This window comes from Schistocerca americana, chromosome X (genome assembly GCF_021461395.2).
Source record: "Schistocerca americana isolate TAMUIC-IGC-003095 chromosome X, iqSchAmer2.1, whole genome shotgun sequence".
Lineage (NCBI taxonomy): Eukaryota > Metazoa > Arthropoda > Insecta > Orthoptera > Acrididae > Schistocerca > Schistocerca americana.
The window spans coordinates 640,913,272-641,057,450 of record NC_060130.1 but is presented as its reverse complement, the minus strand read 5'-3'; the positions used below and the strand labels follow the sequence as shown (position 1 = coordinate 641,057,450).

Below are 144,179 nucleotides of genomic sequence, written 5' to 3'. Positions count from 1 at the left end.
TATTGTGATTTATTCATCCAATCGTGTACATTTCCTAATACAGTGACACCGCATTTATACATTTCGCAGCTCTACTTTTTTGTACTTGTACATTACAAACCACGCACTTTTCCAATTTTCCTTGAAAAAGTTACCCAATGCTCATGTTTTCCAATTATTCGTTTTCAAATTTTTATGCTATTAATTTTACTCCTCGACAGTCATTTTTGTCACACTTATACAGTATAAAGACCAAGAAATCATTGTGAAATGTTTTGTACATGGTGTGGCCAGTTATTATTGGTTTGCTGTCTGCATGCAGAGTTACAGTTCTTATTGCGGGCCTTAGCTACAGTAGACATGGTGACACTTGTCGTTTACCTTGTGGCAGTCAGTTTCAAATCATATAACATGGCGGAACATTGCTCCCAATAGTGGCCTTCACACAACGCCACTCGGGAGTGCAGTTGACCAGCCAAGCAAAGGGTAGCCACTTAAGAATAGTCAGCACAAGGTGTCAGCAAAAACAGCAGCAGTAGTGGCAGCATCAAAGTTGCACATAGCAACAGCTTCACTCGTTCTCAATGGCAGCATGATGCGCCGCACCGCATGCATGCTTTGAGTGCTGCACAGTAATGCTTCTTGATGGTATCGTGTAATTGGGCCCTAAGGAGGGGGAATGTGGCCCACGGTACAACAGTTGCGCAATAGATACCATTGGCACTTGACAGTAGTGTGGAGTACACTGAGTGAAAGTAAGAGTGTTTTTGCCACGGATGAACTCAACTTTTTTAGTGTTGTGATTCTTCAGTTTCACCCAGCGTATTTGTTGCTCGAACAGTCCACGGGTATACTGCCGGTTCATAGTGTCCAACGGGCACAATATTTCGGCGATCAGACGTGTCGCCATCGTCAGGTGCGCTGACGAACTGAGCTCCTGAGGGTGGGCAGCAGATTTAAATCCCCTGCCCCCGCGGACCGCTCTCTTCGCCATCCGCGCACGCGCGCTGGCGGTCGCGAAGACGTGGGCGTTGCAATCTGTTGTAGCGTCGATGCGCTTGCTACGTCCACCCTGGTCGCCAGTTCGTACTTCTTGCTGAGAGTCTTCTTAATTACATTCAATGCCGGGTTCCAAGCCTTGCTGAGATTGTAGCCTGAAGTAGCAGAAGAAGTGCGTCGGGAAACCTGCCGGGTTCTGACCAGTAGAGAGAGGGCGGTCATTCGGGACCTAAGAGAGTGCTCTGAGATTGTTATCTTACCTGCTGACAAAGGCAATGCCACTGTTGTTCTTTCCCGTAAGGACTACATTGAGAAGATGCAGCGCCTGCTAGATGACGACTCCTATAGGAAGATCAACGCTGACCCCACGAAGAAGGTGGAGAACAAGACCAGGGCTCTACTCAAGGACGTGGATCTAACAGAGGGGGACGCCAAGAAATTGTCATCTCAAGGACCTGTATCACCAAGACTTTATGGACTCCCTAAGGTCCACAAAGAGGGGGTACCTATGCGCCGATTGTCAGCAACATTAGGGCACCTACTTACTTGCTGGCAAAATATCTGGCTGAATTACTTAGCCCCTATGTAAGTAAATGCCCTCACCATATCCGTAATTCCGTGGATTTCGTGAAGCGTCGCGACAAATTCAGACTCTATGACACTGATATCCTAGTGAGCTTGGTTTCACTATTCAGCAGGGTGCCTCTACGAGAATCAGTCGAGCTTATTGGGCAGAAATTTGACGAGAAGGCCACCGAACTCTTTAGGCATGTCTTGACCTCAACGTATTTTCTGTTTAATGGGGAGTACTATGAGCAAACGGATGGAGTCGCAATGGGCAGCCCACTCTCGCCGGTGGTCGCGAATTTGTACATGGAGTACTTCGAGGAGGAAGCCTTGGCGTCATCCAATTGGAAACCTACTTGTTTCTTCCGTTATGTCGATGACATGTTCATCATCTGGCCCCATGGTAGGGACAAGCTCCTGGATTTCCTTACACACCTAAACTCCATACATCCAAACATCAAATTCACTGTGGAGACTGAAGCAGAAGGAAGATTACCATTCCTGGATGTCATGGTCAAGAGAAGAGCTGATGGAACCCTGAGCCACGGTGTGTACAGGAAGAAAACACACACTGACCTGTACCTGCATGCAGACAGCTGCCACCACCCTTCTCAGAGGAATGGAGTACTAAAAACACTAGTACACAGGGCGCGCAGCATCTCAGACGAAGAGATTCTGCCCCAGGAATTGGAACACCTCAAAACCGTGTTCCGAAAAAACGGGTACTCGGAATGGCAGATTAGATCTGTCTTCTGTCCCACCACCACAGCACAACCTGTGGATACGGATGAAGTCACGGAAAAAGAGGTAGCCACTGCCTTCATTCCGTACAATGGCGCACTATCGGCGAAAATCGGCCGTATATTAAAGAAACACCGAGTTAAAACCGTCTTTTGCCCACCCAATAAAACACGGGCATTACTAGGAAGTGTGAAAGATGACCTTGGTTTGAGGAAGGCCGCCATATACCAAATTCCCTGTGAGTGTGGGAAGACTTATATCGGACAAACAGTACGCACCATCGAAGATTATTGCCGAGAACATCAAAGGCACACTCGACTGAAATAGACAAATAAGTCGGCGGAGGCAGAGCGCTGTTTGTCCGAGAAACACAAGATGGATTATGAGCGTACCGAGATCCTGGCTCAGACTTCTAAATATTGGGACAGCGTTATAAGGGAGGCTATCGAAATTCGCACCAGGGAAGATCTTAACAACCGAGATTGTGGCTACAATCTCAGCAAGGCTTGGTACCCAGCATTGAATGTAATTACGAAGATTCTCAGCAAGAAGTACGAACTAGCGACCAGGGCGGACGTAGCTAACGCATCGACGCTAAGAGAGATTCCGACGCCCACGTCTTCGCGACCGCCGGCGCGCGTGCGCGGACGGCGAAGAGAGCGACCCGCGGGGGGGAGGGGATTTTTTAGTGTTTTCCAATTTCTGCGCGTGCGAAATTGATGAGTTCATCACAAAATAAAAGATCTCTTTCCATGCAGTTGAAAGTAAACATAACTGAAGAAGCGCAAAGAAGTCTGAGTGAACCAAGAGTGAGCACTGAAAAGTATCTCAAAATCCCGTATTCTACCTTAACTATCTGCCCAATAAAATGCAGATAAGTTCTAGTGCTTCATAAGCCAGGCCAAGCAGTGAAAAATGCATGCATATCCAGCATGGAAAGTTTGCAGACATGCAGAAATGCCTACAGACTTGGTTTCAGCAACAGCGAGCAGCTAATGTACCTATTTCAGGTGCACTACTGAAAGAAAAGCCTTTAGAATGTGCAAAAAAGTTAAATGTTGAAATCCTTCATGCTTCCTATGCTTTGTTATACTGCTTCAAAGTAAGATGTGGCTTTCCTGCCGCCAGAGTTTGTGGGGAGGACAACAGTGTGGATAATGTCTAAGTAGAATATTGGGTAGAGTATGATCTCCCAAGTATAATTGCAACATACAGTCTGAAAGATATTAACAAAACAGACAAAATGGAACTTTTTTACGTTGTTGCTGGACAAATCCTTGGCACTTAAGGACAATCCCTGTTTTGGAATAAAGAGAAGCAAGCAAGTGTGACAGTACTCCTTACCATAAATGCAGATGGCTTTGATACAGTTGACCCACTAGTGATTGGGAAGTCAGCGAAGCCTTGATGTCTCAAGAGGGGTAAATTCATTTCCCACTGAGTAAAAGTCAAATGAGAAACATGACTGCAAACCTCTTCAAGAGTCACCCCAATAAGCTTAATGCCTGCATGCATCATGAGAAGAGGAAAATACTTTTGCTTCTAGACAATTGTTCAGCTCATTCTCCGGCACTACAGTTCAGCAATAGAGAACTGGTATTTTTTCCCAGGAAATTTCATGAGCCATGTTCAACCTCTGGACTTGTGCATCATTGCTGCCACAGAAGCAAAGTACAGGAAAATGCTGGTTCAATGTATCATCGCACACCTCGACAGTGGGAAGGAAGATCCTACACTAGATGTGTTACAGGTAAATCAAAGAACTGCATTGTAGGCTAGGACACTCTTTACACATCCACTATGTATGTATAGCATTCCCTGTCAGTTCCCTATGAACATCACTAATTTTGTTAGAATAGATCTATAAATTAAATTAAATTCAGCACAGGTACTTAGGTGTAGCTTTTTCATTTATTTTTCTTATGCAGGCAATGCAGTACATAAGGACTGTTTGGGATCAACTGAAGACAAACACAATATGTAAGTGCTTTCGAAAAGCTGGCATCAGAAAGATGAAACTCAATTTGACCCTGAAAATGTTGAACATTTTGATGTCGATTTCGATGTACCAGAAGACAATGACTGGGCTCATACTTCAAATGTAATTGATTTTGATGATTTTGTTGATTGTGATGCTGATAATGCTATACTAGCATCAGCTGAAATAAATGGTTCCCAGGAAACCGAAGAATCGGATGGTGAATCTGTGGACCCTCCCAGTCTGTCAGAAGCACTTACTGCATGAAGAAGCATTAGTGATGACAAGATGTGCACAATGATTGCATATGAATACTTGATTTATGAACGCAGTATTGCTTCCAAGAAACAAACAATAATTGATTCATTCTTTCGACCTAAATAACTTTAATTGTCCATAACTTACACATAAGCCTATTTGAACTACTGTCCTTATTACTACACAATATATATGTCTTCTGTTTGCATGCACTTGAGTTTATTAGAAATATATTAAAAAGTGTCATTTTAATATTAATTTCACTTGAGCATTTATTTTAGCATCCCCCTTTAAAAACATATAAAGGAGGTATTACTGTAATTTGGTTAGGGTACAGAAGATATGTCAGTGTTAAATATATATCAGTGTTATAAAATGACAGCTAATATGGAGGTCAAAATTTTTTAATCTGAGGATGAAGAACTATGTTTACCTAATAAATGCAGTGATAAAAAACAACAAACTGCTACCTTTATGGAATCATTCACCATGAGTTATTCCACTGGATAGTAACATTTCTACAGCAAAGCATTATAATATATCTTTCTTTTTGCCAGTAGACTTAATTTCATCTTCAGAATATTCCTGTCTATTAGTTTGTTGTTGATTTTCATTCCCATATATCAGAAACTGAATTATAATTTTAATCAGTGAATAGGAAGCATAATGTTTTTTTACTTCTTGTATCATATGAGTTTCTGTGGATAATTTTGATTTGCTGTGTGAAAAAAGAAAAAGAGAGAGAGAGAGAGAGAGAGGTTTCATGGATGTATGATGTGGGGGCTGTTAGAAATTCTAGGCTTTTACACAGACAACATAAGGTTCATGGATGTGTGGTACACATTTTTAATGCTGTTTTCAGAAGTTTCACTATTGCAGTACATTATGTGAATACAGCCACCCCTTCCCAGCAGCTCACAAAAACAAATAAATAAATAAAATAAATATAAAAAAGTCGTACCTTATTACTGATCCAATTATTTGTATTGCAGACACAAAGCTAACATAACTTACTGCTCAAGACCATATTCTAGTGTAAAATTCTTATCTACATTTAGCCCCAGATATTTAACAGAAACCATTTTATTTTTCTGGCCCATTTCAATTTTCTAGCATTTCAAGTGTTTATTTCTGAACTGTGTAACACAGGTTTTTGAGATGTTCAGAATCAACCCATCCAAGTTGTACATTGTTTATAGGCTATCAAGTGCATTAATGATGCACTGAGGATTTTTTTCTTCTCTGTGATTTTCAATTAATACAGACATATGACCTGCAGACACGAATTGTCAGTGTACATTTGTCTGCAAGTTACTGACACCAAATGGTAAAAATAATCCTTAATAAATGCCATACGTAATTTTTCATTAGAAAGGATATATTGCTGTCTCTTAAGAGAACATTAGGCCCTACTCTTTCTTGTCTGTACTTGTATCTATGCTGCCTGAACATGCTAATGCCAGACTACTAGATGAATTTTCACAGGATTTTCACAGGCAACTTGAGCATAGCCTGGGGCAATGTGCAGTTTTTATTTCACCAAAATCAGATTTTAAAAAAAAGCTATCATAAGTTAAAGTTTTGGAAGTTGACTCAGGTTAGTAGTGCTGTTGTTTATCTTAGTGACAGTGAGTACTCTAAAGAACCAATAGATGGCAGTGTTAAATTTTTTACCTCAGTGCCAGAAGAGTTATTGGGACTTTATGTTAGTGCCAGAATTAAGTGCCATAATTTTATCTTCGCAAATACAAACTAACATTGAATTTACTTGGCTGGGATTTATGGATTTACTGTTTTCACATTGTGTGTCAAAAACTTATTGAAACTGCTGTACCTTTTTTGGTATGTTTCATTTATAGTTGACTTCTCGGTTAGGAAAAATGAGTTTATTGATGATGGTGATCCTTATAAGGGTTCCATTTTTACCAACTGAGGTACAGAACCCCAAAAAGTGGTGGTATGCAAAGCCCCATCTACATCTATATGACTATTCTGCAACTCATTCTTAAGTGCCTGGCAGAGGGTTCTTCGAACTACCCTAAGACTATTTCTATACTGCCCCACTCTCTAACAGTGTGTGATAAAAACGAACACTTAAATCTTTCTATATGAGTTCCAATTTCTCTTATTTTATTGTGATGGTCATTCCTCCCTCTGTAGGCTGGTGAAGATAAAGTATTTTTACATGTAGAGGAGAAAGTTGGTGATAGAAATTCCATGAAAAGATTTCACTGTAACAAAAAATGCCATTGTTTTAACGATTGCCACCCCAACTTAGTTATCATATCTGTGACACTCTCTGCCCTATTTCACAATAAGACAAATTGAGCTGCCCTTCTTTGGACTTCTTTAAATTCTGCTGTGAAGCATGGGCATATAGCTATTGTTAGGAAAGGATGAAGTAACCCACTGTAGAGCAGTGTCCCCAATACCATATTTATATATTGTGTACTGACAAGTTTCGGTTCACTGATTCACAGGTCTTTGAGGTGTTGGAAAACATTTGTACACATTACTATTCTTATGTAGTAATGTGCTAATAATATAAGTAAACTGTTTATCACAAGTTTATCCATTTGTGAGTTGACCTTGGTAGTTAGTAATTACCATAAATATAATGGAAACAAAATTGGACATTTAGGATAATCACATTTTAAATAAAACTTTGTATCTGGAGAGCAGATATTTTGTCAAATAGTTTGACAGGTTTGGAGACATAGAAGTAAGGTGATAATGTCTGTACAATCCCTTGATCATTTCAGGAACAAAAGTTTTACTTTAGCATATGTTAATAGATCTGAGAAATATCCTTGCTCAAAATACTGGTTAATTGTTACAACCAGTCAGTGATCTATTGTTTTACATACTAATTTAACAGCCGGCTGGAGTGGCCGAGCGGTTCTAGGCGCTACGGTCTGGAACCACGCGACTGCTACAGTCGCAGGTTCGAATCCTTCCTCAGGCATGGATATGTGTGATGTCCTTAGGTTAGTTAGGTTTAAGTAGTTCTAAGTTCTAAGGTACTGATGACCTCAGAAGTTAAGTCCCATAGTGCTCAGAGCCATTTTTTAATTAATTTAATAACTTAAACCTGCAGATTTTTTTTCTGGTTGATAATATATTTACTATGTTCATTGTCAAATCAGTTCAAAATTTTGTGAGAAACTCAAGCTGTTGATCAAGACTAAAGGGACTAACTTTGTTTTGTTAATTTACTGCTTTGACATCTGATTTCAAAACGTTTGTAGGAAAAGAAGTCTTTAAGTAATAGCAATATTTCAACAGGACTTTTTGAATTTCATTGCCAGAGGCTTTTAATCAGATTTCATGAAGGTCAATACAGTAAAATCTCATTTATATGTTTTTGAAGGGGGGAGACAAAATAAATATAAAAGTGAGATTACTGTAAAAATAAAACTTATATATATATATATATATATATATATATATATATATATATGAGATTTGAATATAATAGAGGGAAACATTCCACGTGGGAAAAATATATCTAAAAACACAGATGATGTGACTTACCAAACGAAAGTGCTGGCAGGTCGATAGACACACAAACAAACAAACACAAACATACACATGAAATTCAAGCTTTCGCAACAAACTGTTGCCTCATCAGGAAAGAGGGAAGGAGAGGGAAAGACGAAAGGATGTGGGTTTTAAGAGAGAGGGTAAGGAGTCATTCCAATCCCGGGAGCGGAAAGACTTACCTTAGGGGGAAAGAAGGGGTATACACTCGCGCGCGCGCGCACACACACACACACACACACACACACACACACACACACACACACACACACACACATATCCATCCGCACATACACAGACACAAGCAGACATTTGTAAAGGCCAACAAAGTCAACAAATGTCTGCTTGTGTCTTTCCTGATGAGGCAACAGTTTGTTGAAAAACTGAACTGCATGCAAACATGAGATACATACAGTGTACAGTAATAGGTAATAGGTACAGTAGTTCAAATAGGCATATGCTAGGTTATGGACAATTAAAGTTATTTAGGCCTAAAGGATGAATCAATTGTGGTTTGTTTCGTAGAGGCAATACTGCATTCATAAATCAAGTTTTCATATGCAATCATTGTGCACATCTTGTCATCACTAATGCTTCTTCATGCAGTAAATGCTTCTGACATACCGTGAGGGTCCACAGATTCACCATCCGATTCTTCGGTTTCCTGAGAACCATTTATTTCAGCTGATGCTAGTATAGCATTATCAGCATCACAATCAACAAAATCATCAAAATCAATTACATTTGAAGTATGAGCCCAGTCATTGTCTTCTGGTACATCGAAATCGACATCAAAATGTTCAACATTTTCAGGGTCAACTTGAGTTTCATCTTTCTGATGCCAGCTTTTCGAAAGCACTTACATATTGTGTTTGTCTTCAGTTGATCCCAAACAGTCCTTATGTACTGCATTGCCTACATAAGAAAAATAAATAAAAAAGCTACACCTAAGTACCTGTGCTGAATTTAATTTAATTTATAGATCTATTCTAACAAAATTAGTGATGTACATAGGGAACTGACAGGGAATGCTATACATACATAGTGCATGTGTAAAGAGTGTCATAGCCTACAATGCAGTTCTTTGATTTACCTGTAACACGTCCAGTGTAGGATCTTCCTTCCCACTGTCGAGGTGTGCGATGACACATTGAACCAGCATTTTCCTGTACTTTGCTTCTGTGGCAGCAATGATGCACAAGTCCAGAGGTTGAACATAGCTCATGCAATTTCCTGGGAAAAAATACCCGTTCTCCGTTGCTGAACTGTAGTGCCGGAGAATGAGCTGAACAATTGTCTAGAAGCAAAAGTATTTTCCTCTTCTCATGATGCATGCAGGCGTTAAGCTTATTGGGGTGACTCTTGAAGAGGTTTGCAGTCATGTTTCTCATTAGACTTTTACTCAGTGGGAAATGAATTTACCCCTCTTGAGACATCAAGGCTTCACTGACTTCCCAATCACTAGTGGGCCAATTTTATCAAAGCCATCTGCATTTATGGTAAGGAGTACTGTCACACTTGTTTGCTTCTCTTTATCCCAAAACAGGGATGGTCCTTAAGTGCCAAAGATTTGTCCTGCAACAACTTTAAAAAAGTCCCATTTTGTCTGTTTTGTTAATATCTTTCAGACTGTATGTTGCAATTATACTTGGGAGATCATGCTCTATCCAAATTCTACTTAGCTATTATCCACACTGTTATCCTCCCCACAAACTCTGGCGGCAGGAAAGCCACATCTTACTTTGAAGCAGTATAACAAAGCATAGGATGCGTGAAGGATTTCAACATTTAACTTTTTTGCACATTCTAAAGGCTTTTCTTTCAGTAGTGCACCTGAAATAGGTACATTAGCTGCTTGCTGTTGCTGAAACCAAGTCTATAGGCATTTCTGCATGTCTGCAAACTTTCCATGCTGGATATGCATGCATTTTTCACTGCTTGGCCTGGCTTATGAAGCACTAGAACTTATCTGCATTTTATTGGGCAGATAGTTAAGGTAGAATATGGGATTTTGAGATGCTTTTCAGTGCTCACTTTAGGTTTACTAGGACTTCTTTGCACTTTTTCAATTATGTTTACTTTCAACTGCATAGAAAGAGATCTTCTTTTATTTTGTGATTAACTCATCATTTTTGCATGCAGAAAAATTGGAAACAACACTAAAAAAGTTGAGGTCATACATGGCAAAAACACTCCTAGTTTCACTCAGTGTGCTCTCCACCTGCTTACGCAACCATCACGTGCCACTGATATATATTGGATGATTGTTGGACAGCAGACCAAATCCTCCTCCTTAGGGCCCAATTACACAACCTCATCAAGTAGCGCTACTCTTCCGTGCCCAAGAATTAATGCGGCTCATCATGCCACCACCGAGAACAGTTGTTACTATGTGCAACTTTGATGCTGCCGCTACTGCTGCTGTTTTCACTGGCGTCTCATGCTGACTGTTCATAAGTGGCTACCCTCTGTTTGGCCAGTCAACAACACCCCCGAGTGGCATCGTGTACAGCCACTATTGGGAGCAATGTTGTGCCAAGTTACATGATGTGAAAATGTCTGCCACAAGGTCACCAACAACTGTGTCACCATGTGTACTGTAGCTAAAGCCTGCAATAATAATTGCAACTTTACATGCAGGCAGCAAACCAATAATCACTGGCCAAACCACATACAAAACATTTTGAAATGATTTCTTAGTCTTTATACTGTATAAGTGCGGCGAAAATGATAGCGTAAAAGTGAAAAAATGTACAAATGAAAACATGAAAGTGGGGTAACTTTGCATGCAAAATCGAAAAAGTGCACAGTATGCAACATACAAGTGCAAAGAATGTAGCGCTGAGAAACATATAAATGCAGTATCACTGTATTTAATTAACATCTGTTAAACATTAATTCTGCTGCCTTTACAACATTCCTAAAAATGATTTTATAATGTTTAAAATTTTCAATAAAGGTAATAAAGTTAATACTTCTTTGTGTAGCTGCCTTTCTCTAGCTCAAGAGATGTGTAAGACTTTTAGTAATTAATTTTCATTTACTTCAAACTTTATGATGGATTTTACATACAGTGAGCTCCGTGAACTTTGCATTACTTGAAATATTGTGGTCACACTGCCATTTTGCCTCACATACTTTGTCATTTAAGAAAATCAAATTTTCTGCATTGAAGTTCATTTCCAGGTAAGATTTTTTTTTTAAATGTAGTTTTAATTTTAAATAAATATTGCTGAATGATAAATTATTTGCTACTCCAAGAAGAATTTATACATATCTTTAAACACACAAGTACTTAAAACTATAATAAATACAGGTCACCCACTAGCCGTTTTCTGTGGTGAATACGGAAAGATAGGAAGAAACGTTAGTGTTAAACATCCCACTGATGACATGGTCATTACAGACAAAGCACATTCTCAGATTAGGGAAGGAAATTGTCTGAGCACTTTCAAAGGAACCATTCCAGCATTCACCTTAAGTGATTTGAGGAAACTGTGAAAAATCTAAATCTTGATGGTCAAACACCAGTTTAAAGTAGCATCCTCCTAAATAGGAGTCCAGTGTCTTACCACTGTGCTACCTCACTCACTGGATGAAAAAATTTTAACTTCAACCATGAGTTGGATTAAATTGAAGAAATTTTGAGGGATCACAACTTTCACTTATAACTTTAACGTTGATATCAGCAGCAATTAAAACTTTTCTTCCCTTCTGTTTCATCTACTGAAGTATTCCAGCAGACTCTGGAATTTAAATAGGAGTTTTCCAGGTGTCACCTTTTTCAGGGATTTTATTTGTTAAAATAACAATAACATTTAAGTCCATTAGCTCTACACATCTGCCTTCAAAATTACATTCTTCATTTAACAGTCAAAAATCATATCTCACTCAGTAATTTATGCCAGAAGTCTAGCACCTGTGGTCATCAAAATGTTGTCACTTCCATAGTGTTTCATTCTTCCCACTTTGTCATGATTTTTTTGTAGGCATGTTAACACCTAACAAACTATGAGGTTCATTCAAATGAAACCTGGTCAGTGCATCTACCTATGCCTTACACCTAAGGTGGCACCATGTAACTGCGGGTATGGTGGCACATTGTCTGATGTTGCATAGCGCCAGTGTGGTTTCCCGCCGAAGAGAAAGTGGTCACACAAGTTATCGTCCACTAGTAAACATGCAGGCAAGTAAGCAGGAACAATGAGGAGTGATTCAATTTTTGGAAGCAGAGAGAGTATGAGGCCGTGAAATGTATCGATGGATGAAGGCCGTGTACAGTGAGTACAGCCTGAGTCGTTCAAGTGTTGTGGAATGGCGCAAACGATTCCTTGAGGGGTGTGAGTCACTGGAAGTTGATGCTTGTCCTGCACAGGCTCATTGTGTCATCATACTGGAAATGTTGCAGAAGTGAGTGCTTTAGTCTTGGACAACGGCAGAATCTCCGTGGGTGAGATCCATTGGTTACTGGGTATTAACGTGGGCACCACCCACACCATAATACAACAACACTTGAACTTTTGAAAAATCTTTGCACAGTGAGTTCCCCACCAACTGACCGCTGAACAGCACAATACTCGAATGATGCTGTCTTTGAGTCATCTGCAATGTTATGAGGAGGAATACGGTTTTCTGTTGTGTATTGTCACAGGTGTCACCATTCTGAAGTGCAAAGAAAGTGTCAGAACAAGCAGTGGAAACATGTGACTTCACCAACTCCAAAGAAATCAAAGGCTGTGCACACCAGTTCTCGTAAGGTTATGATGTCCTTCTTTTTTTACCACAAGGGCCCATTGCTTGTAGAGTTGCTGGAACAGGGAACAGCCATCAATGCCCAGTATTATCAAGCCACTTTACAGAACCTTACATGAGCCATAAAGTCAAAACACCGAAGCATGTTGTCCATTGGCATTATCCTCCTGTACGATAATGCCCACTCACACACACGGCCAATGCGGCGAAAACGACATTGCAGCAGTTTTGGTGGGAAATGCTGGAACATCCACCGTACAGTCCCGACCTCTCACCATGTGACTTTCATGTGTTTGGACCTCTAAAACAAGCTATTTGTGGGCATCGATTCACAATGGACAATGTAGTGTGTAACTAGGTCCAGGCCTGGATCCGACAGCAGCCTACGAGCTTCTTCAAGGATGGAATCGACTGGCTAGTGTGACAATGGGATAAATGTGCTGACAATTTTGGTGACTATTTTTGAGTATGTGTACTGTGTATAACTACATTTTTGAGTTAATAAAATCATTACCGTTACTTTACACTAGTGATCGGGTTTCATTGAATGCCCCTTATAGTAGTGGGTACCCTTGTTCTTTAATATTCCTTAATTGAGGATCTACATAGCAAGATGAACTCAAACATTTACCTTCAGCAATGTCTAAAGTGAACATGTCTCTAAATATGGTTTATGTTTCAGAAAGTTATTGTAAAGGAATGACTGGACTAGAGTAAAATTTTATGTGAGATGACATTAAGAAAATGGTAAAAATAATCACTGCAACATGACATTTTGCCTGTTTGAATTCTAAAATGAGGCTGTCTATTATTTTAGCAAGTATGTGTGAAGATTCAAATAGAGGCCACCATTCTCCAAGCAGAAATGCTCCACTTTTCACACACCATAGTAGAATTTGACATTCATGATAAACCACATTTGAATGCTGAGAATGGGGAGAGAAACGAACAAATGCCAGTCTGTATATGATGAACAGAAGTGGTTCTTATTATGGTGGGGGCAACAGTTCTTAATGATTATATATGACATGTTAAAACTGTTCGATATCAGGGTCACATGTCAAAATTGGCAATGCTCCGTTAGTACACCAAGACAGTTTGCTTACACCACCACAACAAGAAATCAGTGACCACTACCTGTGTAGTATTTTTAAGCTTCACACATGTACAGCTATAAAAAAATAAAGCTTCTGTGTTATCTCAATGAAAATTTACAATTTTCTTTTGTTCTCACAATGTAAAAGATCACCCACACAGACAATTTTATTTGTACTGTCCTCCAACATGTTGCTAACATATGCAGTGCACGTAATAGAAAGTGTTAGGGCATGCACCACTACCAGGGACAGCTGAACATGCAAGGCCTTGGCACTATTGGAGCAGCAACTAGTGCTGTATGTACGACACTGCTTCTCGCCAGGAACATGGACATCATGGGTTGTCACTGGGCCATGCCACCAGATGAAGGCACACACCTGTAACTGCTGTAGCTTGTTGGAGTAATAAAGCATTTATGTACCTGCTGTCTGTCTTACTGCATCACCTTCACCTCTGAGCAACTCCCATAGGCCTTTCCAACATGTAAAACCCATAATGTTCACGTGAGAGAGCCATTGCCATCGTGACCACTAAAAGAACAGCTCTTCCACCCCTCCATAGTGATAACTGCACCCACAACCTGCTACAAAGGCTACATATGTATATTGCATTTGCCGCTGTGGTGCCTCATTTGTTTTCGTAGTTGAATGGTGACTATAGAGCCATCTTCTGACATTTACCCCCATGCTATAAAACCGGAGACAGTTATACAATTATTAGTGGAAGATTATATCTAACTAATAATGGCATAACTAGGCTGTTATAAATCTGGGGATAGACACCTAGAAGTATCTAGCAGCTCATTTGTGACCAGGTGCAATTAATATAGGCTACTCACCTAGTAGCTCTACTGCATGCATTCTGGGCATGCGCAAACCACTTGACCAACTCTGACCATGGGGGCAAGGCCATAGGAGTATGCACACATATACTACAACTTGACTTCCAGCGTATCAGCTGTTTACTCAGTCCTACCCATGGGTGTAGAGTAAGCTATAGAATTCAAACAGTACACTTCTTTACAATGAGATTTTGTTTCATTGCACCACGCCGGGCTTATGTGCATGAAATAAATAAGCAGTTTCTAAGCTATTGGTAATCTGTACAGCCTACTCTGTCTGCACATTTCTTGTAAAATAAGATGACAAAATGTATATTTTCTAGTAAAAGGATTCTATTAAAATTGTTTTGAAAAAAGTTATATCCCAGGCTTGCATTGGCTAGTCTCTCACTACACTGTCTACAATTTTTTTTTAAAATATAAACACACGTATTTTAAACTTTAAATATTAAATGTCTGTAATAAATAACAATTATGAAACGGATAGATTACTACTCACCAGACACACTCTCTCTCTCTCTCTCTCTCTCTCTCTCTCTCTCTCTCTCTCTCTCTCTCTGTGTGTGTGTGTGTGTGTGTGTGTGTGTGTGTGTGTGTGTGTGTGTGTGTGTGTGTGTTTTTTTTTTGGCCAAAAGCTTAGTGGGTAAACATTCTTTTCAGTGCATCTGTCTGCAACAGAGTGTGTCATCTTTATGGCGAGTAACAATCTATCCTTTTCATAATTGCTGATGTTCTAACCTGAAATTTCCAAAGCCTGTAAAGGTTAAGAAGGGTTTTCTGAATGGTCTAACTACTTTGCTCCATAGGATGGTCTATTTTAGAAGGTTGGTGGTGCCCCGAGCTCTCAAGACTCTGTGTGTTCTGTTTATCTTTCCTTGGTCGGAGATCACAGTCACATTGAAGAGTCACACGTTAAACTTGTTACAATGAGATAATTATTTCTTTGGACTTAAAATTATTCATTTATGAAGCCCATCAGTGCAATTTTGACATTTATTAGGGTAAACAAATTTAATCTGAATGTAAGTGAGGGGGAAGGCAGCAACAACATATTTTGGCACTCTCACAAGAAAGCTATTAACTGAAATTTTATGAATGGAAAATGCCTTTGTTTTAATGATTGCCATTCCAACTCAATTATCATACCTATGACACACTCTCCCCTATTTCATGATGACTAGATATGAGCCAACTTCTTTGAACTTTTGGAATGTTTTCAATCTACATTATCTGAAACTGAAATTCAAATGTATTTAGTTGAATTGACAACCTCTAAATCTGTGTCATCTGTGTCATCTGTGATGGAAAACAAATTCAATAGAATTCTCTTAGTGCTCATATGGAGGACGCCACACGTTTTATTTTTTAGCATCATTTCCCACTTTCCCCTTCATATCTCATCGAAATAACTTTATAATTTGTTTTCATCTTCTGTTGATTTCATTAGGTAGTAAATGAGGACATGATTCTTAAACAATCTAAGAGAGCTGGCCAGATTGTTTCCTAAAGAATTTACAGAGATTGAGAACAACACAAGCCCTATCACAGTACTGTGGGGAATGTCTACAACTACACTTTTAAAATTCTTGGATGTCGTCCAGGGTAACCATCTACTAAATATTTCAGCAAATAGAATTTTGGATTGCATCATATATACAATGGCCATTACTCCTTCCGTCATTCTGCTCCTGTTGCTATCTGTACAGCCACAGCAGTGGATTGGTGCTGACATCTGGTTCCAAACTTCAGTCCACAGTCTGTGTTATTGTCCTCAGGAGAAGACTTCACTGTATGGGAATTCCTTGCTTTTTCTCAGCTCAGATTAGTAGATGGTTCCATGCCTGACTCAGTTGTAGACTGCATTCTTTGTTAATTGGACTATCTTGGGCAACAGTTTCAATCACCTCTATAATCATGCAATCCTAGGAAGAGAAAGACTAACTAAATATCTTGGTTTTGTTGTACTCTGTGGTATGGCCAGTCGGTATACAATGGTCAGCCACAACTGGTTTTGTGGTATGGCCTAATTCAATGTGAGGTCAAAGTTCATGGCACCTCTCTTCTACCACGTGCACAGTTTCGACAGTGTAAGCCTTGCCACATTGGTTGGGGATATGGTAGACCCATGGTTTGTGAAAGCCTAGGTCATCCTTTACTGAACCTAGTAGCATGAAGATCTTAGGGGCTGAGTGAAATACACATCTGAAGAGTTTGATATATAAAATATATATGTTCAAGGAAATGTAACATATGTTATTTGGTCTTAAGTGTGCCAAAGTGCAGTGCCACATTTCTTCACACAGCATTCTTCTGTCGCAGATCGCTGTACTTCGCTCTCTGGGATTCTTCTGTCGCACGTCGCTGTACTTTGCTTTTGTGGAATTCAAATGTGTATATTTTGTAATGGAAGCCATCAAAGCTATATTCAGAACAGTGGAAGCTAAAATGTTGTGTGGTGCCCCTCCTGCTGCCAGTCAGCTGGTTCGACATCATCCTAACCCCCCTTAAAAAGAGCTCACAGTTAATACTGGGTGGGATTATTTGTGGTTGGGGAAATATGAACTCTTCTGAAAATTTGCACTCTTTTGTGTGACATAAAACTAAATATAGGAAACAGAAAACCAATAGAGACAAGAGACAAGCAAGACAGTACACATTTCTTCAATCCTTATGTCCCAGCATTTTTTCTCTGTAATCTTGCTACAGCTTTACATGGCATGATTTCCCTTCTGCAAAAGAATCTATTACCTCATCAAAATTCATCAAATGTTTTGCTATATGAAAAATCAAAACATCGCTGTCTAATACTGAAAAAACTGTTAATACAACTAGTGCCCAAGACTTGTGTGGTTCCTTGATCTGATTACATCTATTTTGTCACCAACTGCTAGATAAAATGAAATAGGTCTTTCTAATATTTCAGCAATTGTAACACACACCAAATCAGTGAGACAGTTTTGGCACTAATGGTCATTTTTATACATATCATTTGCTTAAATCACTAATTCTGTCAGTATTCCTGCCATTGTCAAATCTTATTCTCCAGTTACATTCAGTAACCCTGCCAGAATAACAGGTTCAGTTATCCCTCATTTATTCTCCAGTTAGGTGTTGTTATGTGTTCATACAACGTGTTTTCTGCACTAATCCAAGAAAAGAACTTAAGTGGCTGTTAACCGGGTACTGTAAAACTGACCCCTAGTAATGTAGTGTTCTGGCAAAAATTTTCTGTCAAAATTTCATTTCTTGGATACACTGAGAATATAATATGTAGTCTTTCTTACATGTTATTCCTGTTAGTTGCTTATTTACACTCTGGTTGTCGGGCTCTATGGATTTCGTTAATAATCATAACAACACCGATCATTTGCACACCTTATCAACCACATGAACAAACAGCAATTGTATTCACCTGTTTGGATTTATTTGGCTCAGCTCATATAGCCCCTACCCCTTTTGCCTGTGGAAAATTTTTCAAATTTCTAGATGCTTTCAAAAATCAACTTACGATTCATTCAGAAATCTGCTTAGAATGGGTTCTTCATTCAGAAATCAGCTCAGAATGTGTTCAAAAATGTTCAAAAACAAACTGGGCTTTAAGAGCATATGAATAATTGATAAGCCAATCTGCACTGAATGCTAGCCAATTTGTGAAACAAGGTTTTTTTTCATCAGTAATATGAATTTGACACCCCCTGAAATTGCCACCCGAGGCAGATGCCCCTGTTTCATGCCTGGAGATATAGATCTGGGTGCATGGGTTTTCTGTCCACAGAATGTCCCATTGAGCCATGATTCTTAAAGCATACAAGTATGTCTAGAAATTCTGAAGTCCCATCTTTCTCAGTCCCCATCGTAAACTTGATGTTCTCATGTAATTAATTTAAGTGACAAAGTAATTTCTCCAGTCACAGCAGAACTGACGGGGTCATTCAGTATTCAATGATTAGATCATCTCTCACTTCCACCACCAAGGGCAGCACACACCACTTCGCTGTCTCATGCATGTCATCACCTGATAGATGCGCCGAAAATCGCTAGCGCATTTCGCATGTGTGAGATTCAGCATAAATACCATGAATGCACTTGGCTCTTCAGTAGTTGTCTACTCACCTGAAGATACCGGACGTTTGTGGGCCAAAATATCATGGCAGAATGGCAATGGGTTCCACGTGCACATCCTCAAATTGTTAGAAGAAGAAATATGTCAGAAGAATTTCAGAAGTTACATAAGATACCTCTATGGAGAGGATATGGTTCTGAATATCCACAGACTGGATGAATAATGAGAGAAAAGAACCAGGTTACTGTGTTCATTTAATTTTTTATTGAAATGTAGAGACAATAATTTGATTCAAATTTTTGCCCATGTTGTTCATTTTATTAATTGTATGGCTGCCAACAATATAAAACACAAGGTGAGTCTGGCCTTAGTCATAGAACGAATCCGTTTTACACTTCACGAGTTAGAAGTTGTTTCCAGGGACTCACTTTATTTGCATCTGAAGATTGCAGCATGATGCTCTTACCTCAGCTGGGTCTGGATTGATAATGCATCCTGGGCCAAGGCAGCCTGGGCCCACAGGGACAGTACGAATAGGCAAAGTGCAAAGTTTAGCCAAATCAAGACACGAAAGCCACAGAGAGCTATTTCTAGACAATCTGTGGTGAACCCCAGGGGGAAATCTGTTGACGATGAAATGTTATCAGTGCTTGTGAAAGGTGTAAACTTTGCTACTACACCTACTTCACTTCCTTTAATGGATTTCATCAGTTCTGTTGAGGAAGCTGTTAGGCCTCTCTCTGCGGATTCTGTAGATGAAGTTCAATGAAAATCTTGCCGAACACTGTTGAAATGTGTGCCAAAATGGAGTAACATCTCGCCAGCTGAAAGCCCTGCTTTCTGCAGCCTCCGAGAAGATACTGACACAGTTGTACTCCTGCAGATAATGGTAATGCCACAGTTCTTTTGACAAGGGAAGTCTACAATGAGAAGATGTATAGTCAGCTAAGTGATTCAACAGATCGCAAAATCAAAAATGTCCCAACGAGCCAAGTATTAAGAAAAACTGCTACTCTTCTGAATGATAGTTCTCTTCCTAAACTAGTTATCAAGAGGCTTAGACCACAGAATGCAGTATCACCAAGACCATGTGCTCTTCCCAAGATTCAGAAGGATGGTGTCCCACTATGATTAATAGTAAGTAATATTGGTGCCTCAACCTATTCTACTGCAAAACATTTGGCCTGTCTGCTCAAGCTGTATGTGTGTAAGTGTTGTCACCATATACGTAATTCTTTGGATTTTGCCAATCACTTGAAGACAGCTTGAAGCAGCTTGGATTTACTAATTAGCTTTGATGTGTTATCACTTTTCACCAAAGTACCTTTAATGGATTCATTATATCTCATTGGTAACTTAATCAGTGCTGACCTGACAGCCTCTTTTGAATATACTCTCCCCTCAACCTACTTCTTATTCAATAGCAATTTATTTGGACAATAATGTATGGAAAGTTCTGGTTGAGAATTATGAATTATTTAGGAATAAAGGAGACGACTCATGGAAAGGAAGAAGCACTGCGTGATCGACAGGTACACAAACAAAAGGTGCAAGGCTTTGTTAGCTTTCAGAATGAAATTCCTTTTTCCATTCCTTTTTCCAGCTGTAGGTGAAACACACACACACACACACACACACACACACACACTCTCCCTACATGGCGCCCAGTCAAAAGCTAGCAAAGCCCTGTACCTTTTGTTTATGTACATGTTGACAACACAGCACTTCTGCCTTCTAGTGAGTCATCGTCTTTATTCTTAAATTCCTTGAACAAATAGACAGCATCACCATGGGGAGCCCTTTGTTTCCTGCGGTGGCTAATCTTTTTATGGAAGACTTTTCTAGAAAACACTTGCATCTGATGTTTTAAAGTGTACAGTTTTGTGGCATTATGCAGATGACACTTTTGTTGCATTGCCTCATGGCAGACAAGAACTGGAGAAATTCCTTTGTCACTTAAACTCATTACATGAGAACAACAAGTTTATGATGGAGCTTGAGAGAGATGGGACTTCAACCTTTCTAGCAATGCTAGTACACCATAAGAATGATTGGTCATTGGGACATTCTGTGTACAGAAAACCCAAGCACACAGATCTAGATTTCCAGGCATCTCACTGTCATCACCACGCAAAAATTGCTGGTGTTCTTAGTACCTTAATACATCGAGCACATGTAATATCTGACGACAAAAACTTTCACGCAGAATTAGAACACTTGGAGAAGGTTTTTAAAGAGAATGGCTACACTTCACACCAAATAAGGAAGGTCATGCACAGCTGTAATAACAAGAAGCAATGCACTGAGGGCACTAATGTGTTCCTTCCAAATGCTGGGAATGTGTCTTCTAAAATAGACAGATTGCTTAGGAAAAATAAAATCAAGGTTATCTTCTGCCCACCAGTAAAGAGCTTGGCCTTGGTTGGATCCATTAAAGATGACTTCCTACTGCAAAAGGCAGCTAAGAGAGAGAGAGAGAGAGAGAGAGAGAGAGAGAGAGAGAGAGAGAGAGTTGCCGCATATATTGCCCAGACAACATGAACTGTCCAGGAGCATTGTACAGAACATGAAAGATATACTTGTTGTCAGCAATCAGTAAAATCGGCAGTAGCAGAACACTATTTCCATGCAACACTTAATGCAATACAAATATAACAAAAATTTTACCTCCAGTTTTTGGCATTCAGTAATCAAAGAATAGGTGGAAATACGTCAAGCTGATAATCTGATAAATCGTGGTAACGGCTTTCAATTGGATAAAAGTTGGAATCCTACAGTTAGAATTATCGAGTCACAGCAAAATCAATGGGGTCATTCAATACTCAATGATTAGATCATCTCTCACTTCCACCACCAAGGGTAGCACACACAACTCTGCAGTCCCGCACATACCATCACCTGATGCATCTGCTGAAAGTCTCTAGCACATTTCGCATGCACGAGATTGAGCGTAAATACTGTGAATGCACCTGGGCTCTTCAGTAGTTGTCTACTCACCTGAAGATGGCCAGATGCCTCTCAGCCAAAATATCATGGCAGAATGTCAATGGGATCTGGCTGCACCCACCAAAATTATTAGAATCAGATCACGTGTCTACATTTACACTCTGTACATCATTGAAACGTGTGATAAAGGGTGTTTACAAAATATGTCATGCTGTTACTGACAGATATTTGCCTGACACTGAGTGAATCTAGCTGTGCATGATTAATCCTGTTATCCAAAGACACCACTTTTTCAGATGTCAGGTCTCATTCCATCCATGGTTGGAGCACATGAAGATTGACTGGACGCCTCTGTGCTAACTGATATTTGCCTAATTTTATTTGCATGATCTCTGCATGACATAAGTAGGGGGTTGAAGAGTGTTCATAGTTTATGTCCTCAAAGATAGTTCTTAGAATGTTTTAAATCAGATTTTTTCACGAGATTTTCAATATTATTATTTGAATGTCTGGTAGTTAACATTTTCAACTCTCTCTCATACATCAAAGAAGCCTAAGACCTTTGCACTGCCCTTCTTTGTATATGCTAGATGTCCCCCATTAGTCCAACTTGATACTGAGTTCTAGATATTTGAGCAGTATTCAAATATGGTCCATACAAGTTGTTTGTACATAATCATGGTTGTAGACTAACTGCACTTTCCCAGGATCCCATACCAATGAATTGCAGCCTGCCATTTGCTTTACTTACAACTCAGCATATGCCATTGTTCATCTTCATAATCATACACACTGTTACAAATATTTGTCTGACATTGATTGAATCTAGTCGTGCATGATTAATTATGTTGTCAGACACTCCACTTTTTAAATTTCATGAAGTGCGCAACTTTGCATGTATCTATAACCTATATTAATGGCAAGAAAAAAATCTGAGATTGCAACTAATTGCATCCACTGAATCATTAATGCATAATGTGAACAGCAACAGTCCTATTTCACTTCCCTTGAGGACTTCTGATATTATTCAAATTTCTGTACATGACTTTCCATCCAGGATGGTATGCTATGTCTTTCCTGTCAGGAAACATGACCCAGTCTCAAATCTGCTTAGATCTCTCATAGAAATACATTTTCTACAGAAGTCATCAGTGTGCTACTGAATCAATATCTTTTTGAAAGTCTAAATATGTCAGATCAATCTGGTTTCCTCAATTCATGACACTGAAGAGTGTGTGTTTGAAAAGTGCAAGATGAGTTTTGCATGACTTCTGTTTTCAGAACCCATGATAATTTCAACAGGGGTGGTTATTTGGTTCCAGGTTGGTCATCATGTTTGAAATCAGAATATGTTCTGGGATTCTGCTACAGATGTATGCGAGTGATACAGGACAGTAGTTCTTTGGGTCAATCCTACTTCCTTTTTTTTGTTTGTTACCAGCGGTCTTTTCCAAACATGGAAAACATGTCTATTTTATTTATTGTTATTCATCCAAGGATCATCTCACAATTAAATAGGATCTGCCATGGTAATACAATGACAGTCAATAGGCCAAAGTATACAACAAACAGCATACATAACCTGTTTTATGAGGACAGGACAGGTAGCCTATGGGGCACAGAGATCTGTAGTAATTTATGGTCAATAATGGAGCTAATTCACTCAAATTCTGCATTGAATTTGATACAGACTTCATCTGCTGTGACCAGTACTACTTACTATGTTACTCATCATAGCTGTAGTATGGTACTGAATGATATGAACATTCCTGGATTTTCCGTTTTGAAGGAATGTTTGAAGAGGAATTCAACATTGCAATTTTGATTTGCTATTTTAATTTCTGTAGATCGATCTACGTGTCCCTGATAGCGCGAACATATGATCAAAATGACTTAAGAGTTTTGAGACAGAACTACAATAATATTTTGGTACAAAAGTTACTGAAGGCTTTACACAATGCCCTCTAGAAGCTGAGTGCATTTCAATTAAAATCTGCCTATTTGCAGATTTTTTTCTTGTTGTGTGCCTGTTACCTCTGAGATGGCACTGATGAATGACACTTCCTCTGACCACGTACTGAATGTTCCTTGTGTGTTGCAGGCTGTGTGACTGCTGCAGCGTACTGTAAGCAGCAGAATGGTCCTGCTGAGCTGGTGTTGTGTATGGCCAAGCAGATGGAATTGGTTGAGAGGCAGCATGGCTATACCAAAACAAGTACCCTCACAGACACAAACCACATCACACAACATTTCAGGCCCTGTCTGGTCATCCGTGTGATCATTGACCCTTTCAGACAGATGAACATGCAGGGAGGTGGCAGATTGTGCACACACTTGATTTGGAGGATTGGGTACTCCAGGATATTGAGACAAACCCTAGTACAAGCACCAAATTTGGTGTATGCACAGTCTGCCATCTCCCTCCATGTTCATCTGTCTGAAAAGACCCCTGACCACACAAACGCCAAAAATGGGCTTGAAATGTTGTGTGGTGGGGTTGGTGTCAGTGAGGGTACTTGTTTTGGTATAGCCATGCTGCCTCTCGACTGTTTCCATGGCCATACACAAACACCATCTCGGCTTGTTCCTGACATGAATACTGGACTATTCTGCTGCTTAGAATACACTATATCAATCACACAGCTTGTAACACACAAGGAACACACAGCTTTGTCAGATGAACTATCATTCATCAACACTATCTACTGTGGCGACAATGCATTTCTGGACACATGTTCATAGGATCATTTTTCCTGCATTTCCAGTCAGTAATCCACAGCTGCAGCTTGTCAGTTTTATTAATTTTTACCCTGTACCTTTTTCTAGAGCTTGGTTGACTATTTATTTGAACCTCCATATGTGTTTACTGCCAGAATCAAATGGTTGTAACTAATTTCAGTTAAATGAGGTGTCCATTTTACTATGTATGCAGAAAAATCTGCATACTGTCTTAGTCATTTGTAGTTTAGTGCTCATGACTGCTGTAGCTGTATTGTAATAATTGATTCCTGTCTATTTGTACGAAATCAGGCCTCTTGGCAGTCAATAGGTTTAATATAGTTCCATTGTGGGAAGATGCCAAACAATCTATTCCTGGTAATTTCCTAAGAAAGCTTTTACAACTGTTTCAACAATATTTTCTCTCATCTGCCGCTACTGTACTTTTTTTGTCTTCAGTCCAAATACTGATTGGTTGGTTGGTTGTTTGATTGATTCAGGAGAGGGGACAAAACAGTGAGGTCATCAGTCCCATCAGATTACGGAAGGGAGTCTGCCGTGCCCTTTCAAAGAAACCATCCTGGCATTTGCCTGAAACAATTTAGGGAAATCACAGAAAACCTAAATCAGGATGGTCAGACACAGGTTTGAACCGTTGTCCTCCCAAATGTGGGTCCCAATGTGCTAACCACTGCACCACCTCACTCAGTCCAAATACCTTGTTTGAAGTGGCTCCCTGCACTAGTCTATCATGCAAAGGCTTTTTCATCTCTGCGTAATTATGGCAACCTACATTCATTTGAACCTGCTTGCTGTACTCGAACATGGTCTCCCTGTAGAACTTTTAGCCTCCCCCCTCTCTATCTTCCCTCCCCCCTTTCCCCTCTGATTACCAAACCGATGATTCCCTGATGCCTCAAGATATTTCCTATCAACTCACTCCTTCCTTTAATCAAGTTGTACTATCATCATGTGGCTGTAGTAAAGATTAACCAGAACTAAATGACTTACCTCTGCAATTCTGTGAGCAGCTTCAGAATTTTCTTGGCAGAGATCGGTTTGTCCAGCTGTCAGCTAAAGAGAATCTTTAAATGAAAAGCTGGAATGTTTTGAGCTGAATTGGAACTTTGCTGGGATAGGAGAAGATTCCAGGGGTAGAACCCAACTGATATGGTTCAAATGGCTCTGAGCACTATGGGACTTAACATCTATGGTCATCAGTCCCCTAGAACTTAGAACTACTTAAACCTAACTAACCTAAGGACATCACACAACACCCAGCCATCACGAGGCAGAGAAAATCCCTGACCCCGCCGGGAATCGAACCCGGGAACCCGGGCGTGGGAAGCGAGAACGCTACCACACGACCACGAGATGCGGGCCCCAACTGATAAATCAAGGTTTATTTTATAGATTAATACATCTGAGACAAGGCTACACTGAAGTCCATTTTCACCTTAGTCAAAACAAATCTTAAAAGGTTTACTTAATAACATGAATCTGATAACAGCCGAGTGTTCACACAGAAATCTATCAGTCATTCTATGACCATAAAACAGTGAAGTCTAACTTCTCACTCTTAACAAAGAGACCACAAAGTCTTAACATATAAATCTGTTACCAACTCTGAGATTATCAAGTGTCAACATGTAACTGTGTTAGAACTCTTCAGAGAGACCACCAAGTCTCCATACACAAATTTGCTACAAGTATCACCAGACACAAAATGGTACAAGTTTTACATTAGGCTTTAATAAGAGAGGAGCATTATCTTAGCCGGGGATGCAGGCATGGGACCTGCTGTATGATGAAGTCAATGTGGATGCTGGAGTGCACTGCTCTTACTGTTCTTGGGACAACTAATATACTGGAGTGAGGGACTCAGTGTTCTTTTTCAAACACTACCAAATGTCTGATGGGTGCAACCATGCATTCTGTATTGCCCTCAAATTGTTACCCTACCTTGTGGAAGATTTTGTGCAGGAAGTAAGGTGTTTGTGCCCTTGCGCTTGGCCATGGTCAGTGTTACGAGCTGGCATCTCTCATGTCCACATGCTGACTGCGGAAACCTAACTTGCTACTGTGTGCCTCTATACCTCCATATTAAAGCCTTTTAATTATCAGATAGAAATAACCATGCTGCAAATTTATTGGGGTTAGTTGCTATATGTGACACCATAAACTATTTTTTCCTTCACATTGGTTCAGTATCTTGTTATTAGTTATATAAACTACAGAATTCTTCTGCACCCCAACATTTCGAAAGCTTTTATTCTCTTCTTGTCTAAACTTTTTCTTGTCCACCTTTTTAGTTCTGTACAAGGTTACATTCCAGCCAAATACATTCAGAAAAGACTTCCTAACATTTAAATTTATATTTTTTTTCTTCTGAAATGGTTTCCATTCTACTGCCAGTTTGCATTTGTATCCTCTCTTTTTGGGCCATTTCAGTTATCTTGCTGCCCAAATAGGAAAACTCATTAATGCTTTTAGTTCCTCATTTGACAGAACTACACTGTCCTCAGGAGACCTCAATGTTTTCATTTATTATCCCTGAACTTTACTGTGCTTCCCAAATTTCTTCTTGGTCTCCTACACAGATTTTTAAACACACAGATTGAATAACAAAAGGGACAGGTCACAACCCTGTCTCCCTCCCTTCTCAACTGCTGCTTCCCTTTCAACTCTGCAACTTGGAGCCTGACTTCTGTAAAAGTTATGAATAACATTTCACTCCATGAATTTTATACTTGCTACCTTCAGAATTTCAGAGTGTATTTCAGTCAAAATTGTCAAATAATTTCTCTAAATCCACAAAAGCTATGAATGTAGATTATCCCTTACCCATCTTCTAAGATAGGAAGATATGGAACCCAAACTAATTCTCCCCGAGGTTGGCTTCTACCAGTTTTTCCATTTTTCTGTAAGTAATTAGGACAGTAGTTTGCAACCATAATTTATTAAACTAGTTGTTTGGTAGCATTCACACGTTTCAGTACCTGTCTTTGGAATTGTAATTATTAAATTCATCCTGAAGTCTGAGGATGTTTCACCTGTCTCATACAGGGTGTCCCAGAAGGAATAGTCACTACTTAGGGATATGGCAGGAATAATAATAATAATAATAATAATAATAATAATAATGACGTCATCTACTCCAGGTGCCTTTTTCCACTTCCATCTTTCAGTGATCTGTCAAATGCTTCTTGTAATTTCATATCTCCCATCTCGTCTTCATTTACGTCCTCTTCCCTTTCTATAATATTGTGTTCAAGGTCATTTCTTTGTATATATGCAATATGCTCTTCAGCTTTCCCTTTACTGCTTAAAGCTGACTTCCCATTTGAGGCCTTGATATTCATACAGCTACTTCTCTTTTCACCAGATGTTTCTTTAATTTTCCTGCAAGCATCAGCTATCGTTTCCCTAGTCATGCATGCCTCTACAGCTTTTCACTTGCACTCTAGCCATTCCTACTTAACCACATTGCATTCTTCTTCTTCTTTTTTTTTTAGCAGCTCAGCAAAGTTAATTTTTTTTGGTATTGTATTACAACTGTGCTCAACAGATCATATTTTTTGAGATTTTATTTTTTGTGATTCAGGAACAAAACTATGTTAGTATGCACAGGGTGTTCAGAAACAACCTGAGAAGCTTGCAAGGGTGTTGCATTGTATGAGTTTTCATTACACATGAAAAAATAAAAAATATCATTTTGTATTTTTATTTTACTTGTCACAACATGAAAAATTTCTAGAAACTTCATTTATCACAAATAAAAAGCAGCTGATACAAGTTCAAACAACATATATTGCAGACATAAAGCAATGTGTTCTGACTTCACATGTGACAACAGCAGTGAACTCATGACAAACTGATCATTGTAGCAATTTTTATACACCTAGTACAGTGTCAGGCACGTACATAGGTGGTAAGACATATTTCCATAAACTTTTTAAACTGCTAAGATGATGGTAATTATGCTACCCAAATTCCACAAGAGACATTAATTCTGTGGTAACTATACTTCCATGTCTACATCTACATGTAAACTATCCAAATCACACTCAACTGCCTGGAAGAGGGTTCATCGAACCACCTTCACAGTAATTCTCTTTTACTCCACTCTTGAACAGCGTGCAGAAGAAACAAACACTTGTATGCATTTTCAACTTCTCACAGCGTAATGAATAGTCCATTAAATTTTGGGCATGGAGCTGCGCAAATAAAATTTCCTCCACTGATATTTCGGCCATGTATTGTCTGACCATCCTCAGAGTGAGTCACAAGACTGACGACGAGATGCCAAGCGCAGCCTTATATGCTCCACCGTGGCGGTACTGCTAATGTAGGTCACAGGTTCTGGTCGGCGGCAAAGAAATACACTTACACATGTGCCGCCTGTGGCGAAGGTGTACAGATATTCAATTTGCTTATCGATGCATGATCGGCAGCAGTGACACCGTGATGACTTCTCTGCAGTTTAATTACCCCAAGAGCCGGATTCCATGCTTTGTCCAAATTAAAACCACTATCTCTATTTATTAAATTATTAGCTAATCTAATCTCTATAGCTCCCTTGAAGACAGATTCCCAAAAGGAAGAGGTGGATGTTAAAATCTTCACATCACTATAATTCATGGAATGCCCTGTATCAATACAGTGTTTGGCCACAGCTGACTTGTCTGGCTGTAATAAGCGTGTGTATCTCCGATGCCCCACACATTTCTCATGAACAGTGCGTTTCTTACATGGTCTGGGTTACAAAGCTATCAACAGAAAAAAATCCTTTCACAAACAGCTAGTATAAAAGAGTCTACTACAAAAAAAGTTTCTTTTCTGCATTTATGAAACCTGCTTACTGAAAAAATAAATGCGGAAGATCCCCTATGCAAAAAATTTCCAACACAAAAATCGGAAATTAGCCTAACAATAACGAAAGAACAAGCAGAAAGCTCTGTGGTACACCCTTCTGAGCATGCGTGAGTTATCGTTGCCTACTGCGCAGGCGTGGATTGATGGCAGTTTAGAACTGCTCTCTATTCTGGTGCGTGGATAATGTGTCTGCTAATTTTGGTAGTTTCACCTGTTCTACCGCTATACGGCTGTTGCGCTAGACCAGTACCGTTCGCGGCGGATTGTCGTGTAATACCCGCTAAGTGTTCTGCCAATAAACAGCACTCTTTGGTTCACCTTCTCCACGATATTTTCTGTGTGTTCCTTCCAATTTAAGTTGTTCATAATTGAATTCCTCGGCATTTAGTTGAATTTACAGCCTTTAGATTTGATTGATTTATAGTGTAACCAAAGTTTAAAGGATTCCTTTTAGCACTCATGTGGATGACCTCATAGTTTTCATTATTTACAGCCAATATGCCAATTTCTGCACTACACAGCTATCTTTTCTAAATTATTTTGCAATTTGTTTTGATCTTCTGATGACTTCACTAGACGATAAACGACAGCACCATCTGCAAACAAACTACGATGCCTGCTCAGATTCTCTCCTAAATCATTTATATGGATAAGGGACAGCGGAGGGCGTATAACACTACCTAGCACAACACCAGAAATCACTTCTGTTTTACTTATTGATTTTCTGTCAATTACTATGAAATGTGATTGTGACTGTGTTGTGGGAAAACTACTTTGGATATAAGCATACTTCCGAAGGACCCCTAAAACAACATTACTTGGTGGTATGCATACTCCCTACAGCCTCAGAAGCTATATTTCACAACAATCAGAAACTACAGCTGGTGCAGCAGACTACAACTAGCTGCCCGCAGTGTACAGAGGTAGTAGGACGCCTTCCCACAAAAGCAGTAAAGAAACACAGTTACTGGTGAGTATATTTCCCATGGCCCACAAAAGAGTTAATCTACAGTTCAAAACATAAATTATGGTCAGAGTCTACATCTGCCCCTGGAGAGGTTTTGCAGTTTTACAGTCAAATAGAGACTGTAATTCAAGAGTAGAAAAAATTAAACAGTAGGAGAACAATGTCTGGGGTAAAGGAATGAAAGGGGAAGCTGTCTGGTGAATTTTACACAGAGTACAATTTAATTATTGCAAACATTGTCGTTAAGAACACTAAATGTTGCATACCTGAAGCCATCAAAAGGTTCCATATAGACCATATAATGTTACCATTATATGGTCTATATGAAGACAACGCTGATTGGTGGGCTGCAGATGCAGGGGGCATGAAGCCCAGAGTGTGCACTGTGCTGTGTAAGGCTACAATGTAACCAGGTCCGGGAGTTGCCGTTTCAAGCTGTTGACATGCGATCTCGTGGAGAGAGGGACAGCTCAAGATATGCATCTAACAGGTGATCTGAAGGTGATACCACATTACTAGATTTCAGTGTGGCTTGTTCCATCAAGCAGTATCTAATAAAATTGTGTGTGTATGCAGTTTCATCTCACCAGTGTAATCTGCTGTCAATAATGTCACAGCCTAGTGACGGACAGTAACTCATTTCATGAAACTGAAGTTACTTCTGGAGTAAAATTTCTAGATTTTTTCTGTTGGCCACGAGATTTGGCTGTGGAAGTAACTGATGACTTCAAACAAAAATCAGATTCATAGTATGTATGTGTGTATTGAAATCATGCTAAATAACTGAAGATTATAATGATTTCCTAATTGGTTGGGAAAATTATAGCTTCATGGACCTTTCCAATGTGTGATGGCTTGTATGCTTCAGTAATACATAGCCATATCATAGATGCAAACACAATGGGAGGCTATCTATGGAAAGGACTGACAGACCTAAAGAGGGAAAGCAGTCTTTTTCAGAAGTTGCTGGGGTACCACTCTGGATGATTGACTGATCTGCCATTGTAACATTGAACTAATGCAGCCTTTCTATGTTATTGTGAACAGCTAAAAGCAAGGGGAAACTGAAACTGTTATTTTTTCTGAGGGCTAGCAGCACTACTTCATGGCTTAATGATGAAATATTCTTGTGTAAAATACTCTGGAGATAACATAGTCCCCCATTTGGATGTCCAGGTATGGAGTACTCAGGAGAATGTCATCACGAACGGATCTGTGTGTGGAATGCTAGGTCATTTAATCAAGTATACAGGTAAAAATAGAGACTGGAATTCAATAGCAGGAAAAAAGAAACACTAGAACATGGGATGGGGTAATGGAATGAAAGGGGAAGCTGCCTGGCAGAATTTCACACAGAGCATAATTTAATTTTTGCAAATATTTGATTTAAAAGTAATGAAAGACATCTCAGTGAAATCACTGTCCAACTGGCACTTACTTTGACTGCTGCCAATGCACCAGAATCAGCATAGTGTCAGAAGGTGGACACCTCGTCTTGCGGCATCCTATCACCTATCATCTGCAGCACCCATCTGCTTCACCACCTACCATGGTTTTATGGTCTTCACTGTTGTACACACATTTCAGGCAACATCTAGGATTGACTTTTCTGTTTCTAATTAAGTAGTGCGGAAATTTGTCCTAAGAAACTGTATTTTGTGTTTTATTTCTTAGTTTCTTCGCACCCCTTGGCCACGGTCACTGAACTGGCAATGTCGCTGACTCTCAAGTGTGTGACACTCTTAGTAAATGTGAATTCTATTATTGATTATAAGTACATGCTGCACCAATAGCCATCCACAATAGCAAAAGTGTTCCCGTTGCAGTATTTTATGCACAAACTGACCTCTTGATTATGTCTCATAACGGTTTGATGGGATTCATATTGGGTGATCTGGGAGGCCAATTCAGTTGCTTGATTTGGCAAGGCAGGAAAGAATGCCCGTGTGCACTCAGTATGTTTGCCAGATGTCTCATCTGTGATGTTGAGGAGGTGCTGCCAGCAGCTATCGAGCACACTGGGTGCAACCAGCTGCATATAGTGGCACATGTTGGCACGAATGATGCCTGCCACTTGGGTTCTGAGGGCATCCTCAGCTCCTTTTGACAGACGGGCGATTTGATGAAACAACTAGCATCGCACACAGGATGCAGGCTAAGCTGTGTATTTGTAGCATCATATCCAGGGTTGATCGCAGTCCTCTGGTTTATAGCACAGTGGGAGGTCTAAACCATAAGCTCAGATGACTTTGTGACAGTATTGGATGCAAATTTCTCGACCTCCACTATTGGGTGCAGAATTATAGGTTCACCTCTATAGGTCAGGCGTGCACTATGTGCAGAAAGTGGCTACTAGGGTAGCAGAGTACATGTGGCATGCAGAAGGTTTTTAAGATTAGAGGAATCCTCCCTTGAAATCTAAGCCGATTTACCTGATAAATTAGCCACAACTTCCTCAGAGAATGTTCCTCATCACAGATCAGGGACACACAAATGTTAATATGATTTTAGTAAACTGGAGGAGCAGCCAAGGAAAGGTCCCTGAATTAGTATTGCTTACTGCAGGTTATAATACACAGGTAGTATTAAGAACAGAAAGTTGGTTGAAACTGGACATTAATGACGACAAAATCCCAAGTTCAGATTGGAATATTTATCATAAGAATAGGGTAGTCACCAATGGTGGTGGCATGTTTATCGCACTACAGAATTTGATAAAATCTAGTGAGGTTATCACAAATTCTGAATGTTAATTAATCTGGGTAAATATCAAAGATAGGTCAAAAATGGCAATCAGATGCTTTTATAGACTGCCTGGGCCAGGAGCTTCAGACAGAACTTGCAGAATATTGTTAATAATTTTGCCGCTCATGCCATTGTAATAGGATGTTACTTTAACTTGCCAAGTGTGGATTGGGAGTGCCCATGCTATCAAAACTGGTGCCAGAAACAGGGATTCATGTGACAATGCTCTAGACATCTCGTCTGAAAATTACTTTGAGCAGACAGAGAACCAACTCATGATGGTAATGCCTTAGACCTCCTGGCAACAAACAAACTTAAACTTATCAAATCAGTTAATGTAGAGGAAGGTGTCCGTGATCATAAGACTGTGACAACATCTACGACAAAGGGTCTTTCAAAGGATGTTAGGAAAGTTAGGAAGATATTTTTGCATAGCATGAGTGACAGGATAAAAATTTCAGAGTATCTGAGCAATCAGCATCAAATATTCGGTGATGAGGACAAAGATGTGGAGAAAAAACGGAAAAAATTCAAAGGCCTCGTGCAATATGCCCTACGCAATTAAGTTCCGAGTAAGGCCTTAAGGGATGGGAAGGACCCAACATGGTTTAATAGCTGTGTTAGAAAACTACTATCTAAACGAAGAGAACATCTCAGGTTCAAAAGTAAAAGCCCAGCTGACAAACAAAAGCTGAATGAAGTGAAAATGAGAGAAGTATTCAATGATTTTGAAAGTAAAACCTTGTCAGTCCATCTGAGCAAGAACCATAAGAGGTTTTGGTTGTATACAAAATCAGTGAGTGGGTCAAAATCATCTATTCATTCATTGACCATATTGGCACTGAAACAGAACATAACAGAGTGAAGGCCAAAATACTGAACTCAGTCTTCCGAAATTGTTTCGCCGCAGAAGATTATAACATGGCCCTCTTTTCAATTGTTGTAAAAATGTCAAAATGGAAGATATTGAGATAACCGATCACGGAACAGAAAAACAATTACAATTGCTTACTTGTGGAAAGGCATTTGGCCCAGATGAGATACGTATAAGATTCTACAAAGATTATGCAAAAGAACTTCTTCCCCTTCTAGCAGTACTTTACCATTGATCACTCATGCAAGGGTACCTAGTGACTGGAAGAAAGTGCAGGCCATTCCCATTTTTAAGAGTGGCCATAGAACAGATACACACAATTATAGACCTATATTGTTGATGTCAATCTGTTGTAGAATTATGGAACATGTTTTATGCTCAAGAATTATGACATTTTTGAAAAACAAAAATCTCCTCAATAAAAATCACTGTGGATTCCACAAACAGAGTTCCTGCAAAATTCCGCTCCCTCTGTTCCTCAACAAGTGCCATGGGCAACAGAACTCAGGTTGATGCCATGTTCCTTGAGTTCAGGAAAGCATCTGACACCATCCCGCACTGCTGTTTAGTGAAAAATATATGAGCTTATCAAGTATCGGAGCAGATTTGTGACTAGATTCAAGACTTCCTTGCTGAAAGAACTCAAGACGTCACTCTTAATGGAACAAAATCAACAGATGTAAAGGTAATTTCTGGAGTACCCCAAGGAAGTGTGGTAGAACCGCCACTGTTTACAAAAATGTGTGTGTGTGTGTGGGGGGGGGGGGGGGGGGGGGGGCGTGTCCGTGTGCATGCAGAGAATTGATGAATGGTGCAAGCTCTGGCAGTTGACACGGAATGTAACATACTGCACAGCTACTGTACAGCTACACTATTGATAACAAACTGCTGGAAATAGCATCTAGACTTACCATAAAATATCTAGGAGTAACTATCCAGAGCAACTTAAGTGGAATGATCACACAAAACAAATAAAGGGAAAAGCAAATGTCAGACACAGATTCACAGGAAGAACCTTACGGAAATGTAGCTCACCCATGAATCACACAAAACAAATAAAGGGAAAAGCAAATGTCAGAGACAGATTCACAGGAAGAATCTTACGGAAATGTAGCTCACCCATGAATCAACTGGCTTATAAGGCACTAGTTCGACCAGTTCTTGAATACTGTTCATCTATCTGGGATCCCTACCACGTAGGACTGATAGAAGAGAGAGAGAAGATCGAATGAAGAATGGTATGTTTTATCACAGGGTCATTTAGCTGGCACGAGAGCTTTACGGAGATGCTCAACGAACTCCATTAGCAGACATTACAAGAGAGGCATTCATTGTGGAGAGATTTATTATTGAAATTTCGAGAGAACACTTTCCAGGAAGAGTTGGACACCATGTTACTTCCCCTGACATACACCTTGTGTGAAGACTATGAGGAGAAAGTTAGAGAAATTAGAGCCAATACAGAAGCTTGCCGACAATCATTTTTCCCATGAACTATTTGTGATTGGAACAGGGTTGGAGAGTTCAGTTAATGGTACAAAATGTACCCTCCACTACACACCATCAGGTGGCTTGCGGGGTGGGGGTATGACATCAATGTAGAATTGCCCAGAATGTTCTTCAAACCTATCGGCAATAATTGTGACACAGCATATTACCATCTATTAAAATACCACTGTTGTTCGGGAACATGAAGGCCATGAAATGCTGCAAATTGTCTCCAAGTATCTGATTTTAACTATTTCCAGTCAATGATCAGTTCAATTGAACCAGAGGACCCAGTTCATTCTACGTAAATACAGCCACACCATAATGGGGACACCTCTAACTTGCACAGTGCCTTGTTGACAACTTGTTGTCAACTTGGCCTCGTGGGGTCTGTGCCACTCTCGCACCCTACCATCAGCTCTTACCAACTGGAATCGGGACTCATCTGACCAAGTCAAGGTTTTCCAGACGCCCAGGGTCCAACCGATATGGTTATGAGCCCTGGAGAGGTGCTGCTGCCATAACCCATTAATCCTAAATTTTGACACACCGTCCTAATGAATATGTTTGTTGTACCTCCCACATTGACTTCTGTTTTTTCACACAGTGTTGCTTGTCTGTCAGCACTGACAACTCTATGCTAACACTGCTGCTCTCGGTCATTAAGTGACAGACATCAGCCACTATGTTGTCCGTGTTGACAGGTAATGCCTGAAATTTGGTATTCTTTGGACATTCTTGGAACTATGGATCTTGGAATATTAAATTCCCTAACTATTTCTGAAGTGGAATGTCCCATGCATCTAGCTCCAACTACCATTTTGTGGCCCACGTCTTTTAATTCCCATCGTGCAGTCATAATCACATTGGAAATCTTTTCACATGAATCACCTGAGTGCACATGACAGCTCTGCCAATGCACTGCACTTTTATATGTTGTGTACATGGTACTACCATCATCTGTATATGTGCATATCGCTATTCCATGACTTTTGTCACCTCAGTGTATAGTAGTTTGTTTCACTGGAGCAGATTTTGTTTTCTCATCATTGTTCATATGAATTTTCAGACAAAACTGATGATGAAGATTCTGTCCTTGTCAGGACTCTCTTCTCATCTGCCACACACTACACATGTGTCAATGTGTTGTGGTTAGTTTGTTTCTATAACTGTGTGTGTTGATTTGGTTGTCTAGATTTTTGTGGGCATTCATTCTAATGTTGGTATACATGTCTTCCTAGTGAAGCTTCACGTTATCAATTTTGCTGCATGTTGGTTTTGCAGTTGGTCACGTTCCAGTCAGTAAAGTGCAACATCCATTTTCTCCTGCAGTGACTCGCCCATCCAGCTGCTGCCTTGTCCAGAATGTGCCTGCACCATTACGGGCCTTCATTGATGTCGTGGAGCGTGGCTTTCTTAATCCAGCTGGAATAGTATTTCGTGGCCTCCGTGATTTGTCAGGACTCTCGTTGTAGAACATTTCTCCTCCTCTTGTTCAGCACTTAAGCATATAGTATCCTTCAGCCTCTTAACCCTGGAATTGACCTTCCCGCCATTTTCTACAAGCACCTGTGGGACCAGCTCACAGTCTACTATGCTGCCATTTGTAGATCTCCTCTCCATGATCATCCATATCCTCTGCCACCTCAGGGTTCAACGACGTAGGCTCCGATTCCTGTCAACACACTGGTGTCAGCCTGGATGATTGTGGAGACACCTTCACCACCCCCACCCCTGACTCCACTCAGTACTGCCCCTTCTGTGCACCGACAGGTGCAGCCACTGCATTGGCATTGGTCCAGGCATCTGTAGAGAAGCCTTCACCTCCGCTGCCCCCAACATGGCTGCAGTGGTATCGGGCCGGCTGCCTCCAGAGGCGGTTTTCTCTTCCACCATCCTGCACCAATTGCCAATGGCTACTCTGTAGCCACCCGAGTTGGCACAGGTACTTGCAGACACACGTCCACCTCCTCTGCCAGCTCTTTCACAGCCGTCCCTGTCAATGCATAGGTATCAGAAGGGTGACTGCAGAGACACCTTCTCCACCACGAACACAGACAATGGCCACAGACATTGACAAGTCACTGCTTGCTCCCACCATCAATATGGTTGGCCCCACAGAACAGCAAAGCTCTCTTGCTCATCAATGCCAGCCTCGTGGCCATTCCTCTGCTTCCTGGACAACATTCTGGTGTTTGGTTGGGCTCTTGTGGAGATGTTTTCCCCTCCGTTGCCCCAAACACTGCTCATGAGTCGCGTCTCACCACCTGCTGCTGGTGCGGCATCTGCCCCTTGCGATGCCAACCTGGTCACCTTTAGCTTTGTCACAATCAGCCCTGGTGGTGATGTGCCAGTCCACTCACTGCCGGCCCTCTTGACATTGGCCTGATTGATGCTGGCCCTGTCAGGGACACCCATACTCTCATTGCTAGCTCTTTTGTCATCAGACTGGTCGACACTGGCCCTGTTCTACTCAGTCCTGATGAGGCCAATGCTGCCCCTCACATCATCTGCTTGATTTCCAACAGCTCTGTTGTGACTGACCCCACCACTGCCGGCCCTGTGGCCATGGCTGGCCCAGCTGTCCCTATAGAGTCACCCATTCCTCGGCTGCTCCTCTCACCATGTTTTCTGTATTTCATGTGACCACTCTGCATGCACACTTCAGGGACTCCTCCCTTATGTTCGAAGGGGAAAGTGCGGCTCCTTCCACCGGCAGTGCAGGCTGTAGGTTGCTCATCTGTACCCACATTTTGGGTTTTTCATTCCTGGGAATTTTGCTGCAAACCCTTGGGGATGCCGGGCCCTGCCTGTCACTGCTGCCTGCTGACCCTGTCCATCTGTGGTTTTTCAGATCATCAGCCTTCGTGACCTTTTGTCGGCCACATCAGATCAATTGCTGGCCCACTGGCATTGTTGCTTTCCAGCTGGCCACCATCAATCGAGTACTGCTCTCCTTGGCAGCCAACTTTGCCCCCACAGCTGTCTGTTCACATGATGCCACCTCCCGGGAGCTGCTGCTTTGCCCTTGAGCAAGCTGCACAACATCTTTTAAAAAGAAGGGATATTGTATGTCTGGACTATACTGCTACATACAGCAGATGTGTACTGTGGGCTACCACCTCTCCAGGAGATCACATGTCAACAGCTGAAATTGACACAACTTACTGAGCTGCTTGGGCGGTTTACGTTGTAACCTCACATGGCTTGGGCTGTTTACATCGTAGCCTCCATGGTGTCAGATGGGACCGATCTTGCTGATAAACACAATCTGCATCACATCATATCAATTTAGGAGAACTTCCAACACCCTTTTTCTTCCACAGTCACATATCAAATCAATATTGAAGTCACCATACATAAATAATTTTTGGTACTTCCTGTAAAGTGAACCAAAAACCCTCTCTAGCTTGAGCAGAAATTCTCTAAGTCAGAGTTAGGGTGCCTATAAATAACAACAACAATATATTGACAATAAAATTCAATCTCAATCATTGGACTGTAAATTGTACGGAGGGGTGGAATGTAAATTATAGTGACATGAACTCACTGGGTGCTCTGTAAGAGTTGTAGTGTGCATTGGCTATTTTACTGAATGGTTCTTTAAGAGTTTTTCTGGACCCGAACTACAGTCTTGTGATCTGGGAGCTGTAATTCAGCACTGACAGGAGATGTGAAATGCAGTATCTGAAAAGGTCCATCCCAGGGGCACATAAATTTCTTAGATCTGCCCGGCTTTTTGGTGGATTGTTAACATTACATAATTTCCTGCTTGGTGTAGCGGCACCCTAAAATTGTTGCGACTACAGAGCTGTTGTTTCCATGTCACAGTTGTGTTGTACTGCTGCAATCTCTTCCAAATTAACTTTAATCTTTTAGCCAGGTGCTTCAGATTGCTGTAATTTATTTGAGGAGGCAACTTCTCTATCTCTTCATTTTGCAGCCGTAAATGACCTCAAAAGGATTAATCCCTGTTGCTTCATGTATCCTATCATTGTATGATGAAATTACAAATGTAAGTAGTCTATCCCAGTCAGAGTGTGACATGTTCACATAATGAGACAACATTTTAATGCCTGTTTTATGTGCAAGTTCAACCCTGCCATTACTCTTAGAGTGAAATGGCGTAGTTCTCCACTCCATTATTTTAAGTAGTCAAAATATCTTAACCTTAAGATTGGACAAAGTTTGTCCCTTGTCCCATTACTATATCCTCTGGACTTCCAAATGGTAATACTAAATGAGTGACGAATGCTTTCAAAATTGTCTCAGTGGTCATGTCTTCAATAGGTATCATAACAAGATAGCAAGAGAAATGGCCAGTGATAGATAAAATACATTGGTTCTTTTGGGCAGCTATGAGGAACAGTTCGACTGTATCGAGTGCTAAGATTTGAGAAAGTTCTACTACCTCAGGCAAAATTTGAAGAGATATATTTGGTCTTTGTCTTGTGCTCTCCTTGCACACAGAAGACAATTTTGAACATTTTCTTTGACATCTTTCTTTCATTGTGGCCACCAATAATAGCCTGTGACATAGACTTGTGTAGCCCTTTTCCCATTATGACACACCTGTACGAGGTGTGATAAAAAAGTAATGGGAATTTTTTTTAATTCCGCAGGCTTTATACATCTGATTTTCAAAAAAATTCCCTTGTTGCTAAATGTTTCTGGTGTATGTTTACATTTTCAGCTGTTTTGAATATTTAGTTTATTGTTGGCAGTCAAAAAGGCTGTGTGTGTTTTTGAGGGCTCAGCGAAATTTTACTTTCAAAAAAGACGGATCAAGGAATATGAATTAAATTTTGCTTGAAAAATGGGGTACAGTGCAGCACCACATTCAAAATGTAGACTGTAGCTTTTGGCACATCTACTACGAGTAAGACAAGACTTTACGCGTGGTGTAAATGTTTCAAAGAGGGTCGAGGAGATTTTGAAGACAATGACTGTCTTGGATGCCCCAGCACATCAATTACTGACGACAATGTAATAGTAGTAGCAGTAAAGAAAATGGTTCTGGAAAATCACCATATCACCATCAGAGAGGGTGGTGATGTTGGGATATCCTTTAGCTCATACCAAGCAATTTTTTCAGATGTTTTGCACATGAAATATGTAGCAGCAACATTTGTTCTGAAATTGTTGACTTTTAACCAAAAACAATGTCGTGTAGACATCGCTCAGGAAGTGTTGAACGAAGTCGAAAATGATCTAGAATTTTTAAAGAAGGTTATAACAGGTGACATAATGCGGGTATATGGGTATGATGTCAAACCAAGGCCCAACGACTCAATCAAAACTGGCTGAATAGCTAATACTGAAAAAAATTTGACACATTCAATCACATGGGAAAGTTTGTTTCACTGTTTCCTTCCATTACAGTGGGATAGTGCATCATGAGTTCCCTCCTTATGGTTACACAGTCAGTAAGGAATATCACCTGGAAGTTATGTGCATGAAGTAATTCGAAGAAAACAACAAACTTTGTGGCAAAACCACTTGTGCAAACTGCATTGTGATAATGCTCCAACTCACACCTCAATGCTTAATCATGATTTTTTTGGTAAAAAACAAAACTTTTGTGTTGCCTCAGCCACCATAATTGCTGGTCATGGAGGCCCAACAGTTTACAAATTTTCAGAATGCAAACAACACTGGTATCAGTGCCAGTGAAGATAGTGAGCCTATCTCCAGCAAAACTGGAGGTTGTACTAATGTCAGTATATAAGGCACAAGTAGCCAAAATACTCCCTTTGTCAGAAACAGTCCAGGACAGGCTTTGTTTTTAAGGAAAAAAAAGAATAGAAAATTGCACTTACCAAGTAATGATCCTACTTCCTATTGAAGTATCTCCCTTGGCTATCTATACACAGTTGCAAACATTTCTGATTTCTGGAGGTCTTTGAAGCAAGCACGGAAATTTTCAGCTGTGAGGCTTATAAGCTCATTTCTCACAGCCTGTTTGATGTCTGCGATATCTTGATGACGCTTTCCTTTCAGTCACCTTTTCACTTGTGGAAACAAAAAAATCACAAGGTGAGGGGTTGGGTGAATGTGGCTAATGTGGGATGACAATGAAGAATGTCTGACCAGATACTCAGTAATACAGGTAAAGCAGTATGAGGTCTGGCATTGTCATGCAGTAAGACCAAGTCCTGAGAATGTCACAAATCAGGCCATTGTCATTGAATTGCTTGTCTCAAATGTTTCAAGACTTTGATGCAAAGAGTTCGGCTCACTGTTTGACCTGGAAGAACTTACTCACGGTGAGCTAGTCACTTATTACCAAAGAATGTGGTCAACATTGTCTTTGTTCTCAAAGGTTTTTTTTTTAGGATGGTGGCCCGCTCCGCCATTCTGCGCTTTGACGCTTCATGTGAAGGTCACATGGGAGCATCAACTTTCATTCCCAGCAATAATCTTTGACAGAAATGTGTCATCACGTCTGACTGTCCAGTAGTTCAGTAAAAATTCTTTGTCTTCCCTCTAAGTTGACCTGATATTGCATGCACAGTTACATGACAGTTTTCTTGCAATAACTGAGCTACACTCTTCATGTTTACATCAGTATGTGCTGTAGATGGTCAACCAGCTCTGGGATTGTCGTGCACTGAATCTCTGTCTTCAAGAAACCTTTTGTGCCACTCACAAACATACCCTCTTGAAAGTGTCACATCTGCATATGCTTGCTTAATCATTGTCCACGTTTTACTAGGGATTTTTCTGAGTCTCGTGCAGAACTTAATGTTCATTCCTTGCTCACAATCTGCATTCATTGTGTCACAGTAATTAATGCACCAAGAACTCAGACAGTGTGTTGCTAAGCACAGCCCTGCCACCTAGTGAACTTGCGTGGAAATATGGCTAAGGTCATTTCGAGGATGCACACACATCAAGTAACATGAAAAAATGTTATTTGCTCCTTTTTAGTACTGTAAACTCAGAAATTAAAAAACCTGTCCTGGAACTTTTCTGACAAAGGGAATATGCTGAACTGGAAGTGACACACCACAAACTTCACAAACTGGCACATCTTTCTGCTGGAGGTGGAAACTGTGTGTTAAAGGATTGTGTTCTATGTGCAGTCTGGTGAACAGCACTTTCTGCCATCAGTGAGGTTGGCATGAGGTCTGCCATGCCTTTGTGGGTGATTTGAGTGATCACAGTGTTTTCTGCCACCTCCAACCATTCAGTTTCCCACTGAAGCACGATTGGTCTGTCAGATAATGTGATGACAGTGTGCAAGGTGACGGCACATTGACATACAACACCATTTCAACATGCTTCCTCAGCTGTTCTGTCCTGATGTGTACAGGTACACAGCAGAATATAAAATCCTTGCCCCAGTGCTGGAGCCGCTGTACAGAGTAATGGATGGAACTGATGAGAAACCTTGTACGGTGATGCCAGTGAATCCACTCTAGTGCCATCATAATACCATACAACTCCGCATCATAATTTGTAAATTATTTCAGAAGGTGCACCTTGAAAACCATATCAGTGAAAACAGCAGAAAAACAAAGTATTCTCTTGCTGGGATTCATTCATATAAATAATGATAAAACTACAATACGTACTCCAAATTGAAGAAAACAGATTTGTAAAAATGTAATGTAGAGTATAAGTTTTCTCATACTGGGTCAAACTTAAAATCACTTTGGGCCTCTGAAGATGCCAAGGTGGCAATTTATTCCATTCCTGGCTGTGCATTTGAATGTCTAATATATCCAGATACTTGAGACAGTCCATCGCACATATCCCAAATGGCTTGGTCGTATGGGGCCGGTTCCTGATGAGCTGCTCAAAGTTGGACTGGACCGCACTAAATACCAATGACTTAACAACCCTGAGATTTTCAGTGTCTGCTGAGCCAGGAGGCGGCGCCACCAAATCCAGAGTGGTGGTACGTCAGCCTCTGCACCCAGACTCTGAACTGGGCCCTCTGAAAGGTTCCAGTTGATATCCGAATGCCCTCATGGTGGACAGAGTCCAACTAATTGAGGTAGGAAATATGAGCTGATCCATGAACCATGCTGCCATAATATAACCATGATCTGACAAATGCCCTATAAAACTGTATGGGGTGGGACCTATCAGTTCCCCGCGACTTTGTGCTGAGGCACTGCAAAATATTCAATCATTTGAAACCCTTTGTTCGCAACTCTTTCAGGTGTGGGAGCCAAGTAATTTCGAGTCAAACAGTAGGTCCAAAAGGCACTGAGTGTCCTCAAAATGTAAAATATTGTCCCCCACTGTGAACTCTGGTTGGTTAAAATTTCGACAAGCATTGTTAAAATACACACACACAGTCTTTCCTGATGAAAACCTAAAACCAGTTTTATTGGGCCAAGCATCCAGCCTCCTGATGGTCAGCTGTAGTTGTCTCATTGCTGTCATAAGATGGGAGGAAGAGTAAAAGATAGAACTAAGATAATAGCATTCCATGTTAAGGAGCATTTAAAGGCAAAAATAATAATTGATGATAAACCGATGGAACTTTCAAATCCCTGGGATGTTAGATATCATATCACACCCAATGATCAAGAATTCAAATTCCAAAAATTCCAATAGTTGGGAAGTACTTTAAATCACACTCCCCTCAGAAAAGTTAGGAAAGAGACAGGGCTAAAATTTTATAATGTTATGGCCATTCCAGTTCTGATCTATGGGTCACAGAACTGGACTAACTGCTTGTCAATGGAGGATGGTTAAAGCAGAAGATGAGACTCCTAAAAGCACTAGATGCTTACAAGCTCATAGACCTGAAAGAGAATAGTGAATTTGGAAATTAACTGGACATTATTAATGTACTTCAGATAATAGGAGTACAGAAAGAAATAGCATAAGCTCCTTAAAAAAATGTCAGATGAACAAAAACTAAATTCATATACAAATAAAGCATGAGGACAGAAATGTTGGGCATCTTAAGAAGAGATGGGAAGCTCATCTGGAGGCTACTCTTGCGTGTGCATGCGTGCGTGTGTGTGTGTGTGTGTGTGTGTGCGCGATCTAAACCCTCCAGAATACAACTGAGTGTGAAGCACGTTACAAGCTAACTGAAATGACCTCCAGAGAATATAAGAACATGAGTAAAGTGGCACTACAAGTGACTAATGGAAGCACGAAGAAACAATTATGTTGATAATTACAATAAGTGTAAATGAATATATATAAAATGTGACATAGCACAAAATATTAGAAATTCATATGCATGAGTAACAGTCATCTTCAAAAGCCATAATAGTCAAATTTAGGGGCATAAGAGGTAGTAAAAACAACACACTTTATAGATATAAGAAATTGTAAAAAATCCAAGAAAATTATAGCAAAAATGAAGGGGGCATCATATGCGCGCACGTGCGTACACACACACACACACACACACACACACACACACACACTCAATGAAAAAAATAGGTAGCGGAACAATGGGACAAAAGGGGGAAATATTCACAGATTATACAAAATTACACACAATTTGAATCAACATAATGTTAGATATATTAAAAGCAATATGCACCATATCACCCTAGAGCAATATACCCAAATATTAAAATTTTATTTTGTTGCAATAAAAGTAAGAAAAGGGAAATAGACAAAAGGGTGACCAGATACCATGCATAAGGAAATTGCAATGTGTGAAGTGAAAGGGCAATGGGAGCATAAAAATATACCAGGTGCACAAATGAAACGAACAGTAGAAATATGTAGGCAGTCAGTGCACCATTCTGAACAGACAAAGGCTGTGCCATCAACAATCTGCCAAAAATACTAAGAAAGCTATTGGTGAGCAGGACCTGTCTAACTGCAGAAGGGTTAGCAGCATGATGAATATAAATTTCCAGCTTGCTCAGAATACTGAGCTCTCATCCTTTAGGTTCAACATATAGTACTTTCGTGCTCTCGTTTGTATCTAGCCATAAAGCCCTTTCCTGTTTGCCTACATAGAAACCATTGCACAAGCAACAATGACTTTTTTATATCCCCGGTTTTTTAAATTTATCTGGCTTGTCGTCAAGGCAGTGACAAAGCCCAGATCACATAAGACACCCAATGACCAAGCACTTGCTCTGGCAGGCAACCCTCATCAGAAACAACAACCAGGTGGCAACAGCCTTACACAATTACTAATGGCATCAACAACTAGGTGGCACTCCATTTGGTGAAATTTGTGATACCTTTGCCTGACCAAAAGCAGCCCCAAGTTACTTCCCAATGGCTGGTGGCTGTGAAGTCCAGCTGTTTCCAAGATAGCATCACTAGTCGACTGAGTCACTGTGCTGTGGAAGGACCAGGTTGACAAGTCTTGAACTTAAATTGTTCATATTTCTCATCAAAGATGATGAAAGGTAACATATGTGGGTTTTGAATTCAGATGAATGCATATTTTAGTTACGCGTATGAATAAAGAATAAAGAGCCATAAGCACTCGATACTGTCCAAATTTTGCCAATATTTCACGTTAGTATAACATGGAAACTGCACTTTCTGCACAAAAACCATATGATACTTTTAAATGAAATCATTGCTGCTGTTTGACATTTATTTATTTCACTACTCCCATTTCTGCTGTAGAGCCATTTTTAAGTGCAAGGTGAAAACTGAAACCTATAAAACACACAGAGAACAAAGTGCAAGGCATAATGAGGCAATGTTTGATAAACAATGTAATTTAAGGAGCAGTACTTAGTTGTGATCTTGCACATGAAAATAGCTCCATAGCTGAAATGGTGAAAGTGAAATAATGAATAGTAAAAACTTATAGTCTAATGGCAGCAATGATTTCATTTGAAAAGTATATTATGACTGTGGTCCCCAGCCAAGGAAAAACCATCATATGATATCATTTGCACATCTTAAAGCCTGGTGCACACTACAGCGAACGGAAGTGGATGTGAGTGAACTAGTGTAAAGTCTCTTTTATACCACAGTGAAAGGAAGCGAACAAAAGTGAATGAGCATTCAGATGGTTCACTGGCGTTCACTACCATCTGTGTGTACCTGTGAACAAGTGGTTACACAGGAGAGAATGGGCATAGCGTGCCAACTCTACTAACACTGCACCCCTCCACCCCTCCCCCCCCTTTTTTTTTAATAATCCTCACACAGGTTTCACACAATAACAGCACCGAAACTTCTTGGCAGATTAAAACTGTGTGCTGAACCGAGACTCGAACTCGGTACCTTTGCCTTTCACAGGCAAGTGCTCTACCGACTAAGGACAACTCACGACACGTCCCCACAGCTTTACTTTTACCAGTATGTTGTCTCCTACCTGACAAACTTCACAGAAGTTGTCCTCCAAAACTTGGGGGATTACTACTTCTGGAAGAAAGGGTATTGCAGAGGCATGGCTTAGCCACAGCCTAGGGGACATTTCCATAATGAAATTTTAAACTCTGCAGCAGAGTGTGCACTTATACAAAACTTCCTGGTATACTAAAACTTTGTGCCATGTAGAAGACGAGGTACTGACAGAAGTAAAGCTGTGAGGATGGGTCATGGGTCATGCTTGGGTAGCTCAGTCAGTAGAGCACTTGTCTGTGAAAGGCAAAGGTACTGAGTTTGAGTCTCGGCCTGGCACACAGTTTTAATCTGCCAGGAAGATTCCTTTCTGGAATAACAGCACTAGCTATAACTATGATGTAAATCTTTGACACTGAGATAGTTTTTGCTGCTGTTTTTGACAATGAAAGCAAAACAGAAGAGCAAAATAAGCATGTAGGTGCCTGAATTTTTATGTGATCGTGAAATGCATCGAGGCAGTGCACTTTAAACTGCATTGTAGATTCTTTAGTATTATTGCAAAACTTTGCACATATGTTGGCTGATGGCCTGATGCCTTTTGCTGGCTCCTAATACTTGAGGAGGAAATTTAAAATCAGAGCATTAATTACTGACAATCACCATAAAGCTGTTCACACACACACACACAACAGCAGAGGATACTAGTGCCAAATCTGAGAGGACGCAAGCTCCCTTTGATACTTTGCAAAAAGACCAACAACTAGCTGAATATGAGCAAACACCAGTGAATGCTTATCAAACACAATGAAATGTTTTCTCGTGCTCGGCCACTGTTTTTACCTCACTACGGTGGAAACCAGGCTCAGGTGAGGAAGACATTAGTGCTCTCTGCCATTCTTTTGTATTATTTGGTGTCCGTTTCATGAGCTTCTGCAAACATTGAGATTATGCATTCGCTAGTAAATTGTTTCTTGCTGTGAAAGCAGCTAAGCACTAAAGGGAAAACAACGTTAAAGACAGGGTTTGTTTCACTTACAAAATGCAGAAGTGTAGAAGAAGAGATTAGAAGTGAATTATGAATCAAACATAACAATGTTGTTTGCTCGCATCCACCTCCCATTTGCACATGAGAGAACATAGCCTGCACTCATTTCTGTTTGCTTAGAGTTAACCAAACTTAAAATATCCTTGTAGTGGAGACAACATTTCCAGAATGTAAGGACTGAAATGTAATGTAGAACAGTCTCTGGAATGCATGCTAAATTATATGATGACCCAGTAATCAAAGTACTTAAATTAGTCCAAGAAAGCTTGAAAATAATGAGTTCTGTTAGCAAATACTCAATGACAGAATTTTTTTCATAAAGCCAACATTACTGAGCTACCAAAGAGATTAATGAAATACAAATATATATTTTACATTTTTCTGAGAGACTTATTGTTACAGGAAATGTCAAATTCCTAGATATGGATCCAGAAAAGTTGCACAAGAAACTCCTGTGCGGTTCTCATGTTGAAGAGAAATCATTTGTGTACAGTAGGGAACAACAGCTTATGCACACAGCAGTTCCTCTGACACTGTTTCTTCAGCAGTATGAGAGGGATCTAGTGAGAAGGCTAAACTGCCATCACCTGAACTGAATGTGAGTACACCAAGAAGAACATACACTGCAGCTAGTCATCTTATGGCAGAAACCATCATAACATCACAAAAGTGTAAAGCATTTCCAAACCTGAAAGAAGTCATAGAAATGCCTGCGAGAAAAATTAAAAGAAAACTCTGTATGGTGTTTGATGATGATGACACTCCAAGGAAGCAAAAACGGCAACAGAAAATTTATACAATGAACAGATATTTAAAAAACAAATCTTCCTGTATGTTAAAAATTAAGGATAGATTACTGCATTGTAGAAGCTCAAATAATATTGCCCACATGTTCAGCAGCTTCTGTTTCCTTTCTCATTACTCCGGGGCACTGACAAATCTAATCCAGGAGCAAAAAATGTCAGTGGTTACTGGTTGAGAAAAATCTCTAACAGTATTTTAGAAATCTCCAGTAGCATATAAAGTTTGTGTGTGTGTGTGTGTGTGTGTGTGTGTGTGTGTGTGTGTGTGTGTGTCTACTGCTGACAAAGGCCTTAATGGCATCTCCACTATATGGTAAGTAGCAACTTTCCTTCTCTCATATTGTTTGATAGTTCTCAGACGCACAGGTTCAGCATAATGCACAGAAAAATGTTCGATTATGACACCGCAGTTAGTGAAAATAGCACCGTTCAAGGAAATACCAAGTACACCTACAGAGAACTGGTATCCATAGAGGCATCTGAACTTCGTCCAAACCTGCGAAGAAGGCATATGATGTCCAATGGTTGAAATGTCCTGTCCTCACCATTCTTGCTTCCGTCATTTTATTAAGTGGTGGACCCAGCCACGGGGCCGTTTAAAGGCAATGAGGGTCTCAATTTATGGATGCCACTTATCACACTGGAGAGCCCACTATGATCTGTAATGGCCTCAGCAATTTCCAAGTTCCAGCAAGGTACTACCTTCTGAGGGGGGATCTCTAAGAATATGGGATCACTACGTCAGCTGTCAATAGAATGGCTGCTGTCGCATTCTGGACAGCCTCATCAAAGTCTCCATTTAGTGGGGAGCTCAGAACAACAGTGGAGGTGAAAGCCTCCCAGTCAGCATTGTGGAGAGCCCATCTAGACATGTGCGTGGGGGAGTGACAATGAGGGAGGGACAGGAAGATTGGGAAGTGGTTGCTACTACACAGGTCATCATGCACCCTCAAGTGGATGGATGGAAGAAGACGAAGGCTACAAATGGAAAGATCAATGGCCTAATAAGTTCCATGTGCCACTGTAAAGTGTGTGGAGGCTCCAGTATTCAAGAGACAGAGGTCGAGATTTGCCAATAAGTTCTCAATATCTTTACCAGGCCAGTGATCATGGTTCCACCACACAAAGGTTATGGGCATTGAAGTTGACCAAGATTAGGAAATGTGGGGGAAAGAGAAACCAATGCAGACAGTACATTCTGAGGTACTCCACCATCAGGATGGAGACAAACATTACAGGTGGTAAAATCCTGAAATGCCCTTACCCAAACAGCCACAGCCTTCAAAGTTGTATCAAGAGGCACAAGTTTGCTATATACACAGTTCAAAAATGTGCAAACGCTACCTGATGCCATATCGTAATTGGCACAATTCTTAAAATGTCCCCGGTAGCCATGGAGGGCAGTGGTTCATGTTGATGGAAACCAAGTTTCCAGAAGGGTAATGTAGAATGCGGGGGAGGAGCTTACGAAATGCCATAGCTCAGCCAAGTGGTGGAAAAAACCACGACAATTCCACTGGAGAATCATGCTATCAGTATACTATGAGGGTGTAAAGGGCAGGTTATGTACCAGTGTCACATGTCACCACTGGTTCAAAGGTGATGTTATGAACACAAACAGGACCTGAGAAAAGATGTGTGGTGAGATCTGGAGTCTCAGGACCACCAGGATCACTGCCATGGACACAGAACCAGAACATGAGGGATTCAGTGGCGTGGGGGCCACTGGAATTTCCTTTATCTTGCAAGACTTCTTGTTGTCTTTCTCTTCTTTAGGGAGGCTGGGTGACTGGGAGGGCTTCCCTGAATTAGTTTCGGGGACTGAAGAAGACTTAAGCCCTACAACCAGCAGCCCTGGTTGGTGGGGGGCTATTGTTACAAAAGTGGGTGTGGTGGAAGCAGCAGGAGGAGAGCCCCCAACCATCAGGGGGCAGGCATGGTCTAGCAGCCCTGAGGGCTTGCTGTAGGATGCATAATGGAAGGGAGTATTGTTGGCAGAGAGAGATGTCGTCATACCTGTAGCATATGATGCTGTCTTGTTCTTGGCTTCTTGGTATGTTAGTCTGTCCTGAGTCTTATATTTTTCTCTCCCTGAAAGACAGTGCAGTCTGGTGAGCAGGGAGAATGTTGCTCCCAAATTTTGATGCAGATGGGAGAGGAGCACAAGAAATATTTGCGTGCACAGACGTCAGCGATGCCTACAGACTGGGCTAGCGTCACAATGTGAAGATATGTGCCCAAATTTCATACATTTGAAGCATTGCATGAGGGGGTGGGAGGGGAGAGACATACAGTTTCACCTTACTTCAGTATACCATCACATCACCTTGACCTTTTCATGCAACGAATCACCCTCAAAGGCCAAAATGGAGGACGCTGTAGCAACCAATAGCCCTTTGGCTGCCTAGAACAGACAAGGAGCACACCCTGTTGCTCAAAGTTGGCACTTAACTCATCATCAGAATGCAAAAGTTCACAATGGAAAACGATGCCTTGAACCATGGTTTAGACTACTATGAGGAGTGGCGGTCACCAGAATACTCCCCAGCTTGTCACAAGCAAGCAATGCCAGTGACTGGGCAGGGGATGCTGTTTTAATCAAAACTGACCCACTCTTCATTTCAGAGATCACTGAAACTTCACTAAACTTGTTCCCTATAGTCTCTACAAAGAATAAAGTCTTTATGGCCAAAATAATCCCCATTTGTCCTTGTACAAACCAGATATTGGGGCAGTATCTCTCTGCTTGTCCCTTGGCATAGCCATGGTAAGAAATGTTTTGGGGTCATACATCTCTGTGTTGAATGAGTTCTTTCCTTCTGAAGAGACTGGTGGGGCCATGTAACCAAAGGTGGGAGAAAGCTTCATCCGCCTCATATTCAAGTCATCTGTCATTGTGCCACCCACTCCGAACACGGGTTCTCCCCATGGGCACCACCCAGACTCAGCATTGGCTATCCAGCCACTACTCAGTTTATCAGAGTCCCCGTGGCCCAGTATGGGCACATACTCCTTGCCATACATGGGGAAGTTTCAACTCAGGCACCAACAGTGCGATTGCTAACAACGGGGACCATGTATTTGTTACTGTAAAGGTGTTGGGAGTGCTGGAAGTCAAATGCAAAACCAGGGTTCTAAATCATGTACTAGGTCCAAGTGGGGTCTAGGCCAGAAAGATCGTCTGAGGTAAAAGCAGGGGGTGGGGTGGGGGTGGGGGGGGGGGTGGGGGGGGAAGCATAGTGGAAGTATAGGCTTGCAGCACAGAAAGGGAAGTAGAGATGCAAAGGCTGGGGACCCATGGTAGCCAAGCACGTACTCTCAAAAGACTTGTGACCTGCATGGAAGGTGCAATAACTGCATACATACTTTCACTGTTCATTTCATTTATGCACCTGGTATATTTTTATGCACTTGCTTACCCTTTTGTTTCACACATTGTGCTTTCCATATACATGGCATGTTGTTAATCTGTCTTATCATTTGAATCTTCCTTTTGTCCATTTCCCCTTCTCTCACATTTATTGTAACAAAATTTGAAAAATAAATTGTGATGTTTGGTACACTGCTCTAAGGTGATATGGAGCAAATTGTTTTTTAATGTGTCAAGCATTACAATGGTCCATGTTGTGTGTAATTTTGTATAATCTATAAAAATAGTATTCCCTTTTGTCCCGCAGTCCCATTTCCATTTTTTGTTTACCACACATATGTATGATGCCCATTCATTTTGGCTGTAATCTTTTTGTATTTTTACCATTTTTTATTTATACAGTGTTTTGTTTTTACTGCCTCTTTTTACCTTAAATTTGCCTTTTGAAGATGACTTACTCAAACATACGATAATTCTAGTACGTTTTGCTGGGTTCTATTTTAAAAATTGTTGAGTATTTATTCTTTTGTATCTTACTGTTTCTTCATACTTTCATTAGTCACTGGTAGTGACACTTCACTCATGTACTTACCCATCTGGAGATCATTTCTGTTAACTTCCTAGCTTGTAATGCACTTCCCACTCAATTTTACTCTGGAATGGTTAGGTCACACGACATAGAATTGTGTATGAAGAATTCCACCTTTCTTCTATGTTCATAGGTTTGCTTTGTATGTTTTAAAATTTTTTTGTTAATTATGATTCAGAAAATCTTTATTACTTATTCGCTTATGACTCTTGTAATCTTTTGACACTGTTCTCATGATGAGTTCGTCTCAAAACATGTCTAAATGTGAATTACTGAACACCAAGTGAAAATTTTTTTCTAGCAACCTAATAAACATTGTTAAATATTTTATGAAACATATTTATTACTTGCAGAAAAACAGTGCACATTGCTATGACACAAAAAACTTTTTAATAATGTTATTTGTTCACATAAATTTTCAATTTCTGCATCAACACTCTTGTCAGAACATTTATTTATGATAATATAAGCAATTAAAAGGTTAACACAATGTTCTGAAAAAATCTCCCCAAATTTTCATCTTTGTACTTCTGTTGACAAATTAATCCACAACAAACAGTGAGACTTGCATTCTGCACGAGTCCTCGCATAAAGTTGAATCTAAATGACATACCAGACTGTCCAAGAATCACACCACTCCCTAAGAGTTGCTCGCAATAACTACCTCTTTAAGAAAATCTCAATGTTCACAGGTAACTTTCAAAATGACATGAAATGGTTCTTTAAATATTTGAGAAAATATTTGCACATATTCATTGTCATGGAACTGACATTTTGAAAATTCTTTTCTTTTCCAGTAATGCCATTTCTTTTAAAACTGTTGCTACCACATATCTCAGATGATGGAATTTTGATACTGAAATTTCAAACTGCCTTTTCTCATTGTTAGACATTGAAATATCAAGGGTTACTGATGGCTCAAGCACACGTGATGAATAACTGAAACAACGAGATATACTGAATTAACATTAATGTGCTCCAAGTAACAATTAATTAACCTCATTTCTCATACTGTTAAACATACCATGATGCAATAGTTATGTTAATTCTCCAATCAACAGAGATCAGCTTTGGCAGTATGTTACATTTTGATGCAATGCCACTGAGAATGGCTGCTCTGGGTCCTGTTAAAACACTGGCCAAGTCTTGTGCAGATGCATTAGGAAATCTGCAAAAAAGGGGATTTGATTTTTTAGAACACATCAGATAAAACCAATGATACTGTGTTGATATTAAAATACCTGATTTAAGCTACCAAACTTTTCATACTGGTAAAATTGAAGTATGAATGTATGTTTGTTTTGCATTAAACAAAAACATTCATTATTACTTCCCCACATCCTAACTAATCTGAGTGGGTCATTTTCACAATTACTTATCATACTAAACATGCTGACAAATATATGATTTTCAATTGTTTCTCGGAGACCTGCTGAATCAGACAGTAGTGAAATACTTTTCTCAGAATTTACAATAATTATCATAACAACATAAACGGAAAGGACTACTCATGGCCAAGGTTTATGAACAAATCACTTCTTTCTACACAATTTACAAGAAACAGATAGAGAGATGAGAATCTGGTTTGAAACAGGGGGTAAATTTTGCAGCCTTAAACATATTTGACCACTTCTCTCATGAGCTAATAATGCTGATAAAGGTGTGTGTGTGTGTGTGTGTGTGTGTGTGTGTGTGTGTGTGTGTGTGTGTGTGTGTGTGTGTTGGGGGGGGGGGGGGGGGAAGGGGGGGGAGGGGCTCAGGTTAAGTGTAATATGTAAACACAAAACAGTCATATAAATGGACGGAGAGTTACTTTACAAAATGCTATTATTTTAACTAACGAGTTGTCACTGTCTACACCATAGCGAGACACCACAAACACAATCTGTGGAACATCAAAGTACCTGTATTTGAAGGAAAATTCCTCCTGGATGAAGGCAACAGCAAGTAAAGCAGTTCATCAAAGAAAATCTTTACAGATCTTCTCTAGTATGAAGGAACACTTTATCTGCTACAAGCATTGTTACTTTGAATTAAACTAGGTTCTAGGGCTCAGACCCAAGGAAATGTAGGTATAAACATTGTTTTAAGTCAGACACAGCTTTCTGTTACTTTACATCCAGTCCCATTATATATAAACAATATGAATGAAAGCAACAAAATTTATCTTAATCAGATATAATCACCTTTATCTTTTTTTATTTATTTAGTGGAATCTTAATTTTATATTTATGGTCATAACAAAGAGTGTGCATGCTTTTAGTTTTCCTGACGTATTAAGCTTTGTACAAATAGTTTAACTGTGTAATGCAGCACTCTAGTCCAAGCCACTGGAGACAGTGGTCATGTGATCGTTGTCATGGTTGTGAGCAAGCACGTGTGTGTGTGTGTGTGTGTGTGTGTGTGTGTGTGAGAGAGAGAGAGAGAGAGAGAGAGAGGAGAGAGAGAGATAGAGATATGATTATGATGATGCTGATGATGATATGAAGAAGAAGAAAACAACTCTGCCACAGCCAGTCCCAAGGTGGGGGCCTCATCTTGTAAATGATCAGGAAGGAGGAGAGGGAAGAGAAACAAAAACTCCTGTCAAACTTGTGTGAGATCCTCTGGGATTTCACCACCAAAAGCTCAATACAAACCAATAATCATGACAGAACAGAACAGTGGAAAGTATCCACTACCCTGGGACCCAGTCAATAAGACCGGGTAATAGACTTTATCATCAGATTCCAGAACATTAGGCATTTCATGACAAGAAGAATCAGAGCTTCTCAACAATCCTGAAGACTATTTTCCATGAGAACACTCAACATGAGCACACTACTGAAAACAGATAAATTGAAACAACTGGCAAACACCACGGATAAACTCAATATCAAAATTCTGGCAATACAGGAAACATGATTCTCAGATAAGAATATACAAGGGAAAATCAGTCATAACCATTTCAGAAAGAAATCTCAAACTCTTCAGAACAGTATTTGCAGGACACAAATTGACACTGGCCTCTATAATAGATTTTGCTTCAAAATCAGAAAAAAAATATCAACACTCATAATCCGATATGGAAACAGAGTGTATACACTAATGAATGCATATGCCCTACAAATAACTATAACAAGAAAAACACACAGATGATAAAGATTTCTGGGGAGATCTAAAAGAAACCACCAACAAAATCCCCACAAAGTACATGAAAGTATTACTAGGAGATTTTAATGATCAATTAGACAGGGAAAGAAAATTCAAAAGACACAATAGGAAAACACACTGTCCACAAGCAGACGGACAAGAATGAAGAGAACCTGATAAATTTCTGCAGATTTTGACCTCAAGATCTTGTCTACCCAATTCTAGAAACCACACAAGAAACTACGAACTTGGAAATCACCAACAATGCCCTATGAGAATTTCAGACAGACCACATAGTGGTATCCATGAAAAATACCAGAAAAATTATGAATGTAAGAACAAGGAAAGGATTTTTTAAATCCGATCATCACCTGCGCAAATTAAAGCCAAATTTATAGCCAACAAACAACTCATGAGAACCGACAGAACTTTCACAACAGAACCAGAGTACCTACCATTAAACAAGGAATAAATAACAGGAAACATTAAGAAAATTGACAGTAATGACTCAACAGAACTGTCAGAAAAATGAAGAAACTGATAAAATTGGGGCAACCACGGAGAAAATGGAAATATCAGTGGCAGAACAGGACATGTGGCACAGCTACACAAGACAGAATACAAGCCTGGAAAAAATTTAACATTCGTAGAGCATCTGAAAAATGGGAAGAATTCAACAGGATATGGAAGACCACTTCTAAAATAATCCGTAAAGGAAAAAGAGGTTATGGAAAGAACAGACTGAAAGAGATGAAAGAGGACTTCAACAAAAACAACACACACAATTGCTATAGAACATTTAGAGAAAATATGACAGGATATCAGCCACCAAGCTTATGCTTCAAAAGACAAGAGGGACACTGGAGACAAATCTGAAAAAGAACTTGAAATACTAGCACTATACTTCAACACATCTAAAATATGATAAACTGATGCACATTCTACAGTTTGAGAAGCCAGAACCTAACCTTGATTTCAAGCTGCCAACACACAAGGAGATCGTGAAAATAATAGAATCATTTAAAAAATAACAGAGCACCTGGAGAAGACGGACTGACTGTGGAAATTTGGAAATTCGACCACAAAAACATCACACCCAAAATATACAGACTCATAAAAAACATCTTGGAAACAGAAAAGGTACCAGAAGAAAGGAAGTCAGTGCTAATACATGGCCTCCACAAGAAAGGAAATAAAACAGACCCTTTTAATTACAGAGGAATTTCACTACTGCCTGTGACATACAACATTATCCAAAGCCCAGTTAAATCAACTAGAGCCTCAAATAGATACTGAGCGATATGGTGCAATGGTTAGCACACTGGACTTGCATTCGCTAGGATGACGGTTCAAACCACTGTCCAGCCATCCTGAGTTAGGTTTTCCATGATTTCCCTAAATAACTTCAGGCAAATGATGGGATGGTTCCTTTGAAAAGGCATGGCCGACTTCCTTCCCCATCCTTCTGTAATCCAATGGAACCGATGACCTCACTGTTTGGTCCCCTCCCTCAAATTAACCAACCAACCTCAAATAGATTGACAGGTAGGAGAACACCAAGGATGGTTCATAAAGGGAAGATCAAGCAGTGAACATATCTGGTGCTCGAGAACAGTATTAACAACAAGAAAGTCCAGGAACACCACAATGACATTTGTTGACTTCAAAAAGGCCTACAATGCCATAGACAGAGAAGCAAATTTCAACAATCTAGAAGAAATGAAGGTGGACAACAAGACCAGAAAACTAATCCCTGAAACATTAACAAACACAACATCCAAAGTGGGTTTATGGGAGAGATCTCTGAACCACTTGAAATCAAGACAGTGGTGAGGCAGTATGCTCTGTTTTGGAGAAAATAATCAAGACATGGAACACAGTAGTCAATGGGGTAAGCATGAGAAGACACAAGGACAGAACTGTCAACATAAAATGTCTAGCCTTTGCCAATGATGTAGCTCATAATAAATAACAGAAAAGAAGCCAAAGAAGCTCTAGAGACATGACATAAAATCTCAGCCAAAACAGGACTACAAATCTCATACGAAAAAAAGCAGTACATGGACACAAAATCAACACCCACTGGTAAAGCAAATAGAAAGTTTCAAATATCTGGGAGAGATTATTCAGAAAACAGGACTGAACTCAACACCCAATGAAGAACGTATCACAAAATTAAAAAAAGCATACGGACTTACACGGAACCATTACAACAAAAGAAGTATTACCATCAATGACACTATAGTACAGTAGTCTTACCACAAGCCTTGCATGCCTCAAGTAATCAAGGGCATAACTAAAATCAAGGAGATGTAAAAACAAGAGAGGAAAATACTGACAAAGATCTACAGTTTGATTCAGAAAGAGGGGATCTGAATAACGAGACTGACAAAAGAACTGTATAAATAGACAGACGATTACAAACATCAGGAAAAGTAGGGCAAAGTTCTACAGACACATACATAGGATGAATGAAAAATAGAGTGACCACAAGAATTTTTAACATAGTGACAACTCACAAAGTGGACACCAACTGGGTAAACGAAACCATGTAAGACCTCAAGAAACTGAACATCTCCACAGAAAACCTGACAGACGGAGAGAAAAAAAATCAGAAAACAAAAATTTCAGCAAACACCCCATGAGAAGAAAACAGGAAAAAAGTGGACAGAAGAGAGGGAGGACAAAAACAGTGAATATATGAGAGGTTTTTGGGGGGGGGGGGGGGGGGGGGGGGGAAGGGACAGAAAAAGTGAAATGAAAACTGATTGTCTTTTAGTGCTCTCCTTAAAGGGAAATTGATTATATGATAATAGTAATAATAATAATAATAATAATAATTCCCGTGGAGGCCCGGGAAAAGAATAGGCCTCCGGTATGTTCTGCCAGTCGTAAAAGGCGACGAAAAGAACAAACCACTAATAGGGCTAACCCCCCTTTTAGTGTGATTAGTTGGTTCAGGACAGAACTAAAGAAGCCTCGGACAAGCGCCGTCATGGTCGGGGACGACGCTTGAACCCTATGCCCGCCCACAATGGTAACAACACTGCTAGCCAACTGGAAAATGATTCAAATCCAAATAGAGGTGTTTTGCAAGATATGCTTCCTGCAACCACCCTAGAAGGAAAACAAAGACAGAGGATGAGATGGTCAGATGAAGTTAATCGACACCTCATGTTCTGTTATTACCAAGCAACAAACCTAGAAACCAACACAACTGGATACAGATCACAGGTATACACAACATTTATTACCATATACCCAGAATTAAAATTTTTAACGGAACAATGACTAGCTGATCAGATCCGTGTAATAATCAAAAATAACAGGATACCCCAGTCAGAATTAGAAAACATCAAACAACAAGTACAACAAATACTGGAACAAAATAATGTGCAATCAGAAGAAGAAGAAAATACAGTAATGGACTCAAACATCCCAGAGAAAACAAACAAAGAACAACATGCATCAATTAAACAGTCAGAGGAAAACGAAATCTTAAAACAGCCACCAGAAAAAGCACAAATAGAACACGAAGTGACACACATGTTAGATATAGAAGAAAAATTTCAGCTGACATATGTAGAATACAAAGACACAAATACAGACATTAGACCATTCTTGCATAGACCGCCAAATAACCCACAAGTCGAAACAACAATAAAAACTATCAACACAATCATACACAACAAAATAAATGAAAACACAACTATGGAAGAGTTACAACTACTGGTTTATATAGGAGCACTCACTACACTAAATATACACACTAGGCAGAGATCAGAACCAACCAACACACAGAAGAAACCCACAAAACCAGCATGGCAACACAGGCTACAGATCAGAATAGAAAAACTGAGAAAAGACATCGGACAGCTAACACAATTTATAAGACATGAAATGTCAGAAAAAAAAAAAAACGAAAAAGGTTCGGTAAAATCTCACAACAAGAAGTGATAGAGCAATTAGATGAAAAGAAACAGAAATTACAAGCATTGGCCAAATGACTTAGAAGATACAAAAAAAGTGAAAATAGAAGGAAACAAAACCAAACATTCAACACAAACCAAAAGAAATTTTACCAGACAATAGATAACACACACATTAAAATAGACACTCCACCAAACATAACAGACATGGAACACTTCTGGAGCAACATATGGTCAAACCCGGTACAACATAACAGGCATGACGGTGGATACAAGCAGAAACAGACACATACAAGATGATACCACAAATGCCTGAAGTGATAATTTTGCAACATGAAGTCACCCGAGCAATTAATTCTACTCACAATTGGAAAGCCCCTGGAAAAGATAAAATAGCAAATTTCTGGCTAAAGAAATTCACCTCAACACATTCACATCTAACTAAATTATTTAACAGTTACATTGCAGACCCATACACATTCCCTGATACACTTACACATGGAATAACTTATCTGAAACCTAAAGATCAAGCAGACACAGCAAACCCAGCTACATATCGCCCCATAACATGCCTACCAACAATATACAAAATATTAACTTCAGTCATTACACAGAAATTAATGACACATACAACACAGAACAAAATTATAAATGAAGAACAAAAAGGCTGCTGATAATAGATGCAGAGGTGACATGTTGTTGTTGTGGTCTTCAGTCCTGAGACTGGTTTCATGCAGCTCTCCCTGCTACTCTATCCTGTGCAAGCTTCTTCATCTCCCAGTACCTACTGCAACCTACATCCTTCTGAATCTGCTTAGTGTATTCATCTCTTGGTCTCCCTCTACGATTTTTACCCTCCACGCTGCCCTCCAATGCTAAATTTGTGATCCCTTGATGCCTCAAAACATGTCCTACCTACCGATCCCTTCTTCTAGTCAAGTTGTGCCACAAACTTCTCTTCTCCCCAATTCTATTCAATACCTCCTCATTAGTTACGTGATCTACCCACCTTATCTTCAGCATTCTTCTGTAGCACCACATTTCGAAAGCTTCTATTCTCTTCTTGTCCAAACTAGTTATCGTCCATGTTTCACTTCCATACATGGTTACACCCCATACAAATACTTTCAGAAACGACTTCCTGACGCTTAAATCTATACTCGATGTTAACAAATTTCTCTTCTTCAGAAACGCTTTCCTTCCCGTTGCCAGTCTACATTTTATATACTCTCTACTTTGACCATCATCAGTTATTTTGCTCCCCAAATAGCAAAACTCCTTTACTACTTTTAGTGTCTCATTTCCTAATCTAATTCCCTCAGCATCACCTGATTTAATTTGACTACATTCCATTATCCTCGTTTTGCTTTTGTTGATGTTCATCTTATATCCTCCTTTCAAGACACTGTCCATTCCGTTCAACTGCTCTTCCAAGTCCTTTGCTGTCTCTGACAGAATTACAATGTCATCAGCGAACCTCAACGTTTTTACTTCTTCTCCATGAATTTTAATACCTACTCCGAATTTTTCTTTTGTTTCCTTTACTGCTTGCTCAATATACAGATTGAATAACATTGGGGAGAGGCTACAACCCTGTCTCACTCCCCTCCCAACCACTGCTTCCCTTTCGTGTCCCTTGACTCTTATAACTGCCACCTGGTTTCTGTACAAATTGTAAATAGCCTTTCGCTACCTGTATTTTACCCCTGCCACCTTTAGAATTTGAAAGAGAGTATTCCAGTTAACATTGTCAAAAGCTTTCTCTAAGTCTACAAATGCTAGAAACGTAGGTTTGCCTTTTCTTAATCTCTCTTCTAAGATAAGTCGTAAGGTTAGTATTGCCTCACGTGTTCCAACATTTCTACGGAATCCAAACTGATCTTCCCCGAGGTCCGCTTCTACCAGTTTTTCCATTCGTCTGTAAAGAATTTTGCAGCTGTGACTTATTAAACTGATTGTTCGGTAATTTTCACATCTGTCAACACCTGCTTTCTTTGGGATTGGAATTATTATATTCTTCTTGAATTCTGAGGGTATTTCACCTGTCTCATACATCTTGCTCACCAGATGGTAGAGTTTTGTCATGAATGGCTCTCCCAAAGCCATCAGTAGTTCTAATGGAATGTTGTCTACTCCCGGGGCCTTGTTTCGACTCAGGTCTTTCAGTGCTCTGTCAAACTCTTCACGCAGTATCTTATCTCCCATTTCGTCTTCATCTACATCCTCTTCCATTTCCATAATATTGTCCTCAAGTACATCGCCCTTGTATAAACCCTCTATATACTCCTTCCACCTTTCTGCCTTCCCTTCTTTGCTTAGAACTGGGTTGCCATCTGAGCTCTTGATATTCATACAAGTGGTTCTCTTCTCTCCAAAGGTCTCTTTAATTTTCCTGTAGGCAGTATCTATCTTACCCCTAGTGAGACAAGCCTCTACATCCTTACATTTGTCCTCTAGCCATCCCTGCTTAGCCATTTTGCACTTCCTGTCGATATCACTTTTGAGACGTTTGTATCCCTTTTTGCCTGCCTCATTTACCGCATTTTTATATTTTCTCCTTTCATCAATTAAATTCAATATTTCTTCTGTTACTCAAGGATTTCTATTAGCCCTCGTCTTTTTACCTACTTGATCGTCTGCTGCCTTCACTACTTCATCCCTCAGAGCTGCCCATTCTTCTTCTACTGTATTTCTTTCCCCCATTCCTGTCAATTGTTCCCTTATGTTCTCCCTGAAACTCTCTACAACCTCTGGTTCTTTCAGCTTATCCAGGTCCCATCTCCTTAAATTCCCACCTTTTTTGCAGTTTCTTCAGTTTCAATCTGCAGTTCATAACCAATAGATTGTGGTCAGAATCCACATCTGCCCCTGGAAATGTCTTACAATTTAAAACCTGGTTCCTAAATCTCTGTCTTACCATTATATAATCTGATACCTTTTAGTATCTCCAGGATTCTTCCAGGTATACAACCTTCTTTTATGATTCTTGAACCAAGTGTTAGCTATGATTAAGTTATGCTCTGTGCAAAATTCTACAAGGCGGCTTCCTCTTTCATTTCTTCCCCCCAATCCATATTCACCTACTATGTTTCCTTCTCTCCCTTTTCCTACTGACGAATTCCAGTCAACCATGACTATTAAATTTTCATCTCCCTTCACTACCTGAATAATTTCTTTTATCTCATCATACATTTCATCAATTTCTTCATCATCTGCAGAGCTAGTTGGCATATAAACTTGTACTACTGTAGTAGGCATGGGCTTTGTGTCTATCTTGGCCACAATAATGCATTCACTACGCTGTTTGTAGTAGCTTACCCGCACTCCTATTTTTTTATTCATTATTAAACCTACTCCTGCATTACCCCTATTTGATTTTGTATTTATAACCCTGTAATCAACTGACCAAAAGTCTTGTTCCTCCTGCCACCGAACTTCACTAATTCCCACTATATCTAACTTTAACCTATCCATTTCCCTTTTTAAATTTTCTAACCTACCTGCCCGATTAAGGGATCTGACATTCCACGCTCCGATCCGTAGAATGCCAGTTTTCTTTCTCCTGATAACGACGTCCTCTTGAGTAGTCCCCGCCCGGAGATCCGAATGGGGGACTATTTTACCTCCGGAATATTTTACCCAAGAGGACGCCATCATCATTTAACCATACAGTAAAGCTGCATGCCCTCGGGAAAAATTACGACTGTAGTTTCCCCTTGCTTTCAGCCGTTCGCAGTACCAGAACAGCAAGGCCGTTTTGGTTATTGTTACAAGGCCAGATCGGTCAATCATCCAGACTGTTGCCCCTGCAACTACTGAAAAGGCTGCTGCCCCTCTTCAGGAAACACATGTTTGTCTGGCCTCTCAACAGATACCCCTCCGTTGTGGTTGCACCTACGGTACGGCCATCTGTATCGCTGAGGCACGCAAGCCTCCCCACCAACGGCAAGGTCCATGGCTCATGGGGGGGCAGAGGTGACATATCAAGCTAAAACTAAACAAAGGTCGCTACACTATGCATACATTGATTACCAAAAAGCTTTTGATAGTGTACCCCACTCATGGTTACTACAAATATTGGAAATATACAAAGTAGATCCTAAATTGATACAGTTCCTAAACATAGTAATGAAAAATTGGAAAACCACACTTGATATCCAAACAAATTCAAATAATATCACATCACAGCCAATACAGATTAAGTGTGGAATATACCAAGGAGACTCAGTAAGTCCTTTCTGGCTCTGCTTTGCTCTGAACCCACTATCCAACATGCTAAATAATACAAATTATGGATACAATATTACTGGAACATACCCACACAAAATCACACACCTGCTATACATGGATGATCTAGAACTACTGGCAGCAACAAATCAACAACTCAACCAATTACTAAAGATAACAGAAGTATTCAGCAATGATATAAATATGGCTTTTGGAACAGACAAATGTAAGAAAAATAGCATAGTCAAGGGAAAACACACTAAACAAGAAGATTACATATTGGATAACCACAGCGACTGCATAGAAGAGATGGAAAAAACAGATGCCTATAAATATCTAGGATACAGACAAAAAATAGGAATAGATAATACAAATATTAAAGAAGAACTAAAAGAAAAATATAGACAAAGACTAACAAAAATATTGAAAACAGAATTGACAGCAAGAAACAAGACAAAAGCTATAAATACTTATGCTATACCAATATTGACCTACTCATTTGGAGTAGTGAAATGGAGTAACACAGACCTAGAAGCACTCAATACACTTACACGATCACAATGCCACAAATATAGAATACATCACATACATTCAGCAACAGAAAGATTCACATTAAGCAGAAAGGAAGGAGGAAGGGGATTTATCGACATAAAAAACCTACATTATGTACAGGTAGACAATTTAAGAAAATTCTTTATAGAATGAGCAGAAACTAGCAAAATACACAAAGCAATCACTCATATAAATACATCGGCTACACCACTGCAATTTCATAACCACTTCTACAACCCCTTAGATCACATAACATCAACAGACACGAAGAAAATAAATTGGAAAAAGAAAACACTACATGGCAAGCACCCATATCATTTAACACAGCCACACATCGATCAAGACACATCCAACACATGGCTCAGAAAAGGCAATATATACAGTGAGACGGAAGGATTCATGATTGCAATACAGGATCAAACAATAAACACCAGATATTACAGCAAGCATATTATTAAAGATCCCAATACCACAACAGATAAATGCAGACTTTGCAAATAACTAACATAAACAGTAGATCACATCACAAGTGGATGTACAATACTAGCAAATACAGAATACCCCAGAAGACATGACAATGTAGCAAAAATAATAAATCAACAGCTTGCCTTACAACATAAACTTATAAAACAACATGTTCCCACATACAAGTATGCACCACAAAATGTACTGGAGAACGATGAATACAAATTATACTGGAACAGAACCATTATAACAGATAAAACAACACCACATAACAAACCTGACATCATACTCACCAATAAAAAGAAGAAATTAACACAACTAATCGAAATATCCATACCCAATACAACAAATATACAAAAGAAAACAGGAGAAAAAATTGAAAAATACATCCAACTGGCTGAGGAAGTCAAGGACATGTGGCATCAGGATAAAGGTGACATTATACCAATTATACTATCAACTACAGGAGTCATACCACACAATATCCACCAGTACATCAATGCAATACAGCTACATCCAAACTTATATATAGAACTACAGAAATCTGTAATTATTGACACTTGTTCAATTACCCGAAAGTTCCTAAACGCAATGTAACATATACCGTACAGTTGAAAGGAAGTCACGCTTGATGAAGGTCCGCGTCACTTTCCATTTTTAACCAGACCTAAGGTCTGAGAAAGGAATGAACATAATAATAACTACTACTACAATAATAATAATAATAAAAATAATAAAGGAAACTAAATGAATAAGACGGGTTCCTTTGCAGAAACACATTTCTAATTTCAAAATTCCCATGACTCCTTGTAAGAGGACTTTTTTTCACGGCATTTCCTAATGGCAACCATAAATAAGATATTGTGGTACAATTATCGTACCCCATAAGTTTTCTTACCAATGGTATGTTCATGAGGACTGACTAGTATCTCAAACTCTATTGATAGACCACATTTGTTGTCCACAGGAGGAAGTGCTTGAATGTAATAATTTGGCTCCATAGTTTCCCTAAAAACTGCTAGGGACATACACCTCAACCATGGCAACATGCTTGCATTCCTCAGTAGGCCTCATACAATTTGTGCACATAGTTCCAGAGGTTGTACACTAACTAGTGTTCCATCTTAACATTCACCTCTTCACCACTTTGCAGTTTCTCTAATGGCCAAGTTTACTTCCTCTCTCTAGAGGTTTCTATCATCACTGCCACCATAACCACCACTGGAACCAGACCTCGCATGAACACTGTGTCACTAAATACAACCCCAACCACTGCCATCTTAACTCCCTGAGGTGACAATAGCATCACATAGGTCCATTCTCTCCCCAGAAATGCATTTCTTATGTAAGGATTATTCTTCTTCCACTTGGACCATCTTTCAACTATTCAACAAATAAAAAAATCATGAAAATTCTTTTGGCTGTAAAAACATTTCAGTTATAGAATGATTGAAGAAGACACCTGCTGTAGCAATCAGCACATTTAATGCGATTTTGGAATTGACTTGGTGGCAAACCATAAGTTCTTTAGGAGTTTTCCCATATGATTTGGAGTTAGTGGCTATCACACCTTATCCAAGCATTAGTATCAGCAATTTATTCAACCAAGGATCATTTTACAAGGCTCACTGTTTGAAGTTAAATCAAAATATGTTTAATATGTTTCATTCTGACAGGTCAAAACCAATGTTCAGCAGAGTAATTTGTGACAGAATGTGTGTGTATCAATTTTACCCAGGAAAAAAAAAAAATCTGAATTTTTTCCTTATGTTTCTCTGTGAAAACAAATGAAGAAACCAAGGAGTGAGGGCAAAATGAAACTGCTCCCTTTACAGTAAGTGGGCACTAATCCGCAAGCAAACTTTCAGAAGGTAGGAGAGTAACTACATATTATCATACTGGCACACAGCCGAACAAAAACTACATAATATCTGAAGTTTTCACTAACACTATATGGACTTTTCTGAGCTATCAGAAGAGGTACCAATACCAATTATGGAAAAAGCATTATCTGTGAATAAGAAACTTAAGCTTTAGTTATCAAACAATGTTTTATTCCTTACCTTAAGTCTTTCAATTCATCTTTCAATGTTTCTGGTTTTACTGCAGATGATTGATGATAAAAAAACATCTTCATCACAGAAAGAACTAATGCATACAGCTCACAGAGTTCATCACATGTTACTGTTTTTATTTGGACTTTAGTGAGTGCTCCTTCCTGAATTGGCTTCCCTTCAAGTGAACGTACTGCTACTGAAATGGGAAGATAATTAGCTAACACTGAATAAACAACAAAATTGCAGATGGAGATGAGAACAAACATGTAAGGACAAGATGAATCAAATTGGGAACTCTATTAAAAGAACACACCCTTTCATAGGAAGTGTCTGATAGTGAAATCAAAGATACATTGGGATTAATTTTTATAACATAGTAGAATCTGCACACAGCACACAATTGTGGACACTTTAAGACTACATTTCACATTGGGCCTACTCAACAGTGGAGACAAATCAGTCAGAACACCAGCAATGTGCACTATGCTATTTATTTAACTTTATCCACACGACCAGTGTCCATGAAACAAAATCATGAAAAAAATCATTACATGTCTATAACCTTAAAGGAAAAAAATATCAAATCCCTGAACTATACTCTGACAAAATATTGTTGTTGTTGTTGTTATTATTATTATTATTATTATTATTATTATTATTATTATTATTATTATTATTATTCTTTACTTTCTCAGACGTTAAGTCTGGTTAAAAATGGAAAGTGACGTGGACCTTGATCAAGCGTCACTTCCTTTTAACTGTGTGGTATGTGTTATATTGCATTTAGGAACTTTCGGGTAATTGAAAAAGTGTCAATAATTACGGATTTCTGTAGTTGTATATATAAGTTTGGATGTAGCTGTATTGCATTGATGTACTGGTGGATATTGTGTGGTATGACTCCTGTAGTTGATAGTATAATTGGTATAATGTCACCTTTATCCTGATGCCACATGTCCTTGACTTCCTCAGCCAGTTGGATGTATTTTTCAATTTTTTCTCCTGTTTTCTTCTGTATATTTGTTGTATTGGGTATGGATATTTCGATTAGTTGTGTTAATTTCTTCTTTTTATTGGTGAGTATGATGTCAGGTTTGTTATGTGGTGTTGTTTTATCTGTTATAATGGTTCTGTTCCAGTATAATTTGTATTCATCATTCTCCAGTACATTTTGTGGTGCATACTTGTATGTGGGAACGTGTTGTTTTATAAGTTTATGTTGTAAGGCAAGCTGTTGATGTATTATTTTTGCTACATTGTCATGTCTTCTGGGGTATTCTGTATTTGCTAGTATTGTACATCCGCTTGTGATGTGATCTACTGTTTCTATTTGTTGTTTGCAAAATCTGCATTTATTTGTTGTGGTATTGGGATCTTTAATAATATGCTTGCTGTAATATATGGTGTTTATTGTTTGATCCTGTATTGCAATCATGAATCCTTCCTTCTCACTGTATATATTGCCTTTTCTTAGCCATGTGTTGGATGCGTCTTGATCGATGTGTGGCTGTGTTAAATGATACGGGTGCTTGCCATGTAGTGTTTTCTTTTTCCGATTTATTTTCTTCGTGTCTGTTGATGTTATGTGATCTAAGGGGTTGTAGAAGTGGTTATGAAATTGCAGTGGTGTAGCCGATGTATTTATATGAGTGATTGCTTTGTGTATTTTGCTAGTTTCTGCCCATTCTACAAAGAATTTTCTTAAATTGTCTACCTGTCCATAATGCAGGTTTTTTTATGTCGATAAGTCCCCTTCGTCCTTCCTTTCTGCTTAATGTGAATCTTTCTGTTGCTGAATGTATGTGATGTATTCTATATTTGTGGCATTGTGATCGTGTAAGTGTATTGAGTGCTTCTAGGTCTGTGTTACTCCATTTCACTACTCCAAATGAGTAGGTCAATATTGGTATAGCATAAGTATTTATAGCTTTTGTCTTGCTTCTTGCTGTCAATTCTGTTTTCAGTATTTTTGTTAGTCTTTGTCTATATTTTTCTTTTAGTTCTTCTTTAATATTTGTATTATCTATTCCTATTTTTTGTCTGTATCCTAGATATTTATAGGCATCTGTTTTTTCCATCACTTCTATGCAGTCGCTGTGGTTATCCAGTATGTAATCTTCTTGTTTAGTGTGTTTTCTCTTGACTATGCTATTTTTCTTATGTTTGTCTGTTCCAAAAGCCATATTTATATCCTTGCTGAATACTTCTGTTATGTTTAGTAATTGGTTGAGTTGTTGATTTGTTGCTGCCAGTAGTTTTAGATCATCCATGTATAGCAAATGTGTGATTTTGTGTGGGTATGTTCCAGTAATATTGTATCCATAATTTGTATTATTTAGCATGTTGGATAGTGGGTTCAGGGCAAGGCAGAACCAGATAGGACTTAATGAGTCTCCTTGGTATATTCCACACTTAATCTGTATTGGCTGTGATGTGATATTATTTGAATTTGTTTGGATATTAAGTGTGGTTTTCCAATTTTTCATTACTATGTTTAGGAACTGTATCAATTTAGGATCTACTTTGTATATTTCCAATATTTGTAGTAACCATGAGTGGGGTACACTATCAAAAGCTTTTTGGTAATCAATGTATGCATAGTGTAGTGACCTTTGCTTAGTTTTAGCTTGATATGTCACCTCTGTATCTATTATCAGTTGCTCTTTATATCCTCGTGCTCCTTTGCAACAGCCTTTTTGTTCTTCATTTATAATTTTGTTCTGTGTTGTATGTGTCATTAATTTCTGTGTAATGACTGAAGTTAATATTTTGTATATTGTTGGTAGGCATGTTATGGGGCTATATTTAGCTGGGTTTGCTGTGTCTGCTTGGTCTTTAGGTTTCAGATAATTTATTCCATGTGTAAGTGTATCAGGGAATGTGTATGGGTCTGCAATGTAACTGTTAAATAATTTAGTTAGATGTGAATGTGTTGAGGTGAACTTCTTTAGCCAGAAATTTGCTATTTTATCTTTTCCAGGGGCTTTCCAGTTGTGAGTAGAATTAATTGCTCGGGTGACTTCATGTTGCAAAATTATCACTTCAGGCATTTGTGGTATCATCTTGTATGTGTCTGTTTCTGCTTGTATCCACCGTGCATGCCTGTTATGTTGTACCGGGTTTGACCATATGTTGCTCCAGAAGTGTTCCTTGTCTGTTATGTTTGGTGGATTGTCTATTTTAATGTGTTTGTTATCTATTGTCTGGTAAAATTTCTTTTGGTTTGTGTTGAATGTTTGGTTCTGTTTCCTTCTATTTTCACTTTTTTTGTATCTTCTAAGTCATTTGGCCAATGCTTGTAATTTCTGTTTCTTTTCATCTAATTGCTCTGTCGCTTCTTGTTGTGAGATTTTACTTAACCTTTTTCGTTTTTTTTTCTGACATTTCATGTCTTATAAATTGTGTTAGCTGTCCGATGTCTTTTCTCAGTTTTTCTATTCTGATCTGTAGCCTGTGTTGCCATGCTGGTTTTGTGGGTTTCTTCTGTGTGTTGGTTGGTTCTGATCTCTGCCTAGTGTGTATATTTAGTGTAGTGAGTGCTCCTATATAAACCAGTAGTTGTAACTCTTCCATAGTTGTGTTTTCATTTATTTTGTTGTGTATGATTGTGTTGATAGTTTTTATTGTTGTTTCGACTTGTGGGTTATTTGGCGGTCTATGCAAGAATGGTCTAATGTCTGTATTTGTGTCTTTGTATTCTATACATGTCAGCTGAAATTTTTCTTCTATATCTAACATGTGTGTCACTTCGTGTTCTATTTGTGCTTGTTCTGGTGGCTGTCTTAAGATTTCGTTTTCCTCTGATTGTTTAATTGATGCGTGTTGTTCTTTGTTTGTTTGCTCTGGGATGTTTGAGTCCATTACTGTATTTTCTTCTTCTTCTGATTGCACATTATTTTGTTCCAGTATTTGTTGTACTTGTTGTTTGATGTTTTCTAATTCTGACTGGGGTATCCTGTTGTTTTTGATTATTACACGGATCTTGTCAGCTAGTCATTGTTCTGTTAAAAATTTTAATTCTGGGTATGTGGTAATAAATGTTGTGTATACTTGTGATCTGTATCCAGTTGTGTTGGTTCCTAGGTTTGTTGCTTGGTAATAACAGAACATGAGGTGTCGATTAACTTCATCTGACCATCTCATCCTCTGTCTTTGTTTTCCTTCTAGGGTGGTTGCAGGAAGCATATCCTGCAAAACACCTCTATTTGGATTAAAATCATTTTCCAGTTGGCTAGCAGTGTCGTTACCATTGTGGGCGGGCATAGGGTTCAAGCGTCGTCCCCGACCATGACGGCGCTTGTCCGAGGCTTCTTTAGTTATGTCCTGAACCAACTAATCACACTAAAAGGGGGGTTAGCCCTATTAGTGGTTTGTTCTTTTCGTCGCCTTTTACGACTGGCAGAACATACCGGAGGCCTATTCTTTTCCCGGGTCTCCACGGGGTTATTATTATTTGTGGTGGTGGTAATGATTAGGATTTTATTATTCTAATATTATATTACAATTATAATTGTAACAGCAATAGTAATAAACAATGAACAAAATAATTGACTCATTTTTACAAACAAAGATTTATGTGGGTAAGATGTCTGCCACAGTGTCTAGGTAGGAATCAAATACAGGTTTCATTGCCCCATTAGTAGGAGACTAATCACTGGCTTTTATTGTGTAAGGATGGGAATGACACCTCCCATGTCATTTCCGAAGAAAACATCCCAGTATTTACCTTACGTCATTTAGGAAAGTTATGGAAATTTAAGTCTGTGAGGGGATTTCAAAACTCAAGTTCCACATTATTACAACATGCTAAGTAACTTTTAGTGAATACTTCAAAGAATGGCACTACTTCTTGACGCAGTCACCAAAGCTCTGTAAACACCATTCAGAATATTTTATTAATGATTCAATTCCCCTATGACAGAAATCTATTCCCTGGTCTCTCTCCCTCCCCTCCCCCCCTTCCAAATGTTGGAAATCGCACGTTGCAAGATCTGCATTTCCCAGTCAGCATCACCCCCACCTCTGTGGCCTTTGTCAAGAATTCTTGACACCATTTCACTACGTCTGGGTGCTACATTGCATTTGGTCCACGTAGGCTACTACCAGAATTTTGCAGTGAATTTCGGTGCAATTTAGATGTTTTGTCCACAAGAATCATACTGTCACATGTACTTAAACTTCGGAGTGTGTTTTCAGCTGCCATGCCCTTTCACTCCTGCACTGTGCTGCAGCTGTTGTCTGTATCCCAGCAGATCTGTATATGCAGGAAACTCAACATGTACTCTCTTTCAATGCTCCACTCTTGTAGCACAATGGTCATAGTATGAGACACTATGTGTATGTCACTTTCTGAAGTCCCTATTTACATCCCAGGATGAGGACTTGAACCCTCCTAAACAGAAGTCCAATGCCTTAATACACTGTGCTCCTAGCTCTGTTCAGTAAAACTGTAACAGCAACTGCCTAGAATGATAAATACAAATCAGGATGTCTGGATATGGTAAATTGATGAAATGAATCAAAAAGTAGCAAAAAATTCAATTAGGTTTACACACACACACACACACACACACACACACACACACACACACACACACACACACACTTTTCTCCTATTATGTACTTGTTACACTGAGTATATAATCAGCACAACAAAACCGAGCAGACCTGAAGTATTCATGTACAATATAAACAGTATTTTCCTACCCTTCTTTTCATTTATCTGAGTTGCTATTAACATACTGCAAATGGCATACATGAAGTAGTCCTCCATGTACTAGAATAGTTTGGGTCAACTTTGAGCATGAACAGAAAGAGAAAGACCACTGACTATATTTGTTTTTCATCTATACTATTTTTCTTTCTTTCTTTCTTTCTCTCTCTGAGTATAGGTTGTCGTGACAGGTTGATCTGTTACATAACCTGAGGTTTAGGTTAGGCTGAAAGGTCAGCTGGGTTGTGAGTTAGTAATGTTGCCAGGCTTCCATATTTCCCACCCAAAGACGGAGGTAGCAGCATCTGTACCATTGGAACAATGCTGAACAGCTCAGGGTCTATGGCACATAACTGCCCAGCTGTTCAATAATGATGAGCTGGTTTGTGCATCCTTAAATACTGGTGCCCATCCTGATTTCACAGTAATGGCAGTGTTAGTGTGTCATGGCAAATAGTCTGGAATGGGGTTATGACCCAGTTGTCGTAATCGTGCTGCAATACTCCCTGCAGGGTGGCCTGTCATCACAGACACATTGCAAAGCTGCTGATCACTGACTAATTTTGGCAGTGGCCCAATTTTGTCATGCCACCGGACTGCTGGTTCTAAGTCTCATTTATAACTTTATTCTTTACATTTCCTCCCTTCTACAAAGAAAATTCACCCTCAAATTTTGCTGAAACAGAGACATTGGATTATTTACAATTATTTAAATTTCACATTTCCATTCATGGTGTCACTTTGTCCTTAGCACTATTTACATTATCTGTCTGGCTGCACTAGAATTTGGCTCTAACAGAGGTCTTTGTTATGGTTCACTTTGTCTCTCATCGAAGTAGGCGCCACTGACTAGTCTGAACCAGTAAGTTGAAGGTTGCCATGGATAGGATTTGGGCTAATTCTTGCTTGAATTGGTTATTTACAATTCCTATTACCATGAAAATCAGAGGCAGCTGAGGTTGAGGATCCTCTTTCTGGTATTCACTGTGGTACTTTTTCACATGCTTTACAATGTGTTCCACTGACATGTCGCCATGCTGAGTGGCTAACATTCGATCTAGGGAGGCGAGCAAGGTAGGGTCTAATGTGTTATTCAGGCAGCTTAGGTTTTCTATGGGTAAAATTTCAAGAGGCAGTTTGGGTACGTAAATTAATTTGTGGGTTATATCTAGGGTGGTTGTTGGGTAGCAGTAAGGTCGGTCCCGCCATGTCCCACTGGATATCACTGATCACCAACCCTGACCTTTTAGTTCTATTCACTGTGTGCCACTCTGTTGACCTTGCTTGTGGCAAGTATAGATAATGACTATTTGGTTTCCTAATGAGTACACCCACTGTAATCTGACTCTTTGGAAAAACTGTTTCGTCTGCAGAAGAACTGTAAGAATGGAACAACAAAAATTCACATGAACTCGGAACAGTATGTACCTGTTTTGCAGGGCAGATGGTGATTGGCCTGGTTCAGCAGTGTAGTAATTCCTGTGTGGAGAGCAGGGCATGTAATTGTTTGTTCAATGCCACTAGTAGTGTTTCATGCACTTTCAAATGTACAAAATTTTGTTGGGTTTTAGGTGAGACTGGTTATGCATGGCAAATGTAACACTCAAACCTACAGTTCTTACACATTAATGTTATCTGAACACGAATTTCAAAATGGGTGCCCACTTCTTTATTCTTAACAGTGGACATATGGTAGTATAATGATAGAACTAGTAAGATCAGTAAGGGAAGAATTTCTAAGTGTTGTGAAAAGTTGTCACAAATGAACTGGGTTCTGAACAGGTGATCGTATGGTTACCGCACATGTAAAATATCAGACTTGAAATATATTTACAGTAAAAGTGAATACTCACCATTTCTGATACAACTTCTTTGGTGTGACTGAGTGTCTGATCATCAGCACATTTATATACATAGACAGAACCAGTCTAACACATGTGCTGAAATAGGCTGTCATTGGTAATACAACTCTAAGCATTTTTCAATATAAACTCTTTCTCATAGCACTGTTCACAGACAAAAGTTCACAAACTCAAACTTGGACTCTCAGATTAACTTGGATAGTCTAACTTGTTGTTTAACTCTGTTGTAGACAGACACAATATTCTTTTTGCTGCTTGCTTTGGACTAGGCATTGTCTGGAATGTAGCCTGGCATAGAACAGACGTTATGTCTGTGTGTTGGTCTTTTTCAAGACAGCCTACCGACAGTTGTGCAGAGAACTTCTGTGGGCATGTCTTGCTATTTCCGTCTCATTGGTGTTGTCAGTGATGTTCTGATGACAAGCAGCATCTTTGTGGTGTTTTGTTTTGTTTTAGGGCACAAAAACAACTACGATCATACACGCCCATGTCAGAACTGTAGAACACGAAGACAAAGGGAGGAGTTAACAATGGCTACACTTTAATCGCAAACAATAGAAGAGAAGACAGCTAAAAATAGGGACATGGAGAAAGGTCTATGAAATACACCATAGAGAAACAGAGGTCCTGAACTGAAAATTAAATGGCCTTCGCCATACTGCTATGATGGATAAAAAGTAATGTGCAGTCGACAGCCCACAGGTCGATCGCTAAAATGGCTGATAACTCAGGCAGCAAACACAAACAATAATGTAATGGGTTAAAAAAGGGCTTTCCGTCAGGAAATGGTGGGCCCTCAAAGGTTGAGTGCAGCGAGTACAAAGTGGTGGGGCTAAAAAGATAGAGGCCAATAGCAACCTAGCTAAAATGATCTCCTCACAGCGAGAGGGCAGAGAGGAGGTGGTCAAAGCCACTGGGAGAGGCTTAATAACCTGGAGCTTGTTCCTGTGAAGAGATGACCAGTGGTGATGCCAGAGCGACACCACCTGCTAACAGACGGCAACACAGAGACCATCAGTGGGAATGTAAGAACTAGCGGGCTGAGGTACGAGTACTGTAGCCTTGGCAGCAAAGTCAACAGCCTCGTTTTCTGTCAGACCAACATGACCAGGAACCCACATAAACATCACAGTGGCTCCATCAAGAGTGAACAAGTGATAGCTTTCCTCGATCCATTGCACTAAGGGATGGGCGGTGTATGGCACACAGAAGCTTTGAAGGGCCCTGAGAGTGTCTGAGCAGATAAAGCAATTGAAAAGCCTGTGTTGCCGATTTTACTGCACGGCCTGATAGAGGACGAAAAGCTCTGCTGTAAATACTGAGCAGTGTTCCGGAAGCTGATACTGAAAAACATCAGTGCCAATGACAAAGGTACACTCGACACCACGGTCAGTCCGAGAGCCATCAGTGTACACAAAAGTACTGTCTTGAAGCTCCGTGTGAAGGTCGTGAAATTGAAGGCGATAGAGGAAGGCTGGAGTAGTGTCCTTAGGAAGCGAATGAAGGCCAAGGCGAAGACGGACTGACGCACGAAGCCCTTCAGGGTTCACACCCACTGGGGAAGTGGCAGGTAGCATGAAGTTAAGCTGGCAGAGCAAGAGCCGAAAGTGAACTCCAGGAGGTAACAGAGAAGAGATACGCTTCATAAAAGGAGGAGGCATAGGGTGGGTGGCCACGCAGGGCAGTCAAACGGCATGCATATTTGCTGACGAGGAAGTAATGGCCGTAGGACAGCAGTAGTTCAACAGCTTGTGCATACAGACTCTCAACCAGGTTAGTGTAAAAGGTGCCAGTGGCTAAATGGACGCCACGATGGAGGATAGAGTATTGAGACCGCATAAGAGGGATGGATGTGCAGATGTTTAAATGAAACACTCATAGTCTAGTTTCGGACAGACAAGGAACCCATACAAACAGAGGTGGTACGATCTGCTCCCCACGAAGTACCACTGAGGACATGTAGGATATTGAGGGACCGCATACAGCGTGTGCCACGTAAAACAAATGGGAGAACCAAGAAAGGTTCCTATCGAGCATGAGCCCTAGGAATTTCATAGTTTCATTGAATGGAAGAGCAACAGGCCCAAGGTGTGAAGACGGAGGAAGAAACCAATTGCGCCGTCAGAAATTCATACAAACAGTTTCTTCAGTGGAAAAATGAAAGACATTGTCGAGGCCCCATGAGTGAATGCAATCCATACATCACTGAAGACGCCGCTCAATGAGACATGTCCAAGTGGAACTGTAATAGATGGAAAAATCGTCGATAAAAAGAGAGCTGGAGATGACTGGCGGGAGAGAGGCCATGATAGGGTTAACGGCGATAGCAAAGAGGATGATGCTCAGGATGGAACTCGCACCGTATTTCTGGATAAAGGTGTCTGACAAGGCAGAACCCGCACGTACTTTGAAAACTTGATCTTTTAAAAATGGGGCAGGCAGCCATGGAAGCCTAACATGTAAAGAGTACGGAGGATACCAGTCCTCCAGCAGGTGCTGTAGGCTTTCTACAACTTGAAAAACATGACCACAGTCTGGAAAACCATTCATGACATGGGTGGACAAAGTGACGAGATGGTCAACTGCAGAACGGCGCTCTTGAAATCCACACTGTGCAGTGGTTAGTAAATTGCGAGACTTGAGCCACCATATCATCTGGGCAAGTATCATATATTCCATCACCTTGCAAACACAGCTAGTGAGAGAAATGGGGCAGTAGCTCGAAGGAAGGTGTTTGTCCTTACCAGGCTTAGGTATGGGTATGACAGTGGCTTCACACCAGCGTCTGGGAAACATGGCCTCTGCTCAGATGTGGTTGTACATATGAAGCAGAAAGTGATTGCCTCCAAGAGAAAGCCGTTGCAATATCTGAATGTGAATATTGTCTGGCCCTGGGGTGGAGGAGCGGTATGAAGTGACAGCATGATGTAGCTTCCTCATAGCATTGTAACACTCACGATTCTGGGAAGAGAATGGTATTGCCCAAGCTGCCTCCACTTGTTTTCGATGGAGGAAGACAGGGTGATAGCGGGATGAGTTCGAAATGTCCGCAAAGTGGCAGCCCAAGGTGTTGGCGATAGCAATAGGGTCCACTATGACACTGTTTGCTATTGTCAGGTCAGAAATTGGGGAATGGATCTTGGTCCCAGAGGGCCGCCAGAGGTTGGCCCACATAATGTAAGAGGGAGTGGAACTGTTAGAAGAACAAGTGAATGAAATCCATCTAGCCTTTTTGCTACGATGACACTGTGCCTGCAACTGTTTACAATGAGTGCAGTTTGACATCCCAGGATGATGGTAAAAAAAAAAAAAAAAAAAATATGGAGAGCACATCTCCACGTGCAAATTGCATTGCGGCATGCCTCAGTCCACCAAGGGACGGGAACAGAGTGTGGTAAAGAGGAAGTGCGAGGAATGAAATGTTCTGCGACGGTAAGGATAATGTTTATACGATGTTCCACCTGGTCATCGCAACTGGGGAAATAATGTTCATTGAACAGCACTGGGGACGAGTAAAGCCTCCAGTCGGTCATAGTAAGCTGCCATTTGGGTGCGCACATAGATGGGGTAAGCGTCGGCAAACAAATAGCACACAGGAAAAGGTCGCTCAAGCATTTGTCAGAGAGAACAGACCACTCGAGACAATAGGCAAGCAGGGCAGTGCAGAAGGATAGGTCCAAATGGGAATAGGTGTGGGAGGAGTCTTAAAGGAATGTAGGTGCTCCTGTGTTAATGCAGAGGTGGTTAATTTGATTGAGAAGGTCAGCCAAGAGGGCACCTCTCGGACAGGTTCTGGGAGAAATCCAAAGGGGATGATGTTAATTAAAGTTACCGAGCAGCAGAAACAGGTGAGATAGATACACAATAAGCTGGAGGAAGTCTGCCCTGGTGACATCGAATGACGGATAAATATGAACAGTACAAAGGGAAAAGTTCAAGGGAGGAAGGAAAAGGCGAACTGCAACAGCTTGAAGGTGGGTAGTCAGGGAGACGGGTTGACTATGAACATCATCGCATATGAGCAGCACCACAAACATTCACTGAAGGAGAGCCATAATGAGGAAAGGGGAGGAGTGAAAAAATGAAGGCGTATCACCTCAGCAGTTGCTACAGGGCACAGAGGCTGCAGAATCCTGCTCCACGAGATCTACAGAGGCATTGGCACTCTCCTTCTGTCAATCTGCGGAGTCCAGGGCAGAGAAATGGTCGGTTGCGCGCTTCGGTGACACGGAGGTCAGCCAGGTAAGAGTATTGCATGGCGACACGGTCAATGAGGATCTTCGAGTCAGTGAAGGGGAAGACCATTTGCCTTTGTTTGACTTCTTGGAGCCTTTCTGGCTGGCAGAGGAAGACTCAGATGTTTGTTGGCTGGATGGACATAGGAAGTCTTCGTAAGAGTATTCTTTCTGTCCTTTCCAGCCTGCCGGTTGTGTAGCAGCTAACTTCGACCTGGATGGTGATTGTCTGGTTGCTTGTTGCATAGCTGGACAAGGAGATCGTGATGCTACCATGACACTGGGCAATTTCACAACCTCAGTGCTGAATTTGTGGTCGCATGTTTGCGTAGCCATGTCCTTCATGGGGCTGTAACGCCGGAAATGCATATCCTCCTATTTCCATCTATTGTACTATTATTTTTTTTCCTTGTTTTGTTACCTCAAGATATGACATTTCTGTCTCTTTATATATTGTAATTGTTTTACTGTTTGTATATATATATTTATGCACTCATGTCGATGTATAATTGGTTTGTTTCGTAAATATTATTTGTATTTTTACGCTGGGTCTTGCCTAGGGAAAACTGCTATCGAACGATTACATCGATAGGTCGTGTGAAGACTCAAAGTGTGTAGGATCTTTGTTAGTGTTAACTCTGCCGCGTGGAGCGCGGGCGGAGCAGTAGGAGTCTGGCGGGAGTAGCGAGTGGGGCAGGTGTTGTGTGACGCTCCCGCGAGTTGCCGCGCTTTCGGGGTTTGGCAGCATGTAATTGCGCTCGACTCGCGATGATAGTTTCTGACATGGTGTCGCGGACGGGAAGCATTAGCTAGCGCACATCAAGAGCCCGTTTCGCCTGGTGACCGTGTCGAGAAGAAGGCGCGCCAACATCCAGCTTCTGCAACAGCGACGGCCGACAATGAGTGACTGTCGCCATCTCCTCGATCGACGGCTTCAAACCTTCAATCAACCAACAAGGAAGACTAAAAGCACGTAAAGTTTCAGAACTGTATCGCAGACCTCAGCTTTTCAAATTGTTCCATTTGTCTCGCAAAATTACAGCAACTTAGCATGAACCTTTGTTGCTCATTGTCCCAATTTCATTGCCAAGCAGGGTCCCTTCCTTTTCCGAAATGAACCCGAGTGTCGTTGAAATTCAAACGCCAGCATAATTCCATTTCACTGCTTTAATTTCAAAGTTCAGTTAAAGTCTCAGAGCTGGCTACAATATTCAGATTACACAAGCACGAATTAAGAGTGCGAGCTTTGTTACCGTATTTTAGCTTACCTGTGACTGCAGCTCAGCTTGGTACGTACTACATTTTACTATTGTTAATTGTTCAGAAGCATTTAATTCAAGATAAAAGTTAAATCTCTTATTTCTAAATTGCGTAGAGTCAAGTTGCTTTTGAAATGATTGTTGAGGTAGCCCAAGACTAACCGTATTTTACTGGATTTCGATGTGCTTCAGAAAGAAAGCTCACTATTAACTTCAGTCACTAAATTAACTTTCGATTTTCCGGTTTTATTAATTCTTTTGCTAAATTAAGTCAGAGTGTAGCGAAATTTATTACTTCTGACAAACTTTCAGTTTTCACACTACACGTGTCAACCTTCAGTTGCCACGCTTCTAGTGTTAATTATATGTGTAATAACCTTTCTTTTTCAGTTACTATAGTAATTGTCCTTAGGACTGGCGACCGTGATTTCCCCCAAATCTCAAATATCTAATTACCGCTAGTTGATTGTTAACGTAACGGCCGCACATTTACTTTCTTTATTAACTTTACCCCTTTTCAAAATTAATTTCCACCAGTTTCATTTGCATTTTTCCTTTCATTTAGATGTAACCCTTTCCTCCCTCTTTACCGACAGGTTAACTTCGGTGACGATTGCTTTTCCAAAACTCCCATTAGGTACACGCGGTTTCATTTTTCACTGTCATTAAGGACGATAAGAGAGGGGGGAGGTTACACGTGGCGACCGTGACTGAAAAATCCAAGCTGCTAGTTAAGTTTTCAGCTGAGTCACGGTAGATTAAGGAATGTAAATATGATTTTGTAAATAGCTGTAAGATTCCATGAATATGTGTTTTACTAGTCATTGCCGATGTACTTAGACGCTGTTTTAAGTTTCAGGCTTGTACATGTGTGATGATGGACAGTGTTGAGTTATCCACTGTGATAGTGTTTATGGACTCCTTGAGATTACTCGGGAGTGAGTTTTTCCGAAAGAATTCAGTGAAACGGACGTTCTGGAAACGCCGTCACAAGGGCGAGTGAGATCAAGCGTGCCGCACACGCGAGCGCAACAATACTGGCGAGGCGAGCCGCTGTCGGCTCTTGTGCCGCTGTTGGCTCTTGGGCCGCTGTCGGCATTCTTTGTACTTGCGAGTACGGAAGGCGGAATTGTTTTTCTTCCTGGACAGCTGAAAGAATTCTACTGTCAATATTTATGTTTTTTTCGATCTGATGTGTGTTATTTTCTTGTTTAGCGTTTAATGGACTCCCATGACGAGAATATTAATTATGAAAGGGTTATGTAAAAATGTGTATTCTATGTAATTAATTATTAGTTTGCGTATTTTGATCTACCTGTTTTTATGACCATGTACTCTGATTAATTTTGTAAATAGTATTCCATTTCTTGATACTGTTGGGAATTTTGACAATTTTAGAATAGCTAAACCATTTTCTATGTTTTCTATGAATTTTAATATGTTGTCAACCTGTTTTATCTTGTGCAAGATGACAGAGTGGAATAAGATTAGGAGTGTCTCCACTCAATTATTATGGTCTAAAAATTGATTTATGATTAATTAGACGAATGCTAAATTTTGTTGATGTTTTGAGCATATGCATTTCCGCTGTTTCTTTTTTTGGGACATTTTCTGAGTCTGTTTACGTTACACGAACATCCTCAGACAATGTGGGGCACGTGTAACGCCGGAAATGCATATCCTCCTATTTCCATCTATTGTACTATTATTTTTTTTCCTTGTTTTGTTACCTCAAGATATGACATTTCTGTCTCTTTATATATTGTAATTGTTTTACTGTTTGTATATATATATTTATGCACTCATGTCGATGTATAATTGGTTTGTTTCGTAAATATTATTTGTATTTTTACGCTGGGTCTTGCCTAGGGAAAACTGCTATCGAACGATTACATCGATAGGTCGTGTGAAGACTCAAAGTGTGTAGGATCTTTGTTAGTGTTAACTCTGCCGCGTGGAGCGCGGGCGGAGCAGTAGGAGTCTGGCGGGAGTAGCGAGTGGGGCAGGTGTTGTGTGACGCTCCCGCGAGTTGCCGCGCTTTCGGGGTTTGGCAGCATGTAATTGCGCTCGACTCGCGATGATAGTTTCTGACATGGTGTCGCGGACGGGAAGCATTAGCTAGCGCACATCAAGAGCCCGTTTCGCCTGGTGACCGTGTCGAGAAGAAGGCGCGCCAACATCCAGCTTCTGCAACAGCGACGGCCGACAATGAGTGACTGTCGCCATCTCCTCGATCGACGGCTTCAAACCTTCAATCAACCAACAAGGAAGACTAAAAGCACGTAAAGTTTCAGAACTGTATCGCAGACCTCAGCTTTTCAAATTGTTCCATTTGTCTCGCAAAATTACAGCAACTTAGCATGAACCTTTGTTGCTCATTGTCCCAATTTCATTGCCAAGCAGGGTCCCTTCCTTTTCCGAAATGAACCCGAGTGTCGTTGAAATTCAAACGCCAGCATAATTCCATTTCACTGCTTTAATTTCAAAGTTCAGTTAAAGTCTCAGAGCTGGCTACAATATTCAGATTACACAAGCACGAATTAAGAGTGCGAGCTTTGTTACCGTATTTTAGCTTACCTGTGACTGCAGCTCAGCTTGGTACGTACTACATTTTACTATTGTTAATTGTTCAGAAGCATTTAATTCAAGATAAAAGTTAAATCTCTTATTTCTAAATTGCGTAGAGTCAAGTTGCTTTTGAAATGATTGTTGAGGTAGCCCAAGACTAACCGTATTTTACTGGATTTCGATGTGCTTCAGAAAGAAAGCTCACTATTAACTTCAGTCACTAAATTAACTTTCGATTTTCCGGTTTTATTAATTCTTTTGCTAAATTAAGTCAGAGTGTAGCGAAATTTATTACTTCTGACAAACTTTCAGTTTTCACACTACACGTGTCAACCTTCAGTTGCCACGCTTCTAGTGTTAATTATATGTGTAATAACCTTTCTTTTTCAGTTACTATAGTAATTGTCCTTAGGACTGGCGACCGTGATTTCCCCCAAATCTCAAATATCTAATTACCGCTAGTTGATTGTTAACGTAACGGCCGCACATTTACTTTCTTTATTAACTTTACCCCTTTTCAAAATTAATTTCCACCAGTTTCATTTGCATTTTTCCTTTCATTTAGATGTAACCCTTTCCTCCCTCTTTACCGACAGGTTAACTTCGGTGACGATTGCTTTTCCAAAACTCCCATTAGGTACACGCGGTTTCATTTTTCACTGTCATTAAGGACGATAAGAGAGGGGGGAGGTTACAGGGCGAGATGTAGCAAGAACAGTACAGTAAGTGGCAGATGGTAGAACGCAGGGTTTGTGACTAGCCAATGACTTGTGAGTGATTGTGTACGGCACTTTTTACTTTACCAGGATCTCCTGGACAGCCCACTCATTGCGTTACATGGGACAATCTCAGGAGGAGGCAGCACGGTCGGCATTGCAGTTGATACAGCAGGGAGGAGGAGGCGGACAATCGCCCTTGTGAGCATCCATACCATAGGTTACACATTTGGCAGGGTGTTGACAGGGCTCTTGAGTGTGGTTGTAATGACAACACTGGTAGCAGCACATTGGGTTCCAAATGTATGATTGTACTGTGATAATTTCATCACCTGCTTTTATCTCTGATGGAAGCACCACTATCAAATGTGAGAAGAAGAATGCGTGTGGGCACTAAGGATGCATCTACTTTCTTCATTCTACATCTACATCTACATTGATACTCCGCAAGCCACCCAACGGTGTGTGGCGGAGGGCACTTTACGTGCCACTGTCATTACCTCCCTTTCCTGTTCCAGTCACGTATGGTTCGCGGGAAGAACGACTGTCTGAAAGCCTCCGTGCGCGCTCTAATCTCTCTAATTTTACATTTGTGATCTCCTCGGGAGGTATAAGTAGGGGGAAGCAATATATTCGATAGCTCGTCCAGAAACGCACCCTCTCGAAACCTGGCGAGCAAGCTACACCGCGATGCAGAGCGCCTCTCTTGCAGAGTCTGCCACTTGAGTTTATTAAACATCTCCGTAACGCTATCACGGTTACCAAATAACCCGGTGACTAAACGCGCCGCTCTTCTTTGGATCTTCTCTATCTCCTCCGTAAGACCGACCTGGTACGGATCCCACACTGATGAGCAATACTCAAGTATAGGTCGAACGAGTGTTTTGTAAGCCACCTCCTTTGTTGATGGACTACATTTTCTAAGCACTCTCCCAATGAATCTCAACCTGGTACCCGCCTTACCAACAATTAATTTTATATGATCATTCCACCTCAAATCGTTCCGCACGCATACTCCCAGATATTTTACAGATGTAACTGCTACCAGTGTTTGTTCCGCTATCATATAATCATACAATAAAGGATCCTTCTTTCTATGTATTCGCAACACATTACATTTGTCTATGTTAAGGGTCAGTTGCCACTCCCTGCACCAAGTGCCTATCCGCTGCAGATCTTCCTGCATTTCGCTACAATTTTCTAATGCTGCAACTTCTCTGTATACTACAGCATCATCCGCGAAAAGCCGCATGGAACTTCCGACACTATCTACTAAGTCATTTATATATATTGTGAAAAGCAATGGTCCCATAACACTCCCCTGTGGCACGCCAGAGGTTACTTTAACGTCTGTAGACGTCTCTCCATTGATAACAACATGCTGTGTTCTGTTTGCTAAAAACTCTTCAATCCAACCACACAGCTGGTCTGATATTCCGTAGGCTCTTACTTTGTTTATCAGGCGACAGTGCGGAACTGTATCGAACGCCTTCCGGAAGTCAAGAAAAATAGCATCTACCTGGGAGCCTGTATCTAATATTTTCTGGGTCTCATGAACAAATAAGGCGAGTTGGGTCTCACACGATCGCTGTTTCCGGAATCCATGTTGATTCCTACATAGTAGATTCTGGGTTTCCAGAAATGAAATGATACGCGAGCAAAAAACATGTTCTAAAATTCTAGAAGAGATGGACTGCAATCACACCCTGATCAGAGGTACATTTGGATTTCTGCCTCAGTCAGACCATCAAACAGCCTAGTGTAAATAACACGACGGGAAGAATTCAGAGTTCTATGGGCCTCGACACGAACAAGATAGCTGTGGAAATGAGAAGTGGCAAGCAGCTGTTGTGCTTGAGAATCAGAAGTAGTCTCCAAAAGCAAAGTGCTATTGCATAAATGAGATCAGGATTTCACAGGGCCAGCCAGCAATTGCATCAACACCTTTCTGAATTAGAAATGGATTTACCGTTGCAAAGGACTGACCGTATTCAATACATGAAACCACAAGCAATTGTGGTACAGCTGGGAGGGTCTTTGAATCGTGAGTTTCATTATGTTTACATTTGATAGACTTTGACTGCGAAGATGATGATTTGCTCATTGCAAGAAAATCTCCCATGATTATCAGTGTCTCCAATGGTGCACTCCTTCCATTCCCTAGTTAGGTCTTTAAGTCCTAATAACCATTTGAGTGGTACATGATCAGTTATTACTTTAAAACATCATCCGTATAAATACCATCAGAAATAGTTATTTCAAATATTAATGCCAGCATTTCTTTCTCAACTGTTGAATAACTCTTTCCCACCCTATTAAGCCACCTGGATGCTTACAGTATGAGGTGTTCGTATCCATATGTTTAATGACTCAAAACACAAACTAAAGTGAAATTGTTGGTGTCACAACGCAGTACACACTGTTTCTGGTAATATGGAAAGGCAAGAACTGGACTAGAAAAAAATTTCCATTTTAGAAATGCTGCTTTACAGCCTGGTGAGCAATGGAACTTTATCCCTTTCCTTAACAACAGTGTGATGAGTCTTTAATTTCAGTGAATTTTAGAACCAATTTTTATAAAAATTTGCAAGGCCTAAATATGATTGCAATTCCTTCGTTGTAGTGGGTGCCAGGAAATTTTTTACAGCATCAATAAGTCGTGTATCAGCTCTGGCTCCATTTTGAGGCTAATGGTTAACTATGATTTACGTAAGCAACCAAAAACCTCACGTAAACATACTATATACCCCTGGATATTTTTGGACAACAATTACATCATCTAAATAGTTCATGCATTGTGTGGTGTCACCGCCAGACACCACACTTGCTAGGTGGTAGCCTTTAAATCGGCCGCGGTCCGGTAGTATACGTCGGACCCGCGTGTCGCCACTGTCAGTGATAGCAGACCGAGCGCCACCACACGGCAGGTCTAGAGAGACGTACTGGCACTCGCCCCAGTTGTACAGCCGACGTTGCTAGCCATGGTTCACTGACAATCACGCTCTCATTTGCCGAGACGATAGTTAGCATAGCCTTCAGCTAAGTCATTTGCTACGACCTAGCAAGGCACCATCACCAAGTATATTGAAATGGAGATTATATCTGTACAAGAGCGATGTTATACAATTATGGATTAAAGTTAAGTATTCCAGAAGCTACGTACTTTTCTTTATAGCATTCATTACATATCCTGTTTCAGACCTCACGCCAGCCTGCGTGAGTTTAAGCGCGTGCCTTTCAGCTTCCTCTCATTGTGTCTAGGCTGTCTTGTCTAGACACAACACATTGCTCCAGATTTAATCATTCTACTACACCATCTAATAACAGCTAGAAAGTATCTGGTGCACTTTTCAGCCCAGAATGTATGCAACAATACTGGCAATGACCCGATGGGGTTGAGCACACTGTCTTCGGACGATCTTGACGCACTATCTCCAGTTGATGGTATCCACTTTGTAGGTTCAAAGTAGTGAAATACTGACAGTGGCCCAGATTATATATAAAGGCTCCTGTAACATTTGGCATCAGATAGGCATCTGATACTATTTGTTTTATTTAAGTAGTGGTAATCATAACAGAACCAGTACGCTTTCTGCCATCTGGCTCTTTTTAACAACAACAACAACAGTGCTGACCTGGGGCTATTACTTGTTTCTTCAATCCCATCTTGAAGTTGTTAGTTGCTGACTTATAAAGGCCTCTACAACAGGCTGTAGGTAGTTTTATTTATTTCATTTTACATGTCTAGTTCAGTATGACCAAACTGAGGAGCAAATCTCCAAGGTCTTGGAACATGTAAATACATGAAATTACAACATAAAAGCAACAACAGACAAAATAAAATGTTTATGAACCCAAAAAAGACAAGCCATAAGTTTACGTAAACACAATCAACAATATAACATAGGAATCAGCTTAATTATTCAAGGAACTCATTGACAGAACAGAAGGAGTGATCCATGAGGAAACTCTTCAGTTTCAATTTGAAAGCACATGGATTACTGCCAAGATTTTTTAATTCTTATGGTAGCTTATTGAAAACGGATGCACCAGCACATTGCATGCCTTTCTGTACAAAAGTCAAGGAAGTGCAATCCAAATGCAGATTGGATTTCTGTCCAGTATCAACCAAGTGAAAGCTGCCCAAACCACCCACCTCTAAGCCAAAAATATCCTTTGAGAATGGGAAGAGCTACCCCAAAATGTAATACCATACATCACAAGCAAATGAAAATAATCAAAGAAGACTACTTTTTGCATCAAATTATAACATACTTCAGACACCATTGGAATAGTAAAAAGGGCAGCCTTATGTCTTTCAACAACAAGATCCCGAATGTGGGCTTTCCACGACAGTTTACTATCTATCTGACATTTTAACTGTTCAGTTTCACTAATCATATGCCCATTCACTGAAATTAAAACATCGGGTTTTGTTGAATTGTGAGTTAGAAACTGTAAAAACTGAGTCTTACTGTGATTTAGTGTTAGTTTATTTTCTACACGCGATGAACTTATGTCTTGCACTGCGCTATTTGAAACAGTGCCAACATGGCACACAACATCCTTTACTACCACGCTAGTATCATCAGCAAACAGAAATATCTTAGAATCACCTATAATACAAGAGGGCATATCATTTATATAAATAAGGAACAAGAGTCAGTCCAGCACTTATCCCTGGGGAATCCCCACCCATTTAACAGTGTCCCACTCAGATGCCACATCATAGCCATTCTCAACACTGTGGAGAATGACCTTCTACTGTTTGTTATTAAAGTAAGAGGTGAACCAATAGTGAGCTATTTCACACATTCTATAATGGTCCAGCTTCTGGAGCAATTTTTTGTGATCAACAAAATCAAATGCCTTAGTTAAATCAAAAAATATGCCTAGCATTTGAAACTTATACTGCAATCCATCCAGTACCTCTGATAGAAAAAAGGGTATAGCATTTTCAATTGTTGAACCACTTTCAAATCCGTAAAGTAAATTTGATAGCAAATTACACAAAATAAAATGATCAATTCCTCTTATATACACAGCCTCTTCATTATCTTTAGCAAACACCGATGGCATAGAAATAGCTCTAGAATTGTCTACATTATCACTTTCTCCCTTTTTAGGAAGCAGTACATTACTGAGTACTTCAATTGTTCAGGAAAATGACTATTCTTAAAGGAAAAATTACAAATACTGCTAAGTACAGGGCTAACATGTGCAGCATAGTACTTCAATATTCTGCTAGGTACTCCATCATATCCTTGAGAGTCCTTAGTCTTCAGTGATTTAATTACTGACTCAATTTCCCCCTTTTCAGTATGATAGAAGAGTATTTCAGAGATCAGTCTTGGAAAGGCATTTTCCAAGAGAACTATATGGTTCCCTGTAGAAACGAAGTTTTTATTTAACTCACCAGCAATCCTCAGAAAATGATTGTTAAATACTGTACACATATCTGACTTATCAGTAACAGAAACATTTTTACTATGAACTGACTATATCTTTGACCTTGTGCTGCTGACTAGACACTCCCTTTAAGACTGACCATAAGGTTTTAACTTTATCCTGTGAATTAGCTATTCTATTTGCGTACAACATACTTAGTAACACAACATGGTTTCTTAAAAACCAGAGCTTCATCCCAGTGGAAAAATAATGTTGAGCTAGTAGTGTGTCAAGAAATGGATCAGGAGGATCAAACGACCCCATGTATTCCTCTGAAAGTATTTCCATGTCATCCTAGTCCTGTCCCTCGATATGTGGTACTTTACTTCTTGGTGCAGTCATGCTGACAGGCTGTTCAGGTGTTGTGTAATTTCATGTGAAATGCTTGTCCAATGTGTCTTCATCTAGTATTTATAAATTGGCTACCAGGGTACAACATGATAGCTGTACTTCCTCAGGACCAAAGTTATCAATACTGACAGGCACTACTCTGCTTCCATCAGTGTCCCGTACGAAGCATAAACTAGCCACGCAAAACATTTCACATTATTCAAGTCTTCATTTTTAGACAAAAGGTTCAACAATACACAAAGAATTTACTTGCAGATCAGCTCCAACTTCAACCCAGATTATCTTTTCAGTATATTTTGGTATGTTATTTAAAATTTGACTTTAAGGGACTTTTTATGCAGTTTCATTGGCTACCCCTGACCTAAGGGTGAACCTCGCAACAATAATGGATTTCTGGCCATAAAACCAAGACTAAACAGTACTCCATCCAGTTCTACTACACACCATTCCAAGTCCACTTCGGTGTGATGTGAAACCAGGAAAACTAACCCAAAAATGATTTCACGGGTACTGCTGACCATGGAAAGAACTGTTACATCGACCGAGAAGTTATCTTCCACCACTCGGAAACTTACTACCATTGAACCGAGTGACTACACAACCCCCTTCCATGCCACTTAATTCCCAGTAGAGTGGATTTAATTTTACTTTAGCAAGGACAATCTTACTTGCCACATACCTGAGATACAGTAACTAATAAAAATTTACATAACTTTCCTTTTACGTAACCAGTCAGAAAAAGTGTGACAGTGATCTCACACTTGCGCTCTCTCTTCCTGGGAGTATTGTACAGTGGACAATCCATCCCACTCCTTGTTTCACTGTTGGGTGCGAAGTTTGCCCTGTGATTGTCCTCTATGTCTCTGCAAGTTTCTATCATTACAATTCTGCTCAGAATCGAGATGAAGTGACAGCGGAGAGTGGTGGGGTGAACTGAGTCCTTTGGGCCATGTGAAAGGTCCAGATGAAGCCGTGGCCTAGGTGTACAATATCATGGAGGTGTACGCGTCTGGACTTTGAGTATACATGGTAAGGCCAAGGACTCCAGTTCAGATAGAAGGGATCAGACGCAAAATGTCCAGCACTGTGGTTCTCTGTGATGATGAATCATAAGTCCTGTATGACTACATCTAATACACTTAACATCTGTGTTGGTTGGTTGGTATAAAAGAGGGGTGAAGGGACCAAACAGTTACGTCATTGCTCCCTTGTTCCAAATAAAACAATGTCACAAGAGTGAGAATAAAACAAGAAAGACTAACGACACAAAATGGAGAGAAAGGAAAATCACAAGAATGGCAGAAGTGCAACAAACACTTAAATGGAAAAAAAAAGGTGAGACGAAAACCACACAAATGCAAGAAACAGGTAGAAGAGATTAAAACGACAAAACAGATTACCACGGCTGGCCGACCATGAGAATAAAAAGGAGAAGCCAGCCACTCTGCAACACATTAAAACCTCCACCCTAAAAATACAAGGGTGGAGGACACAGAGGGACAAAGGACATGCACTAAAATTTAGATCAAATGATAAAAACACCCTCACAAATAAAATGTAAAACTAAATCAGCCGATTTGGCATTGTCAGATAAAATTAGCAGCAACGAGTCCTATAACCAAAGATTTCATCACAGGGCAGTCAAAGTGGGACAGTGCACCAAAATATGGGTCACTGTCAACCAGGCGCTGCATCGACACTGAGGCGGGTCTTCAGGGCACAGGAGATAGCAATGGGTCGCCCAAGCATGGCCAATGCGGAGCTGACAGAGAACCATTGAGTCCCTGCGAGAGGCCCGTATCGAGGACTGCCACACATTCGCAGTCTCCTTAATGGCACACAGTTTGTTGTGCGTACTGAGACTATCCAATTCCGCCTCCCAAAGCCGAAAAACCTGGCGACATATAAACGAACGCAGGTCAGTTATTGGAATACCGATCTCCATAAGCAGTTTCCGTGTAGCCTGTTTGGACAGCCTGTCAGCAAGTTCGTTGCCTGGGATTCCGACGTGTCCTGGGGTCCACACAATCACCACTGAAAGACTGGACTGTTCCAGGTCACAGATGGACACTTGGATGGTCACTACCAAAGGATGATGATGATAGCACTGGTCAATAGCTTGAAGGCTGGTCAAAGAGTCAGTACACAGAAAAAAACGACTCCCCAGGGCATGAACGGATGTGCTCAGAAGCACGAGATATAGCCACCAGCTCTGCAGTGAAAACACTGCAGCCAGTGGGCAAGCAATACTGTTCAATATGTCCTCCATGGAGATACGCGAAGCCAACGTGACCATCAGCCATCGAGCCGTCTGTGTAAATCACTTCATGGCCTCGGTGCATGTCAAGAATCGAGATGAAGTGACAGCGGAGAATGGTGGGGTGAACTGAGTCCTTTGGGCCATGTGAAAGGTCCAGGTGAAGCCGTGGCCTAGGTGTACAATACCATGGAGGTGTACGCGTCTGGACTTTGAGTATACATGGTAAGGCCAAGGACTCCAGTTCAGATAGAAGGGATCAGACGCAAACTGCAATTGTAAGCCCTGACCTGGGCCACCGATGCAGGATATGAACCTCCATGGGTGGGAAAAGGAGATGGAAATTCGGATGGGCAGGAGAACTATGAACGTGTGCAACATAACTGGTGAGCAGCTGTGCACGTCTGACCTGCAATGGAGGAACTCCAGCCTCTGCCAGGATGCTGGTCACCGGATTTGTCCTAAAAGCTCCCGTCGCTAGTCAAATGCCAGAATGGTACACTGACTTGAGTAAACGGAATGCTGAGGGCACCACTGAACCATAAATCAGACTCCCATAGTAAGACAGGATTGAACAGGGGCTCTGTATAGCTGCAGCAGCGTAGGGTGATCTGCAGCCCAGTTGGTGTTGCTCAGGCAGCAGAGGGCATTGAAGTGCTGCCAGCAGATCTGCTTAAGCTGATGGAGGTGAGGAAGCCATGTCAATCGGGGTGTCAAAAGCCAGTCCTAAAAATTGATACATCTCCATTACAGTGAGGGGATCATCAGTAAGGTAAAGTTCTGCTTCCGATGAACGGTACAATGCTGAGAGAAGTGCATAACACACGACTTTGCGGCCGAAAACTGAAAGCCTTGGGCTAGAGCCCATGACTGTGCCTAGTGGATGGCTCCCTGTAGGCGCCGCTCAGCAACACCAGTACTGGTGGAGCAGTATGAAATGCAGAAGTCATCAGCATACAGAAAGGGATAGACGGAGGGCCCTACAGCTGCTGCTAGACCGTTAATGGCCACTAAAAATAGATACATTCAATACAGAGGCCTGCGGGACCCCATTCTCCTGGATATGGGGGGGAACTATGGGAGGCACCAACTTGGACACAGGAAGTATGAAGCTACGGGAAATTTAGGATAAAAATCAGGAGCGGGCCTCTGACACCCCACTCGTATAATGTGCAAAGGATATGATGTCGCCAGGAGGTGTAATTCGCTTTTTGGAAATCAAAATAGATGGAAACCAGGTGTTGGCATCTGGAAAAGGCTGTTTGGATGGCAGACTCGAGGGACACAAGATTATCAGTGGTAGAGAGACCCAGGCGGAAGCCGCCCTGGCATTTAGCCAGTAGGCCACGTGACTCCAGAACCCAAACCAACCGCCGACACACCACTCATTCCAGCACCTTACAAAGAATGTTTATGAGGCTGACGGGCCAATAGCTATCGACATCAAGTGGGTTTTTGCCAGGGTACAGCACTGGTATGATGGTGCTCTCCTGCCAGTGTGATGGAAAGATGCCATCGCACCAGGTCCAGTTAAAGATCATGAGGAGATGTCGCTTGTAGTCAGATGAGAGATGTTTAATCATCGGACTGTGGATCCAATTGGGCCCAGGAGCTGTGTCGGGGCAGTGTGCAAGCGAACTGAGCAGCTCCCACTCTGTAAATGGGGAGTTATAGGGTTCACTGTGGCGTGTAGTGAATAAGAGGACTTCCCCTTACATCCACAATTTGAGAGTGCGAAAGGCTGGAGGGTAATTCTCCAACACAGAGGCACGAGTATAGTGATCAGCAAAGTGCTCGGCAATCGTGTTTGCGTCAGTAGATAACATGCCATTTATGTTAACACCGGGAACACCTGTTGGGGTCTGGTACCCAAAAACTCATTTGATCTTTGCCCAGACTTGGGAAGGTGACATATGGCACCAAATGGTCAACACGTACCTCTCCCAACACTCCTGTTTCTGCCTTTTGATAAGCTGGCGAACACGGGCATGGTGCAACTTAAAGGCTATGAGGTGCCCCGGGTAAAAGTGCCGCTTATGCCATTGTAGAGCTCACTGACACTCCTTAATTGCCTCAGTGACTTCCAACAACCACCACGGGACTGTCTTTCACCGGCGGCACCCTAAAGAACGAGGGATCACGTTTTCTGCTGCAGAAACAATCGTTGTAGTTACCTGCTCAACCACCAAATCGATGTTACCGTGTGGGGGATATTCAACGGTGGCAGCAGAGGTCAAAGTTTTCCAGTCCGCCTTGTTTAAAGCACATCTGGGCAGGTGTGCGTGGGCCTGACACCGGGGCAGTGACAGAAGATGAGGAAGTGTTCACTACCTCACTGCAAACAGAGAGATCAATGCCCGAATTCGTGCCATGTGCCACACTGAAATGTGTGGTGCCCCCATATTTAAGAGGCATCTCTTCATCGCCTAGTAAGAGCTGTGCCACGCCACAAGGGGTTATGAGCGTTAAAATCTCCCAAAAGTAGGAAACGTTTAGGGAGTTGATCAATCAGTGCAACCAATGTGTTCAGGGATATTGCACCATCTGGAGGAAGATATACATTGCCGACAGTTATTTCCTGAGTCGTCCTTATCCTGACAGCCACAGCTTCAAGAGAGATTTGAAGGGGGCACAGGTTCATTGCATAATGAGTTCAGGACATAGACGCAAACTCCATCTGACACTATTATAGTTGCTACAGTTCCTGTAACATCCCTTATAGCCAGGGAGGGCAGGGTCTGCATTGCCGGGAACCAGGTTTCCTGAAGGGAAATGCAGAAAGCAGGTGTAAAGCTTAAGAGTTGCCGTAGCTCAGCCAGGTGGTGGAAAAAACCGCCGCAATTCCACAGCAGGATGACGTTATCATGAGGCTGGGAAGGCACAAAGCGCGCATGGAGGCAGGTTATGCCTCAGGGTCACCTGCTGCCACCGACTGAGTATTTGTAGTGATTTCTATGATGGATGAGGCATCAATGAGATCCAGGTCTGCAGGGGACGCTAATATCTCCACTGCATCTTCAGATGCAGGATTGATAGGGAGTGGTGGTGTCGGGGCCACCAGGGGTCCTGTTTCGTAGTAGATTACTTCTTGGTTTGCTTGCTCTCTCGCTTCTCTTTAAGGGCTTGCTGGGAAGATTTCTCCGAAGCAGCTACAGGCAGGGAGAAAGACCGTGAAACTCTTCGTCCAGCAGCTTTTGGCTCCTCGAGCCACTGGCGAGTGTCTGCTGTGGCATTAGTGGAGGCGTTGGGAGAGAGGGCCCCAAGGGACCCCTTTCGCACGAGAGGAGCCGGAGGAGGCGGAGGAGGCTGTTGCTTCTCCAGCAGAGGGGAGGGGACAGATGTCTCTTGAGTTTAGGGAGGGGGGGCTTCCCCTCGAAGTAGGTGCTCTGGGAGCAATGGAGGAAGATTTGCCCCCTACCACCAAGGGGGCAGATTTATTCTGGTGGCCCAGAGGGCCAACTGTTTGTGTCACAGAGTGAGGAACCACTGGCACTTGGGACGGCGATGGTGATGTAGCTGCAGCATATGTCGACATCAACTGAATGAGGTGTAATCTTTCAAATTTACGTTTAGCCTCTGTGTAAGTCAACTGGTCCAGGGTTTTGAACTCCATAATTTTCCACTCCTTTTGGAGTACTTGGGCAACAGCCTTGCCGCAGTGGATACACCGGTTCCCATGCGATCACCGAAGTTAAGCACTGTTGGGTGTGGCCGGCACTTGGATGGGTGACCATCCAGCCGTCATGTGCTGTTGCCATTTTTCGGGGTGCACTCAACCTCGTGATGCCAATTGGGGAGCTACTCGACCGAATAGTAGCGGCTCCGGGCAAAGAAAACCATCATAATGACCGGGAGAGCGGTGTGCTGACCACACGCCCCTCCTATCCGCATCTTCACCTGAGGATGACACGGCGGTCGGATGGTCCCGATGGGCCACTTGTGGCCTGAAGACGGAGTGTTGTTGTTTGAGTACTTGGCTGTCTGGTGAGCAGAGGGAGTGGTGCTCTCCACAGCTGATGCAGTGGGAGGTGACACACACAGACTATCTGGGTGCAGTGGACGTCCACAGTCTCGACATGTGGTGCTAGAAATGCACCGGGAAGACATGTGCCCAAACTTCCAGCACTTAAAGCACCGCATAGGGGGAGGGATGTTTGGTTTAACATTCCAGCGGTAAACCATCACCTTGGTCTTTTTAGGCAATAAATGAACCTCAAAGGACAAGATGAAGGCACCGGTAGCAAAACCTGTTGTCTTTGAGTCGCTGGATGAAATGAACACCCACCATTCTATATTGGCGAAGAGCCTGTCGTCAGACTGCAAGAGGAGGTCACAATGGAAAATACTCCCATGGACCATGTTGAGGATTTTATGGGGAGTGACGGAAACAGGAATATCACCCAGCTTGTCACAGGCGAGTAAACCTCGGGATTGGGCTGGGGATGTTGTCTGAATGAAGACTGCACCATTTCGCATATTGGACAACACTGTCACTTCTCCAAACTTATCATCAAGGTGTTCAATGAGAAATTGAGGCTTCGTCAGTAGGAAAGAGTCCCCATCGGTTCTGCTACAGACTAAGAATCGAGGCGAATATGAGTCTCTCCGTTCTGTACCTCTACATTCCTCCCACGGTGTAGCGAGGGAGGGAACCGATTTAGGGTCATACCTGTCGGAATTGTATTCTATCTTGCAAGAGATGGCTTAGTCTGCTTCATTGTGGGTTATCCGCCCTGATGCTAGCCACTCTGATCAGGGACTCTCCCCATGGGTGCCACCCAGCCACAGCAGAGGCCAACTGGCATGATGGCTGTTGCCAGGAGTCCTGATGCCCTAGGAAGACAGGCATCTACTCCTTGGCATACATGGGGAGTTTACAGCTCAGGCATCAGCAGTGCGATCCCTGTGTTGTCAGGGGGCTACCACCAAATAGGTACACGATGGCCCCACAACAACGGACTGGCTACAGTACTGGATATTGGGTGCAGAGAAATCCAATATTGTCATGGAGGCAAATGAGGACAGGAGACAACAGAAGAAGATGACATACCTCGAAAAGTGTCCTCGCCCAAATAGTTGAATCGCAGGTGGAATGCAAAGCCATGACAAGAGATTTGGGAGATCGAATCGAAGGGCAGTCATGCACCATGTAAGGCATCCTTCCCCATATGGGCTGCACTTCTGTAGAATTTTGGAAGTAGCAGATCAAACCATAGAACGAGACCTGAACTCATAGGGCCAAAAAGTGAGAGACTCCTTTTAGTCACTTCTTACGACAGGCAGGAATACCTCAGTCCTATTCTAACCCCCCGGATCCGCAGGGGGATAACATCTGTGTTACATATTGCCATCTTTTCCCGTGGTTTATCGACCACATCAATTTCAGCTAGCACAACTGCAGTTTCTACTGCTTCATTCAGAGTCTTCAATAATTCTATCTGAACTCTGTGACATTTCTGGCTGTAATCCCAATACACATGTGCCAAGTGCTGTCTCGTCAGCTTCCTGTAAAAATGTTTTGTTGACATTACCATTCTCATATGTATTGACATTAATTTTGCAGATACTGTCTACAGAACTATCAATCATATTTGAAAAATACTGTCAAGTTGCTCACAGTAGTATAGCCATGTATTCCTCCTCGTATATCTGTCCACCAACCCTTTCCTTACATCATGCAACAGCTGTGCTTCTCTCAACTTTTCATAGCATATAATATACGTCTTAGTGTCCCCTGCCAGATTTAGCTTGCTACACTCAACGACTGCTCATTACTCCAATGTCTCAACACAACAGGTGTGTTTAAATTATCGAAGAAGACAAAGACATCCTTCTCTTATTTTCCTGAACATGGGGTGCCAATGCAGCAGCATTAGTGGCCAGGATAGGTGTGCAAGTAAACAACAGTTCCCTTCTTTCCTCCCTTATTTGCCGTAACTCTCCCTGTAATTGAGATACTTTATTTATTAACTGCTAAATACCTTCCTGAGCCAAAATTTGCTTCTCCATACTGCCTACTTACAACCAATTGAATTGTACAGTATACCCAAAATAAAAATGAAAAGGAAGAAGGAAAGATAAGTAAAAACCCTACCGGATCAAATGAAATTTTGAGTCTGCATGTTACTGTTATTGCTGCATAGGACATCTCTGCTGCAGGTGGTCCATGGTTCCGGCTGTTCATCTTCAATAATCAATCTAACACCAGTTGTAACTTTGGTGCAGTTGGAGAAGGTCCAGAGGGTAATTACGCAGGCTCATTTACAATCACTGGCTCGTGGGATTAAGATTATCTGCATCTAAGCGTATACCAGTAATTAATCTAATCTTGTACTCCCAATACCAAAGGGAGCAATGCAAAGCAGGTTGTAATATACAGGGTGATTATAAATAAAGTTAAACTTTCAAACTGCTGTAGAAATAACACCACTGGTCAGAATGACGTCAAATTGCAGCGGAATATTATCGGACAGGAAAAATAAATAGTTACAAAATGTAGGAATAGATGGTGCTGTAAGCATCATAATTTAATAGTGGTCGACTACAAATGAATCGTACAACACTGCCTAAGGTGTACGTTTGACATTAAACAAACTGTACTACTCAGTGTGCACGGGTGTACAGGTGTGATACTGTTAGTTATGTAAGCCCATCCACCACTGCAAGGTCATATCACATCAGATGGGAAAAAATCGGTTTTTAATTGTCCTGAGGCCAAAAACCGCACAAAAAGCATCCATCACATTGGTTTTTAATTGCCCTGAGGGGGGAAAAAAAAAACAAACAAACATTAATCAAAACCAAATCAGATTATCAATTTCTGTGTGACTGGTGCAAAATCATGTTCAATATGCTGTCCACCGCTTTCTGCAACAGGTTGAAATCAAGAAACAGCACGTCCCACAACTGATCGGAGTGTTTCCGTAGTCATGTTCGGAATGTGTTGCGCAGTGCGTGCCTTCAATGCAGCTAAGTTTGCAATCTGAACACTGAACACAACGCCTTTCAGATAGCCCCACAGCCGGAAGTCACACAAATTAAGATCAGGTGATCAGGCTGGCCAGGCTGTAGGGAAATGGCAGCTGATAATTCTAGCATTTCCAAAATAGCGCTTCAGCAGTTGCTTAATTGGATTTGCAATGTGTGAAGGTGCGCCATCTTGCATAAAAGTGATACCATCCACACATCCATGCTGTTGGAGAGCTGGAATGACGTGGTTGTGCAAAAGACACTCATAGCGCATACTAGTGATGGTACAGGCAACAGGACCAGAAGTACCTGTCTCTTCGAAAAAATATGGCCCTATGATAAATGATGCCATAAACCCACACCACACAGTGACCTTTTCAGGATGAAGTGATACTGGTTGATTTGCGTATGAATTTTCCATTGCGCATATTCGACAATTCTGTGTTTTGACATATCCTGTCAGTTGGAAGTGGGCTTTGTCTGGCCACAAAATCTTCCACGACCAATCATTGTCCACTTCCATGCGAGCAAGAAATTCTAAAGCAAAGGTCTCTCTTGCTGGCAGGTCAACAGGAAGCAACTCATGCACACGAGTAATTTTGAATGGATAGCAAAGAAGGATGTTTCATAGCATTTTACGCACTGTGCTCATGGGTATGTCCAAAGTTTGGGCAATTCTCTGTGCACTACACGTTTGCACACCACCACTCGTCTCCTCCTGTATTGTTGTGGCCACTGCTTCCACTGATGTCAAATCAATTCATTTCCTCTCTCTACCAGGTTGCACACCAAAATAAACTGCCTTTTCAAATTATCGAATCATTTTCTCCAGACCCACGGCAGTCATCGGACCAACACCCTTTTTCAAACCCTTCAGTGTTGGGAAGTTCTGCCAAGCAATGTGTGCACAGTCATCATCCTTGTAATACAGTTTTACAAGCAGAGAGTGATGCTACATTGAAACAGTCATGGCGAACATCGCGGACATGACAGGAGGAAAAGCCGTGCACCCAGCGTGTATATACCAACTTCAATTGGTTGTGCGCAAGACAGGTGTTTTCATTTGCGTATTCTTTTTTCTTTTTCTTTTTTTTTTCTTTTTTTTTGTTATGGTTTTTGGGTGCAAAAATGCTATGGTCATTAGCGCCCAGTCAGTGACTTAGGAAAAGACAGAAATGGGAACGAAACTCAAAAAATTGGAGAAACTAAAAATAGAAGGAAAGCTTAAAAAACCACTAAAGAAGGGGGTTGTTGTCCCCAAAAAGAGTGTCAAATGACTGACATCATCACACCGGCACTAATAAACTCGAGAACGTGATCGGCTCAGCGCGTGTCATCTGCTAAAATGGAAGATATATCAGGCGACAGCTAGAGACGGACGTGTAACGGAGTAAAATAGGGGCACTCAAGTAAAAGGTGTCTTACCGTCCACAGCTGAGAGCAGTGGGGACAGAGTGGGGGAGGATCACCACTTAAAAGATGTCGATGGCTAAAAAGACAGTGCCCTATCTGGAGTCTAGTTAAAATTACCTCCTCCCGACGACGCGTTCGGGAGGAAGAGGTCCAAGCACAGGGAAGAGCTTTCACGTCCCGTAATTTATTATTGGGAAGTGTCGAACAATGTGCATGCTATAAAAGAGTAGCACGACGACATAAAACACTCCATAGATCGCCAAAGGGAATCGTGCGAATAGCTGGCTGAAGAAGAGAGACTGCAGCCTTGGCCACTATATTGGCCACCTCATTTCCACAGATACCAACATGTCCTGGGATCCAGAGGAATGCCACAGAGACGTCCCGCAAGTGGAGGCAGTCCTGAATCCGGTAGACCAGAGGGTGGACAGGGTACAGAGCTTGGAGACTGAGGAGAGAGCTGAGAGAATCTGAACAGATAACATACTGTATCCGCTGATGGTGACGGATGTATTGAACAGCCTGGAGAATAGCGTGAAGCTCCGCAGTATAAACCGAACACTGGTCGGGAAGCCAAAATCGATTTGGGGTGTCGCCAATAATATACGCACTCCCTACACCTAACGATGTTTTCGAGCCATCAGTATAAATAAACGTGGCTTCCTTCATTTGTGCACATAGAGCAGCAAATGCCTGACGATAAACAAGTGAAGGAGTACCATTCTTGGGAAATTGACAAAGGTCACGGAGCAGGCAGGTCCGGGGACAGAGCCAAGGCGGTGCTGTACCCCAAGTTGTCAAGAAGGTTTTAGGAAAGCGGAAAGAAAGATAATGGAGCAGTTGACGGAAGCGGACTCCCGGTGGTAGTAGGGAGAAAGGGCGGCCTGCATAGCCTACATCCAAGGAGGCGTCGAAAAAATGTAATGGGCCGGATTAGCAGGCATGGAAGACAGATGGCTAGCATAACGACTCAGAAGGACTGCTTGCCGATTGGACAGCGGAGGTTCAGCAGTCTCAGCATAAAGGCTTTCCACAGGGCTGGTGTAGAAAGCTCCAGACACTGAACGTAATCCACGGTGGTGAATAGAGTCGAGACGCCGAAGAATAGACGGCCAAGCAGAGGAGTAGACTATGCTTCCATAGTCCGATTTTGAGCGCACTAAGAGCGATAGAGGTGGAGAACGACCACTCGGTCCGCTCCCCAGGAGGTACCATGCAGGACACGGAGGGTGTTGAGGGACCGCAGACAGAGAGCTGAAAGACAGGAAATGTGGGAGGACCAGCACAGTTTTCTGTCAAACATAAGACCCAAGAATTTTGCAAGTCCAAAAATGGAAGGTTGACAGGTCCTAGATGTAAGGAGGGCGGAAGAAACTCCTTACGATGCCAAAAATTAACATAACGGTCTTACTGGGAGAAAAGCGGAAGCCAGTTTCGATGCTCCAAGAGTGGAGGCGATCGAGACATCCTTGAAGACGTCGTTCAAGAAGGCTGGTCCGTTGAGAGCTGTAGTAAATCGCAAAATCGTCCACAAAGAGCGAGCCTGAGACATCGGGAAGGAGACAGTCCATAATGGGATTTATGGCAATGGCAAACAGTATAACACTCAGCACGGAGCCCTGGGGTACCCCGTTTTCTTGGGAGAAAGTACGGGAGAGAGTAGTATTCACCCGCACTCGAAATGTGCGCTCTGCCATAAATTCGCGAAGAAAAAGGGGCAGCCGACCTCGAAAGCCCCAAGAGAACAGTGTGCGGAGGATGCCTGTCCTCCAACAGGTATCGTATGCTCTCTCCAGATCAAAAAATATTGCTACTGTTTGGCGTTTCCGGAGAAAATTGTTCATGACATAAGTGGAGAGAGCAACAAGATGGTCAACTGCAGAACGATGCTTTCGGAAACCGCATTGGGCAGGTGTTAAAAGATTGCGGGACTCCAGCCACCAAGCTAAACGGCAATTCACCATACGCTCCAAAACCTTACATACACTACTCATGAGACAAATGGGGCGATAGCTAGAGGGGAGATGTTTGTCCTTTCCAGGTTTCGGAACAGGAACGACAATAGCTTCCCACCATTGTCTGGGAAAAGTACTGTCGGTCCAAATTCGATTATAAAGGCGAAGGAGGTAACGCAGACTATGGTTTGATAAATGCAGCAACATTTGGATGTGGATACCATCCGGTCCTGGGGCGGAGGAGCGAGAAGAAGAGAGTGCATGTTGGAGTTCCCGCATGGAGAAAACAGTATTATAGCTTTCGCGATTTTGAGAGGAGAAAGCAAGAGGTTGCACTTCCGCTGCACGTTTCTTCGGGAGAAACGCTGGCGGGTAATTTGAAGAGATCAAAATCTCAGTAAAGTGTTGACCCAATGATTTAGAAATTGCGACGGGGTCTGCTAACGTATCATGCGCGACAGTGAGCCCAGAGACCGGGGAGAAACTAGGCGCGCCAGATAACCGTCGAATCCAACTCCAAACATCCGAGGAGGGAGTGAAGGTGTTAAATGAGCTAGTAAAGAAGTTCCAGGTTGCCTTCTTGCTATCGCAGATGACGCAACGGCATCGCGCACGGAACTGCTTATAGCGGATACAGTTGGCCAAAGTAGGATGGTGGCGGAAAACACGAAGAGCACGTCGCCGCTCACGTATTGCGTCATGGCATGCCTCGTTCCACCAAGGAACTGGGGGGGCGCCGGGGCAGTTCGGAGGTGCGTGGTATTGAACGTTCCGCAGCTGTAAGAATAACGTCTGTAATATGTGTGACCTCATCGTTGACGCTAGGAAAGTGAGGGTCATTGAATGTCCCTAGAGACAAAAAAAAGTGTCCAATCGGCTTGGGCAAACTTCCAGCGTCGCAGGCGCATATATGGCAGTTGAGGCTGCAGTCTAAGGACACATGGAAATTGATCACTAGAGTGTGTATCATCAAGGGCGAACCATTCGAAGCGCCGAGCTAGCGGAGCAGTACCGACCGAAAGGTCCAAATGAGAGAAATTTGTCGTGAAGGCAGACAAATATGTAGATCTGCTTGGTGGAAGACATCTAGCAATAGTGAGCCACGCGGACAAGGATGTGGAGATCCCCAAAGCGGGTGGTGGGCATTGAAGTCCCCAACCAGCAAATAGGGGGGTAGAAGCTGACCAAGAAGATGAAGGAGATCAGCTCGTGCCATTGGTGTGGATGATGGAATGTATACAGTACAAAGAGAAAAGGTGTATCCAGAAAGGGAAAGACGGACAGCGACAGCTTCGAAGGAAGTGTTTAAGGGGATTGGGTGATAATGGAGAGTATCATGGAGAAGAATCATAAGTCCTCCATGTGCTGGAGTGCCTTCAACAGAGGGGAGATCAAATCGGATGGACTGAAAATGGGGGAGAACAAAGCGGTCGTGGGGACGCAGCTTTGTTTCCTGAAGACAGAAGATGACCGGCGAGTAGGATCGTAAGAGGATCGACAATTCATCCCGATTGGCTCGAATGCCGCGGATATTCCAGTGGATAATGGACATAGCGTGAACAGAAAATGGAGGAATGTGACCAAGGTTGCCGTCAACTCAACGACTGCTCAGAGCTTGCAACCGACAGCATGAAACGGCATTCAGCCGAAGGCAGAAGATCCTGATCCATAGGTTGTTCAGGAGCAGCTCCTGCCACCAGCGATTGGCCGGTTGATCGGCCGCCAGCAGTGCACCTCGGTGACACAGAACAAGGCCGAGGCTGGTTACCACCAGGTGGTGCTGTAGATGAGACACGCCTTGGCGGAGAAGGAGAGGAACTGGGTTTCTTAGTAGCCTTCTTGGAAACATGATGTTTAGATGGAGGAGGAACCGATTGTTGTGAAGTTGGGGTAGGTAAAAAATCTTCACGAGTATGCTCTTTTTTCGAAGTCTTGGTGTCTGACTTTTGGGCTCGAGATTTAGCAGAACCCGATGAAGGGTGAGCCATAGAGTGAGCAGGCGAAAGTGGGGAGGTTGAACGGGCGATCTCTGTGCTGGCCGATCTGATGACCGTGGCACTAAAGGTGAGATCACAAGTCTGCATGGCCGCCTCCTTTGTTGGCCGAGGAGAGGCAAGGACAATGCTGTATTTTCCTGTCTGAGGCACAGTGGGCTTTCGACTGGCGAATAATTTTCAAGCAGCAAAGGTCGACACCTTTTCCTTCACTCTGATTTCCTGAATGAGCTTTTCGCCTTTAAAAATGGGGCAATCTCGAGAGGAAGCAGCGTGGTCACCCATACAGTTGATGCAACGAGGGGATGGAGGTGGACAAGCACCCTCATGGGCATCCTTGCCACAAGTGACAAATTTGGCCAGATTGGAACAGGACTGGCTGGTGTGATTGAACCGCTGACACCGATAGCAACATGTAGGGTTTGGGATGTAAGGGCGAACGGAAATTATCTCATAGCCCGCTTTGATTTTCGATGGGACTTGAACTTTTGTCAAATGTCAAGAAGACAGTGCGGGTTGGAATGATATTTGTGTCAACCCTTTTCATGACTCTATGAACAGCCGTTACACCCTGGTCAGACAGGTAGTGTTGAATTTCCTCGTCGGACAATCCGTCGAGGGAGCGTGTATAAACGACCCCACGTGATGAATTTAAAGTGCGGTGCGCTTCCACCTGGACAGGGAATGTGTGTAGCAGTGAGGTACGCAGCAATTTTTGTGCCTGGAGGGCACTGACTGTTTCTAACAACAAGGTGCCATTTCGTAATCTGGAACAAGACTTTACAGGACCTGCAACTGCGTCGACACCTTTCTGAATTATGAAAGGGTTGACCGTGGAGAAGTCGTGACCTTCGTCAGACCAAGAAACAACAAGGAACTGTGGCAACGATGGAAGGACTGTCTGTGGTTGAGACTCATTGAAGTTACGCTTGTGAGCAGACATAGTAGAAGATGAGGAAACCATTGCGAAAGTATAACCCATGATTACCGGCGTCTCCAATGGCGCGCTCCTTCCTTTTGGGGGCCCTCTCTGAGGGCACTCCCGCCTTAGGTGATTGTTCACACCTCAGGTAACACCTCCCGAGAAACGGACGGAGGGACCAATTAGCACTTTCGGAAGGTATCAGCTCGGGTAATTACCCCTCCCTGGGCCTGGCCGTTGCCAGGGGGTATGTAGGTGTCCTACCTGTCTACCCGGGGCGGGGAATTACGCGTTACCCCGTCACCGGCAACGCGTGAAAATGCGTGGGTCGGCCTTCAGACACGCACAGGGAGGAAAAAAGAGAAAGGGAAAAACAAAGAAAGGGAAAGGAAAGAAGAGAGGTCTCAAACGCCGCAGCGGAGAAAAGGGTAGAGAGAAGAGGTAAGGAAAGGAGGAGGACAGAGGAAGGATGGAGACGTGCAAGCAGAGAAAACGAAGAATGTGTGACATTTTTGAGCGTCCGTCTCCGGACGTAGGCACAAAACATACTCCCAGAGGGGGAGAAAGGGAAGGAAAGAGGCGGTGGTGAAGGGAGGGGAGGGGGGGGGGGGGGCGAAGATGGGGGATAGGGAAGGATGCGGAAAAGGAAGGTATGCAGCCCGGGAAGGAAGGAAGGAGGGCCACATTAGCTCGGGGTCCCATGCTCGCTACGCACGTATCCACAAAAGAGTTGTGGACCCCCTGGGGGGATTTGCGTATTCTGACACAGACAGTGCCATCTACCGATCAATTTTCACACTATTTTTTTTCTTCTGCCATATGTTTTCACCCTTCTCCGACAATATTTCGTTGCAATTTGACATCATTCTGATCAGTGGTGTTACTTCTACAGTGGTTTGAAAGTTGAACTTTAATTATTATCACCCTATATTTCTACAGTCATCATTTGAAACCAGTTCTTCGAAGTTTGTAAGGAGGCTTTTCAGGATTGTTTACATCTATCTTCAAGAGCCAGTCAGTTCAATTTCTTTAATATCTCTGTGACACTCTTCCATGGATCAAAGAAATGTGTCCATTTGTACTGCCCTTCTCTGAATATGTCCAATACCCTGTGTTAGTCCCGTCTGGTACAGGTCACACACACTAGAGCAATATTCTAGGATGGGTTACACAAGTGGTTTGTGTTGTGGGTTGGCAGGAGAGCCAACACCGTGATTATTAGAGGAAGCCAAAAGGCACGCGTTTTAGTTCACGCAGGCTGGCGTGAGGTCTGGAACAGGAAAAGGAAATTAGAATTTAGAAAAACGGACATAGCTGGTGGAATACTTAACTTTAACCCATTAATGATGAGCGTCACTCTTAACTGGACATTATTCACAATATCAATAGTAACTGAACATGGTGCCTTGCTAGGTCGTAGCAAATGACGTAGCTGAAGGCTATGCTAACTATCGTCTCGGCAAATGAGAGCGTATTTTGTCAGTGAACCATCGCTAGCAAAGTCGGTTGTACAACTGGGGCGAGTGCTAGGAAGTCCTAGGAAGACCTGTCGTGTGGCGGCGCTCGGTCTGCAATCACTGATAGTGGCGACACGCGGGTCCGACGTATACTAACGGACCGCGACCGATTTAAAGGCTGTGTGGTGTCTGGCGGTGACACCACAGTTTGTATGCAATCTCCTTTGTAAACTGATTGCATTTTCCCAGTATTCTACCAATAAACTGATGTCTACCACCTGCTTTACCCATGACTGAGTCTATGTAATCATTCCACTTCATATTTCAGCGAAATGTTGAACTCTGGTATTTGTACTAGTTGACAGATTCCAATTGTGACTGACTGATACTACAGTCATAGGATCCTACATTTTTTTTGTGAAGTGCACAATTTTACATTTCTGAACATCTAAAGCAAGTTTCCAATCCCTGAACCACTTTCAAGACTTATGAAGATCTGACTGAATATTTCTTCTGCTTCTTTCAGACAGTATGTTATAGATAACTGCATCATCCACAAAAAGTCTGAGGTTACTATTAATATTGTCTGCAAGACCATTAATATACAACATCAACAGCAAGCATCCCCACACACTTCCCTGATGTGCACCCAAAGTTACTTCTACATTTGTTGATTATTCTCCATCCAAGGTGACTTGCTACATCCTCCCCACCAAGAAATCCTCAATCAAGTCACAAATTTCACTTGATACCCCATACAATCATACTTTTGACAATAAGCACAGATGCAGTACTGAGTCAAATACCACAGCATTTCCCCAGTACGACAGCCTCCAGTTGCTGGCTGCGCATTCTGCTGCTGCTGCCGCCACTGCTGCTGCAGCAACATTGCTAGGTTCCTGTATTTTCCAGCAGTATCAAATGTTGCCGGTGGTGGCGTCTATGAGGATATCATGCTAAAGTCACGCTCCAGGGCCTAGAGTGTACATCTTCTGGTGATACCCTGACAAACCCAGATGTGGCAGGACCCTCATATCATACTCTCGGGACTGCAGCAAAGGGTGGCATTGGCCCTGGTGCACAGATGTGTAGGCAGCATGCAGTGGTTTGTGTCCCAGCAAAGATATAGGATACTGTATCACTGACATGACACTGGACAGCTCAGGCTCAACGTCAGGCCCTTGTTCGATGATGAACTGGTACATGTAGCCATCAATATTGCTGCCCCCTCATGATTTCACAGTAACGATGATGTTAGTGAGTCATGCCAAATAGTCTGGGATGGGGCAAAGACTCCGTTGTCATAATTCGGCTGCAATACTCTCTGCAGGCTGGCCTGTCATTGGCATGTGTGGCCTGTCACCACACAGGCACCGCAAAGCTGCTGACCACACAGTCCACTGGCATTTACTGGCCGACTTTAGTGGTGGCCGAATTTCATCCTGGTGCTGCACTACTGATTCTAAGTCCCATTTATAACTTTACCCTTTACAAAGTTCTACAGCAAGTAATTAATGTGTGTCTCCCACAGGAATTTAACATCGGCCCTCAGTCCAATAGGTGCTGCACATTTTGCCGCTATTGTAGAGGAGCTGAATGTCGCCAGAATCAGAAATAGTGAAAAACTGAATGTGATGATTTTGTTTTGTTTTTTACTGCAATTGAGTATCAGTACAATGATTATGAACCAACAATTACATCTGCCACACTATTCAGTTCCTGACCTGAATCGGTAACCATTATTAATAGAGTGCTTCCAGGTGTTCTGCTGAGCTGCTGTTCCCATTTTATGCACGCAATTTTGATGCTCTACCTCTCTGTAGTACTTACATGCCACAAGCTGTGCTGTTACGTGTACCTGCTGTCTGAACTCCAACCACAATATTCCTTCATACGGTGAGATCACGGAATGCATGATACACCTAGAAACACTGACATGACGAACACGATGGTTTTGTGGTTCAAGTGTTATTGTGTGGGTAAGCATAATGTTGCGTGGGTGTACTGACCTCCAAATCTTTGAACATGGTACACTCACTGGTCAATGTTATTGTGACATTGTACACTCCTGGAAATGGAAAAAAGAACACATTGACACCGGTGTGTCAGACCCACCATACTTGCTCCGGACACTGCGAGAGGGCTGTACAAGCAATGATCACACGCTCGGCACAGCGGACACACCAGGAACCGCGGTGTTGGCCGTCGAATGGCGCTAGCTGCGCAGCATTTGTGCACCGCCGCCGTCAGTGTCAGCCAGTTTGCCGTGGCATACGGAGCTCCATCGCAGTCTTTAACACTGGTAGCATGCCGCGACAGCGTGGACGTGAACCGTATGTGCAGTTGACGGACTTTGAGCGAGGGCGTATAGTGGGCATGCGGGAGGCCGGGTGGACGTACCGCCGAATTGCTCAACACGTGGGGCGTGAGGTCTCCACAGTACATCGATGTTGTCGCCAGTGGTCGGCGGAAGGTGCACATGCCCGTCGACCTGGGACCGGACCGCAGCGACGCACGGATGCACGCCAAGACCGTAGGATCCTACGCAGTGCCGTAGGGGACCGCACCGCCACTTCCCAGCAAATTAGGGACACTGTTGCTCCTGGGGTATCGGCGAGGACCATTCGCAACCGTCTCCATGAAGCTGGGCTACGGTCCCGCACACCGTTAGGCCGTCTTCCGCTCACGCCCCAACATCGTGCAGCCCGCCTCCAGTGGTGTCGCGACAGGCGTGAATGGAGGGACGAATGGAGACGTGTCGTCTTCAGCGATGAGAATCGCTTCTGCCTTGGTGCCAATGATGGTCGTATGCGTGTTTGGCGCCGTGCAGGTGAGCGCCACAATCAGGAGTGCATATGACCGAGGCACACAGGGCCAACACCCGGCATCATGGTGTGGGGAGCCATCTCCTACACTGGCCGTACACCACTGGTGATCGTCGAGGGGACACTGAATAGTGCACGGTACATCCAAACCGTCATCGAACCCATCGTTCTACCATTCCTAGACCGGCAAGGGAACTTGCTTTTCCAACAGGACAATGCACATCCGCATGTATCCCGTGCCACCCAACGTGCTCTAGAAGGTGTAAGTCAACTACCCTGGCCAGCAAGATCTCCGGATCTGTCCCCCATTGAGCATGTTTGGGACTGGATGAAGCGGCGTCTCACGCGGTCTGCACGTCCAGCACGAACGCTGGTCCAACTGAGGCGCCAGGTGGAAATGGCATGGCAAGCCGTTCCACAGGACTACATCCAGCATCTCTACGATCGTCTCCATGGGAGAATAGCAGCCTGCATTGCTGCGAAAGGTGGATATACACTGTTGCCGGTGTCTATGTGCCTGTGGTTCTGTCAGTGTGATCATGTGATGTATCTGACCCCAGGAATGTGTCAATAAAGTTTCCCCTTCCTGGGACAATGAATTCACGGTGTTCTTATTTCAATTTCCAGGAGTGTATTTCTTTCCCAGTATGTCTTTCCAAGGTTGCATTCAGCCCTAACTTCACTTTCATAGGTGACAAAGCATTGGACTGTGCAGGTGGAGCAACCCTTGGAGCGAGAGGATGTGCATGGATTGGACTAGCCTGTCCATTCCCCTGACTTGATCAAGTGTGGAATGTGTTGGGAAGACATATTGCAGCACACACACATACACCAATGACCATCCAGCAGTTGTCAACCATGCTGGTGGAGGAATGGAATGCCCTACCACAAGAAGTCCTTACCAATATTGTGGTTAGCACTGGAGCATATTGCAGAGCACACACTGCCACCCATGGTGATCACACACCCTATTAAGGACTACGTCTCACCTTCTGCAATGTCCAGGGGAACATCATGAATCAAGGTGACTCCAGCATAACTATTTTCTTTGAATACAAGTGCCATTACATATTCCTTTCAGTTATCTTCCGCACTATGCTGTTGCACTTCTTTCTATGTAGGATCCAAGTTTCAATGAGCTATGTTACTTGGCAGTGACACATCATGAGAAAGTTAATTTCATCCTTAAGTGTTGGACACCAGCGTAGTTGTGGTAAAACATTGTATCTAAATAAATGCAGGAGTGCAGTCTCTCCTGTGCCTCACTAAATCTAAAATTACTCTGGGCTTCTTCAATAACCAGAATGGTAATTAGTTCCCACCATCAGTTTGGGTTTGGTACTTGCCCCATAACAAGGGACTCTCGAGTCATGCTTCACATGGATTCCGAATGGCCTCAAGTTTGGACGATTTTGAGGAAAGATGCTCTATTGCCAAGTGAGCGAGGGAAAAACTATTGCCTATATACCTCTGCAAGAATGCTAGTTTCTCGTATCTTATATTTGTGGTCCTTATGTTAAAGGTACGTTGGTGGCAGCAGAGTCATTCTGCTGTCTACTTCAAATGCTTGTTCTCTAAATTTTCTCAATTGTGTTTCATGAAAAGAATGTCATCTTCCTGTCATCATCATCATCATCATCATCATCATCATCATCATCATCATCATTTAAGATTGATTATGCCTTTCAGTGTTCAGTCTGGAGCATAGTCCCCCTTATAAAATTCCTCCATGATCCCCTATTCAGTGCTAACATTGGTGCCTCTTCTGATGTTAAGCCTATTACTTCAAAATCATTCTTAATTGAATCCAGGTACCTTCTCCTTGGTCTACCCTGACTCCTCCTACCCTCTACTGCTGAACCCATGAGTCTCTTGGGTAACCTTGCTTCTCCCATGCATGTAACATGACCCCACCATCTAAGCCTGTTCGCCCTGACTGCTACATCTATAGAGTTCATTCCCAGTTTTTCTACAATTTCCTCATTGTGGACACCCTCCTGCCATTGTTCACATCTACTAGTACCTGCAATCATCCTAGCTACTTTCATATCCGTAACCTCAACCTTATTGATTAGGTAACCTGAATCCACCCACCTTTCACTCCCATACAACAAAATTGGTCGAAAAATTGAATGATGCACAGATAACTTAGTCCTGGTACTGACTTCCTTCTTGCAGATAAGAGTAGATCATAGCTGAGCACTCACTGCATTAGATTTGCTACACCTCGCTTCCAGTTCTTTCACTATGTTGCCATCCTGTGAGAATATGCATCCTAAGTACTTGAAACCATCCACCTGTTCTAACTTTGTTCCTCCTATTTGGCACTCAATCCATTTGTATCTCTTTCCCACTGACATTACTTTCGTTTTGGAGATGCTAATCTTCATACCATAGTCCTTACATTTCTGATCTAGCTCTGAAATATTACTTTGCAAACTTTCAATCGAATCTGCCATCACAACTAAGTCATCCGCATATGTGAGACTGCTTATTTTGTGTTCACATATCTTAATCTCACCCAACCAGTCAATTGTTTTCAACATATGATCCATAAATAACATGAACAACAGTGGAGACAGGTTGCAGCCTTGTCTTACCCCTGAAACTACTCTGAACCATGAACTCAATTTACTGTCTACTCTAACTGCTGCCTGACTATCTACGTAAAGACCTTTAATTGCTTGCAAAAGTTTGCCTCCTATTCCATAATCTCGTAGAACAGACAATAACTTCCTCCTAGGAACCCGGTCATATGCCTTTTCTAGATCTATAAAGCATAGATACAATTCCCTGTTCCACTCGTAACACTTCTCCATTATTTGCCGTAAGCTAAAGATCTGGTCCTGACAACCTCTAAGAGGCTTAAACCCACACTGATTTTCATCCAATTTGTCCTCAACTAATACTCGTACTTTCCTTTCAACAATACCTGAGATGATTTTACCCACAACACTGATTAAAGAGATACCTCTGTAGTTGTTACAATATTTTCTGTTTCCATGTTTAAAGATTGCCATGATTACTGCTTTCGTCCAGGCTGATGGAACCTGTCCCGACTCCCACGCGATTTCAATTATCCTGTGTAGCCATTTAAGGCCTGACATTCCACTGTATTTGATGAGTTCCGACTTAATTTAATCCACCCCAGCCGCTTTATTGCACTGCAATCTATTGACCATTTTCTCCACTTCCTCAAATGTGATCCTATTTCCATCATCATTGCTATCCCATTGTACATCGAAATCTGAAACATTACTGATCGTATTTTCACCTACATTGAGCAACTCTTCAAAATATTTCGAAGACTGCTAATTACATTCCAGAATGGTTTTCCAGCAGCTTGACCCAAAGTCTCCAACCTGTTTCCAAAGTGTTCCCAAGATTTCTTCTTGGATGCTGCAATTATCTGTTTGGCTTTGTTTCTTTCTTCAATGTAACTTTCTCTGTCTACCTGCATTCTAGTATGTAGCCATTTTTGACACGCCTTCTTTTTCCTTTTACAGGCTGCCTTGACTGTGTCATTCCACCAACCTGTTTGCTTCATCCTACCTTTACACACTACTGTTCCAAGACATTATTTAGCCACCTCTAGTACTGTGTCCCTGTACCTTGTCCATTCCTTTTCCAATGACTGCAATTGACTACATTCAACTAACTGGTACCTTTCTGAGATCACTGTTATGTACCTGTGCCCGATTTCCTTATGCTGAAGTTTCTCCACTCTTATCCTCCTACATATGGACTTGACCTCCTGCACTTTCGGCCTCACAATACCAATTTCACTGCAGATTAAATAGTGATCAGTGACATCAAAGAATCCCCCGAACACACGTGTGTCCCTCACAGCCTTCCTGAATTCCTGATCTGTTATTATATAGTCAATGACAGATCTGGTTCCCCTGCCTTCCCAAGTATACTGGTGAATGTTCTTATGTTTAAAAAAAGGAGTTTGTGATTACTAAGCCCATACTGGTACAGAAATCCGAGAGTTGTTCCTGTTGGCCTCCATATCCTCTCCAAATTTACCCATAACCTTTTCATACCCTGTCAGGGATTCCCATTTGAGTTCACGAAGCATCTCCGTATCACTCGCAAACTGACTGTTCTAGCTGGTCACAAATCTAGCATTATGCCTCTTGAGTTGCAAAAGTGTTCTGTATGTGGTCTCATCTGTATTTGAGCTGCACTTACATAGAATTCTCCTAATAAACCTAAGTCAATAATTCACCTCCCCTACAACAAACACAAATACTGGTTCTATTTCATGTTATTTTGCAGCATTACACCTAGATATTTAATTGATATGACTGTGTCAAGCAGCACACTACTAATACTTTATTTGAACATTACAGGATTATTTTTTCCCTACTCATCTGCATTAACTTACATTTTTCTACAATTACAGCAAGTTTCGATTCATCGCATCAACTAGAAATATTGTGCACTTCATCTTGTATCCTCCAACAGTTACTCAATGATGACACCTTCCTGTACGCCACATCATCATCATCATCAACGACCAGCCACAGATTGCTGCTCACTCTGTCTGTCAAACCACTTATACGTATCCTTGTCTCTGATGAACACTTGCTGTTAAGGACAACATAATGCATTCTATTACTTAAGATGTCTTTGAACCACTCACATACTTGGGAAGCTAATCTGTATGCTCAGACATTTGTTAACTGTTTGCAGTGGGGCAACATGTTGAATGTGTTGCGAAATGTTGGCATATGGAATCTGCCTGTTGACCTTTAGCCATGATTTGCAGTGTATCATGCGAGGCATGGGCAAGCATTAGCAATGAGAATATGTTCAAGAATTCTGTAGCAAACCGAGGTTAAGGATATTGATTGTAATTTTGGGGGTCCATTCTTTTACCCTTCTTATATACACTAGTCACCTGCACTTTTTTCCAGTTGTCTGGGACTTTGCTCTGGGTGACAGAGTTATGGTAACTGCAAGCTAAGTACGGGGTCAATGCCATAGACTACACTCAGTAAAACCAAATTGGGATTCCATCCAGACCTGGTGAGTTATTTGCTTTTAACTCTTTCAGTTGCTTCTCTATGCCTGGGATGCCTATTACTATGTTCTCCATATGGGAGTCTGTGCAACAATCAAATGTATGATTCTTCTGCATAAATCATTTCTTAAATGTGAAATTTAAACCCCCATGGCCAGTCTGACTGCCTTATAGTGGATAGTATCAATGATCTTTAAGTAAGAAATTCTCACTGATCCATGCTCTGTGCACCCATAATGTAGCTGGTATCTCTCAAAATCCTAATAAAACTGGGAGCAGACATGCTTTTTCTGCTTCCCAAGACCCATGTCTAAGGCACCTTTAAGATATTCAATGCTAGCGACACACACACACACACACACACACACACACACACACACACACACACACCTGCAGAAAATCTCTCTTAACTGAGAGTTGATGTTGGAGGAGGAACAAAAAAACTACAAAATCATCCGAAAAGTAGAAGCACTGCACAGGACTAATTACTGTAGATGTTATACAGTTTATAACAATGGCACAGAGGGTGTGGTTATAATCTTTCAGGCTCCATACTCCATCATCCTTTAACAAGTGAATTAGAAAATTTATTCCATTGGAGTATAAAATCACTATCTCGTTATTCAAGTTGTTCTTTACAAAGTAGTTGGTACATTTCTTTGCAGACATAGAAAACGTTATTAAGAGCCCCAGAAGAAATAAGAGAATTAGAGCATCAAGAGGCCAAAGCAAATTGTATTGTGACCCAGACGAAGATGTGAGCGAATATGAAGATGGCTTATCACAAATGACACGGAGGTTTAAGAATTAGATGAAACACCTTTTGAGGCTGATTCATCAGATAATGGGATCAGCAGGTAGGCACAATTTTGTATGGCAACAATGGGAATTGTTGGAACACACACAATTTCCATAAAAAAACATTGAGAGTGTTAGCAAAGAATGTAGTAGTATGAATACCTGATGTGCTAGGCAAAGCAAGAAATGAAATGTCGCCCCTGAAATTATTTGAATTCTTGCTTACTAATGACTTGGTTTCACCAATAGTTATGTACACAAAGAAAAAAATGCTAATGCAAGGGTAAAAATATAATCCCCCAGTGGTATATTGGAGATACCAAACATAAAGAAAAATAATAACCATTATTTGGTATACTTTTTATGAATAGGTCTCAAAAAAAAAATGCTCATGTCAATTGTGCTGATGTGTGGTCTGTGGTATATGGGTCTTCACATTTCCAAGATGTTATGACCAAAAGTCGGTTCGAATTTTTGATCCGTGAATCACTGTTTCAAATCAAGAATAGACCAGTTTCTTCATTTGCATTCATTTGTGGGAAAGAAAAAATGTTAGAATCATATGTTCAAAATGAAATACAAAAAAATAAAATAAAAACTTAATTCTGTTGCCAACAATTCATGAGATAAGTTAAGTAGATGAGGAGACAAAGAAATCAAACATATAACTTTTCTATGATGATAACAAAGGGAGATAGTTAATGTGTTTGATTTACTATGCCTCAATAAGACCACATGGCACAAAAGAACCAGGTGCTGGCCAATGTGATATACACTGAAGAGCCAAAGAAACTGGTACTCCTGCATAATATTGGTGGTGGTGGTTGTTGGGATGTTTAAGGGGGACTAAACAGCGAAGGTCATCAGTCCCCCATTCCAAAATCAGGCGAGCCGAAAATCTACGAATCAGATAAAAACCAAAGGGGGAGGAGACGTCCCCCCAGGCGCTAAAAGAACACAAATGCAGCAAGAAACACTACAGACAAGAACAGGACAGAGGAACACCAGACAGAAAGAAACAGAAGAAAGGAAGATGGCCGGAGACTGGTTGACTGACCACGAGAACAAAAATGGGAAAGAGTCAACCATCTGACGGCACACCAGAACAGCAACAGACACAAGGACAATAGACACAGAAAGGGAAAGGCGCAGGACCTCCCTAAATCGAACCATAAAACGGACTACCACGGATAAAATTTAAAACGTCATCAGCCCTGGAGGCATCGTCAGATAAAACCAAAGCCAAAGTGCCCGGGAGATTAAAAGATTGCCGGAGTGTGCGCAGTCGAGGACACTCCAGCAAAATGTGGCCGACCGTCAGCCGGGACCCACACTGACACAGGGGGGGATCCTCCTGACGCAAGAGATGGCCATGCGTCAGGTACGTATGGCCGATGCGCAGCCGACACAGGACTACCGAGTCCCTGCGAGAAGCCCGCAGGGAGGAACGCCACACGGCGGTCGTCTCCTTGACAGCCCGCAGTTTATTCGGGGCTGTCATGCCACGCCACTCAGCAGCCCACATCCCAATCAGCTTACGGCGCAACACCATCTGCTGGTCGCGAGCAGTAAGGCCGATCGCCAAAGCCGGGGCGTCGATCGCCCCTTTGGCCAGCCTGTCTACACGTTCGTTCCCTGGGATGCCAACATGACCGGGCGTCCAAACCAGGACCACCGAACGACCAGAACGGGCAATGGCGGAAACAGTCTCCTGAATGGAGGACACCAGAGGAGAGGAGGGATAGCAGCGGTCGATGGCCTGAAGGCTGCTCAGGGAGTCACTGCAGATCACGACGGACCTACCTGAGCAGAAACGCATATGGTCAAGAGCGCGCAATATGGCCACCAGCTCTGCAGTAAAAATACTGCAGCCAGCCGGCAAGGAGCGCTGCTCAACATGAGCAGCATGAGCAAAAGAGTAGGCAGTGCGACCATCAACCAGGGAACCATCAGTGTAGACAGTCTCACAGTCCGAAAATGAGGCGAGGAGAGCAAGAAAACGGCGACGGAGGGCCACAGGTGGAACCGAGTCCTTGGGTCCCTGTGCCAAGTCCAGACGGACGGACGGCCGGGACAAACACCAGGGAGGCGTAGGTGTACGGACCCGGAAGGGAGGCAGAAGAGGGAATGACCCCAGTTCTGACAGCAGGGACTGGACACGGACAGCTATGGAAAGCCCAGACCTAGGGCGCCGTTCGGGCAGATGGAGGACCATAGCAGGGAAAAGCAGGCGACGATTGGGATGATCTGGCGAGCAATGAACGTGGACAGCATAGTCGACAAGCAGACGATGGCGGCGAATCCGCAGTGGGGGAACCCCGGCCTCCACCAGTAGACTATCCACGGGGCTGGTGCGAAAAGCGCCAGTGGCAAGCCTAACCCCACAGTGGTGTATGGGGTCTAACAACTTTAACACTGAGGGGGACGCAGACCCATAGGCCAGGCTCCCATAATCAAGCCGGGACTGCACAAGGGCTCTGTACAACCGCAGCAGCGTGCAGCGATCTGCACCCCAAGACGTGTGGCTAAGGCAGCGGAGGGCGTTGAGGTGCCGCCAGCATTTTTGCTTCAGCTGAGTAACATGAGGAACCCATGTGAGCCGGGCATCAAACACGAGTCCCAAGAAGCGGCAAGTGTCCACCACTTCAAGCAGGTGGCCGTCGAGGTAAAGTGCAGGATGAGGGTGGACCGTCCGACGCCTGCAGAAGTGCATTACTCGAGTCTTGGCAGCAGAGAACTGAAAGCCATGAGTCAGTGCCCATGATGCTGCCTTGCGAACGGCGACTTGCAGCCTGCGTTCGGCGACTCCCGTAGTCGTGGAGCTAAATGAGATGCAGAAGTCGTCGGCATACAAAGAAGGAGACACCGACGACCCCACTGCTGCTGCCAGACCATTAATGGCCACTAAAAATAAGGAGACGCTCAACACCGAGCCCTGCGGGACCCCATTTTCCTGTATATAAGAGGAACTAGAGGTGGCACCGACTTGCACCCGGAAAGAGCGGCGCAATAAAAAGTTTTGAAGAAAAGCCGGGAGCCGACCACGAAGACCCCACCCATGCAACGTGGCGAGGATGTGATGCCTCCATGTGGTGTCATACGCCTTCCGCAGATCGAAAAATACAGCAACAAGATGCTGACGTCGGGCAAAAGCCGTACGGACAGCAGATTCCAGCCGCACCAAATTGTCCACTGCAGACCGGCCCCGACGGAAGCCACCCTGGGATGGAGCGAGGAGACCGCGCGACTGAAGGACCCAACACAAACGCCGCCCCACCATACGTTCGAGCAATTTGCACAAAACGTTGGTGAGGGTAATGGGACGATAGCTGTCCACCGCCAGTGGGTCCGCACCGGGTTTCAAGATGGGGACAATAACGCCCTCCCGCCATTGCGACGGGAACACGCCTTCGCTCCAAATGCGATTAAATATCGCGAGAATGTGTCTCTGGCAGTCCCTGGAGAGATGCTTCAGCATCTGCGCGTGGATGCAGTCTGGGCCTGGTGCTGTATCAGGGCAATCGGCGAGGGCGGCGAGGAATTCCCTCTCGCTGAAAGGAGCATTGTATGTTTCAGAACGACGCGTGTGGAATGAGAACTGCGTCCGCTCGGCTCGCTCCTTTAGAGAGCGAAAGGCGGGGGGATAGGATGCAGTCGCAGAGCTCTGAGCAAAGTGCGCGGCTAGCCGTTCAGCAATGGCGGCAGCGTCCGTGCAGACAGCGCCGTCCAAGGAGAGCCCAGGGACACCCATAGGGGTCTGGGAGCCATAAATCCGCCGGATCCGGGACCACACGTGCGAGGACGAGACACGGGAGCCCAGGGAGGAGACGTACCTCTCCCAGCACTCCTGCTTACGCCGTGCAATAAGACGACGGGCGAAGGCACGGAGCCTCTTAAAGGCGATGAGGGTCTCCAGAGACGGGTGCCGCCTATGACGCTGGAGAGCCCGCCTACGGTCGCGAATAGCCTCAGCAATCTCCGGCGACCACCAGGGGACAGCCTTCCGCCGAGGGAGGCCAGAGGAACGGGGGATAGCAGCCTCGGCCGCCGAAATGATGGACGTGGTGAAAACACGGACCACCTCGTCAATGTCACCCTGTGGGGGAGACGCAATGGTTACAGCGGAAGTAAAAGCTGGCCAGTCAGCCCTGTGGAGAGCCCAGCGGGGCAAGCGCCCAGAAGAATGACACTGTGGCAGTGACAAATAGATGGGAAAATGGTCACTGCCACACAGGTCAGGATGCACCCTCCAGTGGAGGGATGGGACAAGTCCAGGGCTGCAAATAGAGAGATCGATGGCCGAGAACGAGCCATGGGCCACACTGAAATGCGTGGGAGCACCGGTGTTTAAGAGGCTAAGGTCGAGCTGAGCCAACACATGCTCCACGGCCCGACCGCGATCATCGGAGACAGTCCCACCCCATAGAGGATTGTGGGCGTTGAAATCGCCCAGAAGCAGCAATGGTGGCGGGAGTTGAGCCAGCAGCGCAGCCAAGACATGGCGGGGGAGCTCCCCATCCGGAGGAATGTAAACAGAGCAAACAGTAATAGCCGGCGAGAGCTCAACCCTGGCAGCAACTGCCTCTAAAGGCGTCTGAAGGGGTACTGGCGAGCTACAGACAGAGTGGTGAACAAAGAGGCAAACCCCACCTGACGCTCGTTGACAGGCAGCACGGTTCTTGTAGTATCCCCGATAACCGCGAAGGGCGGGGGTCCGCAGTGCAGGAAACCAAGTTTCCTGCAGAGCAATGCAGAGAACAGGGGAATCACTCAGAAGCATCCGGAGCTCTGGCAGGTGGCGGAAATAACCGCCGCAGTTCCATTGGAGAATGGAAGCAGGAAGGGACTGGGAGGGCGTGAATGCGACTAAGAAGCAGACAGCGCTTCAGAGCCAACCGCCGCCACTGGGGGAGAGTCAGCTGAGTCCATAGGAGAGGCCCCCAAGGGTTCCGTGAGGGCGAGATCCGCGGCAGAGGCGAGGATCTCCACCTCATCCCCGGAGCCAGGACTATGTACAGCAGGCGGTGCTGAAACCGCCGGAACGTCCTTCTTCTTGGACACATTCCGTTCCTTCTTCTCGCGTCTGCCCTTAGGGTGAGAGGGCTGGGAGAGCTTCTCTGAAGGAGCGTCGGAGGCTGACGACGACGCAGAAGCCCTACGACCAGCAGGTGGCGGAACCTTCAGCCACTGGCTGACATCTGGCTGGGAAGGAGAAGAAACGGAGGAAGGGAGAGCCCCGAGGGACCCCTTCCGCGAGAGAGGAACCGGCGGAGGCAACGCCGCCGGAGAAGGAGGGGGAGGAATCGAGCCTCCCGGTTGTGGAGCAGATGTCACTCCCGAAGTAAGCTTGGGGGGAGCGACAGAAGAGGGTTTGCCCCCAACTGCTAAGGGGGCAAGAGAGGAAGGCTTGCCCCCAGGCACGAGGGGGGCAGACAGAGATACAGGGCCCCGAGGGCCCACTGAAGGCGGCACAGATGAAGCGACAACCGTCGCTCGTGCGGGCGACGATAACGTGGCTGCAGCATAAGATGTTCGAAGGGAAGCAGGATACAACCTTTCATATTTCTGTTTAGCCTCTCGATAAGTAAGCCGGTCCAGGGTCTTAAATTCCATGATCTTCCGCTCCTTATGAAGAACGGGGCAATCCGGCGAGCATGGAGAGTGGTGCTCCCCACAGTTAACACATACAGGCGGAGGTGCACATGGAGAATCAGGATGAGAGGGGCGTCCGCAATCTCGACATGTAGCGCTGGATGGGCAACGGGAGGACATATGCCCAAACTTCCAGCACTGGAAGCACCGCATCGGGGGAGGCACGTATGGCTTGACGTCGCAACGGTAAACCATCACCTTGACCTTCTCGGGCAAGACATCACCCTCGAAGGCCAAGATAAAGGCACCGGTGGCCACCCTGTTTGTCTTGGGTCCTCGATGGACACGACGGACAAAATGCACACCACGTCGTTCCAAGTCGGCTCTCAGCTCGTCATCGGATTGCAACAAGAGGTCACGATGGTAAATAATCCCCTGGACCATATTTAAGCTACTGTGGGGAGTGACGGTAACAGGGACGTCACCCAGCTTATCACACAAGAGCAACGCTCGTGACTGGGCTGGGGAGGACGTCTTGAGGAGGATGGACCCATTCCTCATTTTTGACAACCCCGCCATTTCCCCAAACTTATCCTCCAGGTGATCCACAAAAAACATAGGCTTCGTCGGAAGAAAGGAGTCACCATCAGTCCTGCTGCAGACAAGGTATTGCGGTACGTAAGGCTCCCGCTTGGCACTAGATCGGCGTCCCTCCCATGGCGCAGCCAACGAGGGGAACGTCTGAGGGTCATACTGCGCAGCATCGAAGTCGACTCTACCTCGCTTAGAGACGCTGGTGGCCGTGCGACCACCAGCTTGGTGTGATTTATTGCGCTTCATTGCGCCACATCCGCCCAGATGCCACCTACTCCGAACGAGGGCTCTCCCCAAGGGCGCCACCCAGCCAAAGCAACGGGTACCTGGCCGATATCCCGTTGCCCGGAGTCCCCGTGCCCCAGACAAGATGGGCACATACTCCTTGGCATGCATGGGGAGGAAACAGCTCTGGCATCTGTAGTGCGATCCCTGCGTGGTCAGGGGGCTACCACCAAGAGGGTACATGACGACCCCACCACAACGGACTGGCTACCGTGCTGGATTTTAGGTGTTTAAAGGGTCCACAGTTGTCGTAGGCGCTAAGAAGAAGAGTGCGCACAAGGCGAGAAGGAGACCACCCAGAAGATGTTGGGCGTAGTCCCCCCCACACGACAATAGGTAACATGCAAGATGGTGGAGCATGATGGACCAATACAAAAACACCACGTAAGGTGTCCTTCCCCAAATGGCACGCACTGACGACGGAAATTTGGAAGAAAAAAGGAGGTCAAACCCAAGAGGGGACCATCACAGAAGGCCGAAACGTTTGAGACTCCTTTTAGTCGCCTCTTACGACAGGCAGGAATACCGCGGGCCTATTCTTACCCCCGAACCCGCAGGGGGTGCATAATATTGTGTAGGGTCCCCGCGAGCATGCAGAAGTGCCACAACACAACCTAGCATAGACTCGACTAATGTCTGAAGAAGTGCTAGAGGGAATTGACACCATGAATCCTGCACGGCTGTTCATAAATCCGTAAGAGTGCGAGAGGGTGGAGGTCTCTACTGAACAGCATGTTGCAAGGCAACCCAGATATGCTCAATAATGTTCATGTCTGGGGAGTTTGGTGGCCAGCAGAAAAGTGTTCCTGGAACCACTCTGTAACAATTCTGGACATGTGGGGTGTTGCATTGTCCTGCTGGAATTGCCTCCTAAGTCCATCAGAATGCACAATGGACACAAATGGATGCGTATGATCAGAGAGGATGCTTACGTACATGTCACCTGTCTGAGTCACATCTAGACATATCAGGGGTCCCATGTCACTCCAACTGTATATGCTCTACACCATTACAGACATTCCACAGGCTTGAACAGCCACCTGCTGATATGCACGGTCCATGGATTCATGGGGTTGTCTCCATACCGTACATGTCCATCCACTTGATACAATTTGAAGAGAGACTTCTCCGACCAGGCAACATGTTTCCAGTCATCAATGGTCCAATATCAGTGTTGATGGGCCCAGGCTAGGCGTAAAATTGTGTGCCATGAGCAAAGGTACACAAGTGGCCTTCGGCTCCGAAAGCCCATATGGATGATATTTCATTGAATGGTTCGCACACTGGCACTTGCTGATAGCCCAGCATTGAAATCTGCAGCAATTTGCAGAAGGGTTGCACTTCTGTCACATTGAATGATTCTCTTCTGTCATTGTCAGTCCCATTCTTGCAGGATCTTTTTCTGGCTGCAGTGATGTTGGAGATTTGATGTTTTACCGGATTCCTGATATTTACGGTACACTCGTGAAATGGTCATACAGGAAAATCCCTACTGCATCACTACCTAAATGCTGTGTCCCATCGCTTTTGCACCGACTGTAACACCGTGTTCAAACTCACTCAGATCTTGATAACCTGCCATTGTAGCAGCAGTAACCGATCTAACAATTGTGTTAGATACTCGTTGTCTTATCTAGGCGTTGCCAACCTCAGTGCCATATTCTGTCTGTTTACATTACTCTGTATTTGAATACACATGCCTATACCAGTTTCTTTGGCACTTAAGTGTATATGTATAAACTTTTAGATGCATCAGGGATAAACATTTAAGAAGGGGAATGGCAATACAATGAGCTAAAGCAATTTTCTCAGAGGAATAGAGACACAAACAGCCAAAGGAATTTTGTCGTCGTTGGCATATGGGCTGGTCAAAGAAGAAATGAGAGAGAACTGTAAAAAAACATTTACCTAAAGAGCTTCACATAATGATAGAACAGATTTTTCCACGAGATATTCCAGGATAAGTAACACAACCACAAACAATCACAAGAAAAAGGTGGGCAATGCTTTCTTTAAAGTCTTAAAGAAGACCATAAAAGTTCCTTTGAATGCAGTGTATGTTCAAAACGAATTTGTACAGACCATCAGAAAAGTATTTGCCAAAGTTGCTGTAAAAGTTTGGTTTCAAAATGTTTTACATATTCCAGATTCCATCACATTTTGAAATTTATTAATAAAATCTTTATTTCCTTTTACACGATGAACTATTTTTATTTGTAGCTGTTAGCTTTACATTTTTTACTAATACATATTATTATTTGTCATACTGTGCTAAATAATATTTGGTTGTTTCAATGGCTCATCTAATTTTTTTTTAATGATATGTTCTACTGTGTTCTGGAATACTGTAGTAAAAAGGTAGTTGAATACAAAAGAAAAGTACAATCTCTTATTTCCATTGATCACAACGATGATATAATACAATACACTGACATAATAATTATCAGTCCTGACATAATGTAAAAAATTTAACAATACATTATAGTATGTGTTAATTATTACTTGTTTATTACTTTATATTCCTACAGAACCTTTATTTTAACAGAGATAATTTAAAAAAGGACATGGGTTAAATTTTTACCCCCACCTTGTTATTTATGTCTCTGAATTAGCACCCTGGTATTCTAGGGTTAATAACTTTCACTTGGGTAGCCTTCACTGACTCAGAATTACAAAGCCTCTTGATAGACTTCAGTTGTGCTGCAATTATCTCTAATGCTTTATTTATGTAGAAAGGTAACAATTTCTTAAATGTACCATTTACATGTTTGGTATTATGAAAAAATTCAGAACGGTATCTGGTCTGTTACTGCTGCCGATAGGTGTCTCAGGTGAAAAAGCCACACACATTCCTTTGGAGTTTGGGTGTTATATACTGTCCAATGGACCACCCAAACTGCCGAGAGTGTTGGAATTCGATGAAAGCTTTCCACAAACAGTTAGGGAAATAAGGGTCCAGCCAGTCAAAGCACCACTTGCCTCATTAAGCCTTGTATAACTGAGGTGCAACAGATTCCCCAAAGGTTGCTAGCTAACTACTATCCTGCCTTGATAACCATGAATTGGTGAGAAACACACCTTAAGATTAAGAAGTTTTTTATAGAGGTTTGTACAGTCCTAGTCATCTGGGTAGTTAAGCCAAAATCCCTATCCCTTATGGGACACAACATTACACCATCATTGCACATGACGGTATGTCCAGAATTGGCAAAGTTCAAGAGTCTCTAGCTCAGGAAACCTGGGTTTGCCAAACTTTATGCAGCCAATGAAGGTTAAGCCCCATGAGGTGCTCACCATCTACAATGGCCCAGGGCACACGTGTAGCCTTACTAAAAATATCATGAGCAGGGCTAGTGTTACATTCCCCCTCCCTCACAGGCCTGCCCCAACAAAAACGAGTGCACCGAAGTTTGCGATACAGCTGTTCTGGTTTGACAAGCAACACTGATGCATTAACAACATTACGTACTGTGGTGAATTCCTAAAAAAACTTAGAAATAAAGAAGCGACACATCAATTGTGAATTAAGTTGTATCAAAGCTGTTCAATCCAAATGAAATACTTCCATAACCACGGTAAGAACTTTGTATTCACGCAATCAGAAAGCCAGTTTTGCACCATTATAAAATGTAGTCAACTGATATTTACAGTACCATGCCTCGGCTTTGACTCGTGATGTAATGACGAGGTGTTACGTGGCACCATGTATGGGCAGTATATTTGAAGAGGATGTATGGTAGGATTTCGTGGGACTCTAGTGTCAAATTTTGATGTTTCAAAACTTGTTTGTTGTGTTGTTATTAGTGCCTACTTGCATCTGAAGGTAAACAGCGATGAGTGCTTTGTGGACTCGATTCTAGCTATTTAGGTCAAGTGATATTTTTTATACCGGTTTTTGCAGTGAATTTTGATTCCTTGGTATTGTGGACTTTACTATGCCTATTTAGGTGAACAGATATTTTTAATATTAGTTTCTGCAGATTTATTCATTCATTGGTCTGAGAGATCAGTTTACTTCTATAGTTTAAGTAAAAGTGGCGATATAAATTTTGCAGCATTTCTATGGCCTCTAAATAAGGTTGGCATAACGGATTTTTCTTCACTTGATAGATAAATGCTTCCATCTATGTAGTATGTGACCATTCACAATTGGCATTTAATGACTGCATTCTCCCTTTCTTTACCGACATCTGTCTAGTCAATTTGATTTGACATTAACCATTCTGTCGTGACATATGGTTTTACATTTGATATCTGACAACACCCTCTAATGCTTTGACCATGTACCCTGTTGCAGTCCTTTACAGATTGACATTAGGCCAGTGTATAACAAACTGCCTTGGTCATGTTGTGCTCTGTGTGTGTTGACAGACACTGTAATTCCTATTATACTTTGGCTTTTAGTTTTTACACTGATGAAACCTTATGATTACTCATTACTACTGCTGGTGTAAATTTTATTTACTGGTTTTATGGATGACACGACATGCACGTAATTTCATGACACGATGACCTTACTCATTATACATGGCCCCAATACTCAACTTTTCCTGCTATAAAGTTAGGTTCAGCCTAGCATCATGTTAACTATTTTATTACAGTGTGGCTGGCAGTTTTAACAAGTTATCATTCAATGTATTCTGTCATTTTATGTTTTAATGTACGATACACTATACACATTTATGATGTGTATGTCTTTGTGATCTGTGGATAACAAAAAGGTCCACTCACATTAATGTAAACACTGCTTATGTTCGATGTCAATGTGCAATGCCCACTCACAGACAGCAGGTGGCAGTACTAGCAGTGGAAGGTACATAAAGTGTGTCAAAGGGACATAGGAAACAGTGTAGTCATTGTCATAATGCGGAAACAGAGACACTTATCTGACGTCCAAAAGCCATGATCACTGGCTTTCAGGCCACGGGTGGAAGTATTTCAACAACACTTCAGCTTGTAAAATGTCCGTGTGATGCAGTTGAAGTATACCGTGCATGGCAAAATGACACTATCCAAAACCAGCACCAAACCAACTAGGGTGCACCACGGACCATATATGACGGATAAACAACAGCTCCGGAGATACATATGGTGGTGAATAGACATGCAACTGTTTAGCAACTGACCACCCAAATGAACCAAGTGGCTACTAACAGTGTCCTCAATAACACTTGAACATTGCTGCAGTGAACATTGCTGCTTATGGGCCGCTACAGCAGGCACCTGGTTGGTTGGTTTATAAGAAGGGGGGGGTGGGGGGCGGTGGACAAAACTCAAAACTGCTAGGTCATCGGTCCCTTGTTTTGAATAAAACAATGGCACAAGGATGAAAATAAAACAAGTGAGATTGACAATACAAAACAGAGAGAAAGGAAAAACTGCAAGGGCAACAAACACTTAAATGGACTAAAGGGGAGAAAAAAAACCACACAAACACAAGAAACAGGTAGAAGAGATTAAAACGACAAAAAAGATTACCATGGCTGGCTGACTATGAGAATAAAAAGGAGAAGCCAGCCACTCTGCAACACATTAAAGCCTCCACCCTAAAAGCACGAGGGTGGAGGACACAGAGGGACAAAGGACATGTGCTAAAATTTAGATCAAATGATAAAACCCACCCTCACGAATAAAACATAAAACTAAATCAGCCGATGAGGCGTTGTCAGATAAAATTAGTGGCAACAAGCCAAGTAACCGAAGATTTCGTCGCAGGGCATCGACACGGAGGCGGGTCTTCACGGCGCAGGTGGTAGCCATGGGTCTCCCAAGCATGGTCAACTCTGAGCCGCCAGAGAACCACAGAGTCCCTGCAAGAGGCCCACATGGAGGACTGCCACACATTCGTAGTCTCCTTAATGGCACTCAGTTTGTTGTGCGTACTGAGACTATACCATTTCATCCCCCAAAGCCGAAAAACCTGGCGATGTAAAAACGAACGCAGGCCAGTTATTGGAATGCCGATCTCCACAAGCAGTTTCTGTGTAGCCTGTTTGGTCAGCCTGTCAGCAAGTTCACTGCCTGGGATTCCTGTGTGTCTGGGGTCCACACAAACACCACTGAACGACGGGACAATTCCAGAACATAGATGGACTCCTATATGGTCGCTACCAAAGGATGACAAGGGTAGCACTGGTCAATAACTTGTAGGCTGCTCAAGGAGTAAGTACACAGAAAAAACGATTTCCCAGGGCATGAATGGATGTGTTCAACAGCACGAGCTATAGCCACCAGCTCTGCAGTGAAAAGACTGCTGCCATTGGGCAAGCCATGCTGTTCAATATGTCCTCATTGGAGATATGCGAAGCTGACACGACCATCAGCCATCGAGCCGTCGGTGTATACCACTTCATGGTCTCGGTACATGTCAAGAATTGAGAGGAAGTGACAGCGGAGAGCCAGGGGGCTAACTGAGTCCTTTGGGCCATGTGAAAGGTCCAGGCAAAGAGATGGCCTAGGTGTACACCATGGAGGTGTACGTGAATGGACCTCGAGTATAGGTGGTATTGGCAAGGACTCCAGTTCAGATAGAAGGGATCGGATGGGAAGTTTAATTGTAAGCCCTGACCTGGGCAGCCGATGCGGGAAATGAAATGCTGTAGGTGGGAAAAGAAGATGGTAATTCGGATGGGCAGGAGAACTACAAACATGTGCAACGTAACTGGCGAGCAGTTGTGCACGCCAGACCTGCAATGGAGGGACTCCAGCCTCCGCCAGGACGCTCGTAACAAGACTTGTCCTAAAAGCTCATGTTGCTAGTGGAACGCCACAATGGTGCACTGGGTTGAGTAAACGTAATGCTGAGGATGCCACTGAACCATAAACCAGACTCTCATAGTCAAGGCAGGATTGAACAAGTGCTCCGTATAGCGGTAGCAGTGTAGAGCGATCTGCATCTCAGTCAGTGTTGCTCAGGCAGCGGAGGGCATTGAGGTGTTGCCAGCAGATCCGCTTAAGCTGAGAAAGGTGAGGAAGCCACATCAATTGGGTGTTGAAAACCAGTCCTAAAAATCGATATGTCTCCACTACAGTGAGAGGATCATCAGTAAGGTAAAGTTATGGTTCCATATGAACAGTACAGCGCCAACAGAAGAGCATAACACATGACTTTGCAGCCAAAAACTGTAAGTTGTGGGCTAGAGCCCATGACTACACCTTGTGGATGGCTCCCTGTAGGTACTGCTCGGCATCACCAGTACTGGTGGAGCAGTACGAAATGCAGAAGTCGTCTGTATACAGAGAGGGTGAGACGGACGACCCTACAGCTGTTGCTAGACTGTTAATGACCACTAAAAATAGATACATTCAATACAGAGCCCTGCGGGACCCCATTCTCCTGGATATGGGGGGGGGGGGGGGGGGGGCAACTACGGGAGGCACCAACTTGCAAACGGGAAGTACGAATCAACAGGAAATTCTGGATAAAAATCAGGAGCAGACCTCAGATAACCCACTCGTATAATATGCAAAGCATATGATGTCACCAGGTGGTGTCATCACATTTTGTAAATCAAAAAAGGTGGCAACCAGGTGTTGGCGTCTGGAAAAGGCTGTTCGGATGGCAGACACGAGGGACACGAGGTTATCAGTTGTTGAGCGACCCAGGCGGAAACCGACCTGGCATGGGGCCAGTAGGCCACGTGACTCCAGGACCCAACCCAACCGCTGACACACCATACGTTCAAGCAGCTTACAAAGAACGTTTGTGAGGCTGACAGGCCAATAGCTATCCACATCAAGAGGGTATTTGCCTGGTTTGAGCACTGGTATGATGGTGCTCTCCTGCCAATGCGATAGGAAGATGCCATCACACCAGACCCGGTTGAAGATTACGAGGAGATGTCGCTTGTAGTCAGATGAGAGATGTTTAATCATCTGACTGTGGATACAATCGGGCCCAGGAGCTGTGTCCGGGCAATGTGCAAGTGCACCGAGAAGCTCCCACTCTGTAAATGGTGCATTATAGGGTTCACTGTGGCGTGTAGTGAATAAGAAGACTTTCCCTTCCATCCGCCATTTGAGAGTGCAAAAGGCTGGGGGTAATTATCAGACACAGAGGCGTGAGCATAGTCCTCAGCAAAGTACTCGGCGATCGCATTTGCGTCAGTAGGTAACACGCCAATTATGTTAACTCCGGGAACACCTGTTGGGGTCTGGTACCCAAAAACTGGTTTGATCTTTGCCCAGACTTGGGAAGGTGACGTATGGCACCTAGTGGTCTAGATGTCTCTCTCCCAACACTCCTGTTTCCAAGCTGGTGAACTCGGTGCCATTTAAAGGCTATGCCCAGGGAAGGGTGCCGCTTATGCCGCTTAGAGCTTGCCAATGGTCCTGAATTGCCTCAGCTACTTCTGGTGACCATGTAGGGACTGTCTTTCTCCGGAGCCACCTTAAAGAGTGAGGGATTGCGTTTTCCACTGCAGAAACAATCGTTGCAGTTACCTGCTCAACCACCACATCGATGTTACCATGTGGGGGAGATTCAACGGTGACAGCAGAGGTGAAGGCTTCCCAGTCCACCTTGTTTGAAGTCCACCTGGGCAGGCATCTGTGGGTCTGACGCCAGGACAGTGACAGGAAGACGGGGGAAGTGGTCACTACCACACAGCTCGTCATGTGCTCTCCAGTGGATAGATGGGAGAAGGCCAAGACTGCAAACCCAGAGCAAAGGCCGAATACGTGTCATGTGCCACACTGAAATTAAGAGGCAGAGGTCATGTTGTGACAGCAAATTTTCGACATCTCTGCCTCGGACAGTAAGCACAGTGCCACCCCACAAGGGGTTATGAGCGTTAAAATCCCCCAAAAGTAGGAAACGTTTAGGAAGTTGATCAATCAGTGCAGCCAATGTGTTCAGGGATACTGCACCATCTGGAGGAAGATATACGTTGCAGACAGTTATTTCCTGCTTCGTCCTTATCCTGACAGCCACAGCTTCAAGAGGGGTTTGAATGGATACAGGTTCATGGCATACTGAGTTTAAAACATAGACACAAACTCCATCTGACACTCTATTATAGTCACTACAGTTCTTGTAATATCCCCTATAGCCGTGGAGGGCAGAGGTCTGCATTTCTGGGAACCACGTTTCCTGAAGAGCAATGCAGAAAGCAGGTGCAAAGCTTAAGAGCTGCCGTAGCTCAGCCAGGTGGTGGAAAAAACTGCCGCAATTCCACTGGAGGATGACGTTATTACAAGGCTGGGAAGGCATGAAGCGCGCACGGAGACAGGTTATGCCTCTGGGTCACCTATTGCCACCAATTTAGTATTTGTAGCCATTTCTATGGTGGACGAGGCATCGGTGAGATCCAGGTCAGTTGGGGACACTAATATCTCCACTGTATCCCCAGATGCAGAATTGATACGGGGCCACCAGGGGGTCCTGTTTCGTATCAGACTACTCCTTAGTTTGCTTGCTCTCTCGTTTCTCTTCAAGGGCTTGCTGGGAAGATTTCTCCGAAGCAGCTTCAGGCATGGAGGAAAACCATGAAACTCCTTGTCCAGCAGCTTTTGGCTCTTTGAGCCACTGGCGAGTGTCCGCGGTGGCATTAGTGGAGACCTTGGGAGAGAGGGCCCCATGGGACCTCTTCCGCATGAGAGGAGCCAGAGGAGACTGTTGCTTGTCCGGCAGGGGGGCGGGGACCGATGTCCCCTGCATTTGGGAAGGCCTTGCTCCCGAAGTAGGTGCTTTGGGAACAACGAAGGAAGATTTGCCCCCTACCGCCAAGGGGGCAGACTTATTCTGGTAGCCCAGAGGGCCAACTGTTTGTGTCACAGAGTGAGGAACCACTGGCACTTGGGACGGCGATGGTGATGTAGCTGCAGCATATGTCGACGTCAACCGAATGAGGTGTAATCTTTCAAATTTACGTTTAGCCTCTGTGTAAGTCAACTGGTCCAGGGTTTTGAACTCCATAATTTTCCACTCCTTTTGGAGTACTGGGCAGTCTGGTGAGCAGAGGGAGTGGTGCTCTCCACAGTTGATGCAGTGGGAGGTGACACACATGGAATATCTGGGAGCAGTGGACGTCCACAGTCTCGACACGTGGTGCTGTTAGCGCATCGGGAAAATATGTGCCTGAACTTCCAGCACTTAAAGCACCGCATAGGGGTAGGGACGTATGGTTTAACGTGACATTAAACCATGCATGGTAAACCATCACCTTGACCTTCTCAGGCACTGAATCACCCTTAAAGGCCAAGACGAAGGCACCGGTAGCAAATCTGTTGCCTTTGGGTCCCCTGTATAGGCACTAGATGAAATGAACACCTTGCCTACCAAAACTGGTGTGGAGCTCGTCATCAGACTGATAGAAAATAATCTCCTGGACCATGTTGAGGCTTTTAAGGGGAGTGATGGAAACAGGAATATCACCTAGCCGATCACAAGCGAGTAACGCCCAGGATTGTGCTGGGGATGCTGTCTGAATCAAGACTGCGCCGTTTCGCATCTTCGAAAGCGTGGTCACTTCTCCAAACTTATCCTCAAGGTTTTCAATGAAAAACTGAGGCTTCGTACGTAGAAATGAGTCCCCATAGTGTAGCAAGGAAGGGAAATGGTTTAGGGTCATACCTGGTGACATTGAATTCTATCTTGTCCTTCTTAGAGACTGCTGATGCCGTACGGTCACCAGCAAGAGATGACTTAGTCCGCTTCACTGCCGGTCATCCGCCCTGATGCCACCCACTCCGATCAGGGGCTCTCCCCACCCAGTCACAGCAAAGGCCAACTGGCATGATGGGTGTTGCCACGAGTCCTCATGTCCTATGAAGACAGGCATCTACTCCTTGGCATACGTGGGGAGTTTACAGCTCAGGCATCAGTAGTGCGATACCTCTGGCTACCACCAAATGGGTACATGTAGGCCTCACCACAACGAACTGGCTACTGTGCTGGACATTGGGTGCAGAGCAACCCAATACTGTCATGGGGGTGAAAGAGGACAGGACACAACGGAAGAAGATGACATACCCCGGAAAGTGTCCTCATCCAAATAGTTGAATTGCAGATGGAGATGCAAAGCCATGACAAGAGGTTCAGGATTTTGAATCTAAGGGCGCTATGGATAACTTGTGCACCACGTAAGGCGTCCTTCCCCATATAGCCAGCACTTCTGTAGAATTTTGAAAGTGGCAGGTCAAACCATAGAATGGGACCTGAACTCATAGGACCGAAAAGTGGGAGACTCCCTTCAGTCACCTCTTACAACAGGCAGGAATACCTCGGGCCTATTCTAACCCCCCAGACCCACAGAGGGAGCAATGCCTGGCTCATGCGCCCATACTGACTCCTGTTCATCACCGATGAAAACTGGAATTTGCACATCAGTACCGCAACTGGATCTCCACTGAGTGGTGACAGGTAGCCTTTTCAGATGTATCATGCTCTATGCTCCACAGGACTGAATGCAAACACTCTGTAGCAATTGTCAGAAGTGTTCAGGTTGAAAGAGAGAGTGTTGATGTCTGGGTAATGTTTTGTGGCATTCCCTAGGTGATTTCATCATTCTGGAAGGCACAATGGATCAACACAAGTATGTGTGTATAGTTGGGGACCATGGCCACCCCTACATGTAATTTGTTTTTTTCAGCACCATGGCATCTACCAGCAGGACAATGTAACAAATCACACAGTTCCTAATGCACATGTGTGGTTCAAAGACCATCAGAATGAGTTTGCGGTGTTCCCCCGGCCACTAAACTCCCCGGATGAAAACATAATCGAAAGTCTGTGGGACCACATCATTCGGGCCGTTCACACCACGGATCCACAACTGAGGAAGCTAGCGCAGCTGGCCATTCCACTGCAGTTTCTTAGGCTAGATGGCCTCGGGCAAGTACAGAAAGGGCAACAGCCTCAACGGGTGCGGGGCAAAGTCAGGACATGCGGGGACCAAGCAGCAATCGGTATTGTAATTGTAAACTGTTGAAGCTGTGTTGGTAAAGTACTGGAACTTCAAGTGTTGATAAAAAGCTCCAAAGCTGCAATCGTTATAGGTGCGGAAAGCTGGCTGAAGCCAGAGATAAATTCTGCCGAAATTTTTACAAAGGCACACACGGTGTTTAGAAAGGATAGATTGCACGCAACCGGTGGTGGCGTGTTTGTCGCTGTTATTAGTAGTTTATCCTGTAGTGAAGTAGAAGTGGATAGTTCCTGTCAATTGTTATGGGTGGAGGTTACACTCAACAACCGAGCTAGGTTAATAATCGGCTCCTTTTACCGACCTCCCGACTCAGCAGCATTAGTGGCAGAATAACTGAGAAAAAATCTGGAATACATTTCACATAAATTTTCTCAGCATGTTATAGTCTTAGGTGGAGATTTCAATTTACCAGATATAGACTGGGACACTCAGATGTTTAGGACGGGTGGTAGGGACAGGGCATCGAGTGACATTATACTGAGTGCACTATCCGAAAATTACCTCGAGCAATTAAACAGAGAAACGACTCGTGGAGATAACATCTTGGACCTACTGATAACAAACAGACCCGAAATTTTCGACTCTGTAAGTGCAGAACAGGGAATCAGTGATCATAAGGCCATTGCAGCATCCCTCAATATGGAAGTAAATAGGAATATAAAAAAAGGGAGGAAGGTTTATCTGTTCAGCAAGAGTAATAGAAGGCAGATTTCAGACTACCTAACAGGTCAAAACGAAAATTTCTGTTCCGACACTGACAATGTTGAGTGTTTATGGAAAAAGTTCAAGGCAATCCATAAAATGCGTTTTCGACAGGTACATGACAAGTAAAACTGTGAGGGATGGGAAAAACCCACTGTAGTTCAACAACAAAGTTAGGAAACTACTGCGAAAGCAAAGAGCTTCACTGCAAGTTTAAACTCAGACAAACAGAAGCTAAATGATGTCAAAGTTAGCGTAAGGAGGGCCAGGCATGAAGCATTCAGTTAATTCGAAAGTAAAATTCTATGTACTGACTTGACAGAAAATCCTAGGAAGTTCTGGTCTCACGTTAAATCAGTATGTGGCTCGAAACAGCATATCCAGACACACTGGGATGATGATGGCATTGAAACAGAGGATGACACGTGTAAAGATGAAATACTAAATACCTTTTTCCACAGCTGTTTCACAGAGGAAGGCCGCACTGCAGTTCCTTCTCTAAATCCTCCCCCAAACGAAAAAATGGCTGACATTGGAATAAGTGTCCAAGGAATAGAAAAGCAACTGAAATCACTCAACAGAGGAAAGTCCACTGGACCTGATGGGATACCAATTCAATTCTACACAGAGTACGCGAAAGAACTTGCCCCCCTTCTAACAGTCGTGTACTGCAAGTCTCTAGAGCAACGGAAGGTTCCAAATGATTGGAAAAGAGCACAGGTAGTCCCAGTCTTCATGAAGGGTCGTCGAGCAGACGCGCAAAACTATAGACCTATATCTCTGACATCGATATGTTGTAGAATTTTAGAACATGTTTTTTGCTCGCGTACCATGTCATTTCTGGAAACCCAGAATCTACTCTGTAGGAATCAACATGGATTCCGGAAACAGCGATCGTGTGAGACCCAACTTGCTTTATTTGTTCATGAGACCCAGAAAATATTAGATACAGGCTCCCAGGTAGATGCCATTTTCCTTGACTTCCAGAAGGCATTCGATACAGTTCCACAGTGTCGCCTGATAAACAAAGTAAGAGCCCATGGAATATCAGACCAGCTGTGTGGCTGGATTGAAGAGTTTTTAGTAAACAGAACACAGCATGTTGTTCTCAATGGAGAGACATCTACAGACGTTAAAGTAACCTCTGGCGTGACACAGGGGAGTGTTATTGGACCATTGCTTTTCACAATATATATAAATGACCTAGTAGATAGTGTCGGAAGTTCCATGCAGCTTTTCGCGGATGATGCTATAGTATACAGAGAAGTTGCAGCATTAGAAAATTGCAGTGAAATGCAGGAAGATCTGCAGGGAGTGGCAACTGACCCTTAACATAGACAAATGTAATATACTGCGAATACATAGAAAGAAGGATCCTTTATTGTATGATTATATGATAGCGGAGCAAACACTGGTAGCAGTTACTTATGTAAAATATCTGGAAGTATGTGTGCGGAACGATTTGAAGTGGAATGATCATATAAAATTAATTGTTGGTAAGGCGGGTGCCAGGTTGAGATTCATTGGGAGAGTCCTTAGAAAATGTAGTCCATCAACAAAGGAGGTGGCTTACAAAGCACTCGTTCGACCTATACTTTAGTATTGTTCATCAGTGTGGGATCCGTACCAGGTCGGGTTGACAGAGGAGATAGAGAAGATCCAAAGAAGGGCGGCGCGTTTCATCACAGGGTTATTTGGTAAGTGTGATATGGTTACGGAGATATTTAGCAAACTCAAGTAGCAGACTCTGCAAGAGATGCGCTCTGCATCGCGGTGTAGCTTGCTGTCCAGATTTCGAGAGGGTGCGTTTCTGGATGAGATATCGAATATACTGCTTCCCCCAACTTACACCTCCCAAGGAGATCACGAATGTAAAATTAGAGAGATTCGAGCGCGCACAGAGGCTTTCCAGCAGTTGCTCTTCCCGCAAACTATACGCGACTGGAACAGGAAAGAGAGGTAATGACAGTGGCACGTAAAGTGTCCTCCGCCACACACCGTTGGGTGGCTTGCGGAGTATAAATGTAGATGTAGTCAGTATGGTTCCCCATCCCAGCTACCGAGCGAGGTGGCGCAATGGTTAGCACACTGGACTCGCATTCGGGAGGACGACGGTTCAATCCCGTCTCTGGCCATCCTGATTTAGGTTTTCCATGATTTCCCTAAATCGTTTCAGGCAAATGCCGGGATGGTTCCTTTGAAAGGGCACGGCCGATTTCCTTCCCAATCCTTCCCTAACCCGAGCTTGGGCTCCATCTCTAATGACCTCGTTGTCGACGGGACGTTAAACACTAACCACCACCACCACCACCACCACCACCACCACCACCACCCATCCCAGCTGGTACCCTTCAGAACCTCATTGACACTCTTCTTGCATGTTTCGCAGAGACCTGTACTGCAAAAGGTAGTAATTCTGGGTTTTGACAGATGGCCACATTAATGTGACTGGACACTGTAATTTTTATGAAGCTGTGTTACATTCTTAGCTCACCTTGTCATTTATGAATGTAAGTCATATTATTTCTGTATTTTATGTCTCGCACATTGTTATAAATAATTTCTCAATAGACACCTGGTCTATATTTAGTAATTATAGCAGCCAATATGCCATACGAGATCTCTATTTTTGTTATATTATTTATTTTTCATTTTGTGTACTACGTAACTCTTATTTTTTAAATATTAAGCCTGCGTGGTTACTCCATGGTTTTCAAATTATATAGTACATAATTTATGTTCAGTGTATGATCTCCTGCTGGTTACATATTTCAGTATACATTGATGCATAACCCTGACAGAAAATTCAAGGTGTATGCTAAGATTTTAAATACAAGTCTTAAAAAAATAGCAGAAGCAGTACTGCATGAGTAATAAATGGGTTTTAGGGAAGGACATTTTACAATAGATGCAGTTTTTATTCTACAGAAAATAATAGAAAAACTGAGAGAGTATAATAAAGAAACACACATTGCTTTTATTTACTTTAAAGAAGCTTTTGACAATATCAACAGACAGAAAGTTTGGGAAATAATGGCAAATCACGGATATCCAAAGCATCTAGTAAATACGATAAAAAGTTTATATGAAGACACAAATATCACTCTAGATCTCAATGGTAAAGCAACTGATGAGATACCAACTAACAATGGGGTACAACATGGCTGCTACATCTCTCCAACTTTGTTCAACATCTACATTAATGAAGTAAGACATACATGGAAATCAGAATATCAGAAAGGCATCCACCTATACAGGAACATTCTTTTAAGTAATTTACTATATGCTGATGATGCAGTGATCCTAGCAGATAAGGAAGATGACCTTCAGAAAGGAATCTACTTGCTAAAACAAGTAAGTGCAAAATTTAACATGAAAATTTCAAAAGAAAGCACTAAGGCAATGGCCTTCATGGGGAAAGAACCAATCAGAACCAAAATAGTGATAGATCAGAAGACTTTAGAGCAAGTAAACCATTTCAACTACCTCGGACATGGAGTGACATACGGCTACAGCAGAGATACTGAAATTAAGCTCAGTAAATTCAGCCAGGTATGAGGAACAATTAACAGAAACCTAAAAAACAGAACCAGAAAAGACACACTAATTAAATTTTACAAAACTGTTGCAGTTCTCACACAGCTCTATGGAAGTGAGACCTGGGTAATTACCAAGAAGCAAGAAAGCTGGATTCCGGCACAAGAAATGAAATTCCTTAGAGGTGTTAGAGGTTGCACAAGAGAAGACAGGCTAAGAAATCAAGATATTAGAGAAGAACTGCAAATCTTTAGCCTCAATGAAAAAATTCGAGATTACATAAGAAAATGGAACGAACATCTACAAAGAATGGAGAGAGAGACTTCCCTTAAAGGGAAGAAATTATACGTGCAAAGAGACAGAGGAAGCCTAATACCTGAAGAGAAGAGGAAGACTGATACACCGTATTAGTTACCAAATGCTATCTGGTGATAGCAGTTGTTTTCCTCACCTTTACTGATTTCTATGCAAAGTCAGTTTGGCACTAAACTTCATATATGTATGAGCTCTTTTCAGTACCGTATGTGCCCACTAGCGGGTTGCTTGGTCATGTATTTCTTTATAAGTACTGATGCAATGGATGACCAGTGCGCATGTAATTGTTCTGTGGCATTTCCTGTGGTAATTCTTGTTTTTTCTTTTACCACAGCTGTATTCTGCTAATGATGTATTGAAATGCGTCAATAAATTAAATTGTGACCAACACTTTTAACATGTCATTAATTACCAGTAATGGAGTTTTACATAATTTTTTGTACGGATGTGTATATTAGTGGAGGAATGTCATTTTCTTGTGTGTCTTCTCACCTAAATTCCCACTGGTGTTCCATTAGCTTCATTCTCTTCTTCAAATAATTTTGATTAAATTTTTTATTTTGGAACTGTTTTTGTCTGCTCGACTATTCAATGTGTGATGTTGCCATACAACATAATGGTGACATGGCTATGTCTGCCATCTCGATGACATCACAGGTCAAAGCTGACAGCTAGTATCTGACATTTCAGTATTTCTACTAAAATAATGCGATGTATCAAAAGAAACTCGGGAAGGCTCTTTGCAGTAGGGGTATAATCACTATACATGTACCAGAAGTATTATTTCACACTGTTTATAATGTGATTATTATTCTCAAGCCTAAATGAGACACTTCAACATTTTTCTTGAAAACTGTTAAATTAGTTTTCAGCAAATGGACAAATTAATTAGATAAAAAAAAAAACATGAAATTTTGCCCTGCATCAAGCTACACAAAGTGATAACACACTTCAGAGATGAAAATTTCAAAATGTTAAGTTAACTCTCCCGTTCACACACTGAAGCAAAGGTTACTCTCCTGATTTCAATCACTGATGCCATCATAATATTGTGGAACAACTCTTTGTTAAGGAAGAACATGTAGAGGAAGTTTACAGAGCACTTGTGCAGGTCATCGTTGAATTCGGTTAGTGTGTTCGGGACTCCCATCAGGTGGAACTAAAGGAAGACGTTAAGCAATTGAGAGACAGTCTGGTAGATTTATTGCTGGTAGGGTCAATTAACATGCAATTACTATGAAAATCTTCAATAAACACAAATGGAAATCCCTGGAGGGAAGATAATGTTATTTTCACAAAGGAGTATCGAAAAAGTTTAGAGAACGGGCATTTGCAACTGACTGCAAAACAATTCTACTGTCGCTAATATATTTTTCACGCAAGGACCATGAAGACATGTTAAGAGAAGTTAGGGCCCATAACGAGGTATACAGAAAGACAGTGTCTCCTCCCCCCCCCCCCATTCATGAGTTAAACATGGGAATGGCTATAGAGATGTGCACAGAAGAAGGTGGTGCATCGTGCGCAGAGAGAGAGAGAGAGAGAGAGAGAGAGAGAGAGAGAGAGAGAGAGAGAGAGAGAGAGAATGCCTTGCAGCATGCCAGAGCACCATTTCCATGCCAGGTCACACACTCCAGATGTTTCCTACCCTGGTAACTGGCAATGCTGGGGTAAGCACTGCACCAACCCACTGTTTCTGCTTCTGACTCTACCTAGCAGAGTCCACAATGTGTGTTCTAGCAATTAGTGTCACTCTCTTTAGATCAAGGGGTCCCTGATTCAATTCCCGGCCAGGTTGTGGATTCCCCCCCCCCCCCCGCCCTCAGGGACTGGATCTTAACATAATCCTAATCATCTTATCTTCATCAACACACAAGTTGCCAAAGTGATGTCAAATGTAAAGACTTCCACAAGGCATATGAACAACCCCATATGGGGTTTTCCAGCAAATAATGCCATATGATAATTTAATTTCTAACAATTTATATGCTTGGAAAACTATAGCTATTGCTTCATAACTTAATGCTTCCCGTATATTCTTTTTGTCACCCATAATGAACACTCAGTGAACTTCTGATGTTATCCACAAGGTCATTTATATATATTGTGAATAGCAGCGGTCCTACAACACTCCCCTGCAGCACATCTGAAATCCCTCTTACTTTGGAAGACTTCTCTCCATTGAGAATGACATGCTGTGTTCTGTTATCTAGGAACTCTTCAATCCAATCACAGAATTGGTCTGATAGTCCATATGCTCTCACTTTGTTCATTAAACGACTGTGGGGAACTGTACCAAACGCCTTGTGGAAGTCAAGAAACACGGCATCTACCTGGATACCCGTGTCTATGGCCTATGGCCCTCTGAGTCTCGTGGTCGAATAGCACGAGCTGGGTTTCACATGATCGTCTTTTTCGAAACCCATGCTGATTTCTACAATATTAGTGGTAAAAGGTACACTCATCAAGCAGCACATGGTGGCTTGTGGAGTACGCATTCTGATGTAGATTGGGCTAAATCAAATGGTGCTAACATTAAAAGATATTGTTAACAGCTCCGTAAACAGTTTGGCACACTGATAAGCTCATAGTAAAGCTATATTATAAAGGCTACAGTGCGGAAAGTAAAGTAACATTAATACATGTACCACTATGAATCGTAAGTACATGATACTATGTGTCATATGGTCTTAATGCAATATGGACTGGGATGGTATATTCAGTTGTAACAATCCTGACCAGGGTCAGGAGGAATATTCGATACAAGACATCAACTTTGACCTGTGATGCAGTATTAACAGCTGCTGTGACGTCACATTTCACTGTGTATATTCAAATCTTCTTGTTAGTTGGCAAAGCCAATGAATGTGAAAGCAACAAAAACCTTGTGGAGACAGACTGCTCTGTAGGTCTGCTTGAAGACTAGGTTAGACTTGAAAGTTTCGAGTGAGCAAAGCCAACTAAGGTGAAACTAAAAACTTGGCTGGTGTGACAGACTGATGTTGAGCTTACTCTGAAAACAGTCGCCACTGATATGTTACAGTAGCCATGTTGTTTGTCCCATTGTTCCTACATCACCGGTCAAAGCTGATGACTTGTAGAGAATCCCTATTAACCCTTTGGCTACAACTAATACTGCAAAAAATTTAAACACAGAGTCAAGTGTTCTTTATGTAGATCATTTACAAGGTCAGTATGCAGCCATATTTGTCACTGAGAAAATCTGTACTACTATAAAGACAATCCATTGTCTAACGTTGTTACCAAAAATCTCCAAAAGTTCTTGCCCGATTTAATTCAAACTTCTCTAGAAGATTATACTAAATGTTCGGACACAAATGGACAACATATTCCTTTATTGAAACAAACACTCTCTCTCTCTCAATAGCAGTGCATTTAAACATTAGACAGATTGCTTCTCCTAAGATATCATTTTAAACAAAAATTGTATACACAACTATCTGTTTTGTTTTTCTCAGAATCTGAATCACCTGAAACTTTCTATCCCAACCTGTTTGCATACAAACTACGTGAAAAAATTTTCTTAAAGCTACTACCCTCACGGATGCAGCAACAAAGGAGGTCTGTCATATTCCATATACAATTTACTCATTTGTTTTAAGCAAACTCAATTTCCAATCTCAGCTCAATTGGCAATAACAATTAACAAAGTTCAAGAAGGGAGAAGAGGAAAAGGGCGGAGTGGGGAGGGCTGGAATGGATATAGAAAGGGGGAAGCAGAAGATGAATGAGAGAGGAGGGGGAGCAGATGGAGAGAGAGGTGGGGGATAGGTGGTGATGGAAAGAGAAGACGACAAACAGATAGGGGGAAAGGAAGATGGACACATCCAATTACCTCACATATTTGACAATCATGAAGCTTTGCCAGATTTGCTAGTGTATTATATTTGTAAACACATTTCACATCATAGCGACATAATGTAATTATTCATCCAAAGATCATCTCACAATGATACACAATTAGTCAACAACGCAAATTACTAGGCCAAAATATACAACACACAGCATACATAACATGCTTTATGTATATAGGATGGGTGGTCAGCTGTGGCTTTGATTAAAGAACCACCCCAGCAGTTACCTTAGCCATCCAGGAAAACCCAAATCAGTATGGCTGGACAGAGCAACTACATTCTTCCAAATATGAAACTTACTTAATGGGAGAAAGTCAATGAAACTAACTTACAAGCCACAGGAATTAAGGTGTTACCGATGGTGCCAAACTAATTATACAACAATGAAGACATACCAAACTAAATACAAACACAAAAATCCTGGAAAAACTGATATTGCTGATTTCAATTGACCCGATCACTGAACCCTGGTGTAAAGTTGCTCCCATAAAATGTAAATAGAAGTCTGTATGAATTATATTTATCACCCAAGTTTTGTGCACTGTATCCCTCTGGCCAACTAAAAGGTCCTTCAAGAACTGAACAGGTGATTTTCTGCAAGTTGCTAATGATCAAATGGTTTTCATACCACGAGGGAGAGATCAATGAGATATATAAGTAAAGTCGTTTTCTGACACAACACACACTCTGTCTCTCTTCTAGGGACAGTAATTATTCACTACCAATTATTAGGCTATTTTTTACAACAGTAAATCCACGCCGAGTGTAATGTGTTGCTAATTATAGCTTCCCGACTCCATTTTCTTTTGGTACAAACGAGGGAACATGGTAACCCTTGCCTCAACTATGACCAACAAATTACTTTGTGATTCGAGAATAAAACATAAAAATAGCGTTTTGTCACTTGGAGAAACAAACCGATATATTAACGGGCAATGCCCCTAGAGAAATGGATTAGCAACCAGTTTTTCATACAAAAACAAAATCCATTGTCTTAAGCTCACGACGATCAATGATAGCCCTGAACATGGAAAAAACGATTATGGTGAGAATCGGTATTCGCAATGCATACATTTACACAATTCCAATACTTTCATATGAGGATGTCTGCGATTCGTATTTCTTACTTACGTTGTATTAACAGCCTCACGCCATTTCTAGAATCATCTGAGTTCAGTTTCTCAGCAATAGTTTGAGATAAAGGAGCTAGTGAACGAAACAACGACCCTTTTTTCGAAACCATTGTCCCTATTCTCAAACGTCAGCCGCACGGCAAGAATAAATAGTTAATATACATCACAATCACATACTGATACTACAGTCATCTTGACACTTCCGACAGGCTGTACATTAAAAACAAATACAGCAATAATCGACTTCTAGGCAAATGTTTACTTCATGCGCCAGTATCATAACTTAAGATTCCACACGCATGAAAATATTGCGCAAGTATACCAAGACTCCCTATGCCACCAGTACCACCCTCTAAAGACGACAGCTGATTTTTCGACACAGTATGATCCGAAATTCTAATGGCATAGTTTCGTACATGTAAAAAGCTGATGTAGTTAATCGGAATCATCGTAGTAGTGCCGATATTAGCTGAGGAGCTTATAAAATTATTTTCAGTGAGAACACTGGTAGATAGTCTGTTGGCCCATCTCCTCGTTCCTTTCTCTGTCCCTCTCCTTCTCTCCCCACTTTCTTCCATCTCCTCTTTCGTTTCTCTGACCACCTCCTCCACCCACCTCTCTCTGTCCATTACTCCCTCCCCCTTTCTGCTCATCTCATCCTCTTCCCTTTTCTGTGTATTTCTTCATCCTACCCCTCCTCTCTACCTCATCCTCCGCTCTTTTTCTGTCCATCTTCTACTCTCCCCTCACTCAGTCCATATCCTCCTTTTCCCTTTCTAGCCAATCCCCCTTCCCCTCTCTCTGTCAATCTTCTCTCCACCCTATCTGTGTCCATCTCTATGTCCTCCATTTTCTCACCCATACCCCAATAGACGGCTGCTGGTTCTTACCTCCATAGTATTTCTTTTCAGATATTAAGTGATATGGGTGTACGTAGTGATCTTGAAATCTAATCAGTGGGTTGGAAGGAGCTTTTTACCTCTGCTTTGCCTGTGTACGTACGTCACATATATTTTCATATATACTGAACGTATCTAACACATATTTGTCCCCACACTGTACCTGTATCTCTAGCGAATTTCGCCCTGCAGTTTCGTTTTCATGCAGCATAATGTTTACGACGTCATATCACTTGAACTATGAGTCATATAATGGTATAATTTTGTAGGTACTTTCTGTGTCTTATGTGGATACTGTCTGCATAAAGTGTTGCAAATTGAGTTAGTAGCAAAGAAGTAATAAATCTAAACGTTTTGCATGATGCGACAGTTTTTCGCGCGTCTCTGTGTTTATGACGGGATATCTCCTGAACTATGTATCGTAAAATGTTATAATTTTGCATGAACATCCTGTAATACATGTGAATCCTGTTTGAAAAATGTGTAGAGAACATAGTTAATAGTAAACAAACAATGAATTGAAACGTCATGCCTGATGTGACAGTTTTACTGCATGAACAGCGAAAATGTGGTAAATGGCAAACTTTCTTCCTTGCAACATTTTGTGGGGGTATCAACGAGAAAAAAGTTTCATATAGGTGTGTAATTATATAAAGTTTGTTGCAAGTCACCAACTGCTCTCACTGTCACACAGTGGATGAATGAAG

At 42.4% G+C, this 144,179-nt stretch overlaps 1 protein-coding gene and 1 pseudogene across 1 annotated transcript; one reads left to right on the top strand and one right to left on the bottom strand.

Moving 5' to 3' along the window:
- Positions 1 to 52,806: 52,806 nt before the first annotated feature.
- Positions 52,807 to 142,855, bottom strand: LOC124555572 (COMM domain-containing protein 5-like). Its single transcript, XM_047129534.1, has 4 exons — positions 142,572 to 142,855; positions 66,852 to 67,041; positions 53,508 to 53,651; positions 52,807 to 53,422 (listed from the first exon to the last, which is right to left on the bottom strand). Exons 1-4 carry the CDS (start codon positions 142,681 to 142,683, stop codon positions 53,242 to 53,244), a joined length of 627 nt encoding a protein of 208 aa, XP_046985490.1. The 5' UTR covers positions 142,684 to 142,855; the 3' UTR covers positions 52,807 to 53,241.
- Positions 94,895 to 95,011, top strand: LOC124557330 (annotated as a pseudogene).
- Positions 142,856 to 144,179: the final 1,324 nt, after the last annotated feature.

Coding starts and splice junctions, on each gene's coding strand:
- LOC124555572 (XM_047129534.1), bottom strand. CDS start 142,683: ATGGTTTCGAAAAAAGGGTCGTTGTTTCGTTCACTAGCTCCTTTATCT. Junction 67,042..142,571: donor CGTGAGGCTGTTAATACAAC/GTAAGTAAGAAA, acceptor TTCCCATTTCAG/TAGCAGTACGTTCACTTGAA. Junction 53,423..53,507: donor AACATAACTATTGCATCATG/GTATGTTTAACA, acceptor TCGTTGTTTCAG/TTATTCATCACGTGTGCTTG.